A 106703-nucleotide genomic window follows, 5' to 3' on the forward strand; every position below is an offset into this window, starting at 1 on the left:
CAAAGCAAAAACAGGTTTTTAGAAATTTTAGCAAATGTATTCAAAATAAAAAACGGAAATATCATAAGTATTCAGACCATTTACTCTACCTTTGGCAGCGATTACAGCATCGAGTCTTCTTGGGTATGACACTACAAGCTTGGCACACCTGTTTCTCCCATTCTTCTCTGCAGATCCTCTCAAGCTCGGTCAGGTTGGATGGGGAGTGTCGCTGCACAGCTATTTTCAGGTTTCTCCAGAGATCTGTGTTCAAGTCCGGGCTCTGGCTGGGCCACTCAAGGACATTCAGAGACTTGTCCCGAAGCGACTCCTGCGTTGTCTTGGCTGTGTGCTTAGGGTTGTTGTCCTGTTAGAAGGTGTACCGTCGCCCCAGTCTGAGGTCCTGAGCGCTCTGGAGCAGGTTTTCATCAAGGATCTCTCTGTACTTTGCTCCGTTCATCTTTCCCTCGATCCTGACTAGTCTACCAGTCCCTGCCGCTGAAAAACATCCCCACAGCATGATGCTGCCACCACCATGCTTCACCGTAGGGATGGTGCCAGGTTTCCTCCAGACGTGACGCTTGGCATTCAGGCCAAAGAGTTCAATCTTGGTTTCATCAGACCAGAGAATCTTGTTTCTCATTGTCTGAGAGTCCTTCAGGTGCCTTTTGGCAAACTCCAAGCGAACTGTCATGTGCCTTTTACTGAACAGTGGTTTCCTCTGGCCACTCTACCATAAAGGCCTGATTGGTGGAGTGCTGCAGAGATGGTTGTCATTCTGGAAGGTTCTCCCATCTCCACAGAGGAACTCTGGAGCGCTGTCAGAGTGACCATCTGGTTCTTGGTCACCTCCCTGACCAAGGCCCTTCTCCCCTGATTGATCAGTTTGGCCGGGCGGCCAGCTCTAGGAAAAGTCTTGGTGGTTCCAAACTTCTTCCATTTAAGAATGATGGAGGCCACTGTGTTCTTGGGGACCTTAAATGCTGCAGAAATGTTTTGATAACCTTCCCCAGATCTGTGCCTCGACACAATCCTGTCTCGGAGCTCTACGGACAATTCCTTCGACCTCGTGGCTTGGTTTTTGCTCTGACATGCACTGTCAACTGTGGGACCTTATATAGACAGGTGTGTGCCTTTCCAAATCATGTCCAATCAATTGAATGTACCATAGGTGGACTCCAGTCAAGTTATGGAAACATCTCAAGGATGATCAATGGAAACAGGATGCACCTGAGCTCAATTTCGAGTCTCATAGCAAAGGGTCTGAATACTTATGTAAATAAGGTATTTCTGTTTTAATTTGTAATACATTTGCAAAAATAAATAAAAAACTGTTTTCACTTTGTCATTATGGGGTATTGTGTGTAGATTGATGAGGAACAATTTTGTTTGTAATCCATTTTAGAATAAGGCTGTAACGTAACAAAATGTGGATAAAGTGAAGGGGTCTGAATACTTTCTGAATGCACTGTACACTATGAAAACTTTAAGCGGCTGGTAGCCTTATGGTTTATAGCGTTGTGCCAGTAACCGAAAGGTTGCTGGTTCGAATCTCAGAGCCAACTGTGAAAAATCTGTCAATGTGCCCTTGAGTGAGGCACTTTACCCTAATCGCTCCTATACATCACTATGGATAAGATCGCCTGCTAAATGACAGATTTCTTTTATTTTTTAAGGACATTATGCATGTAAGAGATGTGCAAAGACCAATGTGCAGTTCTGGGATGATAGTGCAGGGTGCATAGTCCATGGATGTATAGCACAAAGTCCATGGATGAGAGGATCATCATGGAATGGTTGATGAGGGCCAAGTCACAGGGGAAGAAACTGTTCAGGTGGTCGAGAGGTTGTGTTTGACATGAACCGTTTGCCAGAGGGGAGTCTTTGGAAGAACGTGTCAACGATGATCTTTCCTGCATGCTTCCTTGCCATGGAGTCGTGCAGGACCTCGATGGAGGGCAGGTGGCAGCCAATGACCCTCTCGGCAGACTGGACAATCCGTTGCAGTGATGGAGGAGGTGAGGATGGACTCTATGATGGTCATTTAGAACTGAATCAGTACACACAGCATTCAAAGGAGGACTGAGACAAAACAACACCATGCACATGCACTCACCAAACATTGCACTGAGGAAAACAGATGTTTTTATAGTAATTGTCTGATTGGGAACTACCATCATCCATCAATTACAGAATCCCAAATTATTTATATTTGACATTGGATAGTTTTATTGAATAGAGTCAGTAATAGAGTCAAATCGCACAGGGAGTCTCATCAGATCAGATGTTATCAGCAAGCCAGAGCCATCTGTGGAAAGAGGAGTCTCATCAGATCAGATGATATCATCAAGCCAGAGCCATGTGTGGAAAGAGCACAGGTAGAACAAATGTACTGTAAGATATCAGTGCAAACAGAATAAATGTATCAGTCAACATCAGATTCCACCTACAGCATTGGCATGAGCTCTGTCCCAATTCATCTCTGCGCCTCCTCACTTCCTCTCTACTCGCATCCTTCTCAAAACCCATTGGAGGAGGTCTGAGGCGAGGAACCTTGGGTCGTCTACTCCAATGGGGTTTTAGGAGGCGCGATGGTCAGTCCTTGTATCCATAGCTCTGAATGAATTTGAGAGTGGTTACATTTCTCCAGCCCCATCCCTCAGCTTTTTTTTAAACCAAAACAGGGGCGAGGAGAACGCTTTGTTATTGTTTCAACTGTTGATTGCCGCTTTGAGAAACACATAAATGAGCACACAAGTACAGTGGGGAAAAAAAGTATTTAGTCAGCCACCAATTGTGCAAGTTCTCCCACTTAAAAAGATAAGAGAGGCCTGTAATTTTCATCATAGGTACATGTCAACTATGACAGACAAAATGAGAAAAGAAATTCCAGAAAATCACATTGTAGGATTTTTTATGAATTTATTTGCAAATTATGGTGGAAAATAAGTATTTGGTCAATAACAAAAGTTTCTCAATACTTTGTTATATACCCCTTGTTGGCAATGACACAGGTCAAACGTTTTCTGTAAGTCTTCACAAGGTTTTCACACACTGTTGCTGGTATTTTGGCCCATTCCTCCATGCAGATCTCCTCTAGAGCAGTGATGTTTTGGGGCTGTCGCTGGGCAACACAGACTTTCAACTCCCTCCAAAGATTTTCTATGGGGTTGAGATCTGGAGACTGGCTAGGCCACTCCAGGACCTTGAAATGCTTCTTACGAAGCCACTCCTTCGTTGCCCGGGAGGTGTGTTTGGGATCATTGTCATGCTAAAAGACCCAGCCACGTTTCATCTTCAATGCCCTTGCTGATGGAAGGAGGTTTTCACTCAAAATCTCACGATACATGGCCCCATTCATTCTTTCCTTTACACGGATCAGTCGTCCTGGTCCCTTTGCAGAAAAACAGCCCCAAAGCATGAAGTTTCCACCCCCATGCTTCACAGTAGGTATGGTGTTCTTTGGATGCAACTCAGCATTCTTTGTCCTCCAAACACGATGAGTTGAGTTTTTACCAAAAAGTTATATTTTGGTTTCATCTGACCATATGACATTCTCCCAATCCTCTTCTGGATCATCCAAATGCACTCTAGCAAACTTCACACGGGCCTGGACATGTACTGGCTTAAGCAGGGGGACACGTCTGGCAATGCAGGATTTGAGTCCCTGGCGGAGTAGTGTGTTACTGATGGTAGGCTTTGTTACTTTGGTCCCAGCTCTCTGCAGGTCATTCACTAGGTCCCCCCCGTGTGGTTCTGGGATTTTTGCTCACCGTTCTTGTGATCATTTTGACCCCACGGGGTGAGATCTTGCGTGGAGCCCCAGATCGAGGGAGATTATCAGTGGTCTTGTATGTCTTCCATTTCCTAATAATTGCTCCCACAGTTGATTTCTTCAAACCAAGCTGCTTACCTATTGCAGATTCAGTCTTCCCAGCCTGGTGCAGGTCTACAATTTTGTTTCTGGTGTCCTTTGACAGCTCTTTGGTCTTGACCATAGTGGAGTTTGGAGTGTGACTGTTTGAGGTTGTGGACAGGTGTCTTTTATACTGATAACAAGTTCAAACAGGTGCCATTAATACAGGTAACGAGTGGAGGACAGAGGAGCCTCTTAAAGAAGAAGTTACAGGTCTGTGAGAGCCAGAAATCTTGCTTGTTTGTAGGTGACCAAATACTTATTTTCCACCATAATTTGCAAATAAATTCATTAAAAATCCTACAATGTGATTTTCTGGATTTTTTTTTCTCAATTTGTCTGTCATAGTTGACGTGTACCTATGATGAAAATGACAGGCCTCTCTCATCTTTTTAAGTGGGAGAACTTGCACAATTGGTGGCTGACTAAATACTTTTTTTCCCCACTGTATGTTTAAGCACACATGACCGTTGGGAGTGCGGTGCCATACCTTTAGCTCCCAGGTGCAGCAGAGCTGACACACTAAAAAGATTGGTATGGGTATTTATTAGGATCCCCACTAGCCGCTGCAAAAGCATCAGCTACTCTTCCTAGGCTCCACATGAAATATGACATGATACATAGTACAGAACATTATCAGTCAAGGACTGAAATACATACGTTTAAAAACGTCACACAAAGCAAGCCTACGTATCAGTCCATGCACACAGACGAAGATGAAGTTGCGGGAGATGTCTTGACCACCCTCTGGCTGTTGTCCAGACAGCGGTAGCGGCTGGAAGGTGTCCCCGGCCACTGTTGGTGGCCACATCACCTCCCTCACAACCAGTGAAGATCTCCAGGTTCTTACAGTGAGGCATCAGCATAATCTATGGAGAGGGCAGAACAATACAGGAGATGGAATTAGATTTAGTATGGAGTCCAAGTCCCAATTTAAATTCCTTATACAATCCATAGACATTGGTAAAAAAGGTCAACAAAAGTAGGGCACTGGAGTTTGAGTAAGGTGGAGCGATACATTATATATGTGCAAGGCATAAGATGAGTTGGTGACTCACTGGTCCAAACTTGAGGTCCTCTGCCTCGTTGGTGTAGTGGTCCAGGGCGATGAAGTAGAAGCCTGACTCCACCTGGTGAAATGTGTTCTCTACACACACTGACCTGTCTCCTGAGTAGAAGCCTGACTCCACCTGGTCAAACGTGCTCTCTCCACACATTGACCTGTCTCCTGAGAACAACTGGAATGAGAGAGAGGAAAATAAGATGTCAGGAATCAATTGGAGTTTAAATGTTTTAACATCTTAATGTTGCATTCAAGGTAACAGTCCATTTTAAGACTGATGTAGCTGTATTAAAATAGGAAACTATGGTTAATAATTTAGCCAAATATGTGATAACAAGATGTGGGACTGACCTGAGCTGTAGGGCAATTCCATGCTAACTGAGTGAAGTTACACTCAGATTTTTCACTTTAAAATGTACAGTATGTCAAACAAAAACCAATGATTTCAAAGTTAAACAAACCATACAACTCTATACACAAAGACTACTTTTAACAATTTGCAATTATTGGTTTGTTTGACATACATTTTAAAGTGAAAAATCTGAGTCTCAGCATCACTCTGTTACCAGGAATTGCTCTGTACCAATCCATGCCACTTGTCAGTTAGCATGGCTCAGTATTGAACAGCATGCTGTCAGTTTATGCCCAACCCACCTTGTGAAGTGCTATCCTCCAATAGAGTACCACAGTATGAGTCATAATACCCATAAAACCTAGCAGTCAAACAAGGAAATGGTTCCAATCGTTTTTCCACCATTAATTTTTCCCATAGGGGATTTTAGAAACACTTAAAATAAGGACTGTGTTTTGTGTAGGCTTACCCTGGTGTGACGTTTTGATAACCGTGTAAATCCCTCTAGGACAAGGTGACTTTTATCAAGCTTCCTAGTTAGCTTCCTAGCTAGCTGACATTCACCAAGTTTGCCTCATCAATAGCCTGCTTTAATAACAGAAGACCAAATAACTACCTACTTCAATATCAATATTGAAATCATAGTTTATTAGCTAGCTAGTTGGTAAGCTAGTTTCTCTACTGAAAAACGATCAAACTTTATTTTTGTCAGCCATCGTTCACCTTTCACTGTCCCTTTCATCTCTATGGTCAAAGAGGTGGTTAGAGAGCAGTCAAGCCGTGAGTGGTCCAAAAACCTGACCAACTCTCCAATTTTGGAGAGCAAACTGGAGAAAATATATCTGTGTGGGGACGCCACCTATTTGAGTGCCATGACATGTAGTAAGTAGTGTATTTCTTCAGGCAACGATCAGTGCTCTCGAATTAATTTACTGCAAGCAGAAATGCGAGCATCACAAACTCTCAAGGTCAATTTGGTTCACCACGCTGGCCTGCCCTGGTGGCACCAGTCCTCTGCTCACTCAACCACAGTTCTTCTCTCTTGATTCAGGTGTTTGTTGTGCAATGACGTTTCATCTTGCTCGCCCGTGCCATTTCGCGCCCGTTTGACTTTTGAATCGGAATTGACGCCATACGCGACAGATAAAGCCAACAAGATTGGTGAGGATAAAGTGTGAGAGTAACAAGGCAGTAGCCTAGTGAAGAAACACCTTAGGCCTATATTTTCTTGCCAGTAAACTACATCATGTAGCGTAATTGTGCAAAGTAGCCTACATAAAGTGAGCTAAATTAAATGTAGGCTATAGCCAGGCCTCTCTATCCCTTTTGCTCCTATTGCCTATAATACATGTTGTTTTATGACGTGTCAACTAGCCTATCTCAAAAGGAATCATGTGGCAGTTTTATTACATTATAAATAAGGCAGGGTTGGATTGAGTATACTTTTTTTTGTTGTTGAGGCATGCATTTTAGGATTCACTACAATGCACTTTTATGACAGCAAACGATCACTACGATTTAAATGGTTCCATCCGACTTCCTGTATGCCTTAGGAAACCCCGCCCATTTTACAGGAAGTAACTGTCAAGCTGGCCGTGCTCACTGACCGTGCTGCATCAGTTGATAATCAGAGCAAAGTAGCTTGATAGGGAAAATTACGGTACACTTTTCAACAAACTCACATAAAACAATTATGGAAAGGGGACCCGCGCCGTTACGGTGCTTCGGCGAATGTCACGCCGCGGAGAAGTTCACGGATGACGGAGTGGAGACGGTGACTTCGGTAGAACAGGTGAGCAAGATGACGGCCAGATTAGCCCCGTTAGCTGTCATGGCTAACAAACATCGCTGTCTAGCTACACTGGAGCCAAGAAGTGATGATCTTAAACAAGTGTTTTTGGACGTGCTTTTGAAATCACTTGCATATGCATTTTGTTACAATGTTGAGACATGCCAAGCTAAAATGTTTATTGTATTCTACTGCCATTTACTTTATGTTCGTATTCTTATTTTTTTTACTATTTCTTATTGTTGTTGGATTGTCGAGAATGAACCTGCAAGTAAGAATTTCGTTGGACGAAGTATACCATGAGTATCCCGTACATACGACTAATAAAGCTAGCTAGCATTAGCCGTACTTGAAATGTAATTAGTTCCATGGCTAGCTAGCTAGCTAGCTAAGATTGGTATTAGAACATGAACAGGATTAGTCGATAGGGGAGGATTTGCAATGCAGACATCTTCTTAAATACTATGAATACCTTTTCATTATGTGTCAAAAGATACATTCTTATCAATTCTAAGGAGTGTTTCTCAATATTAAAATGTTCACCTTTTTGTACTAGCCCAGCACTAACACGTAGGATTCAACTAATCAAGGGCTTGATGATGAGTTAAAGCGGCAATCAGCAGTACAAAACAATAACAAAGTGGCGTCCCCGCCCGTGTTTCGGTAAAAAGCTGAGGGATGGGGCTGGAGAAATGTAATCACTCTCTAATGTATAGACAGAGCTATGGATGCAAGGATTGACCATACATGATATCAAAATTATAGTTTTAACCATGTTTTGAGGCTACATAGTGTTTGTTTACATTTTTCTTTGTTTACAAACAGAGTAAAACAAGCTTATATTGTGGGTTCTGATGGGGTACGACCATTGAACTAACTCATGAGGCATTTCTAAGTTATATTCTTCAAGAATCAAAGGGTACATATAATTAATTTATAAGTCCAAAAATTGATGTAGCCACGACTGATTGCCCCTTTAAGTCAGGTCATGTCAGTGCTTGGATAGAACAAAAATGTGCACCCTCTGGGGGAAGTGAGAGAAACTGCTCCAAAGTTGTCATTCTGGATAATGAAAATGTTCTGTATGCTCAAGACATAAAAGCCAATTATATAGTGTTTTGCTGCCGTCCATAATGTTTTTTTTTTTTTTTATAGTTTGTGTGCAGTCAGTTTCATTCTCATGCCTGGTTAAAGTTCACATTTTCCATTTTGATTTGTGTCTCACTCAAACATATTTTATTTTATCCAGAGAAAAGTCGAACGCAGTATTCAAGAAGTAGTCAGTGTTTACAAGCAGATACACAGCTTACCGCAGTAAGTAAATGTTCGGCTTTATTCTCTGGTTTTCAGCATGATCACAGTCTTTGTTTTGTATGTGAGAATCTGTCATTGCTTTGAATCCTACTAGGCTATGCCCTTTACCTGAAATTAGACCACATATTACAAGTTCAAGATGTAGTCCTTTTGTTGTGTGAAAGTTTTGAGCATACAACTAAATACTGGGAGTAAGACGGATTCATACAAGTCAAAGTTATCTACAGGGTTGTTAACGTTTCACCCTTCTGAACAAACCCCAGTCAGTAGATCCGACCCGCTTGCTTACAGCTGAACTAGGTTCGGACAGACTGCCTGTGTAGATTAAGACACAGCGGAGCCGGCGTGAGATTTATCTCGGAAAACGTACCTCAATCCAGGAATGAGAAATGCGTTGTACTCCGAATTGTCCCATCCCGTTCAATCTTCTCTGTGTAACAGTTGGGATAATGGGACAATTCGGAGTACAAAGCATTTCTCATCCCTGGATTGAAGTACGTTTTCCAAACCATATCTCACCCCGGCGCCGCAATGTCTTAATCTACACAGGAAGTCTGTGATCTGCTTAACAAACCCTAGCTCTGGAGCAGGGTGTGGTTCGGCTGCGCTTTCACTCACTGACTGACGTGAGTGGATTAAGGTCACTAATTAGTAAGGAACTCCCCTCACCTGGTTGTCTAGCTCTTAATTGAAAGGAAAAACCAAAAACCAGCAGACACTAGGTCCTCCATGGAATGAACCCTGCCCTACATCCTTATGGACAGCTGTAATAAATGGACCAGAGGTAGGACTAGCTGTAATAATGGACCAGAAGTAGTACTAGCTGTAATAATGGACCAGAGGTAGGTAGTACTAGCTGTAATAATGGACCAGAGGTAGGTAGTACTAGCTGTAATAATGGACCAGAGGTAGGTAGTACTAGCTGTAATAATGGACCAGAGGTAGGTAGTTCTAGCTGTAATAATGGACCAGAGGTAGGTAGTACTAGCTGTAATAATGGACCAGAGGTAGGTAGTACTAGCTGTAATAATGGACCAGAGGTAGGTAGTACTAGCTGTAATAATGGACCAGAGGTAGGTAGTACTAGCTGTAATAATGGACCAGAGGTAGGTAGTACTAGCTGTAATAATGGACCAGAGGTAGGTAGTACTAGCTGTAATAATGGACCAGAGGTAGTACTAGCTGTAATAATGGACCAGAGGTAGTTCTAGCTGTAATAATGGACCAGAGGTAGGACTAGTACCGGACCATCAATGTATTGTTTTTGTCCTTTTCTCTTCATTCAAAGCACCCTGTTTTTACCACCATGACCGAGTGAGTATGTCACACATATTTAGTAGACGCTTTTATCCAAAGAGACTTACAGTAGTGCATGTCAGTGTTTCCGCTGCAGTCATTTAGCTGTGGCACAGCGCCACGGCAAAAAAATATGGAACGTGACAAAATATTTCTGCCGAGGTGCACTTTGAAGATGTTAGAACAGTCCACATTTACTTTTCCTCTGCAAACAAAACAAATAACGAATAGAAAAATCTGACAACCCCATAGTAGAATATTTGGTCTGTTTATCTAGTTTGCTTGTTGTGGTGTGTTCTATGTGAGGGGAAATCCCGAGGCGCATTCAAGTTACGAGTGCCATAGGGAGGGAAACATGCATTCTGACAAGCAGCCAATGCACAACAATGCTTGCAATCACAGTTTTTTAATGTTAAAAAGAGGGTGATCCCAGCTTTCCATTCCTACTTTATTTATTTCTCAACTCCTAAAAATGTCAAACCTGGAGTTTTTAGCAACAACATGGCTAAGCACATTACCACTCAGCAATTAAATTAGCTGTGAATGCATAAGGGCGAGTGGGGGCTAAATGTAACCTATTTTATTTGGGAAACGCGTCGAATACAACAGGTGTAGACTTTACTGTGAAATGCTTAGTTACGAGCCATTCCCCAACAAGCAAAGTTAAAAAGTAAAACATTTTGTAATAAAAATTGGCTAAATATAAAAAAAGGAAATAGTAATACAATAAAATAAAATAACAATAACAAGGCTATATACAAGGAGTACTGGTACCGAGTCAATGTGCAGGGGTACCAGGTAGTTGAGGTAGTATCTACATGTAGGTAGGGGTAAAAGTGACTAGGCAATCAGGATAGACAATAAACAGGGATCAATGTAAATAGTCCGGGTAGCTATTTGATTAACTGTTCAGCAGTCTTCGTAGGGTAACTTGGGGTAAAACGTCACCCTACCTCAAATTCTGGGGGAGTGACTTTAAAAAATGGTGATGAGACAGATTACATTTTTAGTTGAACAAGAGTAGTGGGAACCGGTGAAGGTGTTGGGGGGAGAAAAAATGGTGACATGAGTAATTTCTGTGAGAAGTACAGGCACGGGGTGTGTTACCCTGGGTGGGGGGTTACCCTAACCGGTACCCTACATTATATTCACTGTGTTTATTCAAGTTTTTTGGGACATAAAATTCATCAATAGGATGCTAACTAGTTAAAGGTGCACTATGCAGAAATCATGCCGTCATTTCCTGGTTGCTAAAATTCTAATAGTTCGCCAAATTTCAGTTTATGTGACAACAAGCAAGTATACTGTAGAGCAGGGTTCTTCAATTCCAGTCCTGGAGGGCCGAAACACTTCTGTTTTTTATTTCTACCTGGTAGTTAATTGCACTCACCTGGTGTCCCAGGTCTGAATTAGCCCCTGATTAGAAGGAGAGGATGAAAAACAGAGGTGTTTCGGGCCTCCAGGACCGGAATTGAAGAACCCTGCTGTAGAGAATCATTGTACCATCTAAACCGCTGTGAAATATATTTTCCACAAACACAAATATTGTATTTTCAGCTGTTTGAAGCTGGTGTACAAAACCCGAAAGTAAAAGACACAAAAAATAAACGTAAGACGGGAAGCATAGAAATAGTGCACATAGAACAGATCTAATCTACTGCTTCTTAGACTTGCTTTCTTTTTTTATACTTAGATTTGAGTAGTCTTGTTCAAAACAATACAGCAAAAACAGTCAATAGTAACAACAAACAGTGAAACTAAAGAATAAATAAATATTTCCCAGTTAATTTTGAATACAGGTTTTTGGAGTCTTAAGGCATATGTCAAGCTCTTAGACTTGCTTTCAATGAGTGACAGATCTATAACTCACATTTCTATGTGGATTTGGTCGGGTCGCTCAAAAAGTTACATATTGCAGCTTTAGAAGGTCACATTTGAGATCTAGCTAATATTAGTGTAATAGCGTAAATGCAGATAAGCCCATGCTTCATCCTATTTATTTATAGCCACTGTGCTGCATCAGTTGGGCAACAGGTGGAAATGCTTATTGCTAATAGCATACCTGATAATATGGACCATGCATAGACAATATGGACCAATATGCAAAAATAATCATTTTAACAAATCATTTTACCAATATGTTATTTGGCTAATTTCTGGAGGTGGAAATTATATTTTAGATGGCATCAGCATAATTTTATTTTAATTCATTTTGGAGTAGAATGACCTTCTAAAAAGTCAAGAGAACTGAGCTTCTCAGATTATCCGGGTGGGGACCCCCAAAACTAGGGTGGAGGGACACCTCCTTCATCCCCCCGTGAGCTCCCCCCCCCACTGCTACACATTTTTCACAAATAATTGTTCAGTTCTCTCATTGACTTCTAAAACCCCAAACCCTGGCCTGGTCGGTTTGGTCTGTTTCGCAAGTGTTCCCGGAAGTTTCCGTGATGTTGCGCCTCTGGGTTTAGTAAATCTGTGGTATAGTCGATGAAGGCAGAGAAACACATCTGAATTGAATTGATGACTTCTAATCAAGGCCTAATTCTGATTAGCCTGCAAAATTACTATCCATCCTAGTCCAATCTTGCATTCAAGTTTGAAAGGCCAATATGCTCTTTCAAATGCTGGTCATTTCCACGTAAAAAGACCCATGAGCACCAACATGTGAAGCTCATAGGAGCATGTCAAATGAAAGCTAAGAGTCTACATTTTTGGGAAATGAACGCATATATACAGTGGGGAGAACAAGTATTTGATACACTGCCGATTTTGCAGGTTTTCCTACTTACAAAGCATGTAGAGGTCTGTAATTTTTATCATAGGTACACTTCAACTGTGAGAGACGGAATCTAAAACAAAAATCCAGAAAATCACATTGGATGATTTTTAAGTAATTAATTTACATTTTATTGCATGACATACAGTGAGGGGAAAAAAGTATTTGATCCCCTGCTGATTTTGTACGTTTGCCCACTGACAAAGAAATGATCAGTCTATAATTTTAATGGTGGGTTTATTTGAACAGTGAGAGACAGAATAACAACAAAAAAATCCAGAAAAACACATGTCAAAAATGTTATAAATTGATTTGCATTTTAATGAGGGAAATAAGTATTTGACCCCCTCTCAAGCAGAAAGATTTCTGGCTCCCAGGTGTCTTTTATACAGGTAACGAGCTGAGATTAGGAGCACACTCTTAAAGGGAGTGCTCCTAATCTCAGCTTGTTACCTGTATAAAAGACACCTGTCCACAGAAGCAATCAAATTACAAACTCTCCACCATGGCCAAGACCAAAGAGCTCTCCAAGGATGTCAGGGACAAGATTGTAGACCTACACAAGGCTGGAATGGGCTACAAGACCATCGCCAAGCAGCTTGGTGAGAAGGTGACAACAGTTGGTGCGATTATTCGCAAATGGAAGAAACACAAAAGAACTGTCAATCTCCCTCGGCCTGGGTCTCCATGCAAAATCTCACCTCGTTGCAATGATCATGAGAACGGTGAGGAATCAGCCCAGAACTACACGGGAGGATCTTGTCAATGATCTCAAGGCAGCTGGGACCATAGTCACCAAGAAAACGATTGGTAACACACTACGCCGTGAAGGACTGAAATCCTGCAGCGCCCGCAAGGTCCCCCTGCTCAAGAAAGCACATATACAGGCCCTTCTGAAGTTTGCCAATGAACATCTGAATGATTGAGGAGAACTGGGTTAAAGTGTTGTGGTCAGATGAGACCAAAATCAAGCTCTTTGGCATCAATCAATCAATTTTATTTTATATAGCCCTTCGTACATCAGCTAATATCTCGAAGTGCTGTACAGAAACCCAGCCTAAAACCCCAAACAGCTAGTAATGCAGGTGTAGAAGCACGGTGGCTAGGAAAAACTCCCTAGAAAGGCCAAAACCTAGGAAGAAACCTAGAGAGGAACCAGGCTATGAGGGGTGGCCAGTCCTCTTCTGGCTGTGCCGGGTGGAGATTATAACATCAACTCAACTCGCCGTGTTTGGAGGAGGAGGAATGCTGCCTATGACCCTAAGAACACCATCCCCACCGTCAAACATGGAGGTGGAAACATTATGCTTTGGGGGTGTTTTTCTGCTAAGGGGACAGGACAACTTCACCGCATCAAAGGGACGATGGCCGGGGCCATGTACCGTCAATTCTTGGGTGAGAACCTCCTTCCCTCAGCCAGGGCATTGAAAATGGGTCGTGGATGGGTATTCCAGCATGACAATGACCCAAAACACACGGCCAAGGCAACAAAGGAGTGGCTCAAGAAGAAGCACATTAAAGTCCTGGAGTGGCCTAGCCAGTCTCCAGACCTTAATCCCACAGAAAATCTGTGGAGGGAGCTGAAGGTTCGAGTTGCCAAACGTCAGCCTCGAAACCTTAATGACTTGGAGAAGATCTGCAAAGAGGAGTGGGACAAAATCCCTCCTGAAATGTGTGCAAACCTGGTGGCCAACTACAAGAAACGTCTGACCTCTGTGATTGCCAACAAGAGTTTTGCCACCAAGTACTAAGTCATGTTTTGCAGAGGGGTCAAATACTTATTTCCCTCATTAAAATGCAAATCAATTTATACAAATGTTGACATGCGTATTTCTGGATTTTGTTGTTGTTATTCTGTATCTCACTGTTCAAATAAACCTACCATTAAAATTATAGACTGATCATGTCTTTGTCAGTGGGCAAACGTACAAAATCAGCAGGGGATCAAATACTTATTTCCCTCACTGTACGTATTTGATCACCTACCAACCAGTAAGAATTCCGGCTCTCACAGACCTGTTAGTTTTTCTTTAAGATGCCCTTCTGTTCTCCACTCATTACCTGTATTAACTGCACCTGTTTGAACTCATTACCTGTATAAAAGACACCTGTCCACACACTCAATCAAACAGACTCCAACCTCTCCACATTGGCCAAAACCAGAGAGCTGTGTAAGGACATCAGGGATAAAATTGTAGACCTGCACAAGGCTGGGATGGGCTACAGGACAATAGGCAAGCAGCTTTGTGAGAAGGCAACAACTGTTGGCGCAATTATTAGAAAATGGAAGAAGTTCAAGATGACGGTCAATCACCCTCGGTCTGGGGCTCCATGCAAGATCTCACCTCGTGGGGCATCAATGATCATGAGGAAGGTGAGGGATCAGCCCCGAACTACACGGCAGGACCTGGTCAATGACCTGAAGAGGGCTGGGACCACAGTCTCAAAGAAAACCATTAGTAACACACTACGCCGTCATGGATTAAAATCCTGCAGCGCACGCAAGGTCCCCCTGCTCAAGCCAGCGCATGTCCAGGCCCGTCTGAAGTTGGCCAATGACCATCTGGATGATCGAGAGGAGGAATGGGAGAAGGTCATGTGGTCTGATGAGACAAAAATATAGCTTTTTGGTCTAAACTCCACTCGCCGTGTTTGTAGGAAGAAGAAGGATGAGTACAACCCCAAGAACACTATCCCAACCGTGAAGCATGGAGGTGGAAACATCATTCTTTGGGGATGCTTTTCTGCAAAGGGGACAGGACGACTGCACCGTATTGAGGGGAGGATGGATGGGGCCATGTATCGCGAGATCTTGGCCAACAACCTCCTTCCCTCAGTAAGAGCATTGAAGATGGGTCGTGGCTGGGTCTTCCAGCATGACAACGACCCGAAACACACAGCCAGGGCAACTAAGGAGTGGCTCCGTAAGAAGCATCTCAAGGTCCTGGAGTGGCCTAGGCAGTCTCCAGACCTGAACCCAATAGAAAATCTTTGGAGGGAGCTGAAAGTCCGTATTGCCCAGCGACAGCCCCGAAACCTGAAGGATCTGGAGAAGGTCTGTATTACATTTACATTTTACATTTTAGTCATTTAGCAGACGCTCTTATCCAGAGCGACTTACAGTTAGCGCATACATTATTTTATCGAACCCACAACCCTGGCGTTGCAAACGCCATGCTCTACCAACTGAGCTACATCCCCTGCCGGCCATTCCCTCCCCTACCCTGGACAACGCTGGGCCAATTGTGCGCCGCCCCATGGGTCTCCCGGTCGCGGCCGGCTACGACAGAGCCTGGATTCGAACCAGGATCTCTAGTGGCACAGCTAGCACTGCATGGAGGAGTGGGCCAAAATCCCTGCTGCAGTGTGTACAAACCTGGTCAAGACCTACAGGAAACGTATGATCTCTGTAATTGCAAACAAAGGTTTCTGTACCAAATATTAAGTTCTGCTTTTCTGATGTATCAAATACTTATGTCATGCAATAAAATGCAAATGAATTACTTAAAAATCATACAATGTGATTTTCTGGATTTTTGTTTTAGATTCAGTCTCTCACAGTTGAAGTGTACCTACAGTGGGGAAAAAAAGTATTTAGTCAGCCACCAATTGTGCAAGTTCTCCCACTTAAAAAGATGAGAGAGGCCTGTAATTTTCATCATAGGTACACGTCAACTATGACAGACAAATTGAGGAAAAGAAATCCAGAAAATCACATTGTAGGATTTTTAATGAATTTATTTGCAAATTATGGTGGAAAATAAGTATTTGGTCACCTACAAACAAGCAAGATTTCTGGCTCTCACAGACCTGTAACTTCTTCTTTAAGAGGCTCCTCTGTCCTCCACTCGTTACCTGTATTAATGGCACCTGTTTGAACTTGTTATCAGTATAAAAGACACCTGTCCACAACCTCAAACAGTCACACTCCAAACTCCACTATGGCCAAGACCAAAGAGCTGTCAAAGGACACCAGAAACAAAATTGTAGACCTGCACCAGGCTGGGAAGACTGAATCTGCAATAGGTAAGCAGCTTGGTTTGAAGAAATCAACTGTGGGAGCAATTATTAGGAAATGGAAGACATACAAGACCACTGATAATCTCCCTCGATCTGGGGCTCCACGCAAGATCTCACCCCGTGGGGTCAAAATGATCACAAGAACGGTGAGCAAAAATCCCAGAACCACACGGGGGGACCTAGTGAATGACCTGCAGAGAGCTGGGACCAAAGTAACAAAGCCTACCATCAGTAACATTTACATTTACATTTTAGTCATTTAGCAGACGCTCTTATCCAGAGCGACTTACAATATTTTGTTTGTTTGTTTATACTGGCCCCCCGTGGGAATCAAACCCACAACCCTGGCGTTGCAAACGCCATGCTCTACCAACTGAGCTACATCCCTGCCGGCCATTCCCTCCCCTACCCTGGACAACGCTGGGCCATGGGTCTCCCAGTCGCGGCCGGCTACGACAGAATCTGGATTTGAACCAGGATCTCTAGTGGCACAGCTAGCACTGCGTAACACACTAGGCCGCCAGGGACTCAAATCCTGCAGTACCAGACGTGTCCCCCTGCTTAAGCCAGTACATGTCCAGGCCCGTCTGAAGTTTGCTAGAGTGCATTTGGATGATCCAGAAGAGGATTGGGAGAATGTCATATGGTCAGATGAAACCAAAATAGAACTTTTTGGTAAAAACTCAACTCGTCGTGTTTGGAGGACAAAGAATGCTGAGTTGCATCCAAAGAACACCATACCTACTGTGAAGCATGGGGGTGGAAACATCATGCTTTGGGGCTGTTTTTCTGCAAAGGGACCAGGACGACTGATCCGTGTAAAGGAAAGAATGAATGGGGCCATGTATCATGAGATTTTGAGTGAAAACCTCCTTCCATCAGCAAGGGCATTGAAGATGAAACGTGGCTGGGTCTTTCAGCATGACAATGATCCCAAACACACCGCCCGGGCAACGAAGGAGTGGCTTCGTAAGAAGCATTTCAAGGTCCTGGAGTGGCCTAGCCAGTCTCCAGATCTCAACCCCATGGAAAATCTTTGGAGGGGAGTTGAAAGTCCGTGTTGCCCAGCGACAGCCCCAAAACATCACTGCTCTAGAGGAGATCTGCATGGAGGAATGGGCCAAAATACCAGCAACAGTGTGTGAAAACCTTGTGATGACTTACAGAAAACGTTTGACCTGTGTCATTGCCAACAAAGGGTATATAACAAAGTATTGAGAAACTTTTGTTATTGACCAAATACTTATTTTCCACCATAATTTGCAAATAAATTCATAAAAAATCCTACAATGTGATTTTCTGGAGAAAAAAAATCTCATTTTGTCTGTCATGGTTGACGTGTACCTATGATGAAAATTACAGGCCTCTCTCATCTTTTTAAGTGGGAGAACTTGCACAATTGGTGGCTGACTTAATACTTTTTTCCCCCACTGTATGATAAAAAATTACAGACCTCTACATGCTTTGTAAGTAGGAAAACCTGCAAAATCGGCAGTGTATCAAATACTTGTTCTCCCCACTGTACATCTTTCATCGTAAAAATTAGGCATAAGTAATGACTTTGATTTCTTGTCAAACATTTACCAAAAAAAAGTCCTAATAGGGTGGTGAAAGTGCACGGTGATGAGCTGGATGCTCCTCTCCTATAAATATTGAGGGTCTTATTCTGGTGACATGATCATCAATGCTTGGCTGCCGTTTGACAAATAAAAAAATAATCTCACTCTTTTTTTGTCCATAATAATCTCATCATGTTGGCTTTACCCGCACTGTATCTGCGAGCGGTTGGCTAGAGCGCAAGTGCCAAGACATTCGTTGTTTAACGCAACATTTCTTGTGACTGTGATGGAAACCCATTTAACTCGTTGTTGTTTTTTATTCGGTACATGGCAATTTAACCACAAGTTATTTTAATGTACCCTACGCCATCACAGACAGCCTTTTTGGTACCATGCCAAGAGTGTGCAAAGCCGTCATCAAGGCAAAGGGTGGCTACTTTGAAGAATCTCAAATATAACATATATTTTGATTTGTTTAACACATTGTTGTTTACTACATGATTCCATATGTGTTATTTCATAGTTTTGATGTCTTCACTTTTATTCTACAATGTAGAAAATAGTAAAAAATAAAGAAAAACCCTTGAATGAGTAGGTGTGTCCAAACTTTTGACTGGTACTGTATGTGTTAGCTTTGTGCTAGTGTGTGTGTGTGTGTGATTACTGTCGTGTCGTGATTGTATTATTGGACAGTGACCCTGTGATAATGATATGCCAGCTGATCTGTGACTAATCCTCTGTACTGAATAGTACTCTCTCTTTTCCTCTCTCCGTCTCTCTCCATCTGTCTCTCTCGCTCTCTCTCTCCCCCCTACTGGGAGAGGAGGGGGAGTGTCAGGAGTGTGGTGTCGTACATACACCTCAGTGTGAAGCAGGGGAATTAATGTGAGAGTCACTGTTGGCACCTGGAGATCAACAGTACTGAGCTGAGAGTTAGTAATTGGGAGAGAGCAGAGAGCTGATTTTATTTTTTAAAAGTCTGTTGAGAAATCATCCTAAGAAGAATGTGCTGTAGGTTTTAAAAATGCAAACCGTATGCATAATGTGTGTTTTGATGTAGGGGGAAAAGTAAGTTGTTGGTTTTAAGTACCCCAACTTATTTAGCTTGTTCTGTGTGTAGGCTAGCCTGTGTTATGTTTGTGTATGTGTCCTATATCAGAATTTGTGCTACCTCTGTTTATGTATCCTCACTATGTTAAGCTAGCATTAGCAACCATAATGTAGCCTGGTCCCAGATCTGTTTATGTAGCTTCACTAGTTAAGCTAGCATTAGCAACCATAATGTAGTCTGGTCCCAGATCTGTTTATGTAGCTTCACTATGTTAAGCTAGCATTAGCAACCATAATGTAGCCTGGTCCCAGATCTGTTTATACTCTAGCCTACTCCATTGCTCATTGTCAAGCCAAACATGGCAATGCGTGACAGGGAGTTGGCGTGATATCACAAACACACTGGTACTCAGGCTAAACCATGTTGTGGGTAGGGTACATGTATAGATCATTTCAGGCTAAACCATGTTGTGGGTAGGGTACGTGTATAGATCATTTCAGGCTAAACCATGTTGTGGGTAGGGTACATGTATAGATCATTTCAGGCTAAACCATGTTGTGGGTAGGGTACATGTATAGATCATTTCTCCTCTATTGTTTTCTCCACTCTGTCTTTATGTATCTTCACTATTGTATCCACAAGCATTACAACATGCACACATGTATAGATTTACACTCTGTGTTTCTCCTCAGGCCCACTAGGCTGGCGTTGCTAGGCTGGCGTTGCTAGGCTGACGTTGCTTGGCTGGCGTTACTAGGCTGGCGTTACTAGGCTATTGTTACTAGGCTAGCATTACTAGGCTATTGATCTTCAGTTTTCTCCTCAGGCCCACTAGGCTATTGTTACTAGGCTATTGTTACTAGGCTATTGTTACTAGGCTAGCGTTACTAAGCTAGCATTACTAGGCTATTGATCTTCAGTTTTCTCCTCAGGCCCACTAGGCTATTGTTACTAGGCTATTGTTACTAGGCTATTGTTACTAGGCTAGCGTTACTAGGCTATTGATCTTCAGTGTGTTGTCTCCTTAGGCCCACTCTATTGAGGGACCAGCACTACCAGTACCTGAAGAAAGGATTACGTCATCTCTCTGATGCTTATGAGGTAGGCCTATGTACTGCATGATTTAGTATTTCCCACAAAGCACAGAGAAAAGATAGAAGCTAACCCCTCCATTTTTAATCCTTGTCTTGGCTTCTTGTTGTGGCCTCACTGGCCTGTGCAGCTGAAGCCTAGCACAGTCCCAGTACTCTAAAATGGCCGCCTGTATTCCCTATCCTTACTAGTGTCTGGACGCCAGCAGGCCGTGGCTGTGCTACTGGATTCTACACAGTCTGGAGCTGCTGGAGGAGCCTGTGCCCACCGCCATCGCCTCAGAGTGAGTACAGCAACTGCACCGCTACACTAGGGGTAGGCAACCCTGGTCCTGGAGTGCCGCAGCCACTTCAGGTTTTTGATTTTAACCAACCCGGAAGACCAGAGCTGTGTTCGAATACCCATACTAACATATTGTATACTACATACTTTAATGAGTCTATACTATTAGTTCATTTTAGTATACTGTGTCCTTTCAGTGTACTGGCGCTTCGCCTGTCTACCGGAAGTTGATGCTGTTGCTATGCCACTTGTTGCTAGCTTGTTAGCGTAACAAATTACTAGCTAGACAGCTTATGACTTCATTAACAATGTCCATTGAGAACGCACAACGAATATATACCACTAAGCTAAGCTGTGAATGGCGTAAATAATCAAGTCAATAAACGTTAGGTAGTTAGTTAGATAGCAGATAGTTAATATACTGCCAAGTTCCATGTATTAGTAGCCAACTAACGTTAGGTAGCTAGCTAACATACCAGAACATACAAGCAACTGCTGTAATGATATGCTATGTGGTTCATACAAACTATATCCATACTATGATCAATAAGCATACTACATACTTTAATTTATGTCACAAATAGTATGGTTAGTGCGGTTAGTATGAGTAATCGAACACAGTTCAGGTGTGTTGAATTTAGGCAATCACTGAACTGATCAATTAGCTCAGTTGGTCAGGTGTGGTGCCTAGTTGGGACAGAATCCTGCAGTACCTGTGACCAGGGCTACACTATCATGACAAATACGTACCCACGTGTTATGATGAGTTTCTCGGGTATCAAGTAATTCATGATGCAAGAAGATATTTAACACTTAGATGGAGAGTTCATACAAATATTTAATAGATTCGGTACCGGGTTCATCTAACAAAAGGCACGTGCTTCGCCTCTTGTCATCCGAACTACCAGACAAAGAAAACCTCTCAGTTTATATATACGTCATGTTACACGTTTCTTCAACAACATCTGTTAACCATCGGTGGGCACTCCCTTCTTTGATGTTATTACCTTGTACCCCAAGTCAGTATATCATGTCCGTCAATCATTCTAAGATAAACCTCAGTGAGCTCCCTCGACATAATGGAATCCTTGGTATTCAGACTGTGCGGCACCCAGAATCACTTATCTACTCAATATAACCTGGTTCCCACAACACTATGAAATGACATCATAGCACCACGCTACCCTAACAAAATGCAAGTGTACAAATGATCACTGGTTAGAGCCGCTGCCTTACCATAATGCCAACCTACTGGTCATCACAATCTACCTACTGTGGGTGCATGCAGCCTGCCCTGTACCCTGATGCTGGCCAAACACCCTCTCAACCTACAGCCCTTAGAATTCATTTAGTTTTATTCTCGCCAACCCTCTGGCGCCTGCCTCTGTCTTTTCAGAGTCCGTACGGCGATGCCAGCCAAGACAACCCACTAGCCTCTGTCTCAGCACTGTAATGCCAAGCCATCCCACCGGCTGGCACCCTCACTGCCCTTAGAATGAATACTGCGGATGTGTTGGGCGGCAGGTAGCCTAGCGGTTAGAGCGTTGGGCCAGTAACCGAAAGGTTGCTGGTTCGAATACCCGGGGTGAAAAATGTGTCTTTGTCCTTGAGCAAGGCACTTAACCCTAATTTGCTCCAGGGTATGGTGTATTACTATGGCTGACCCTGTAAAACAACACGTTTCACTGCACCTATCTGGTGTATGTGACAAAACATTGTATGAAATAAATAATGATCCTGCTCCCTATATAGTGCACTGCTTGGGGGGGAAAGGGGGCCATTTCAGACACAGCCTGCCCTGTACATTAGGACTCGCAAACCCTCTGGTGCCCGCCTCTGCCTCAGGACTGTAACACCAAGCCAACCCACTGCCCTGTGCAATCAGCTGACCTGCAGCCAGGGTTGCTGGGTTGGGGAGGCTAGAGAGGGCAGACTGGCAGGAAAGTGTGGATTGGATACCCTTCCTTTGGTCACGTCTGCTACTGTGGTCACGTCTGTTACTGTGGTCACGTCTGTTACTGTGGTCACGTCTGCTACTACGTCTGTTACTGTGGTCACGTCTGTTACTGTGGTCACGTCTGTTACTGTGGTCACGTCTGTTACTGTGGTCACGTCTGCTACCACGTCTGTTACTGTGGTCACGTCTGTTACTGTGGTCACGTCTGTTACTGTGGTCACGTCTGTTACTGTGGTCACGTCTGTTACTGTGGTCACGTCTGCTACCACGTCTGTTACTGTGGTCACGTCTGTTACTGTGGTCACGTCTGTTACTGTGGTCACGTCTGCTACCACGTCTGTTACTTGGTCCGTTGTTACTGTGGTCACGTCTGTTACTGTGGTCACGTCTGCTACTACGTCTGTTACTGTGGTCACGTCTGTTACTGTGGTCACGTCTGCTGCTACGTCTGTTACTGTGGTCACGTCTGCTACCACGTCTGTTACTGTGGTCACGTCTGCTACCACGTCTGTTACTGTGGTCACGTCTGTTACTGTGGTCACGTCTGTTACTGTGGTCACGTCTGACTACTACGTCTGTTACTGTGGTCACGTCTGCTACCACGTCTGTTACTGTGGTCACGTCTGTTACTACGTCTGCTACTGTGGTCATGTCTGTTACTGTGGTCACGTCTGCTACCACGTCTGTTACTGTGGTCACGTCTGCTACCACGTCTGTTACTGTGGTCACGTCTGTTACTGTGGCCACGTCTGCTACTACGTCTGTTACTGTGGTCACGTCTGTTACTGTGGTCACGTCTGCTGCTACGTCTGTTACTGTGGTCACGTCTGTTACTGTGGTCACGTCTGCTACCACATCTGTTACTGTGGTCACGTCTGTTACTGTGGCCACGTCTGTTACTACGTCTGTTACTGTGGTCACGTCTGTTACTGTGGTCACGTCTGCTGCTACGTCTGTTACTGTGGTCACGTCTGCTACCACGTCTGTTACTGTGGTCACGTCTGCTGCTGTGGTCACGTCTGCTACTACGTCTGTTACTGTGGTCACGTCTGCTACTACGTCTGTTACTGTGGTCACGTCTGCTACTACGTCTGTTACTGTGGTCACGTCTGCTACTACGTCTGTTACTGTGGTCACGTCTGTTACTACGTCTGTTACTGTGGTCACGTCTGCTACTACGTCTGTTACTGTGGTCACGTCTGCTACTACGTCTGTTACTGTGGCCACGTCTGTTACTACGTCTGTTACTGTGGTCACGTCTGCTACTACGTCTGTTACTGTGGTCATGTCTGCTACTACGTCTGCTACTGTGGTCACGTCTGCTACTGTGGTCACGTCTGCTACTGTGGTCACGTCTGCTACTATGTCTGTTACTGTGGTCACGTCTGTTACTACGTCTGCTACTGTGGTCACGTCTGTTACTGTGGTCACGTCTGTTACTGTGGTCACGTGTGCTACTACGTCTGTTACTGTGGTCACGTCTGTTACTGTGGTCACGTCTGCTGCTACGTCTGTTACTGTGGTCACGTCTGTTACTGTGGTCACGTCTGCTATCATGTCTGTTACTGTGGTCACGTCTGCTACCACGTCTGTTACTGTGGTCACGTCTGTTACTGTGGCCACGTCTGTTACTACGTCTGTTACTGTGGTCACGTCTGTTACTGTGGTCACGTCTGCTGCTACGTCTGTTACTGTGGTCACGTCTGCTGCTACGTCTGTTACTGTGGTCACGTCTGCTACCACGTCTGTTACTGTGGTCACGTCTGCTACCACGTCTGTTACTATGGTCACGTCTGTTACTACGTCTGCTACTGTGGTCACGTCTGTTACTGTGGTCACGTCTGTTACTGTGGTCACGTCTGCTACTACGTCTGTTACTGTGGTCACGTCTGTTACTGTGGTCACGTCTGCTGCTACGTCTGTTACTGTGGTCACGTCTGCTACCACGTCTGTTACTGTGGTCACGTCTGCTACCACGTCTGTTTCTGTGGTCACGTCTGTTACTGTGGCCATGTCTGTTACTACGTCTGTTACTGTGGTCACGTCTGTTACTGTGGTCACGTCTGCTGCTACGTCTGTTACTGTGGTCACGTCTGCTACCACGTCTGTTACTGTGGTCACGTCTGCTGCTGTGGTCACATCTGCTACTACGTCTGTTACTGTGGTCACGTCTGCTACTACGTCTGTTACTGTGGTCACGTCTGCTACTACGTCTGTTACTGCGGTCACGTCTGCTACTACGTCTGTTACTGTGGTCACGTCTGTTACTACGTCTGTTACTGTGGTCACGTCTGCTACTACGTCTGTTACTGTGGTCATGTCTGCTACTACGTCTGTTACTGTGGTCACGTCTGTTACTGTGGTCACGTCTGCTACTACGTCTGTTACTGTGGCCACGTCTGTTACTACGTCTGTTACTGTGGTCACGTCTGCTACTACGTCTGTTACTGTGGTCATGTCTGCTACTACGTCTGTTACTGTGGTCACGTCTGCTACTGTGGTCACGTCTGCTACTGTGGTCACGTCTGCTACTGTGGTCACGTCTGCTACTATGTTTGTTACTGTGGTCACGTCTGTTACTACGTCTGCTACTGTGGTCACGTCTTACTGTGGTCACGTCTGTTACTGTGGTCACGTCTGCTACTGTGGTCACGTCTGCTACTACGTCTGTTACTGTGGTCACGTCTGCTACTACGTCTGTTACTGTGGTCATGTCTGCTACTACGTCTGCTACTGTGGTCACGTCTGCTACTGTGGTCACGTCTGCTACTGTGGTCACGTCTGCTACTGTGGTCACGTCTGCTACTATGTCTGTTACTGTGGTCACGTCTGTTACTACGTCTGCTACTGTGGTCACGTCTGTTACTGTGGTCACGTCTGTTACTGTGGTCACGTCTGCTACTGTGGTCACGTCTGTTACTGTGGTCACGTCTGCTACTACGTCTGTTACTGTGGTCACGTCTGTTACTGTGGTCACGTCTGCTGCTACGTCTGTTACTGTGGTCACGTCTGCTACCACGTCTGTTACTGTGGTCACGTCTGCTACCACGTCTGTTACTGTGGTCACGTCTGTTACTGTGGTCACGTCTGTTACTGTGGTCACGTCTGCTACTACGTCTGTTACTGTGGTCACGTCTGCTACCACATCTGTTACTATGGTCACGTCTGTTACTACGTCTGCTACTGTGGTCACGTCTGTTACTGTGGTCACGTGTGCTACTACGTCTGTTACTGTGGTCACGTCTGTTACTGTGGTCACGTCTGCTGCTACGTCTGTTACTGTGGTCACGTCTGTTACTGTGGTCACGTCTGCTATCATGTCTGTTACTGTGGTCACGTCTGCTACCACGTCTGTTACTGTGGTCACGTCTGTTACTGTGGCCACGTCTGTTACTACGTCTGTTACTGTGGTCACGTCTGTTACTGTGGTCACGTCTGCTGCTACGTCTGTTACTGTGGTCATGTCTGCTGCCACGTCTGTTACTGTGGTCACGTCTGCTACCACGTCTGTTACTGTGGTCACGTCTGCTACCACGTCTGTTACTATGGTCACGTCTGTTACTCACGTCTGCTACTGTGGTCACGTCTGTTACTGTGGTCACGTCTGCTACTGTGGTCACGTCTGCTACTACGTCTGTTACTGTGGTCACGCGTTACTGTGGTCACGTCTGCTGCTACGTCTGTTACTGTGGTCACGTCTGCTACCACGTCTGTTACTGTGGTCACGTCTGCTACCACGTCTGTTTCTGTGGTCACGTCTGTTACTGTGGCCACGTCTGTTACTACGTCTGTTACTGTGGTCACGTCTGTTACTGTGGTCACGTCTGCTGCTACGTCTGTTACTGTGGTCACGTCTGCTACCACGTCTGTTACTGTGGTCACGTCTGCTGCTGTGGTCACATCTGCTACTACGTCTGTTACTGTGGTCACGTCTGCTACTACGTCTGTTACTGTGGTCACGTCTGCTACTACGTCTGTTACTGCGGTCACGTCTGCTACTACGTCTGTTACTGTGGTCACGTCTGTTACTACGTCTGTTACTGTGGTCACGTCTGCTACTACGTCTGTTACTGTGGTCATGTCTGCTACTACGTCTGTTACTGTGGTCACGTCTGTTACTGTGGTCACGTCTGCTACTACGTCTGTTACTGTGGCCACGTCTGTTACTACGTCTGTTACTGTGGTCACGTCTGCTACTACGTCTGTTACTGTGGTCATGTCTGCTACTACGTCTGTTACTGTGGTCACGTCTGCTACTGTGGTCACGTCTGCTACTGTGGTCACGTCTGCTACTATGTTTGTTACTGTGGTCACGTCTGTTACTACGTCTGCTACTGTGGTCACGTCTTACTGTGGTCACGTCTGTTACTGTGGTCCACGTCTGCTACTGTGGTCACGTCTGCTACTACGTCTGTTACTGTGGTCACGTCTGCTACTCACGTCTGTTACTGTGGTCATGTCTGCTACTACGTCTGCTACTGTGGTCACGTCTGCTACTGTGGTCACGTCTGCTACTGTGGTCACGTCTGCTACTGTGGTCACGTCTGCTACTATGTCTGTTACTGTGGTCACGTCTGTTACTACGTCTGCTACTGTGGTCACGTCTGTTACTGTGGTCACGTCTGTTACTGTGGTCACGTCTGCTACTGTGGTCACGTCTGTTACTGTGGTCACGTCTGCTACTACGTCTGTTACTGTGGTCACGTCTGTTACTGTGGTCACGTCTGCTGCTACGTCTGTTACTGTGGTCACGCCTGCTACCACGTCTGTTACTGTGGTCACGTCTGCTACCACGTCTGTTACTGTGGTCACGCTCTGTTACTGTGGTCACGTCTGTTACTGTGGTCACGTCTGCTACTACGTCTGTTACTGTGGTCACGTCTGCTACCACATCTGTTACTATGGTCACGTCTGTTACTACGTCTGCTACTGTGGTCACGTCTGCTACTGTGGTCACGTGTGCTACTACGTCTGTTACTGTGGTCACGTCTGTTACTGTGGTCACGTCTGCTGCTACGTCTGTTACTGTGGTCACGTCTGTTACTGTGGTCACGTCTGCTATCATGTCTGTTACTGTGGTCACGTCTGCTACCACGTCTGTTACTGTGGTCACGTCTGTTACTGTGGCCACGTCTGTTACTACGTCTGTTACTGTGGTCACGTCTGTTACTGTGGTCACGTCTGCTGCTACGTCTGTTACTGTGGTCACGTCTGCTGCTACGTCTGTTACTGTGGTCACGTCTGCTACCACGTCTGTTACTGTGGTCACGTCTGCTACCACGTCTGTTACTATGGTCACGTCTGTTACTACGTCTGCTACTGTGGTCACGTCTGTTACTGTGGTCACGTCTGTTACTGTGGTCACGTCTGCTACTACGTCTGTTACTGTGGTCACGTCTGTTACTGTGGTCACGTCTGCTGCTACGTCTGTTACTGTGGTCACGTCTGCACGTCTGTTACTGTGGTCACGTCTGCTACCACGTCTGTTTCTGTGGTCACGTCTGTTACTGTGGCCACGTCTGTTACTACGTCTGTTACTGTGGTCACGTCTGCTACTACGTCTGTTACTGTGGTCATGTCTGCTACTACGTCTGTTACTGTGGTCACGTCTGCTACTGTGGTCACGTCTGCTACTGTGGTCACGTCTGCTACTGTGGTCACGTCTGCTACTATGTTTGTTACTGTGGTCACGTCTGTTACTACGTCTGCTACTGTGGTCACGTCTGTTACTGTGGTCACGTCTGTTACTGTGGTCACGTCTGCTACTGTGGTCACGTCTGCTACTACGTCTGTTACTGTGGTCACGTCTGCTACTACGTCTGTTACTGTGGTCACGTCTGCTGCTACGTCTGTTACTGTGGTCACGTCTGCTACCACGTCTGTTACTGTGGTCACGTCTGCTACCACGTCTGTTACAGTGGTCACGTCTGCTACTGTGGTCACGTCTGCTACTGTGGTCACGTCTGTTACTGTGGTCACGTCTGCTACTACGTCTTCTACTGTGGTCACGTCTGCTACTGTGGTCACGTCTGCTACTACGTCTGCTACTGTGGTCACGTCTGTTACTGTGGTCACGTCTGCTACTACGTCTGTTACTGTGGTCACGTCTGTTACTGTGGTCACGTCTGTTACTGTGGTCACGTCTGCTACTGTGGTCACGTCTGCTACTACGTCTGCTACTGTGGTCACGTCTGTTACTGTGGTCACGTCTGTTACTGTGGTCACGTCTGTTACTACGTCTGCTACTGTGGTCACGTCTGCTACTGTGGTCACGTCTGCTACTACGTCTGTTACTGTGGTCACGTCTGTTACTGTGGTCACGTCTGTTACTGTGGTCACGTCTGTTACTGTGGTCACGTCTGTTACTGTGGTCACGTCTGTTACTACGTCTGCTACTGTGGTCACGTCTGCTACTGTGGTCACGTCTGCTACTACGTCTGTTACTGTGGTCACGTCTGTTACTGTGGTCACGTCTGTTACTGTGGTCACGTCTGTTACTGTGGTCACGTCTGTTACTGTGACTAGAGGCAGTAGCTTCTATCTTCTCTCTGTTGTGGTCATTGATGTGCTTTATGGTTAAGTGTCTCCTTGAAATAGGCCTCCTCATAGTGGAAACAGTAACTGGTGGATAGATCACATATAGGCCTAGTATGTGGTCATCAATGATGTGCTTTGTGGCAAATAGTAATCATGCAGTACATATGCCTACCTCATAAACATCAGAGATTGTTTTGTAGGCTGTCTTAATCCATACTAGACTGTCCATACTAGACTGTCCATACTAGACTGTCTTTGTCTTAATCCATACCAGACTGTCTTTGTCTTAATCCATACCAGACTGTCTTTGTCTTAATCCATACCACACTGTCTTTGTCTTAATCCATACCACACTGTCTTAATCCATACCACACTGTCTTAATCCATACCCAGACTGTCTTTGTCTTAATCCATACCACACTGTCTTAATCCATACCACACTGTCTTAATCCATACCACACTGTCTTAATCCATACCCAGACTGTCTTTGTCTTAATCCATACCACACTGTCTTAATCCATACCACACTGTCTTAATCCATACCACACTGTCTTAATCCATACCACACTGTCTTAATCCATACCACACTGTCTTAATCCATACCCAGACTGTCTTAATCCATACCCAGACTATCTTAATCCATACCACACTGTCTTAATCCATACCACACTGTCTTAATCCATACCACACTGTCTTAATCCATACCCAGACTGTCTTAATCCATACCCAGACTGTCTTAATCCATACCACACTGTCTTAATCCATACCACACTGTCTTAACCATACCACACTGTCTTAATCCATACCACACTGTCTTAATCCATACCACACTGTCTTAATCCATACCACACTGTCTTAATCCATACCCAGACTGTCTTAATCCATACCCAGACTGTCTTAATCCATACCCAGACTGTCTTAATCCATACCCAGACTGTCTTAATCCATACCCAGACTGTCTTAATCCATACCCAGACTGTCTTAATCCATACCCAGACTGTCTTAATCCATACCCAGACTGTCTTAATCCATACCACACTGTCTTAATCCATACCACACTGTCTTAATCCATACCCAGACTGTCTTAATCCATACCCAGACTGTCTTAATCCATACCACACTGTCTTAATCCATACCACACTGTCTTAATCCATACCACACTGTCTTAATCCATACCACACTGTCTTTGTCTTAATCCATACCCAGACTGTCTTTGTCTTAATCCATACCAGAATCAAGGTTGGTGAAAGAGACTTTGAGATGGCTCAGTTTGGCTTTTCAGTTTACAATCTTAACAACTGATAGTTCTAGCATTTTGTGTGTTACCTGCTTTGCTGTGTGTGTGTGTGTGTGTGTGTGTGTGTGTGTGTGTGTGTGTAATTTACATTGCCCTCTCTGCCCCTCCAGTGTGTGTAAATTCCTGGCGCGGTGTCAGAGCCCTATGGGGGGGTTTTCTGGAGGTCCAGGTCAAGCCGCCCACCTGGCTCCCACGTACGCTGCTGTCAACGCACTCTGTATCATCGGCACCCAGGAGGCATACAACGTCATAGACAGGTACAGTCACCTGTGTTACTACAACGTCATAAACAGGTACAGTCACCTGTGTTACTACAACGTCATAGACAGGTACAGTCACCTGTGTTACTACAACGTCATAAACAGGTACAGTCACCAGTGTTACTACAACGTCATAGACAGGTACAGTCACCTGTGTTACTACAACGTCATAGACAGGTACAGTCACCTGTGTTACTACAACGTCATAGACAGGTACAGTCACCTGTGTTACTACAACGTCATAGACAGGTACAGTCACCAGTGTTACTACAACGTCATAGACAGGTACAGTCACCAGTGTTACTACAACGTCATAGACAGGTACAGTCACCAGTGTTACTACAACGTCATAGACAGGTACAGTCACCTGTGTTACTACAACGTCATAGACAGGTACAGTCACCAGTGTTACTACAACGTCATAGACAGGTACAGTCACCAGTGTTACTACAACGTCATAGACAGGTACAGTCACCTGTGTTACTACAACGTCATAAACAGGTACAGTCACCTGTGTTACTACAACGTCATAGACAGGTACAGTCACCTGTGTTACTACAACGTCAAAAGAAAGAAACTACATAAAACGAACAATTCTCACACCTGAATTTAAACGTAACCCCTCCGTTTTTTTTCAGGGTGTGCCTTTACTTCAAACAATTTGTCTCTAGTTTCTTCCAACTGAACGTTGTGTCTAATGAGTGTGACAGAGGTGTTGCCGTAGCAGCAGATGTAATGTTTTATTATCACTCTCTGGCGTTTATAGTAACTCCTCCCCATCTCCCTCCTCCCTCTCAGGGAGAAGCTGCTTTCCTTCCTGTTCTCTGTGAAGCAGCCAGATGGTTCCTTTGTGATGCATGTAGGAGGAGAAGTGGATGTCAGGTGAGAAGTGTGTGTGTGTGTGTGTTGCACATAGGAGGAGAGGTGAACATCAGGTGAGATGCTGAGACAGCCTTCTATCGCCATGGCTTCACTGTTAGTGGAGAAGACCACCACTGATACGTGATAACAATGTCTCTCTCGCTCTCTCTCTCTCTCTCTCTCTCTCTCGCTCTGTGTCTCTCTCTCTCTCTCTCTCGCTCTGTGTCTCTCTCTCGCTCTGTGTCTCTCTCTCGCTCTGTGTCTCTCTCTCGCTCTGTCTCTCTCTCTCTCGCTCTGTCTCTCTCTCTCTCGCTCTGTCTCTCTCTCTCTCTCTCTCTCTCTCTGCTCTGTGTCTCTCTCTCTCTCTCTCTCGCTCTGTGTCTCTCTCTCGCTCTGTGTGTCTCTCTCTCTCTCTCTCTCTCGCTCTGTGTCTCTCTCAATTCAATTTCAATTTAAGGGCTTTATTGGCATGGGAAATGTATGTTAACATTGCCAAAGCAAGTGAAGTAGATAGTAAACAAAAGTGAAATAAACAGTAAATATTAACAGTAAACATTACACTCAGAAGTTCCAAAAGAATAAAGACATTTCAAATGTCATATTATGTATATATACAGTGTTGTAACAATGTGCAAATAGTTAAAGTACAAATGGGAAAATAAATAAACATAAATATGGGTTGTATTTACAATGGTGTTTGTTCTTCACTGGTTGCCCCTTTCTTGTGGCAACAGGTCACAAATATTGCTGCTGTGATGGCACACTGGGGTATTTCACCCAGTAGATAAGGGAGTTTATCAAAATTGGGTTTGTTTTCGAATTCTTTGTGGGTCTGTGTAATCTGAGGGAAATATGTGTCTCTAATATGGTCATACATTTAGCAGGAGGTTAGGAAGTGCAGCTCAGTTTCCACCTCATTTTGTGGGCAGTGTGCACATAGCCTGTCTTCTCTTGAGAGCCAGGTCTGCCTACGGCTGCCTTTCTCAATAGCAAGGCTATGCTCACTGAGTCTGTACATAGTCAAAGCTTTCCTTAAGTTTGGGTCAGTCACAGTGGTCAGGTAGTCTGCCACTGTGTACTCTCTGTTTAGGGCCAAATAGCATTCTGGGTCTCTGTGTCTCACTCTGTCTCTCTCTTGGGGTCTCTGTGTCTCTGTCTCTCTCTCTTGGTCTCTGTGTCTCTCTCTTGGGGTCTCTGTGTCTCTCTCTGTCTCTCTCTCGGGGTCTCTGTGTCTCTCTCTGTCTCTCTCTCGGGGTCTCTGTCTCGCTGTCTCTCTCTCGGTCTCTGTGTCTCTGTCTCACCCGGTCTCTCTCTCTCGGTCTCTCTCTCTCGGTCTCTCTCTCTCGGTCTCTCTCCCTCAGTCTCTCTCTCTCCCTCTCTGTCGCTCTCTCGGTTTCTCGTTCTCTTGGTCTCTGTCTCTGTCTCTCTCTGTCTCTGTCTCTGTCTCTGTCTCTGTCAATTCAATTCAAAGAGATGTATTGGCATGGGAAACATATGTTTACATTGCCAAAGCAAGTGAAATGGATAAAAAACAAAAGTGAAATAAAAAATGTACACTAAACATTACACAAGGAATAGAGACATTTCAAATAGTTGAAGTACAAAAGGGCAAATCAATTTACAACGGTCTCTGTCTCTCTCTCAGGGTCTCTGTCTGTCTCTCTCTCTGGGTCTCTGTCTCTCTCTTGGGGTCTCTGTTTCTCTCTTTCGGGGTCTCTGTCTCTCTTGGGGTCTCTCTCTCTCTCTCGGGGTCTCTGTCTGTCTCTCTCTCTGGGTCTCTGTCTCTCCCTTGTGGTCTCTGTGTCTCTCTCTCGGGGTCTCTGTCTCTCTCGGGGTCTCTGTCTCTCTCGGGGACTCTGTGTCTCTCTCTCGGGGACTCTGTGTCTCTCTCTCGGGGTCTCTGTGTCTGTCTCTCTCTCGGGGTCTCTGTGTCTCTCTCTGTCTCTCTCTCGGGGTCTCTGTCTCTCTCTCGGGGTCTCTGTCTCTCTCTCGGGGTCTCTGTGTCTCTCTCTCGGGGTCTCTGTCTCTCTTTCGGGGTCTCTGTGTCTCTCTCTCGGGGTCTCTGTGTCTCTCTCTCGGGGTCTCTCTGTCTGTCTCTTGGGGTTTCTGTGTCTCTCTCTCGGGGTCTCTGTGTCTGTCTCTCTCTCGGGGTCTCTGTGTCTCTCTCTGTCTCTCTCTCGGGGTCTCTGTCTCTCTCTCGGGGTCTCTGTGTCTCTCTCTGTCTCTCTCTCGGGGTCTCTGTCTCTCTCTCGGGGTCTCTGTGTCTCTCTGTGTCTCTCTCTTGGGGTCTCTGTGTCTCTCTCTTGGGGTCTCTGTGTCTCTCTCTTGGGGTTTCTGTGTCTCTCTCTCGGGGTCTCTGTGTCTCTGTCTCTCTCTTGGGGTCTCTGTGTCTCTCTCTTGGGGTTTCTGTGTCTCTCTCTCGGGGTCTCTGTGTCTCTCTCTTGGGGTCTCTCTGTCTGTCTCTTGGGGTCTCTGTATGTCTCTCTCTCTTGGGGTCTCTGTGTCTCTCTCTGTCTCTCTCTCGGGGTCTCTGTGTCTCTCTCTATGGGTCTCTGTCTCTCCCTTGTGGTCTCTGTGTCTCTCTCTCGGGGTCTCTGTCTCTCTTTCGGGGTCTCTGTGTCTCTGTCTCTCTCTTGGGGTCTCTGTGTCTCTCTCTTGTGGTCTCTGTGTCTCTCTCTCGGGGTCTCTGTCTCTCTCTCGGGGTCTCTGTGTCTCTCTCTTGGGGTCTCTGTCTCTCCCTTGTGGTCTCTGTGTCTCTCTCTCGGGGTCTCTGTCTCTCTTTCGGGGTCTCTGTGTCTCTGTCTCTCTCTTGGGGTCTCTGTGTCTCTCTCTCGGGGTCTCTGTGTCTCTCTCTTGGGGTCTCTCTGTCTGTCTCTTGGGGTCTCTGTATGTCTCTCTCTCTTGGGGTCTCTGTGTCTCTCTCTGTCTCTCTCTCGGGGTCTCTGTGTCTCTCTCTATGGGTCTCTGTCTCTCTCTTGGGGTCTCTGTGTCTCGCTCTGTCTCTCTCTTGGGGTCTCTGTGTCTCTGTCTCTCTCTCTTGGTCTCTGTGTCTCTCTCTTGGGGTCTCTGTCTCTCTCTCTGGGTCTCTGTGTCTCTCTCTCGGGGTCTCTGTCTCGCTGTCTCTCTCTCGGTCTCTGTGTCTCTGTCTCACCCGGTCTCTCTCTCTCGGTCTCTCTCCCTCAGTCTCTCTCTCTCCCTCTCTGTCGCTCTCTCGGTTTCTCGTTCTCTTGGTGTCTGTCTGTCTCTGTCTCTGTCTCTGTCTCTGTCTGTCTTGTCTGTCTCTGTCTGTCTGTCTGTTGTAGGAGTGTATTAATCCCTACCTCTCTCTCTGTGTTGTAGGAGTGCGTACTGTGCTGCATCAGTGGCGTCTCTCACCAACATCATGACACCCACACTGTTCCAGGACACTCCCACATGGATCGTCAGGTACTGCAGTATAGAGCTCAGACAGACCACTCAGCTCCACCACTTAGTTAATATGTGTCTCTCTAACTGGCTGCTGTTCCTTTTATTAGAAACATGTGAGTCCTATCATAAGAATAGTACAGTCGTACTGTGAGTTAAATAGATTCTTCATGGACTATATTAATTACAAGGGTTTGGCCCCCTATATTTTAGAAAAATAACTTTGTAGTGAGCATGTGTTTACACAGTTCTATAGAAAGACAGTAAATGCCCACTGACTGTCGGCTGCCATGTTGTCTCCTTCCTGTCTCCCTCCAGCTGTCAGAACTGGGAGGGGGGACTAGGGGGGGTCCCGGGGCTGGAGGCCCATGGAGGGTACACCTTCTGTGGGACGGCTGCCATGGTCATCCTGGGGAAGGACCACATGCTGGATCTCAAGTCTCTGCTGGTGAGGTGCCGTCGTCACGTTACACGTCTTGTTTCCTTTGGTTCCAATTGTGTTATGGACTGTAATGCTTTTATAGAGATAGTTGTACTTCATTTTGAACAGGGATGCTGTGAGCCAAGCGTTGCTATCCGTTCCATCCAGTACTCCACTCACACATCCAATGTCACCGTGTCCTCTCTGCAGAGGTATCCCATGTCACTACTTCCCCTTGATCAGCATTTGTCTGAAGCGATGGTGTAAAGCCGGGATGCACAGAGGCCTGTCGGTCAGAAGGAAAACACTATATAGGTCATTTTGGACTCCTCCAGGTCTGTAAGGAGACGCCATGGGCTGATGTGTAGAGAGGACTGAAATAGTAGATCAATCCCCCAAAACCACCAGAACAGTAGGAACATCCCCACACCACTCAGCATCAGTCCACACCACTCAGCATCAGTCCACGCCTCTCCACACCACTCAGCATCAGTCCACACCACTCAGCATCAGTCCACACCTCTCCACACCACTCAGCATCAGTCCACACCTCTCCATACCACTCAGCATCAGTCCACACCTCTCCATACCACACCTCTCCACACCACTCAGCATCAGTCCACGCCTCTCCATACCACACCTCTCCACACCACTCAGCATCAGTCCACACCTCTCCACATCACTCAGCATCAGTCCACACCTCTCCACACCACTCAGCATCAGTCCACACCTCTCCACACCACTCAGCATCAGTCCACGCCTCTCCATACCACACCTCTCCACACACCCCTCAGCATCAGTCCACACCTCTCCACACCCCTCAGCATCAGTCCACACCTCTCCACACCACTCAGCATCAGTCCACACCTCTCCACACCACTCAGCATCAGTCCACACCTCTCCACACCACTCAGCATCAGTCCACACCTCTCCACACCACTCAGCATCAGTCCACACCACTCAGCATCAGTCCACACCTCTCCATACCACTCAGCATCAGTCCACGCCTCTCCATACCACACCTCTCCACACCACTCAGCATCAGTCCACGCCTCTCCATACCACACCTCCCCACACCACTCAGCATCAGTCCACGCCTCTCCACACCACACCTCTCCAAACCACTCAGCATCAGTCCACACCACTCAGCATCAGTCCACGCCTCTCCATACCACACCTCTCCACACCACTCAGCATCAGTCCACACCACTCAGCATCAGTCCACACCTCTCCACACCACTCAGCATCAGTCCACGCCTCTCCATACCACACCTCTCCACACCACTCAGCATCAGTCCACACCTCTCCACATCACTCAGCATCAGTCCACACCTCTCCACACCACTCAGCATCAGTCCACACCTCTCCACACCACTCAGCATCAGTCCACGCCTCTCCATACCACACCTCTCCACACACCCCTCAGCATCAGTCCACACCTCTCCACACCCCTCAGCATCAGTCCACACCTCTCCACACCACTCAGCATCAGTCCACACCTCTCCACACCACTCAGCATCAGTCCACACCTCTCCACACCACTCAGCATCAGTCCACACCTCTCCACACCACTCAGCATCAGTCCACACCACTCAGCATCAGTCCACACCTCTCCATACCACTCAGCATCAGTCCACGCCTCTCCATACCACACCTCTCCACACCACTCAGCATCAGTCCACGCCTCTCCATACCACACCTCCCCACACCACTCAGCATCAGTCCACGCCTCTCCACACCACACCTCTCCAAACCACTCAGCATCAGTCCACACCACTCAGCATCAGTCCACGCCTCTCCATACCACACCTCTCCACACCACTCAGCATCAGTCCACACCACTCCGCATCAGTCCACACCTCTCCACACCACTCAGCATCAGTCCACACCACTCAGCATCAGTCCACACCTCTCCATACCACACCTCTCCAAACCACTCAGCATCAGTCCACGCCTCTCCATACCACACCTCTCCACACCACTCAGCATCAGTCCACACCACTCAGCATCAGTCCACACCTCTCCACACCACTCAGCATCAGTCCACACCTCTCCACACCACTCAGCATCAGTCCACACCTCTCCATACCACACCTCTCCACACCACTCAGCATCAGTCCACGCCTCTCCATACCACACCTCCCCACACCACTCAGCATCAGTCCACGCCTCTCCACACCACTCAGCATCAGTCCACGCCTCTCCATACCACACCTCTCCACACCACTCAGCATCAGTCCACGCCTCTCCATACCACACCTCTCCACACCACTCAGCATCAGTCCACGCCTCTCCACACCACTCGGCATCAGTCCACACCTCTAAGCACAGCTCTCAGAACAGGTCCTATTCACTAGACACTAAACAGAAGAAAACTGATTGAAACAGGTAGGGAACTTGTTCTATAAGAACAAAGTTTTTGTTTTCATATTTTTTTTACAAAAAATTCAATTGAAGTTCAATTGAATTTCGGCATGAGGGGATGGAGCTTGACGGGTGGGCCCGAAAAACAAAGGTGGAGTAAGTTTCAGTCTATCTTCCCCAGCCCAGCTTCAGAGACAAGACTGAGGACTCCAGCTGGTACTTAAACCAATTTGATAATGATTCAGTCCAGTCCTCGTGCTTTGGAAAGGTTCCATTGCTATAGCAACCGTGTCCACTTTTCTCAGTTTGCAAATATCAATTCGTATTAGACCCTCTCTGATAGGGACCTCATGGGATTTCATCATCTGGCTGGATAGAAAATGGCTGCCTTGCTGGGACTGTAGGTAAAATGGCAGCAGTTTCTCTCATTGTGATAAGGCTCTTTAGTGATAATAACAACCCCCTTACTCTATCTTTTCTTTCGCTGTCTCTCTTTTCTCTCTCTCTCAATCTGTCTCTGTCTCTCTCTCTCTCTCTCTCTCTCTCTCTCTCTCTCTCTCTCTCTCTCTCTCTCTCTCTCTCTCTCAATCTGTCTCTGTCTCCTCTCTCTCTCTCTTTCTTTCTTTCTTTCTTTCTTTCTATATCTCTCGCTCTCTCTCTCTCTCTCTCTCTCTCTCTGTCTCTGTCTCGCTCTCTCTCTCCCCCCCCCCCTTAGCGGTGGGTGGCCAGCAGACAGATGAGGTTCGAGGGAGGATTCCAGGGTCGCTGTAACAAACTGGTGGACGGCTGCTACTCCTTCTGGCAGGCTGGGCTGCTTCCTCTGCTACACAGAGCCTTCTTCAAAGGAGGTATCGTAACTACAGTTAAAGTTTAGCTAGCTACACTATACACTCACCACTGTAAGTCGCTCTGGATAAGAGTGTCTGCTAAATTAAGAAAACATAAATATAGTTAAGGCTGGGCGATATGGCCTAAAAAATCATCTCAATTTTTTTTTTCAAACTTATGGGCGATATCTAGATTTAAATCTAAATAAGCTTTGTTGTACAATTAAAGGTAAAATACACTGCATTTCAAACAGTAAGCAATAATCTAATGAACTCGGGGCTTGTGAGGTTATACCTAGGCTAAATAAAAGCCTTCCACAGCCATAAGACCCAATCATAATTTAATTATTATATCAAAATAGTTTAACCGGCTTTTTCTTTGCAATAATCACTGATCTGGCTTTTCACTGATCTGGCTATGAAAATGCCCTTTTTTGTTACAAATGTAACTTGAACCATCCATAAACACATTCACTAATAATGACTAACTTCTTGTAGCAGGCGTTAGGCTATAGAACATTAACACAGGTCTCATCAACAATCTCTCGAGCCCACGTGCTAATGATTAGCCAGCTAATCTTTATATTTCAAGTTTAGCCAACTTTGATCTATTTGCTAGCTAACAAGGAAGACCAGTTGAATTGTTATGAACACACCCTTCTGTCTGTCTCCCAACTGTTTTGAAAAGCATGTTAGCCTGTGCTCTTTTGTATAGATGTTGGCCTATGTGCATCTCCTCATTATGTGAATGGGAAGGTACACAGAGGAGCGAAGGAGACCAGACCGGAGAACAAGCGGACGTATAAACGCTCATAAAAAAAAAGAAGAAAAATAACAAAACCTCGATTCTTGCGATACAGGCATTTTGGAATATTGTGCAAAAACATGCATTTGAATTAATCGAATTAATTAGATGCATCGCCCAGCCCTAAATGTAGTGATACAATGCCTTCAGAAAGTATTCAAACCCCTTGATTTTTCCCCCAAGTTTTGTTACACCCTTAATTTAAAATTGATTAAATTGATATTTTTTGTCACTGGCCTACACACAATACCCCATAATGTCTGTTTTGTATGCCGATTACTCAATACCAGAGCAAGGTCATGTTGATAAGAATTGGTTAGCATGTACCCTGCACACTGACTCTGTACCGGTTACCCGGGTATATAGCGGGTATATAGCCTCGTTATTGTTATTTTATTGTTACTCTTTTCTTTTTAACGTTAGTTTATTTAGTAAATGTTTTTCTTAAGTCTTATTTTTCTTAACTGCACTGTTGGTTAAGGGCTGGTAAGTAAGCATTTCACGGTAAGGTCTACACCTGTTGTATTCGGCGAATGTGACAAATAAAATGTGATTAGATTTTGCATACAGCTCCATTCAGTGCATAGTAAGTAATGGCTAACGTGGCTCACTCCTCCTATAGAGGATCACACTCAGATACACATAACAGCAGCGCCATCTATTGGCTTGGAGACATCTCGTAACATCTTCCTTTAGACAAAAAAATTAAGAGAACTCCTCGACTTATAAACAGGAGAACTGGGATTAAACCAGTAAAAACATTACAATGGTAATAAAAACATAACTGTGTTCTTATGCAAGCGCCTTCATAACTACTCTAATCTGCTTCCCTCTTCTTCATTTTGTTTTTAATAAAAATATATGACCTTTTTAAGATGAAACAACAGTCTCTGGAGTATCTCACAGGCAGCCTGATATTTGCTCTGGTTCTGGTTTGTCTCAGAGCTAGATGTTTTAGGCAGTGGGGCTGCTTCCATAGCAGCAGCCTGTTGTTCACCACCCGCTGGGGTGGCGGGTTCGATCCAATGGTCCCCAGTCATCCTCTGTTTGGTGGTCGATCGGAGGGATCCGGAGTTGTTCAGTTACTTGTCTCTTCTGTTTCTGCAGTATTTCTTACCATTCACTAGTACTAGATGAGTGTCTCTACTGGATGGTGTTGCAGGTGGCACAATCGCTGATAAAATATATTTACGTCCTCCATAATCCTTGGCCAGAAGACAGCATCATGTGCCTTTGTGAGGCGGGCCTCTCTGCCTGAGTGACCAGAGTGGATTATGGGTAGAAAGTCCGTGCTTTAACACGTCAGGGATGAAGTCAGTCCATTTTAGTGGTGAGATCCTCTTTGTACGTCCAGAGATGTTTCAGTGTTACTCACAACCTGTTTGGTTCCATGCCCAGCCGTTGTTGATTTGCGTGCAGAGCCTGAAACAGTGGGTCCTGGGAACAGTGTGCTTTGATTGACTCCATTGTTTTAGTTGAGATGTTGACATCACTGGTGAGATACACCAGTTCCAGGTCAGTTGTGGCCAGTCCCATAGCGAAGACCGTGGCTTGTGTTAGCATTTGTCTGTGCTCTGTGGTTGATTGAGTTGTTCTGGACAGGAAGTCAGCTGTTCTGGACAGGAAGTAAGCTACATGTAGTTCTTTGCCTTGTTTGTACGTGGAGTTGGTATCTTTGTAGCCTTAGCAACATTCTCTGCGGTCGCTTGGGTGCTGTGAGTAGGGATTTCTTGGAGATCGTCTCGAGCGGTTTGTGGTCGCTGTGTATTGTCATGAACTCTCTGCCATTCAGATTGTTGTTTAACTTGTCACATGCAAAAATAATGGAGAGACAATCTTTCTTAATCTGTGCATATCTTTGTTCTGTCTGAGTCAATGTTCTGGAGTCAAATGCAACAGGTTGTCCTTTCTGTAGAAGGGCTGCGCCCAAACCTGTCCTCCTAGCATCACACTGCAGTGTGACTTCATCATTCAGGTCGTAGTATTTGAGCACTCGGTGTTGTGACTGACTGATAGTCTCAACTGCTGTGTTATGCTGTGGGAGCCATGCCCATTCAATGTCTTTGTCAGTCAGTCTTCTGAGCGGCTCGCACACATCAGATAGGCGGGGCATGAATTTTGAAAGATATTTCACAAACCCCAACAGCCGCTGTAGTGACTTGACATTGGTCGTGTGTACCCATGTTCTGAACGGCTGTTATCTTTTCTGGGTCAGGGCGAAGGCCCTCTGTGGTGAGAAGATGAACCATGTATGTCACGCTAGGTAGCTTTAACCTGAGTTTATTTTTTGTTCAGGTTGACATCTCTTGCTCTCTGCAGGAGAGCTGTGAGGTTTCTGTCATGATCTGCCATCGCCTCTTCGGGTGTGTCACCACATCCATAGAGTAGAATGTCATCTGCAATCACACTCACTCCTTTTAGTCCCTGTAGTGCTTCACACTGCCTGAGCTGGTATTCTTCAGCTGCTGGCTTTATTCCAAATGGCATTCTCAGCCATCTATACCTGCCTACAGGTGTCCAGAAAGTGTTTTTATTTGTTTATATATATTATTTTTTTTCTCGCAAATATATATAAATATATATATATATATATATATATATATATATATATATATATATATATATATATATATATATACATATATATACATACATACATACAATATATACATACATACATACAGTTGAAATAGGACATTTACATACACCTTAGCCAAATACATTTAAACTCAGTTTTTAACAATTCCTGACATTTAATCCTAGTAAATATTCCCTGTTTTTGGTCAGTTAGGATCACCACTTTATTTTAAGAATGTGAAATATCAGAATAATAGTAGAGAATGATTTATTTCATCACATTCCCAGTGGGTCAGAAGTTTACATACACTCAATAGTATTTGGTAGCATTGCCTTTAAATTGTTTAACTTGGGTCAAACGTTTCGGGTAGCCTTCCACAAGCTTCCCACAATAAATTGGGTGAATTTTGGCCCATTCCTCCTGACAGAGCTGGTGTAACTGAGTCAGGTTTGTAGGCCTCTTTGCTCGCACACGCTTTTTCAGTTCTGCCCACACATTTTCTGTAGGTTTGAGGTCAGGGCTTTGTGATGGCCACTCCAATACCATCAGCGTACAATGACACCTTTGTTTTTAAGCTCTGAATTTATAATCCCTTAATATTATTGTTGGATCTGATTTTAATAGCTAACATTTCGATGGCCATAATAAATAGATATGCCGATAGTGGACAACCTTGTTTTACTCCTCTTGACAGTTTAAAACTTACTGAGATATAGCCATTATTTACTATTTTACACGTAGGGTTACTATACAGTGGGGGAAAAAGTATTTAGTCAGCCACCAATTGTGCCAGTTCTCCCACTTAAAAAGATGAGGCCTGTAATTTTCATCATAGGTACACGTCAACTATGACAGACAAATTGAGGAAAAAAAATCCAGAAAATCACATTGTAGGATTTTTAATGAATTTATGTGCAAATTATGGTGGAAAATAAGTATTTGGTCACTTACAAACAAGCAAGATTTCTGGCTCTCACAGACCTGTAACTTCTTCTTTAAGAGGCTCCTCTGTCCTCCACTCGTTACCTGTATTAATGGCACCTGTTTGAACTTGTTATCAGTATAAAAGACACCTGTCCACAACCTCAAACAGTCACATTCCAAACTACACTATGGCCAAGACCAAAGAGCTGTCAAAGGACACCAGAAACAAAATTGTAGACCTGCACCAGGCTGGGAAGATTGAATCTGCAATAGGTAAGCAGCTTGGTTTGAAGAAATCAACTGTGGGAGCAATTATTAGGAAATGGAAGACATACAAGACCACTGATAATCTCCCTCGATCTGGGGCTCCATGCAAGATCTCACCCCGTGGGGTCAAAATGATCACAAGAACGGTGAGCAAAAATCCCAGAACCACACGGGGGGACCTAGTGAATAACCTGCAGAGAGCTGGGACCAAAGTAACAAAGCCTACCATCAGTAACACACTACGCCGCCAGGGACTCAAATCCTGCAGTGCCAGACGTGTCCCCCTGCTTAAGACAGTACATGTCCAGGCCCGTCTGAAGTTTGCTAGAGTGCATTTGGATGATCCAGAAGAGGATTGGGAGAATGTCATATGGTCAGATGAAACCAAAATAGAACTTTTTGGTAAAAACTCAACTCGTTGTGTTTGGAGGACAAAGAATGCTGAGTTGCATCCAAAGAACACCATACCTACTGTGAAGCATGGGGGTGGAAACATCATATCATGCTTTGGGGCTGTTTTTCTGCAAAGGGACCACGACGACTAATCCGTGTAAAGGAAAGAATGAATGGGGCCATGTATCGTGAGATTTTGAGTGAAAACCTCCTTCCATCAGCAAGGGCATTGAAGTGGCTGGGACTTTTAGCATGACAATGATCCCAAACACACCGCCCGGGCAACGAAAGAGTGGCTTCGTAAGAAGCATTTCAAGGTCCTGGAGTGGCCTAGCCAGTCTCCAGATCTCAACCCCATAGAAAATCTTTGGAGGGAGTTGAAAGTCAGGCAGGCAGAGAGCCGGACGCAGGCAGGCAGGCAGGCAGAGAGCCGGACGCAGGCAGGCAGGCAGGCAGAGAGCCGGACGCAGGCAGGCAGGCAGGCAGAGAGCCGGACGCAGGCAGGCAGGCAGGCAGAGAGCCGGACGAGCGGCAGGCAGGCAGAGAGCCGGACGCAGGCAGGCAGGCAGGCAGAGAGCCGGACGCAGGCAGGCAGGCAGGCAGAGAGCCGGACGCAGGCAGGCAGGCAGGCAGAGAGCCGGACGCAGGCAGGCAGGCAGGCAGGCAGAGAGCCGGACGCAGGCAGGCAGGCAGGCAGAGAGCCGGACGCAGGCAGGCAGGCAGGCAGGCAGAGAGCCGGACGCGGCAGGCAGGCAGGCAGGCAGGCAGAGAGCCGGACAGCAGGCAGGCAGGCAGGCAGGCAGAGAGCCGGACGCAGGCAGGCAGGCAGGCAGGCAGGCAGAGAGCCGGACGCAGGCAGGCAGGCAGGCAGGCAGGCAGAGAGCCGGACGCGCAGGCAGGCAGGCAGAGAGCCGGACGAGGCAGGCAGGCAGGCAGAGAGCCGGACGCAGGCAGGCAGGCAGAGAGCCGGACGCAGGCAGGCAGGCAGGCAGAGAGCCGGACGCAGGCAGGCAGGCAGGCAGAGAGCCGGACGCAGGCAGCCAGGCAGGCAGGCAGGCAGAGAGCCGGACGCAGGCAGGCAGGCAGGCAGGCAGAGAGGCAGAGGCGGACGAGGCAGGCAGGCAGGCAGGCAGAGAGCCGGACGCAAGCAGGCAGGCAGGCAGGCAGAGAGCCGGACGCAGGCAGGCAGGCAGGCAGAGAGCCGGACGCAGGCAGGCAGGCAGGCAGGCAGGCAGAGAGCCGGACGCAGGCAGGCAGGCAGGCAGGCAGAGAGCCGGACGCAGGCAGGCAGGCAGAGAGCCGGACGCAGGCAGTCAGGCAGGCAGGCAGAGAGCCGGACGCAGGCAGGCAGGCAGGCAGGCAGGCAGGCAGGCAGAGAGCCGGACGCAGGCAGGCAGGCAGGCAGGCAGGCAGAGAGCCGGACGCAGGCAGGCAGGCAGGCAGGCAGGCAGGCAGGCAGGCAGGGAGCCGGACGCAGGCAGGCAGGCAGGCAGGCAGAGAGCCGGACGCAGGCAGGCAGGCAGAGAGCCGGACGCAGGCAGGCAGGCAGAGAGCCGGACGCCGGCAGCAGGAGAGCCGGACGCAGGCAGGCAGGGCAGGCAGAGAGCCGGACGCAGGCAGGCAGGCAGGCAGAGAGCCGGACGCAGGCAGGCAGGCAGGCAGGCAGAGAGCCGGACGCAGGCAGGCAGGCAGGCAGGCAGAGAGCCGGACGCAGGCAGGCAGGCAGGCAGGCAGAGAGCCGGACGCAGGCAGGCAGGCAGGCAGGCAGGCAGAGAGCCGGACGCAGGCAGGCAGGCAGGCAGGCAGAGAGCCGGACGCAGGCAGGCAGGCAGGCAGGCAGGCAGAGAGCCGGACGCAGGCAGGCAGGCAGGCAGGCAGGCAGAGAGCCGGACGCAGGCAGGCAGGCAGGCAGGCAGGCAGAGAGCCGGATGCCGGCAGGCAGGCAGAGAGCCGGACGCAGGCAGGCAGGCAGGCAGGCAGGCAGAGAGCCGGACGCAGGCAGGCAGGCAGGCAGGCAGGCAGAGAGCCGGACGCAGGCAGGCAGGCAGAGAGCCGGGCAGGCAGGCAGGCAGGCGGGCAGGCGGGCGGGGTCTTGGTGTATCCAATTGTAGAAAATAATATATTAAAAAAAGAATCCCACACTTTTTCATCTCACATGTATCGTCGTCAGCGTTCCAATGCAGGACCGTTTAAGACCTGTATCCAGGGATGGAATTTAAGGATTTGGGGCACTGGCCAGCTGAGATACTAGACCAGAATATTTACTAGCCTGGGTCCAAAATCTGTGCATAATTTAGCCCAGTCTAAAAAGGACTAGCCTCTGACTTAATTTCCATCCCCACCTTTATATCATCTATTGAATCTAATTGGTTGTCATCATTTTTTGTTGCCAAACAGGAGAGACGACATTGAGCCTGCAGAAGTGGATGTTTGAGCAGCAGGCGTTGCAGGAGTACATCCTCCTCTGCTGCCAGAACCCTGCTGGTGGACTGCTGGACAAGCCTGGCAAGTATGTTCCACACACACTACATACACACACTACACACACACACACACACACACACTACACACACACACTACACACACACACTACACACACACACACACACACACTATACACACACTACATACACACACTACACACACACACACACACACTATACACACACTACACACACACACACACACACTATACACACACTACACACACACTAAATACACACACTACACACACACACTATACACACCACATACACACACTACATACACACTACATACTAGGGGTGTAACGATCCATCTACTACATCGATGTATCGATTTATATTCATATGATCCAACTACATCGATCTGTGCTCGGCGAGTTGGCCTTTTGGACAACATATATCGATCTAACATCGTTTTAAAATGTAATGAATCGATTGTATCGATACTAGGAAATAACCCATTGGATTTAAGCACGTCAGACTTTATATGCAGGGGTGCACATAACTGGTACGCAGATACGCAAGCGCGACAAAAATCAGGAATGCGTAATGCCACTTGTGTTACTACGCGCTTTGCGTACTTGACCGATCTTCTCATCTAACCTTACACATGACATGTTGCTTGTCAACTACTGTCAGGGATGTCCAAAAAGCAACAGACATTAAGCAGCTTCTTTGGCGTTTCGCCACCTACAAAGAAACGCCAACTGGAGCCAGAGCCGAAGAAAATACTTTTTTCGGAAAAGTGGCTCCAAGATGTGCAGTGGCTTGAAGCTAACGATGAGCGCACTGAAATGTGGTGCAAGATTTGCCGCTCAAATCCACATCTAGCAGACAAAACAGGTGCATTTTATAAAGGCTCAAAGAATTTCAACCATCCTTTATTTGACAAACATGAAAAGAGCAAGGAGCACACGAATGTGGCGCAAGCCATTGCTAAAAGCTAGCCGAGAATAAATGTCCAGTCGCCCACTTGCCAGATGGCGAGACAAGCTGAATGAAGAACAGCGGCAAGCTTGTTTAATATTTTTCTCTTTCCATAAAGCTAAACACGCACGTCCCATGTCTTCCTATTCTGAGGATGTTCGTTTACTGAAGCGGCTAGGAGTAAATGTCGGAGGTGCATATAATTCACGTGAAGGGGGCACACGGATCATGCAGAGCATCGCTCACACCATCAGCGGGGAGTTACGAGCCAAGTTGCAGTCTGCTGAATTTTGGGGGCTGCTTTTTGATGGATCTGAGGACATCACAAAAACTGAGCAGGAAATAGTTTACATTGTGTCTGTGTCCAGCAACGGAGAGTTTACTTCGGACTTTATTGGACTGATTGAATTGGGTGCTGACCGAACCGCACAGGCCATAACAGACGGACTTGTGAGACTTTTCCAGGACACAGGCTTGGATGACTGGACAACAAAGTTGGTCGCTGTGTGCACAGACGGGGCTGCTGTCAACGTAGGTATCTACAACGGCGTTGTGCCAAAACTCCGGCAACATGCTGCGGTTGGAGACTCCCTTGTGCACATTCTGTGCACCGCACACACACTGGAGAATTGCGCGAAATCAGCTGATCGCAACGTTCCTTACTGTGAGACATTTCATCGCTCTGTGGTCAAGCTGCTGCAGTTTTATTTACAAAAAGGTGGAGCAAAAAAAACTGCTGCACTGAATAAAGCTATGTGAAGAAAATGGGATCTCCTTTGTGGAACTGGGTAAGTTTCATAATACCAGATGGTCTGCATGGAGGCATGAAACACTGTTAAAAATATCAAGACTATTGCCAGCCATTAAAATGCAACTGGTTACCAGGTATTTATTTCAGTCACACTGGTTGAATTTTTGGCTAAAAGGTTACTGAATCGATTTCAAGTCACTGAATCGTTTCGGATCGTATCGTTCTAAATGAACCAATATCGTCCTTGAATCGTATCGACAACCACGAATCGTGATACAAATCGAATCGTTGTTAAAACGAATCGTTACACCCCTACTACATACACACACTACACACCACATACACACACCACATACACACACTACAAACTACAAACACACACACTACACACTACACACACACACACACTACACACACACTACACACACACTACACACACACACTACACACACACACACACACACACTACACACACACACACACACTACACACTACATACACACACTACATACACACACTACATACACACACACTACACACTACATACACACACTACACACACACACACTACACACACACACTACATACACATACACACACTACACACCACATACACACACCACATACACACACTACAAACACACACACACACACACACTACACACCACATACACACACCACATACACACACTACAAACACACACACACACACTACACACCACATACACACACTACATACACACACTACACGCTACAAACACACACACACTCTACACACCACATACACACACTACATACACACTACATACACACACTACACGCTACAAACACACACACTACACACCACATACACACTACATACTACACACTACACACACTACATCAAATCAAATGTTATTTGTCACATGTGCCGAACACAACAGGTGTAGACCTTACCGTGAAATGCTTACTTACAAGCCCTTAACCAACAATGCGGCTCAAGAAATAGTTAAAAGATTTACTAAATAAACTAAAGTTAAAAATAAAATAAAAAGTAACACAATAAGATGACATAACAATAACGAGGCTGTTTACAGGGGGTACCGGTACCGAGTCAATGTGCGGGGGTACAGGTTAGTCCAGGTAATTTATACATGTAGATAGGGGTAAAGTGACTATGCATAGATAATCCTGTGTAGCTCAGTTGGTAGAGCATGGCGCTTGCAATGCCAGGGTTGTGGGTTCGATTCCCACGGGGGGCCAGTATGAAACATTTATGAACTCACTAACTGTAAGTCGCTCTGGATAAGAGCGTCTGCTAAAATGACTAAAATGTGTAATAACAGTTATCAGTGATCAGGCCTGCCACTGTCGTGTCGTCAGCAAACTGAATGATGGTGTTGGAGTCGTGCTTGGCCACGAAGTCGTGGGTGAACAGGGAATACAGGAGGGGACTGAGCACGCACCCCTGAAGGGGCCCCCGGTGTTGAGGGTCAGCGTGGCAGATGTGTTGTTACCTACCCTCACCACCTGGGGGCGCCCCGTCAGGAAGTCCAGGATCCAGTTGCAGAGGGAGGTGTTTAGTCCCAGGGTCCTTAGCTTAGTGATGAGCTTTGTGGGCACTATGGTGTTTGAACGCTGAGCTGTAGTCAATGAACAGCATTCTCACATAGGTGTTCCTTTTGTCCAGGTGGGAAAGGGCAGTGTGGAGTGCGATTGAGATTGCGTCATCTGTGGATCTGTTGGGGCGGTACGCGAATTGGAGTGGGTCTAGTGTTTCTGGGATGATGGTGTTGATGTGAGCCATGACCAGTCTTTCAAAGCACTTCATGACTACAGACGTGAGTGCTACGGGGCCGTAGTCATTTAGGCAGGTTACCTTAGTGTTCTTGGGCACAGGGACTATGGTGGTCTGCTTGAAACATGTAGGTATTACAGACTCTGTCAGGGAGATGTTGAAAATGTCAGTGAAGACACTTGCTAGTTGGTCCGCGCATGCTCTGAGTACACGCCCTGGTAATCCGTCTGTGAATGTTGACTTGTTTTAAAAGGTCTTGCTCACATCGGCTACAGAAAGCGTGATCACGCAGTTGTCCGGAACAGCTGGTGCTCTCATGCATGCTTCAGTGTTGCTTGCCTCGAAGCGAGTATAAAAGGCATTTAGCTCGTCTGGTAGGCTCGCGTCACTGGGCAGCTCACGGCTGGGTTTCCCTTTGTAGTTCGTAATAGTTTGCAAGCCCTCCCACATCTGACGAGCGTCAGAGCCGGTCTAGTGATTCAATCTTAGTCCTTTATTTGACGCTTTGCCTGTTTGATGGTTCGTCTGAGGGCACATACACACACTACACAAACACACTATACACACACACACACACATGGTCTCTTTACATGCTACATACACACACTACACACACACACACTACATACAGGTACTGCCAAAATAATGGAAAGACTTGAGATAATGATGGATACTGAGTGAACACCTTCCTAAAACGCCCAGTTGATTACAGAAACCAAACCTGTGAAAACCTCCTTTCACACATTCCTCCTCTTCCTTTCCTCCTCAAGATCCAGAGACTTCTACCACACCTGTTACTGTCTGAGTGGTCTGTCCGTAGCGCAGCACTTTGGCAACATGGACCTGCACCACGAGCTGATCGTCGGCCAGGAGGAGAACAGACTGGTGAGGCTCTAGGAGTTTTCGGGAATGTTTAATCCAGATCAAAATGATCATGCTCCCCTTTCTGATTTGGACACGCTTTCTTGTTAAATGAGTATGAACATCATACAGTGTATCCCTGAAGTGCACAGTTTCCCTGTTCCCATACATGACCCTGGGCACCCTATCATTCAAAAAGCTCCATTGTTTACATTTTAGTTGGTGGCCCACTCTTTGATGGAATTCACATCTTACAGAGCATGGCTTTAAAAAGGTATGTTTTCTTCTCTCCAGGCCCCCAGCCACCCCGTCTACAACATCTGTCCAGAGAAGGTAGCCCAGGCCATCCGACACTTCCACCAGCTGCCCGTCCCCGTGCCTGCACAGAAAGAGGGGTCCTCGGGCCTGCAACGCTAACGCTGACCACTCCTAGTGCTCACAGCGTAGGCATGCCTGTAAGCGTATTTGAGGGGGTCAATTTGAGGTTGAAGGGCGAGGCGCAGAATCGCTTATCTTGATCACATGAATAGTTATTTGGGATGCAAGATTTGTATATATCAGTGATTCCTTTTGCAGTACGACTGCAATGAATAACTCTGGGATGATACAGGATCAGATATTTTTGTCATCCCCCTTAGGATTCAGGGTAAATGTTTTCCTAGATCTGTGGTTTGGGGCAACATACAGCGCCTTCAGAAAGTATTCACACCCCTTGACTTTTTCCACATTTTGTTGTACACAAAATTCTAACGTTTATTTTATTTTTTTTAATGGTGAAATAACACCTATATCTTGATTAGATACGTTGTCACCCCCCTGAGACAATACATTTTAGAAACACCTTTGGCAGTGCTTACAGCTGTGAGTCATTCCACACCTGGATTGTACAATATATGCACATTATTCTTTAAAAAAAGTCATGTTGGTTGTTGATCATTGCTAGAAAGCCATTTTCAAGTCTTGCCATATATTTTCAAGTAGATTTAAGTCAAAACTGTAACTAGGCCACTCAGGAACATTCAACGTCATCTTGGGAAGCAACTCCAGTGTAGATTTGACTTTGTGATTTAGGTTATTGTCTTGCTGAGAAGGTGAATTAATCTCCCAGTGTCTGGTGGAAAACAGACTGAACCAGGTTTTCCTCTAGAATTTTGCCTGTGCTTAGCTCCATTCCGATTTCTTTTTTACCCTGAAAAGACTCCCCAGTCCTTAACAATGACATGCATACCCATAACACGATGCAGCCACCACTATGCTTGAAAATATGGAGTGTGGTACTCGTGGTGTGTTGTATTGGATTTGCCCCAAACACAACGCTTTGTATTCAGGACAAAACTTTGAGTTCTTTGCCAAATTTTTTGCAGTATTACTTCTTTGCAAGGCATTGAAAAACCTCCCTGGTATTTGTGGTTGAATCTGTGCTTGAAATTCACTACTTGATTGAGGGACCTTACAGATAATTGTATGTGTGGGGTACACAGATTGGGTAGTCGTTAAAAAATCATGTTAACTACTATTATTGAACACAGTGAGTCCATGCAGCTTGTGACTTGTTAAGCATATTTTTACTCCTGAACTTTATTTAGGTTAGCCATAACAAAGGGGCTGAATACTTATTGACTCAAGACATTTCAGCTTATATTTTTTTATTAATTTCATTATGGGGTATCAATGACACAATCTAAATGTACCGGTAATACATTTTAAATTCCAGCTGTAACACAAAATGTGGAAAAGGTTAAGGGGTGTGAATACTTTCTGAAGGCACTGTATACGTTGAGCGGTGTGCTTGCTGAGAAGTGGACTGCATCTGTCTACAAGTGTCCATCCAGCAAACTAGTTGATTGCTCGTCCCCAACCGCCAAATAAGGTATTGGGATAAGAGAATGAAATCAGGGCTGGCCAAATAAAGCCCTGAGTATAAATTGTTGGAATCTTGGGTGGTTGTGAGTCATTTACTTTATACAGAAATGAATGTACTGTGACTGTTGCATTGTGGTCCGCTGACCGAGGTGAATGAATGTTCATACCACCAGTGCGGTGCAGAACGTGTGTGGATGAACGACCTAAAGCTCCTCAATGAGTAAAGCGGTTTAAGCCGAGTAAATCAGAAGTTATTCAGATGAATATCTTCAATAGCTACTAGTTCCTGCCAGAGGTATTTATTCAGAGAGTTGGGACATTGAGGTTTCTGCATTATGGTGCATAAACATGACAATACAGCATTCTATGGCAGCCATGTTAGCCCCCCATTAACATGACACTACAGCATTATATGGAAGCCATGTTAGCCCCCCATTAACATGACACTACAGCATTCTATGGCAGCCATGTTAGCCCCCCATTAACATGACACTACAGCATTCTACGGCAGCCATGTTAGCCCTCCATTAACATGACACTACAACATTCTATGGCAGCCATGTTAGCCCCCCATTAACATGACACTACAACATTCTATGGCAGCCATGTTAGCTCTCCATTAACATGACACTACAACATTCTACGGCAGCCATGTTAGCCCCCCATTAACATGACACTACAGCATTATATGGCAGCCATGTTAGCCCCCCATTAACATGACACTACAGCATTCTACGGCAGCCATGTTAGCCCCCCATTAACATGACACTACAGCATTATATGGCAGCCATGTTAGCCCCCCATTAACATGACACTACAGCATTATATGGCAGCCATGTTAGCCCCCATTAACATGACACTACAGCATTATATGGCAGCCATGTTAGCCCCCCATTAACATGACACTACAACATTCTATGGCAGCCATGTTAGCCCCCCATTAACATGACACTACAACATTCTATGGAGCATGTTAGCCCCCCATTTACATGTACAATACAACATTCTATAGCAGCCATGTTGAGCCCCCCCCATTAACATGACACTACAGCATTCTATGGCAGCCATGTTAGCCCCCCATTAACATGACACTACAACATTATATGGCAGCCATGTTAGCCCCCCATTAACATGACACGTCAACATTCTATGGCAGCCATGTTAGCCCCCCATTAACATGACACTACAGCATTCTATGGCAGCCATGTTAGCCCCCCATTAACATGACACTACAGCATTCTATGGCAGCCATGTTAGCCCCCCATTAACATGACACGTCAACATTCTATGGCAGCCATGTTAGCTCTCCATTTACATGACACTACAACATTATATGGCAGCCATGTTAGCCCCCATTAACATGACACTACAGCATTATATGGCAGCCATGTTAGCCCCCATTAACATGACACTACAACATTCTATGGCAGCCATGTTAGCGCCCCATTAACATGACACTACAGCATTCTCGGCAGCCATGTTAGCCCCCCATTAACATGACACTACAACATTATATGGCAGCCATGTTAGCCCCCATTAACATGACACTACAGCATTCTATGGCAGCCATGTTAGCCCCCCATTAACATGACACTACAGCATTCTATGGCAGCCATGTTTAGCCCCCCATTAACATGACACTACAACATTATATGGCAGCCATGTTAGCTCTCCATTAACATGACACTACAACATTCTATGGCAGCCATGTTAGCCCCTCATTAACATGACACTACAGCATTATATGGCAGCCATGTTAGCCCCCTATTAACATGACACTACAACATTCTATGGCAGCCATGTTAGCCCCTCATTAACATGACACTACAGCATTATATGGCAGCCATGTTAGCCCCCATTAACATGACACTACAGCATTCTACGGCAGCCATGTTAGCCCCCCATTAACATGACACTACAGCATTATATGGCAGCCATGTTAGCCCCCCATTAACACTGCATGCTATGCAACAATGTCTAGAATTAGAACAATTCTAAAAGTTGGCCCAACTCTAAACGTATGGCTCTGGCTCCACCCATTTCCTTTCTGAAAAGTCAAAGGGTAAGCAGTTCTTCAACCCTGTTGGCCAGTTTGTCATCAAACGGCTCACAGAACAGAACTGCCCTCTAGCAAAACGTGACATTGAAATACAGGTATGCACTGGGTGTGTCTGAATTGGTATATTCCCTACATAGTGCACTACTTTTGACAAGAAAGGCCTATGGGTCCTGGTCAAAAGTAGGGAATAGGGTGCCACACCCTATGTATACCTGCGAGGGGAAACCAGTTGTATGACATGACAGGATTTATATATGCCTCCATCAGTCATATTTACACCAGACACATACCCGGGGGTGTGTTCAGTTGGCTTCGTTGCGTGGCGCTTTGTACTGAATGGCACTTTTCCCCCAAAAACACCGTTCTTTAGCAGGCTTTGAGGTATGTTTGCTCCTATTTGGTGGGTGTGACCATTTGAAATCGCAAAACTCGGGCGGCACACCATACGGTAATCGCCCTCTGGGCCAACATAAGAGTTTAACAGTACCGTTTCCATTTAATTCAATGTTGCACACCATTTTCTCGTACTGAACGCAGCCCTGGCTACCTGCATCCTGTTACAAACCAGAAAAACATCAAGTCATCTAGGTGGATGGATGGACTGTCAGCACTCAGCACTCAGCAAACACAGGAACATGCAGTTCTGTCACTCAACATCTCATAACTCTGTAGGAAAGATAGAGGTTTTAAACTGTTCAGAACTGCATGTCATGCACCAAGCCTGGAACCAACAGGACCCTGAACAGCGTCTACCCCCCAAGCCATAAGACTGCTAAATAGTTATTTAAAGAGTTAACCAAATAGCTACCTGGACTGATCTGCATTGACCCTTTTCGCACGAACTCTTTTGACTCGTCACATACGCTGCGGTTACTGTTGCCTAGCCACTGTAATCTTACCTAAATGTATATATATATATCTACCTCAATTACCTCCTGCACATCGGCTCAGGTTATCGTTACTCATTGTGGATTTATTCCTGGTGTAATTAGTCTCTTTCTCTCTGCGTTGTTGGGGAGGGGCCCGTAAGCGTTTCACTCCCAGTCTACACCTGTTATTCACTATGCATGTGACCAATACAATTTGATCTGTAATTCATAAAGATACTCATTTACCATTTTCTTCTTCAGATTATAAATTGTTTGGATATGTTGTCCACTTAACTGGAAACCCTGAAACAAAATACAGAATCACAAGGATAAAATAATGTTTTATTTATAGTCTCATAGTAAAAGGGAGGCCTCAACTTGCAAGACATTTGTTGGTAGTATGTACAACATACTTGTAATTTCCATGGAATGGAATCAGACAAAGATTATTTACACTAATCATACCCTAAAATGGAAAAGATAACACACACACACACACACACACACATTTCCTAGACACGCAGAATGCTTCTTTTCTTTCTTTCTTTCTTTACACTTGGGGAGTCGCCGACATTTAAGATTTTACGGTGTAAGTCACAACACGTTGACAGGGACTTCATTTTCTCCTGATATTGAAAAAAATGGGAACTACATTTTGACATTCAATATCTATTTCATAACTTGAAGGAAAACTACAAGTGACAAATCTGTATTTCCCCATACTTGTGAGAATAATACAAAATGAATAACATATTTTGAAAACATACAATCAATAACATTTTTATTTATTTAAAAAACATTTGAGATGCCTAACTTTTCCTCGGCCATTCACTAGTTCAAGCTAAAGGATGAAATACGATACAAGTTTTTTTCCAAAACATCAATTATTTTCAACAAAAAGGGGATTATATTTGTTTTAATTTCTAACAAACGTTTGTCAAAATGGAAAACTAATTATGTGGGCCTGAGGTGGGATTTCGTTTCACTTTTACATCAATATTTAGCGTCAAAGTATCTTCACATTCTTTGTGGGAAAAAAGTTGGTTTAAAAAAATGTTTTAAAAAAGGTATGCTGTCTGACGGACAGGACAACTCTTCTCGACGTGTGTAAATTCTAAAACAGGTTCTTATCAAGACAAAACTAAAAAAAGTATATCTTAGCAGTGCTTGGAGTACGCCTCACTCTCTTCTCTCCGTAGTTTTCCACCGGGAGGAGAGTACACATAGTAGAGGGTACAAAAGCATTGAGTCATCTAAGTAGCGAAAATGCCTAATTTTGGGTTTTGGATAGTTGTTGACGTTGCTGAGAGAGATACCGATGCTGAGAAGTCAAACAGAAAGAGAGGAAAGGAGAGAGACAGGAAGGAGGGAGGGGAAAATGTTTTTTTTTTTCTTGCACGTTATGTTCTAAATCAGTGTTCTTCCTCCCAGCTGGCTTCCCTCCCTCTCCAGGGGATGGCGTGATAAAGGGACGTCAGGATAGACAGATCAGGAGGGTAGGATGGACTCTTCACTATCCAAGAGAAGGGAGGGAGGGCAACGCAGTGGGAATTACAGGAGCAGTACTGACTACTGGACCAGTGCCCGCAGTACCCCTCCACACCAGGAGTGACGCTGTGGGCTAGCCCGGCGCTCTAGCTGGCCTCCACGCGGAGCTTCTTCCTGGGGGCGGGGGGTTCCTCTGGCTCGGACTCGGAGCTGGAGTCAGAGCCTCCGTCGAAGGCAGACACAGCGCTGCCTTTAGGGTTGGTGTACAGGCTGCTGTCTGAAGAACTGTAGCTGGCCTGGAGCTGGGTCGAACCCTTCACCTTCTCCAGGGCACGTACTACAGGGGAGAGAGAGGGCGAAGGAGAGGACAGAGAAAGGAGGGAGATAGACAAAGGGAAGAAAAAGGAAAGGAAAGAGGATGGAGGAAAGGGAGCAAGGGAGGGAGAATAAAGAAAGGGGTTGAGAAGGAAAGAGGCAAATGTAGAAAGTCAGATGTCAAAATTTGGCCCATAAGCAGACAAAAGCACGCTACAGAAACATGGTCCGTAGGTACGGTAGGTTCTCAATCATACTACAGGTAGATGGTCCGTAGGTACGGTAGGTTCTCAATCATACTACAGGTAGATGGTCCGTAGGTACGGTAGGTTCTCAATCATACTACAGGTAGATGGTCCGTAGGTACGGTAGGTTCTCCATCATACTACAGGTAGTTGGTCCGTAGGTACGGTAGGTTCTCAATCATACTACAGGTAGTTGGTCCGTAGGTACGGTAGGTTCTCAATCATACTACAGGTAGATGGTCCGTAGGTACGGTAGGTTCTCCATCATACTACAGGCAGAGATGATCCGTAGGTACGGTAGGTTCTCCATCATACTACAGGCAGAGATGGTCCGTAGGTACGGTAGGTTCTCAATCATACTCACCTTGCTGCTCCAGCAGAGCGTTCTGCCTCTTCAGGTCGTCGATGTCCTGCTGGTGCGTGTGGTTTTTCCTCCTCATGTACTGGATGTAGTCTGTGGCTTTGTCTAGAATCTGAGCTCGGGACGCCTGTTTGATAGATTGCTGTCACCAACAAAGGAAAAACTCAAATATGACGCAAGGCAAGGTTGTAGTGTCCTTATTAACATCACATTTGCTGACAGAGGTACTGTAAGAACTGTCACTACACTGACTGAGCCCTAGACCACAACTACTGTAAAAACTGTCACTACACTGACTGATCCCTAGACCACAACTACTGTAAAAACTGTCACTACACTGACTGATCCCTAGACCACAACTACTGTAAAAACTGTCACTACACTGACTGATCCCTAGACCACAACTACTGTAAAAACTGTCCTCGACCCCTCTAGCACAGCTACTGTAATAACTGTCACAATGGTGGTGCAATGTTCTCTTAACCAGGCCACGCCACCAAAGCCCCTCGGGCCACGCCACCAAAGCCCCTCGGGCCACGCCACCAAAGCCCCTCGGGCCACGCCACCAAAGCCCCTCGGGCCACGCCATGGAATATAGACTTGATCTAGCTTCTCATAGCTCAAAACAAAGGCTGTATCCAAAATGGCACCCTATTCTCATAAAGTGCACTACTTTTGAGTTGAACAGAGCCCCAAGTAGTGAACTAGGGGATAGGGTACCATTTGGAACCACGCCTTGATCCAGCTTCTCCCAGTCAGTACCACACAAAGTCTTTACTCTCATTATCATGATACAGTACCATTACAACCCTAGTAATAATCAAGTCTACAAGAACACCAGATAACTCCACAAACCTTGGTAATATAGTATGATCTGGTATTGTACTATTCACCCTGATACTAAAATCTGTTTCCTGAACCACTTACATCAATGGATACTTCCCATATATCCCAAATAAAAGGCAGACTCAGGAAGGTGACATACACAACCGGGAGCAACTTCCTGCTCACAGACGTCAACCAACGTTGGTGGATAAATTAAGATGTCTTACTCAGGCTGTTTACCATTGGGGGGAAAAATGTCAAAGTTCCGGTCTGCTAAAGGGGTGGCTCGCTCATAGGCACCAATGTGATAGCAGCTAGGTCTGGTCTGCTTAGTTCATTGACTGTATATGAACTAAGGCAGAATGGCGCTGGAGGGAATAGAGTCCGTTTTACAGCTCCTGACCAATTGTGTACATAATGGTACATAATGTTTCCGCCATCGTTTGTGACCGAAAAGAGCTTCTAGACATCAGAACAGCGATCACTAACCTAGATTTGGACCAGGACTTCTACTTCAATGAGTTGGAGGTGAAAGACTTATTATCCCAGACCAGGCTCAAATCCCCGACACGCACTACAGAGTTCCGGCGTGCGGGATACCTGACGAGACTACGTCGGAGAGTGGATAAATTGCTTCTACCCTCCGTTCTATTGGCAAACGTGCAATCACTGGAGAATAAACTGGATGAGCTCCGTTTGAGACCATGCTATCCGCACTGAGCTAAAGGCTAGAGCTGCCGCTTTCAAGGAGCGAGACACTAATCCAGACGCTTATAAGAAATCCTGCTATGCCCTCCGACGAACCCAGTTTCGTCCGTCGGACTGCCAGATGGTGAAGTGTGATTAATCACTCCGGAGAATGCTTTTCCACTCCAGAGTCCAATGGCGGCGAGCATTACACCACTCCAGCCGATGCTTGCCATTGCGCATGGTGATCTTAGACTTCTGTGCGGCTGCTCGGCCACTTCAGCTCCCGACGAACAGTTTTTGTGCGGGTTGTTGCTTACAGAGGCAGTTTGGAACTCGGTAGTGAGTGTTGTCTCTCCTCGGTTGCAATTTTTCGACGCGCTTCAGCACTCGGCCGTCCCGTTCTGTGAGCTTGTGTGGCCTACCACTTCGTGGCTGAGCCGTTGATGCTCCTACAATTTTCCACTTCACAGTAACAGCACTTACAGTTGACCAGGGCAGCTCTAGCAGGGCAGAAATTTGATGAACTGACTTGTTGGAAAGGTGGCATCCTATGAAGGTGCCACATTGAAAGTCACTGAACTCTTCAGTAAGGCCATTCTACTGCCAATGTTTGTCTATGGAGATTAATAATAATATAATATGCCATTTAGCAGACGCTTTTATCCAAAGCGACTTAGTCATGCGTGCATACATTTTTGTGTATGGGTGGTCCCGGGGATCGAACCCACTACCTTGGCGTTACAAGATTGCATGGCTGTGTGCTCGATTTTATACACCTGTCAGCAACGGGTGTGGCTGAAATAGACGAATCCACTAATTTGAAGGGGTGTCCACATACATTTGTGTATATATAGCGTATCTACCTCAATTACCTCATACCCATGCACATTGACTCGGTACTGGTACCCTGTGTATATGGCCAAGTTATTGTAACTGGTGTATTTACAAGGCATGTGACAAATAAAAATGTGATTAATTGATTAGTATATGAACCAGAAAAAAGGAGCCAGTGAAATGTCTTGCTTTCTCTTCAGTCTCTGCATCAACAACAGAAATGATTGGCTCTTCACAGTTTGCACCCTTACTTGAGGCACTACTTGCATCTGTAAACAGGAAGCGACCCAATTTTGTACGATCACGATAACGTCATTTGGCTTGAGTCTACCTTTAACGTGACCAGCCATTTTCATTGACTCATTTCAACATCCATCACTTCTATTCTCCATCCTGTCCGAAAGCAAACATAATCTGGTCACCGAGCGACCGTAGAGGAGGGGGAAGGGCCTTGTTGGTTGGTTTGATAATAAAAACAGTGTTCTGCATCTGACCATAGCCTGGACTGGTCTGTTGGGCATGCTCCGCTGCCCTCAATGTCAGAGATGTCAAAACAGGAAAAAGCAACACATTTGCTCACAACTTCCTGACGCTAGCCTGTGTCCCAGTGTTTCTGTTCAGAACACATCACTATTTCTGGATTGCACGCTCTCTTCTTGTCCACTCTCCATTCCCTCCCCCTCTCATTCTCTCCCTTCCTTGTCATAACTACCCATGTACTGAATACACTGAAGGAAGTAGCTACATTTTCTGTGGCATTACCTTTGAAATATGAATTACAGCAACAGCACACATTGAATCATAAACATACATATCTTAATCAACACATTGCAATGCAATTACATTCACTTTGTTTACCCATATCGCATTCAAAAATCCCACTCCCATCTCATTCACTCAGAATGCCAATTCCATGACACACCCAGAGCCATGCATTTAGAGTGTAAGGCTTCTACATTGATGCACTTACATGACACTACAGTGTTCTATTGCAGCCATGATAGCACCCCATTAACGTTACATGGCAGTCTTACGTCAGATAGCGCGACGATTCCGCCTGCACTGGTCCCCGTTGAGGGACGAGCGTCGCATAGGAGTGACGCCACCTGATGTAAGACAATGCATTACATGGGGGATATCATATCTAGAATGAGCATTATGATGCATTAACATGACACAACAGCATTCTATGGCAGCCATGTTAACACCCCATTAACATTCCATGGGGAATATTTAAACAATGCTATGTAACTGAATGTCTAGAATTAGAACAATATTCCAAATTATAATAATAATAATAACAATAATAATAAGCCATTTAGCAGACGCTTTTATCCAAAGCGACTTACAGTCATGTGTGCATACATTTTTACGTATGGGTGGTCCCGGGGATCGAACCCACTACCCTGGCGTTACAAGCGCCATGCTCTACCAATTGAGCTACAGAGGACCACAAAAAAAGGGGTCCCAACTAAAAAAAAAGAGGTCCCCAACTCTAAATACATTGCTCTGGACGCACACAGCAAAACAACCCTTCCCTCCCCAAAGGATCCCCTCTCCCTAAGCACTTCTGGGTTTACCTCTCTGCCAACCTTTTCCCCTTGCAGGGCAGGCACCGAGTCCCGCAGGCTGTGAAAGCTGTCTTTGATGTGATCCCTACGTTTGCGCTCCAGTGCATTGTGGTGTGCCCGTTTGTCTGCCTGCAATGAGAGAGAGTCACAGGGGGGGCTTTAGCAGGGGAGGGGGGGCGAGAGGTCCAGGGAGGTTTGGACTGACAGGGGGACAGGAAACACACACACACACACACACACCAAGCGTCTTCGACCAACTGTCCCCAGTAATCCCTAACACCACAAGTTCAGAGTTCTGTGTGTGAGTGTGTGTGAGTGTGTGAACACCAGGTTGATGCCCCTTTGCCCTGGCCCGTCCTACCAAGACTGGGCAGGGCAGGCATGGTGAGTTGGTGAGGCAGCAAAGGAGTTGTTCATGGAAGAAACTGACTGGCCCCCTAGAGATCATCCTCATCCTATAACAATTCATATGGATCTAGAATATGTATTTATGATTCTATTCTACATTAATTTATATGGTTCTCTTTATTTCTACAACTGGTAAAGTAACACTGGCACCACCCTAAATCCCCTACAGTGACTAGAACTGACCTCAGTGCAGCTCTAACTGTGCGGAGTGAACATGCAGACCACTCTAGGCCAGGACGAGTGGTGGGGCTGTGACCTAGATAAAGCCCAGGGGGGGGCAGGCTGGAGAAAGACACTAACCCCATTCAGATTGGGGTGAGAGGAGAGGTGGGTGAGGGGTAAAATGGTGACTTTGTGTTTTTAGTTTTACAGTTCCTAATTTGCATACACCTGACAACTAGGCCTAACTGACAAACTAATAGGAGTTCTGTTCTGGTTTAGGAATGTTATTTAAATACCCTGAGGCGTTGTATTTGGCACTTTATCTTGGGGGATGCATTTGGTTTGATGAATTTACAGATTTAGGTGTGTTCTTACACAGTGAAATGTGTCTTCAATCTATATATTTTGTTGTTATGTATTCTAAAGGCCTACCAGTGTTTTAAGCTCTGCTCCAGTTTGGCTGCGGTTTGGGCTCATGCTAATATACACAGAGTATAAAAAAACATTAGGAACACCTGCTCTTTCCATGACATAGCTTTCACCTGGTCAGTCTGTGATCCCTTATTAATGTCATTAATCAGTGTAGATGAAGGGGAGGAGACAGGTTAAAAGAAGGATGTTTAAGCCTTGAAACAATTGAGACATGGATTGTGTATGTGTGCCATTCAGAGGGTGAATGGGCAAGATAAAAAATATTTAAGTGCCTTTGAACGGGGTATGGTAGTAGGTGCCAGGCGCACCGGTTTCTGAGAAGAACTGCAACACTGCCGGGTTTTTCCACGCTCAACAGTTTTCCGTGTGTATCAAGAATGGTCCACCACCCAAAGGACATCCAGCCAACTTGACAACTGTGGGAAGTATTGGAGTCAACATGGACCAGCATCCCTGTGGAATGCTTTTGGGGGGGTATACTCTGTGTATAGTCTGTTGTTCTGAACACAAACCTAATTATCCCTGTGATCTGCCGTCTAGTGTGGATCACCTAAAGGTTACGCAAACAGAGAACAGCAGACATCTTGTGGGGATCACCTACAGTGAGGGAAAAAAGTATTTGATCCCCTGCTGATTTTGTACGTTTGCCCACTGACAAAGACATGATCAGTCTATATTTTTCATGGTAGGTTTATTTGAACAGTGAGAGACAGAATAACAACAACAAAATCCAGAAAAACGCATGTCAAAAATGTTAGAAATTGATTTGCATTTTAATGAGGGAAATAAGTATTTGACCCCACTGCAAAACATGACTTAGTACTTGGTGGCAAAACCCTTGTTGGCAATCACAGAGGTCAGACCTTTCTTGTAGTTGGCCACCAGGTTTGCACACATCTCAGGAGGGATTTTGTCCCACTCCTCTTTGCAGATCTTCTCAAAGTCATTAAGGTTTCGAGGCTGACGTTTGGCAACTCAAACCTTCAGCTCCCTCCACAGATTTTCTATGGGATTAAGGTCTGGAGACTGGCTAGGCCACTCCAGGACCTTAATGTGCTTCTTCTTGAGCCACTCCTTTGTTGCCTTGGCCATGTGTTTTGGGTCATTGTCATGCTCGAATACCCATCCACGACCCATTTTCAATGCCCTGGCTGAGGGAAGGAGGTTCTCACCCAAGATTTGACGGTACATGGCGCCGTCCATCGTCCCTTTGACGTGGTGAAGTTGTCCTGTCCCCTTAGCAGAAAAACACCCCCAAAGCATAATGTTTCCACCTCCATGTTTGACGGTGGGGGTGGTGCTCTTGGGGTCATAGGCTGCATTCCTCCTCCTCCAAACACGGCGAGTTGAGTTGATGCCAAAGAGCTCGATTTTGGTCTCATCTGACCACAACACTTTCACCCAATTCTCCTCTGAATCATTCAGATGTTCATTGTCAAACTTCAGACGGCCCTGTATATGTGCTTTCTTGAGCAGGGGGACCTTGCGGGCGCTGCAGGATTTCAGGCCTTCACAGCATAGTGTGTTACCAATCGTTTTCTTGGTGCCTATGGTCCCAGCTGCCTTGAGATCATTGACAAGATCCTCCCGTGTAGTTCTGGGCTGATTCCTCACTGTTCTCATGATCATTGCAACTCCACGAGGTGAGATCTTGCATGGAGCCCCAGGCCGAGGGAGATTGACAGTTATTTTGTGTTTCTTCCATTTGCGAATAATCGCACCAACTGTTGTCACCTTCTCACCAAGCTGCTTGGCAATGGTCTTGTAGCCCATTCCAGCCTTGTGTAGGTCTACAATCTTGTCCCTGACATCCTTGGAGAGCTCTTTGAGAGAGTTTGGAATCTAATTGATTGATTGCTTCTGTGGACAGGTGTCTTTTATACAGGTAACAAACTGAGATTAGGAGCACTCCCTTTAAGAGTGTGCTCCTAATCTCAGCTCGTTACCTGTATAAAAGACACCTGGGAGCCAGAAATCTTTCTGATTGAGAGGGGGGTCAAATACTTATTTCCCTCATTTAAAATGCAAATCAATTTATAACATTTTTTACATGCGTTTTTCTGGATTTTGTTGTTGTTATTCTGTCTCTCACTGTTCAAATAAACCTACCATTAAAATTATAGACTGATCATTTTTTTGTCAGTGGGCAAACGTACAAAATCAGCAGGGGATCAAATACTTTTTCCCCTCACTGTACCTAAAACACAACTAGTATTGTTGTATGTCTCTATATAGACACAGACAGAAGAACAGAGAGCCCTCCATCCTGCCTCCCTCAGCCACTCCATACTGCTGCCAGGGCCTCAGGTGAATCATCTACCTAAACACACAGTCTGCATCCCAAATGGAACCCTATTCCCTATGTAGCACACTACTTTTGACCAGGGCCAATAGGGCTCTGGTCAAAGGTAGTGCACTATCTAGGGAATAGGGTTCCAATTTGGGAGGCAGACAGTCATTTCATGTCTCTTTCCACACACAGACGGAACAATATAGAAAACATCCCTCAGCCACTAAATAGACCTACTGCTCCGAGGGACTCAGTCAGGCTCGTACAACATCCTCAGGCCGTGTCTAGACTTGACAGTTCATACAGCTTTAGTATTCTAAATCATAGAGTTCTGATCATGGAATTCCAAATGTGTCATGCATCTACACCTACATGTAAAAATGTGTCTACTGGGTCCACAGTGTGTCCGGATTCCCTTTTCCCGCCAGTATGCATTCTACAAAATGTGGACCAGGCAAAATATGATTACACAACAACAACTACTGATGGCAGTAGCTAACTACTGTAGCTAACTAGCCGGCTAACCTCTGTAGCTAGCCAGCAAGCAACACTAAAGGCATTGCAAACGGGTTAGCATAACTCTAGTCAAACAAAAAATAATTTTTCTAAATATTAGCTAGAATTTGTGAGGCCAGCAAACACGTTCCTCACACGCTAGAAACAAATGTTCTCACGTTATAATGAAACGGTGCCTCTCGGTCCCAAAATGAAAAAAAAATTTCTGGAGACTTGTGGGAGGAGTGCTGATGACGTCGCCCACTGTATGCGCTTTCGGTAGCCTGATTGCGTCCATACTGAGGAGAAATCAGCACACAATGCACCCCTGACCACCTCCTGAAGTGGTCAGCCAGACCTGAACACAATCAGACCGACAAAGCAACTTTTGTGCATCTAGACCCCATCTTTTCAATGTAATCTTCGTATTCTGATAGCAGACGTCGCATGTAAGTGTCAATTGTAGACACGACCAAAGACAGGCCTGTCAAACCCTCTCCGTATCTGTATCCATCACCAATAACTTTTATTATTAGAGCAGCAAACAGTGACTACTTTTTTTTCTCTTCTCTCTAGTGGGCCCTTTGTTTGTTCAAAGTTGAATGTAAACACTCACAGCGTTTTAGCCTTAAGCTCAGATCAGAGATAAAAACAAAATGGCCACCGACCCATCTCACATGACTAGGGCTAGGCCCAGAGTAGAGCAGCCAGTCACCTGCAGCAGCACTAGCAGTAGTTGAACTTGTTTCAGGCCAGGAAACAGTACCTCCCACCCTGACTCATTTATAATCCTATGCATCATAACGAAACTACGGTACTAGCCAAATGTCAGATGCAATGGCACCATAAAAGGTTACTGGAAAGGGTGTTGTTTTGGTTCTAACTTGCCTGGAGTCTACAGGGTTAGGCCAGGACAGTGACCGTGTGAGAGTAACATTAGCATAGAAAGCCCCATGAAATCACCACCAACTCTCTCCATGACAAGGAATGCATAAAGAGTCTGGGACTAACCCCGGGCCCAGGATACAGCAGCTGTCCACTGCCCAATAGTTTGTCCTAGGGTCTGGATCATGTAGTTTTACGTGTGGTCATCAATGGGTTTTCCATGGTAGACTATGACAGAGCAGGTAAATGTTGAACTGGAACGCAGAAGTGTGTGTAGAAGTTACTGGCCCAGGCGGGCCAGTGACTGACGAGATCCACTGGCCCAGCACGTGTTTACAGGCCCCGGGCCATCGTTAATGTCGGACCCTGTAAATGCATTAGGGGCTATAGAGAGAGGAACTGTAAAGCAGCGTAGGCTCCAAAATGGCTGCCATAATAGCTGAACCCTGTAAGAGGATCCAGTGATATCAGAAACCGGTGTGCAGACAGGGGGTACTGTACGCTAGGCATTAGTTACCATTGAAATGTATATCTAGGCCCATCTAATGACAATATTTTGCTTGAGGTTGATGCATATCCGTTGAGTTAGTCATTTCCACAAATAACATAGAAAGAAAAGAGCATAGCATCTGGGTCATCAAATATCATCACGACATCTGATCATAAAACTCACATAGGGGTCACTTTTACCCCTACCTACATGTAGATACTACCTCAACTACCTGGTACCCCTGCACATTGACTCAGTACCGGTACTCCTTGTATATAGCCTCGATATTGTTATTTTATTGTGTTACTATTCGCTTTTTTATATAGCAAATGTTTTACTTTTTACCTCTGCAGTGTTGGGAAAGGGCGCGTTAAGTAAGCATTTCACGGTAAAGTCTACACATGTTGTGTTTGGCGCATGTGATTCTTCTCAATGGCTTCGTTTCAGCTGATGCTAGTAAGCTTAGCTAGACCTATCACTTCCATTCTATTCTCACCTCAGAACATAAACATTACAGGGCCTTCAGAAAGTATTCACACCCCTTGACCTTTTCCACATTTTGTAGTGTTACAGCCTGAATTTAAAATGGGATTAAATCAAGATTTTTTTTTTGTCACTGGCCTACACACAATCCCCTATAATGTCACAGTGGAATTATGTTTTTCAAAATGTTTACAAATTAATAAATGTAAAGCCAAAATGTCTTGAGTCAATAATTATTCAAACCCTTTGTTCTGGTAAGCCTTAAGTTCAGTGACATAGTAAGTTGCACGGACTCACTGTCTGCAATAACAGTGTTTAACATGATTGAGTGACTACCTCATCTCTGTACCCCACACATACAATTATCTTTAAGGTCCCTCAGTAGAGCAGGGCATTTCAAACACAGATTCAACCACAAAGACCAAGGAGGTTTTCCAATGCTTCGCAAAGGAGGGCACCTATTGGTAGATGGGTAAAAAAAAAAAGCAGATATTGAATATCCCTTTCAGCATGGTGTAGTTATTAATTACACTTTGGATGGTGTATCAATACACCCAGTCCCTTCAAAGATACAGGCGTCCTTCCTAACTCAGTTGCCGGAGAGGAAGGAAACTGCTCAGGGATTTCACCATGAGGCCAATGGTGGCTTTAAAACAGTTACAGAGTTTAATAGCTGTGATAGGAGAAAACTGAGGATGGACCAACAACATTGTAGTTACTCCACAATACTAACCTAATTGACAGAGTGAAAAGAAGGAAGCCTGTACAGATCACAAATATTCTAAAACATGCATCCTGTTTACAACAAGGCACTAAAGTAATACAAAACATGTGGCAAAGCAATTAACCTTTTGTCCTGAATGCAAAGTGTTATGTTTGGGGCAAATCCAATACAACACCTTATTGAGTACCACTCCATATTTTCAAGCATAGTGGTGGCTGTATCGTGTTATGGGTATGCTTGTAATCGTTAAGTACTGGGAGTTTTTCCAGATAAAAAATAAACAGAATGGAGCTAAGCACAGGCAAAATCCTAGAGGAAAACCTGGTTCAGTCTGCTTTCCACCAGACACTGGGAGATGAATTCATCCTTCAGCAGGACAATAACCTAAAACACAAAGCCAAATCTACACTGGAGTTGCTTACCAAGAAGAGTCAATGTTCCTGAGTGGCCAAGTTACAGTTTTGACTTAAATCTGCTTGAAAATCTGTTGCAAGACTTGGAAATGGTTGTCTAGCAATGATCAACAAACAATTTGACAAAGCTTCAAGAATTTCGAAAAAAATATTGCACAATCCAGGTGTGAAAAGCTCTTAAAGACTTACCCTGAAAGACTCACAGCTTTAAATCACAGCTATAATGTATTGTGTGAATACTTATGTAAATGACATATTTCTCTATTTCATTTTCAATTATTTGGAAGAAAAAAAAATCCAGGAGCCAGTATGTCTAAGTTAACTATGTGAAAACTAAACTAAATATAATATCGCAGATGTGTCGCCAATTCTCAGGTTTTAGATGCATGAGACAAATTTGTGAGGTTAACATAGAAAGATTGTTTTATAAATTGCTTGAAAGTGAGATGTGCTAAACACGTCAGCCCAATTGTTCTGATAGTCCAATCCTCATCAAAACGGTCCTACATTTTTAAGGATAGGCCAAGCTACATAATTGATTTGAATATCACATAGTAATTTGTAATATTTGGAGATAAACCTTGCCAAATATGAAAAAGCCCTGCCTAAATTATAAGTATTTATTATTTTGAGATAACATTCTGCAGATAAATGTTAATTAAGTCCATATGAATCAGTTTGATAAAGAGTGGCTGGCTGACAAGGGAAAAACATGACGTGCTGTTATGCAAAAGTATTTTCGTGCAGCAACCCTGTGTTTTTTTCGCCGGTATGCGACGTGGCTACGTCATTCCTTTAGCCTGCGGACAGCCCAGTCAGTCAGTGGCCTGTCGAGTAAAGATGGCACTAATCACTAGCTAGATGAAACAGACAGGAAAACATCTAGCAGTGGCTCCCTGCCCTCTCTCTTCCTGACAAGACGACGTCGTCATTTACTGAACAGTTACTGAGCTGAAGCCGAGGCGTGTAGCCAACTAAATGAATTTCCATTTGAAAAGTATCGCATTTATATTTAGTTGCAATAGTCAAGTCATGATTAAACATATGACCTAGAAGTGGATTTAGAAAAGGCGCATCTGGTCGAGAATGGTATTTTTACTTTTTTAAGCTGCGTTTTGCAGGAGGCGTTATTCTAAATATAGCATATAGATTCCGTGTGTCTCTAACTCCCTATGGCCGCGTATGTGATGGGGGGATACCCTTCAATGCATGGCTTATATTATCTGTGCAAATGAAAACCTTGATTGCTTGATAGATATATTGCATACATTATGTAAAGGGTAAATCATAGTTGTGACACGACAGTGCCAGCTCCTATCCAAACCCACAGCGTTCATCTAACTCCGTGTATTCTGGCTGCTAGCTACATCCTCCTTGTGTGCAATGTCCTATTATTTTTGAGTGTGTGGCTAACTTTGCATGCAATAAACTACTAAGCTTGATTTCTTCTCGTTCACTAACTGCAGGAAACCCCTTCTATTCCGCCACCCGCATCCATCCCCACCATCACTTGTTAAGTTTATGTGTAAGGCCAAAGTATATAATATACAGTAGCTACCAGCGCGAACATTATTTTCAGCCAGATATGATCATGGCATAATTTCAATACATTTGATAGAATTCCAATATTTTTGATATATTTAACACTTCATTACGCACCACATTGTGATATCTCGATGAGTCTTCCTGTAAAAAGAAACAGAACAGAAAAGTACGATTGTAGCCACAATTCCATGTAGCGTGAGCTAGCTAGCCAACTTAGTTAACACTCCATTTTAACCCCATAATTGCAGCAAACCCAATGCAAAAAATATATGTAGTTAACACGTGAACATCATACATGTCTGAGCCAGCACTGCTAGCTACTAGTTGACCGATCTAACTCGCTAGCTAACCTTTTATAGGCTGTTGCTCTTCTTGTGGATAACGCGTTAGTTCACTACCAGTTACTAGCGAACTAACGTTAGCTAGAAGTCACGGGCTCGAAAATACGAGGCGTTTTAATGGATAGCTAGCTAGCAAACTAACTACATACAGTAGCTAGCAAAGTAATGAAATAAACATTTACTCACGTCACTATCGACTTCGATATCATCGTTATCACTCATTCTTCGGTGAAATTGTGGCTTTTAAATGAAAGGGTAGCCTAGTTCACAACATGAAGCAAACGCCTAACGATAAAACAAATGCACAAACAGACTAACTAACGTTACTCTCCCTGCAGTCAAGAACGAAAGAAACGAGCTTCAACGAACTATATTTACATGTGACTTGTCTACACGGACAGCAACCGTTCGGCGACACGCCTGCGACGCTGTACGGGTGTATAGGATTTGTAGTTTATTGTAGGGTAATAACAGACGACAATCAAATACCAGTGGCTTGTCTATAAACTACATTACCCATTAGTAAAAAAGTGTGCCGCGCGTCAGTATAACGTCAAAATCGTTCTATTTACCTCGCGGTGTACGCTGGGATGTGTAGTCTGGATAATAGCTGCGCCAGTGGGCAACGATTGAGACACGTGGATCGCTACAATAGTAATATCGGCTCCTCTCATAATGTCAATGCTGAACACTATCTAATTTCTTTCTTTGTAACAAATGTTATACATTTATTTTTATTTTTTAACCCTTATTTTACCAGGTAAGTTGACTGAGAACACATTCTCATTTACAGCAAGGACTTGGGGAATAGTTACAGGGGAGATAAAGGGGGATGAATGAGCCAATTGGAAGCTGGAGATGATTAGGTGGCCATGATGGTATAAGGGCCAGATTGGGAATTTACAATAAGTGCCATGTGACCACAGAGAGTCAGGACAACCTTTTAAAGGTCCCATCCAAAAGACAGCGCCCTACACAGGGCAATGTTCCCAATCACTGCCCTGGGGCATTGGGATATTATTATTTTTAGACTAGAGGAAAGAGTGCCTCCTACTGGCCCTCCAACACCACTTCCAGTAGCATCTGGTCTCCCATCCAGAGACTGACCAGGACCAACCCTGCTAAGCTTCAGAGGCACGCTTCTGCTCTTTTTTTCTCAACACTTTTTTGTTGTTGTTGTTTTATTTTACTTTTTTATTAAAAAATAAATGCATTGTTGGTTAAGGGCTGTAAATAAGCATTTCACAGTAATGTCTACACCTGTTGTATTCGGCGCATGTGGCAAATACAATTTTATTTTATTTTATTTGAAGCCAGCAGTGGGATGCAGGGTTGTATGCTGCTGGAGAGAGGAGAGATGGAGAGAGAAGAGATGGAGAGAGACGATATGGAGAGAGAGGGAGAGAGATGGAGAGATGAGAGAGAAGGGATGGAGAGACGAGAGCGAGGGAGAGAGAGATGAGATGGAGCGAGAGAAGAGATGGAGAGAGAGGGAGCGCAAGACTCACGTCAACGATTGCGTCACTCAGGTGCCTCTGCTGACGGAAGAGGATGTTGGTTGCCCCGGCGACAAAGCCGCTCACCGTGACGTCTGACAGCAGGTGGTGCTGCTGCAAGGCCATGTAGGGCAGGCACAGGTAACCCTTGGTAAAGATGGCGAGTGGCAGGCCATACTAGTCCTCTTCCAGTACAGACACCAAGCCCTGAGTGATGGCTCCCTGGCCCCCTGGCCCTGCTGACAAGCCACGAGGTTGCACCGTGATGGGGATACCTGTCTCCGGGTCAAACGTCTCTGGGTGCTCCAGGCCCCCTGAACCCCCCCAAACCTAAACCCCCTGTCTCGGAGTCTCTAGTCCCTTCCTCCAGCACACTGGGGTCCAGTGTCTCCCAGTCGCTTTCCGAGGAGTCCGGGGAGGTCCGGGAGGGGGGCTTCAGGTGGGTGTTCTCCCTAGCTGGGGTGGAGGTCTCTGGGGAAGGCGATGTCCTCTGTGAGGCCTTCATGGTGGAGGTGGTCTGGTCCTCTCCAAAGCCCTGCTCCCTCACTAGCTCCATGGTAGCGTTGGTGATGTCAGTGACGGAAACAGAGACGAACACCTCGGCCCCCCAACACAGTCTACCAGACTGGTATCCTCGGAGACGCTGCTCTTGGGCCGGTAGTGGGAGGAGTCAGCCAGGCCGTGCTCTATCATACCTGGGAACAGTGACAGTACTGTCATCAGAGCTCCTACTAGCCTGTTGACTGGAGACACGTAGAACAGAACCTTCTTCTCCAGCAGAATCAGTTTGAAAAGGATCAGAACCTTGTGTAGAAAGTGCAGTATTAAATCATAGTGACATACCCAGGAACACTTGGGATCCCTCTAGAGCCATCCCTCTTAGAGAGCTGTTTATGTGTTCATACAACTCCTTAAATATAGATATCTGTGAGAAGTCTTTCTCCTCAAAGTAGGCGTGTGTGATGAGCTGTAGTTTAGCTTGGAAAAGACTGTACAGAGGCACTCGACTGAAGACACACACACTTTTCTAGACCGTCTCCCTGGTGACGTCAGCCAGTCTGACCTTCAGGGACTTAGCTTCTATTTGGCGATAGCAGGAGACTCCGTACACACACTTCATATCTGCTCCAGTAAGAGGGGGGAGCTGGAAGAAAACGCTCTTGGTGTTCCTTGATTCGACATCCGCAGTCACACAATCAACGCAATCAACCCATCTTCCCTCGGCAACTGTGCATTGAATTGCATCTATTAAAGACTATTGATTGAATGGATTTTTAAAAAATCAAGTTTAGAATGTTTCCTTATTTGAAATGAATGTATTTTTCATTGAGGTCAACTACACTCATTTCATTAAGGTCAACTAAAGGTGCTTAGTAGAAACATACAGGGTTCTTCGGTTTGTCCCCATAGGGGAACCCTTTTTGGTGCTGGGTAGAACCCTTTGCAGAGGGTTCTATCTAGAACCTTCCATGTAGGGTTCTTCAAAGAACCCCCTTTATATGCTTATACCTAAAACCCTCTATGAAGGATTGTGCCTAGTTCTACAGAGAACACTTTTATCTTTGGAGAGTTCTTCCTAGAACACTCTATGAACGGTTCCAACAGTCTTACTAGCCTTTAAAATAAAAAAATTTATGACATTACATTACAATGCTTTTCCAACAGTCTTGAAGGAGTTTCCACATATGCTGAGCACTTGTTTGCCGAGCTTTTCCTTCACTCTGCGGTCCAACTCATCCCAAACCATCTCAATTGGGTTGAGGTCGGGTAATTGTGGAGGCCAGGTCATCTGATGCAGCACTCCATCACTCTCCTTCTTGGTCAAATAGCCCTTACACAGCCCAGAGGTGTGTTTTGGGTAATTGTCCTGTTGAAAAACAAATGATAGTCCCACTAAGCGCAAACCAGTTGGGATGGCGTATCGCTGCAGAATGCTGTGGTAGCCATGCTGGTTAAGTGTGCCTTGAATTCTAAATAAATCACAGACAGTGTCACCAGCAAAGCACCATCACACCTCCTCCTCCATGCTTCACGGTGGGAACCACACATGCGGAGATCATCCGTTCACCTACTTTGCGTCTCACAAAGACACGGTGGTTGGAACCAAAAATCTCAAATTTGGACTGATCAGACCAAAGGACAGATTTCCACCGGTCTAATGTCCATTGCTCGTGTTTCTTGGCCCAAGCAGGTCTCTTCTTCTTATTGGTGTCCTTTAGTAGTGGTTTCTTTGCAGCAATTCGACCATGAAGGCCTGATTCACGCAGTCTCCTCTGAACTGTTGATGTTGAGATGTGTCTGTTACTTGAACTCTGTGAAGCATTTATTTGGGCTGCAATCTGAGTTGCAATTAAGTCTAACAAATGTATCCTCTGCAGCAGAGGTAACTCTGGGTCTTCCATTCCTGTGGCGGTTCTCATGAGAGCCAGTTTCATCATAGCGGTTGATGGTTTTTGCGACTGCACTTGAAGAAACTTTCAAAGTTCTTGAAATGTTCCGGATTCACTGACCTTCATGTCTTAAAGTAATGATGGACTGTCATTTCTCTTTGCTTATTTGAGCTGTTCTTGCCATAATATGGACTTGGTCTTTTACCAAATAGGGCTATCTTCTGTACACCACCCCTACCTTGTCACCACACAACTGATTGGCTAAAACACATTAAGAAGGAAAGAAATTCCACAAATTAACTTTTAACAAGGCACACCTGTTGATTGAAATGCATTCCAGGTGACTACCTCATCAAGCTGGTTAAGATAATGCCAAGAGTGTGCAAAGCTGTCATCAAGGCAAAGGGTGGCTACTTTGAAGAATCTCAAATATAAAATATATTTTGATTTGTTTAACACTTTTTTGGTTACTACATGATTCCATATGTGTTATTTCATAGTTATGACATCTTCACTGTTATTCTACAATGTAGAAAATAGTAAAAAATAAAGAAAAACCCTTCAATGAGTATATGTGTCCAAACTTTTGACTGGTACTGTATATCATAAGGCCTTTCTTTGAGTGCGTTAAGAATCTCCTGGTTTACAGGCCACATCAGGTCTGCAAAGTGATGTTTAATTCCTATTGGAATGCAGCCAGAGTTAGGTTATCCAACAAGTGGAATTATTAAACACCTGCAACCTGCATTCAGAATTTTCCCGCAACAGAGTATGCTGGGAAATATTATATATGGTTCTACAATGAGGGAATAAAGTATTTGATCCCCTACTGATTTTGTACGTTTGCCCACCGACAAAGAAATGATCAGTCTATAATTTTTATGGTAAATTTATTTGAACAGTGAGAGACAGAATAACAACAACAAAAAATCAGAAAAACGCATGTCAAAAATGTTATAAATTGATTTGCATTTTAATGAGGTAAGTAAGTATTTGACCCCCAATCAATCAGAAAGATTTCTGGCTCCCAGGTGTTTTTTATACAGGTAACGAGCTGAGATTAGGAGCACACTCTTAAAGGGAGTGCTCCTAATCTCAGTTTGTTACCTGTATAAAAGACACCTGTCCACAGAAGCAATCAATCAATTAGATTCCAAGACCAAAGAGCTCTCCAAGGATGTCAGGGACAAGATTGTAGACCTACACAAGGCTGGAATGGGCTACAAGACCATCGCCAAGCAGCTTGGTGAGAAGGTGACAACAGTTGGTGCGATTATTCGCAAATGGAAGAAACACAAAATAACTGTCAATCTCCCTCGTCCTGGGGCTCAATGCAAGATCTTACCTCGTGGAGTTGCAATGATCATGAGAACGGTGAGGAATCAGCCCAGAACTACACGGGAGGATCTTGTCAATGATCTCAAGGCAGCTGGGACCATAGTCACCAAGAAAACAAATGGTAGCACACTACGCCGTGAAGTACTGAAATCCTGCAGCGCCCGCAAGGTCCCCCTGCTCAAGAAAGCACATATACAGGGCCGTCTGAAGTTTGACAATGAACATCTGAATGATTCAGAGGAGAACTGGGTGAAAGTGTTGTGGTCATATGAGACCAAAATGGAGCTCTTTGGCATCAACTCAACTCGCCGTGTTAGGAGGAGGAGGAATGCTGCCTATGACCCCAAGAACACCATCCCCACCGTCAAACATGGAGGTGGGAAACATTATGCTTTGGGGGGTGTTTTTTCTGCTAAGGGGACAGGACAACTTCACCGCATCAAAGGGACGATGGACGGGGCCATGTACCGTCAAATCTTGGGTGAGAACCTCCTTCCCTCAGCCAGGGCATTGAAAATGGGTCGTGGATGGGTATTCCATCATGACAATGACCCAAAACACACGGCCAAGGCAACAAAGGAGTGGCTCAAGAAGAAGCACATTAAGGTCCTGGAGTGGCCTAGCCAGTCTCCAGACCTTAATCCCATAGAAAATCTGTGGAGGTAGCTGAAGGTTGGAGTTGCCAAACGTCAGGCTCGAAACCTTAATGACTTGGAGAAGATCTGCAAAGAGGAGTGGGACAAAATCCCTCCTGAGATGTGTGCAAACCTGGTGGCCAACTACAAGAAAGGTCTGACCTCTATGATTGCCAACAAGGGTTTTGCCATCAAGTACTAAGTAATGTTTTGCAGAGGGGTCAAATACTTATTTCCCTCATTAAAATGCTAATGCATTTATAACATTTTTGACATGCGTTTTTCTGGATTTTTGTTGTTGTTATTCTGTGTCTCACTGTTCAAATAAACCTACCATTAAAATGATAGACTGATCATTTCTTTGTCAGTGGGCAAACGTACAAAATCAGCAGGGGATCAAATACTTTTTTCCCTAACTGTATGTAGAATTTGCCTTACAAGGAATCCTTCTTGCTTTCAAAATAATCATTAAAGAACCCTTTCTTCCAAAATCAGTTCTTAGGATGTTAAAGGTTCTAGGTAGAACCCTTTGCCTTACAAAATAACCCTTCTCTTCCAAAAAGGGTTATTCTGATCAAAACGGTTCATGGTAGAACCCTATCCCTCCGCAAATAACCCTTTTGGAACAATTTTTTCTAAGAGTGTATTAAGCTCCCCTTCTCCACATAAAGTTTGTGGGGGCAGCCCTGCCGCTGAGTAAATAGGGAATAATCTAGGCTTTTTTTCCTCCACAAAATTGTGCTCTAGTCTAGATAAAGAGCTTACACAGTGGATTATTTGAGCTTCTGCAACAGTGGATCAGCAAATCTGTAAAACAAGCACAGGGAGAGCAGGATCCATTCCCCAGCAGGTCAGGAGGGCAGCTGCCAATGACACCCCCACCAACCACTTACACACCCACAGTGACCCCCATCCTCCCTCTCTCTCTCTCTCTCTCTCTTTCCCTCCCTCCCTCCCTCCCTCCCTCCCTCCCTCTCTCTCTCTCTCTCTTTCCCTCCCTCCCTCCCTCCCTCCCTCCCTCCCTCCCCCCTCCCCTCCCTCCCTCTTTAGCCCCGATCCACAGCAGCAGCAGGGTGCATAAGGCTGTGGACTAAACAGGGTCACCCAGTCAGAGTGCCATAGCAGCATATCATTATAACCCATTTAGAAGGAGGACAACACAAAAGGCCTTAATAATGCATTCAGGCAGCGCTGCGGAACCACTCTATATATATATATATATCTGCGTACCAAATGGAACCATAGGGCTCTGCTCAAGAAGAGTGCACTATGTAGGGAATAACATGCCATTTGAGACACAGTCTATCTTCCTCTGTTCTGTATGTACCACACCAGGGGGAGGAAGAGGGCTAGAGGGACATAATACTATGCCATTTAGCAGACGCTTTTATCCAAAGCAACTTACAGTCATGCGTGCATACATTTTTGTGTATGGGTGGTCCCGGGGATCGAACCCACTACCTTGGCGTTACAAGCACCGTGCTCTACCAGCTGAGCTACAGAGGACCACATGTGCTATTCTGGACAGGAGGAGCATGTTCGTTCCTTCACAAAACGTATAGTTGTTCAGCTATCTTTGAATAAAAATAACAATTTGAGTGTTGTTTCACTTTAAGATAAATCATGGGTAGTAGACAAAGCATTGTGTAAGTGTACAGTCATGTTTGTTCGGTGACATGGTTTTTACATTAAGCAATCACATTGAAGATTCAACAAGGTTCAGCAGTAATACAGAACTACCTGACATAATGCTAACCCTAACGGGGGATTTCCACTATCCAGTTAATTTGGATAGCCAGGCTAGCTTCGCCCTCATCTGGGTGTTCGCAAGCTAGCAAGCGTGCTAGCTAGTGCTAGGTATCAACAGCCAACCCAGTAAGGGCTGGAAGCTACAGTGAGCTTTGATTGTTTTTTTATTTTATTAATTTATTTGACCTTTATTTAACTAGGCAAGTCAGTTAAGAACAAATTCTTATTTACAATGACGGCCTACACCGGCCAAACCCGGACGACACTGGGCCAATTGTGCGCCGCCCTATGGGACTCCCAATCACGGCCGGTTGTGATACAGCCTGGAATCGAACCAAGGGGGTCTGTAGTGACGCCTCAAGCACTGAGATGCAGTGCCTTAGATCACTGCGCCACTCGGGAGCCCGGGATGCAATATCGCAGAGTATTTGCATAAAGTTCAGCTTTCCCCAACTTTGGTCCCACCCTGTTCACACTGCCTCTCTCATGCTCGCATCGCCCAATAGCCTTGCCTTAGGGCATGCTTACCACCTTTGATGCCTCCACCCTCCATGATGTCTGAGTTATGATCAATTTTATCACTCCCAGTCTGTGACGGGCAGACTGCAGAGGTTTATGCAAAACCCCAGTCAGTGGCAACCATTGATTGGCCTAGGCTGACGCAAGCAGAGAGAGAGAGAGAGAGAGAGAGAGAGAGAGAGAGAGAGAGAGAGAGAGAGAGAGAGAGAGAGAGAGAGAGAGAGAGAGAGAGAGAGAGAGAGAGAGAGAGAGAGAGAGAGAGAGAGAGAGAAAGAGAGAGAGAGAGAGAGAGAGAGAAGTGGGTGGGAGGAGGTGAGGGTAATTAAACCCAGGCATGTCTACCACTGGTCTGTAACCACAGGGAGGCTGGTCAGCGGGGCCAGCGAGCCAGGCCTCCCTCCCCCGCCCATAAAGGTTCAACACAGACCATATAGACCAAGTTTTAAAAAGCCATTCTCTTGTCCCCCACCTCCTCCCTCTCCACATCTGCAGAGCCCACAGTGGACGGCGAAGGCCCCAGTATTCAGACAATCGTGAAGGGGTGTTTTTGTACTGCTATTGTAGTCTGTGGCATGACTTATGAATAGGGGAGAGATGAGGGGGAAAGAACTGTGATGTGATCTATTCTAGGGCATTGGATACTGGGTAAAGTAGTTTTGTGATTTACTGAGTTTCTGGACCAGATTCTTTCAGATTCTTTGTAGATGTTCTGAATAAGACTAATAACAAACTACAAATTGTGAGGGAAGTGGGTGCAATCTACAAAAAAAACATTGTTTTTGTGATTTTTGTGGGATTCTTCAAGGTGGCATTGAATGAAAAAAATATTAAATTGGCAGCAGTCCAGTATTGAATATTTATGTATTAATACTACTGCTTACATATTTTTTCATCTGCAATTAGGGTCTTAAACACTAGATGGTGCTACAATCAGGGTAGTAAACATATCACACAACTTTCAAGGTTAACATACTGTAGCAACCTTAGCCTTACACACAGAGACCATCAAAAGGTTCGGATCTCTTGGCGTAACAGCTAAGGTTTGACAGTTGACAGTTTGCAAGGTCCTGGGTTTAAGGCCGAGTAGGGATTATCAGATGACTGTACTACAATATTACACTACAATACTAGACAACACTACAACACCACACTACACTACAATATGTTTTCCATTTTAGGACTTCTTAAACACACACACACGCATGCACAAACACACACACACACACACACACACACACACACACACACACACACACACACACACACACACACACACACACACACCTGACTGGCACTGGGCCCACCCCAATAATGTGAGAAAGGATCTGATATCCAGTGCAGGAGGGAGACAGCAGAGATAAGAGGAACAGGTGAGGGGAGGAGAACATAATAATAAGGATCTGATATCCAGTGCAGGAGGGAGACAGCAGAGATAAGAGGAACAGGTGAGGGGAGGAGAACATAATAATAAGGATCTGATATCCAGTGCAGGAGGGAGACAGCAGAGATAAGAGGAACAGGTGAGGGGAGGAGAACATAATAATAATCCTGGTCCAGAAGACTGCTTCACAGACAGATATTTACCACTCTCACTCTGGCAATAATTAGCCACATTTGAACATGGATACACTTTTAAAGGCTGTGGTCGCACAGAACGACTTCATTTCACAACACAGAGAGACCACAGAGAGGAAAGACCACAGAAGGAATATCCACCTACTCCTAGAAGGTAAGACAATACCCTAAATATGATATTGATTGTTATAAAGTTGTATTAGAATATTTAGTAGGACTTAGTTAGACTCAGTTAGACTCATAATTTCACTCCATTTTCAGAGGAGAAATATAGTGTAGTTTGAAATGTGTGGTATCATGCTGCTGTATGCTGTTCACACTAGAGATTGGCACTGTAAAGAGGCCTACTGTAGAGGCCCACTGTGAAGAAGCCCACTGTAAAGAGGCTTACTGTAAAGAGGCCCACTGTAAAGAGGCCCACTGTGAAGTGGCCCACTGTAAAGAGACCAACTGTAGAGGCCCACAGTGAAGAGGCCCAATGTAAAGAGGCCCACTGTGAAGAGGCCCACTGTAAAGAGCCCATATGTGACAGTGTCCTATTCTCTCCTTAGAATTGCACACCTAGAACACAGCTAAAATGAGGTTTGATATCTGTAGGGATGACAATATACCATGCATTCAAAAGAAGATCGCTCCTGCCAACTGCTCCCTTGTAAAGTTTCATTCTAAAGCTTCCAAGAGCTTCTTCCTTTAACCGTTGAATAATTGTTAACACTCGAACACTCCTGCACAAGACTTTGGCACAAGTTGTGCGTGTGCATCCCTTTAAAATGTCCCATAGTATTAAAATGGCAATTCTAAGAGTTTGCATGAATAAGAATGAATGCAAACTCTTATTGACTGCTAGTAATAGAGGTAGGAGAGTTGTTCTAGGTAGTTATTGTGTGTTTAATCAGTCTCTCTCTCTCTCTCTCTCTCTCTCTCTCTCTCTCTCTCTCTCTCTCTCTCTCTCTCTCTCTCTCTCTCTCTCTCTCTCTCTCTCTCTCTCTCTCTCTCTCTCTCTCTCTCTCTCTCTCTCTCTCTCTCTCTCTCTCAATTCAATTTCAATTTCAATTCAATTTAAGGGCTTTATTGGCATGGGAAACGTGTGTTAACATTGCCAAAGCAAGTGAAGTAGATAGTAAACAAAAGTGAAATAAACAATAAATATTAACAGTAAACATTACACTCAGAAGTTTCAAAAGAATAAAGACATTTCAAATGTCATATTATGTATATATACAGTGTTGTAACAATGTGCAAATAGTTAAAGTACAAATGGGAAAATAAATAAACATAAATATGGGTTGTATTTACAATGGTGTTTGTTCTTCACTGGTTGCCCTTTTCTTGTGGCAACAGGTCACAAATATTGCAGCTGTGATGGCACACTGTGGTTTTTCACCCAGTAGATAAGGGAGTTTATCAAAATTGGGTTTGTTTTCGAATTCTTTGTGGATCGCTGTAATCTGAGGGAAATATGTGTCTCTAATATGGTCATACATTTGGCAGGAGGTTAGGAAGTGCAGCTCAGTTTCCACCTCATTTTGTGGGCAGTGTGCACATAGCCTGTCTTCTCTTGAGAGCCAGGTCTGCCTACGGCAGCCTTTCTCAATAGCAAGGCTATGCTCACTGAGTCTGTACATAGTCAAAGCTTTCCCTTAAGTTTGGTCAGTCACAGTGGTCAGGTATTCTGCCACTGTGTACTCTCTGTTTAGGGCCAAATAGCATTCTAGTTTGCTCTGTTTTTTTGTTTGTTCTTTCCAATGTGTCAAGTAATTCTCTTTTGTTTTCTCATGATTTGGTTGGGTCTAATTGTGTTGTTGTTGTTGTTGTTGTTGTTGTCCTGGGGCTGTGTGGGGTCTGTTTGTGTTTGTGAACAGAGGCCCAGGACAAGCTTACTTAGGGGACTCTTCTCCAAGTTCATCTCTCTGTAGGTGATGGCTTTGTTATGGAAGGTTTGGGAATCGCTTCCTTTTTAAGTGGTTATAGAATTTAACTGCTCTTTTCTGGATTTTGATAATTAGCGGGTATTGGCCTAATTCTGTCTCTGCATGCATTATTTGGTGTTTTACGTTGTACACGGAGGATGTTTTTGCAGAATTCTGCATGCAGAGTCTCAATTTGGTGTTTGTCCCATTTTGTGAATTCTTGGTTGGTGAGTGGACTCCAGACCTCAGAACCATAAAGGGCAATGGGTTCTATAACTGATTCAAGTATTTTTAGCCAGATCCTAATTGGTATGTCAAATTGTATGTTCCTTTTGATGGCATAGAAGGCCCTTCTTGCCTTGTCTCTCAGATCGTTCACAGCTTTGTGGAAGTTTCCTGTGGCGCTGATGTTTAGGCCGAGGTATGTATAGTTTTTGTGTGCTCTAGGGCAACGGTGTCTAGATGGAATTTGTATTTGTGGTCCTGGCAACTGGACCTTTTTGGAACACCATTATTTTTGTCTTACTGAGATTTACTGTCAGGGCCCAGGTCTGACAGAATCTGTGCAGAAGATCTAGGTGCTGCTGTAGGCCCTCCTTGGTTGGTGACAGAAGCACCAGATCATCAGCAAACAGAAGACATTTGACTTCAGATTCTAGTAGGGTGAGGCCGGGTGCTGCAGACTGTTCTAGTGCCCTCGCCAATTCGTTGATATATATGTTGAAGATGGTGGGGCTTAAACTGCATCCCTGTCTCACCCCACGGCCCTGTGGAAAGAAATGTGTGTGTTTTTTGCCAATTTTAACCGCACACTTGTTGTTTGTGTACATGGATTTTATAATGTCGTATGTTTTTTTCTCTCTCTCTCTCTCTCTCTCTCTCTCTCTCTCTCTCTCTCTCTCTCTCTCTCTCTCTCTCTCTCTCTCTCTCTCTCTCTCTCTCTCTCTCTCTCTCTCTCTCTCTCTCTCTCTCTCTCTCTCTCTCTCTCTTTTTTTTTTTTTTTTTTTTTTTTCTTTTTTTTTTTTTTTTTCAGGCTCCCACCAGAGACAATATAAATGGAAGACACCATTGACACCGCCATGGGGGTGTTCTCTGATCAGTACCTGTCGTCCAATGACAGTTTACTGTTCAACATCACTCCAACCCATTTCCCCTCCCTGTCACCGATAATAGACCAGACCATCAGCATCACCACCATAGTCATCCTCTTCATCACCATGGTTTCACTGGGCTGTACCATGGAGGTGTCCAAGATCAAGGTCATGATGATGCTCATCTCTAGTTTGGTTCTCTAGTTTCCGGTTGTTTCAGACTTTTTGGGGTTATTTTCATCAATTTATGTGATGTTTATTATTTGTGATTAAAGCAGTTTTAGGGTTTGTGAAATGTTTACAAATTAAATATCCTATTCATAACATGAATATTGTTATTATTCTATTTCTAAAGGCCCACATCCTGAAACCTAAAGGAATAGCCATTGCAGTGGTGGCCCAGTTTGGAGTAATGCCCCTCACTGCCTTCTTATTGGCTAAGGTTAGTATCTCTCATTGGCTAAGGTTAGTATCTCTCATTGGCTAAGGTTAGTATCTCTCATTGGCTAAGGTTAGTATCTCTCATTGGCTAAGGTTAGTATCTCTCATTGGCTAAGGTTAGTGTCACGAGAATGTGTATCTCTGGGCAGCCTGTGACTTTCCACTGTATAGCTTTCAGCAGTTTCTAAGTCCCCCCTTACTATGGTATGTTGGCCTCCAACAGTTTCTACCCAGATTCCCTGTTAGTGGTTTTATTTTCATATAACTCTAATACAGTTAACACATTTATACCGTATTCGGGGTGAAATCCTTTAGTCATTACCTTAAAAATACAAATTAATCTATCAGTTAGTATTTCTCATTGGCTAAGGTTAGTATTTCTCATTGGCTAAGGTTAGCATTTCTCATTGGCTAAGGTTAGCATTTCTCATTGGCTAAGGTTAGCATTTCTCATTGGCTAAGGTTAGCATTTCTCATTGGCTAAGGTTAGTATCTCTCATTGGCTAAGGTTAGCATTTCTCATTGGCTAAGGTTAGCATTTCTCATTGGCTAAGGTTAGTATTTCTCATTGGCTAAGGTTAGTATTTCTCATTGGCTAAGGTTAGTATTTTCATAGCTGTTTTGGCATTGTTGTCTTGGCATTCTACAGTCTGGTTCCCATGTCTTCAGGAATGGCTGGACAGGACCATGCTAAGCTGTTCAGTGTAGCCTCTGATGTGTGTCCTGTCCTGTGTCTTCAGATGTTACAGCTGAGGCCGGTGGAGGCTGTAGTGGTGCTGATCTGTGTTACAGCTGAGACCAGTAGATGCTGTAGTGGTGTTGATCTGTGTTACAGCTGAAGCCAGTATAGGCTGTAGTGGTGTTGATCTGTGTTACAGCTGGGGCCAGTAGATGCTGTAGTGGTGTTGATCTGTGTTACAGCTGAGGCCAGTAGAGGCTGTAGTGGTGCTGATCTGTGTTACAGCTGAGGCCAGTAGATGCTGTAGTGGTGCTGATCTGTGGATTCATGTGTGTGGTTCTATAGGTGTTACAGCTGGGGCCGGTGGAGGCTGTCGTGGTGCTGATCTGTGGATGCTGTCCAGGGGGAAGCCTCTCCAATATACTGGCCCTGGCTCTGAAGGGAGACATGAACCTAAGGTAGATACACACAACTCTACGTTCATCTATTATAGAATGTGTAAAATAAGCTCGAGATGAATCATCTTGTTTCCAAGTGGGTCTCGAGACAGTGCTTCTCTAATCGTTATGTAGATTTCCTAGTGTCAAATAAAGGGGTTAATGACCTGTTGGCTAAACCTAAGTGGTGGGATGGATGGCGTGTCTGTCTGGGGGAATGTACTATTAATATGATAATAGTTTTATGATCAGGTCAATGGTATGCAGGTCATTCAACTCTGTGGTACTAATGGGGATAGATACAGTATGAACTCACTAACTGTATGTCGCTCTGGATAAGAGCGTCTGCTAAATAACTCAAATGTAAAAATGTAATACAGTGTGTACATTTATCGGTTAGTAAAATGCAGTATTATCATTGAGGCTGCTGAATGGAGGGGGTGGGTGTGGGGGATGACTAGATGCACGTGTGAAGTGCTTTGTCAATGCAATGGCATTCACCTTATTATTAGCTAAGACTTGACTGACCTTGATGTACTAGTGTTCTAGTGTGTACTGTTATCCCCCAGTATGAAAAATAAATAAATAAATACATGTATGCACTCATTAACAACCAACCACACCCTATCCTGTCCTGACTTATTGCTCAGACCTACATGAGTGGCTTGGTATTCACCCTGTTCTCAGACCTGTATGAGTGGCTTGGTATTCACCCTGTTCTCAGACCTGTATGAGTGGCTTGGTATTCACCCTGTTCTCAGACCTGTATGAGTGGCTTGGTAATCACCCTGTTCTCAGACCTACATGAGTGGCTTGGTATTCACCCTGTTCTCAGACCTGTATGAGTGGCTTGGTATTCACCCTGTTCTCAGACCTGTATGAGTGGCTTGGTATTCACCCTGTTCTCAGACCTGTATGAGTGGCTTGGTAATCACCCTGTTCTCAGACCTACATGAGTGGCTTGGTATTCACCCCTGTTCTCAGACCTGTATGAGTGGCTTGGTATTCACCCTGTTCTCAGACCTGTGTGAGTGGCTTGGTATTCACCCTGTTCTCAGACCTGTATGAGTGGCTTGGTAATCACCCTGTTCTCAGACCTACATGAGTGGCTTGGTATTCACCCTGTTCTCAGACCTGTATGAGTGGCTTGGTAATCACCCTGTTCTCAGACCTGTATGAGTGGCTTGGTAATCACCCTGTTCTCAGACCTACATGAGTGGCTTGGTAATCACCCTGTTCTCAGACCTGTATGAGTGGCTTGGTAATCACCCTGTTCTCAGACCTACATGAGTGCCTTGGTAATCACCCTGTTCTCAGACCTACATGAGTGGCTTGGTAATCACCCTGTTCTCAGACCTGTATGAGTGGCTTGGTAATCACCCTGTTCTCAGACCTGTATGAGTGGCTTGGTAATCACCCTGTTCTCAGACCTGTATGAGTGGCTTGGTAATCACCCTGTTCTCAGACCTACATGAGTGGCTTGGTAATCACCCTGTTCTCAGACCTACATGAGTGGCTTGGTAATCACCCTGTTCTCAGACCTACATGAGTGCCTTGGTAATCACCCTGTTCTCAGACCTACATGAGTGGCTTGGTAATCACCCTGTTCTCAGACCTGTATGAGTGGCTTGGTAATCACCCTGTTCTCAGACCTGTATGAGTGGCTTGGTAATCACCCTGTTCTCAGACCTGTAATGAGTGGCTTGGTAATCACCCTGTTCTCAGACCTACATGAGTGGCTTGGTAATCACCCTGTTCTCAGACCTACATGAGTGGCTTGGTAATCACCCTGTTCTCAGACCTACATGAGTGGCTTGGTAATCACCCTGTTCTCAGACCTGTATGAGTGGCTTGGTAATCACCCTGTTCTCAGACCTGTATGAGTGGCTTGGTAATCACCCTGTTCTCAGACCTACATGAGTGGCTTGGTATTCACCCTGTTCTCAGACCTGTATGAGTGGCTTGGTAATCACCCTGTTCTCAGACCTGTATGAGTGGCTTGGTAATCACTCCTGTTCTCAGACCTACATGAGTGGCTTGGTAATCACCCTGTTCTCAGACCTACATGAGTGGCTTGGTAATCACCCTGTTCTCAGACCTACATGAGTGCCTTGGTAATCACCCTGTTCTCAGACCTACATGAGTGGCTTGGTAATCACCCTGTTCTCAGACCTGTATGAGTGGCTTGGTAATCACCCTGTTCTCAGACCTGTATGAGTGGCTTGGTAATCACCCTGTTCTCAGACCTGTATGAGTGGCTTGGTAATCACCCTGTTCTCAGACCTACATGAGTGGCTTGGTAATCACCCTGTTCTCAGACCTACATGAGTGGCTTGGTAATCACCCTGTTCTCAGACCTACATGAGTGGCTTGGTAATCACCCTGTTCTCAGACCTACATGAGTGCCTTGGTAATCACCCTGTTCTCAGACCTGTATGAGTGGCTTGGTAATCACCCTGTTCTCAGACCTACATGAGTGCCTTGGTAATCACCCTGTTCTCAGACCTGTATGAGTGGCTTGGTAATCACCCTGTTCTCAGACCTGTATGAGTGGCTTGGTAATCACCCTGTTCTCAGACCTACATGAGTGGCTTGGTAATCACCCTGTTCTCAGACCTACATGAGTGGCTTGGGTAATCACCCTGTTCTCAGACCTACATGAGTGGCTTGGTAATCACCCTGTTCTCAGACCTACATGAGTGCCTTGGTAATCACCCTGTTCTCAGACCTGTATGAGTGGCTTGGTAATCACCCTGTTCTCAGACCTGTATGAGTGGCTTGGTAATCACCCTGTTCTCAGACCTACATGAGTGGCTTGGTAATCACCCTGTTCTCAGACCTACATGAGTGGCTTGGTAATCACCCTGTTCTCAGACCTACATGAGTGGCTTGGTAATCACCCTGTTCTCAGACCTACATGAGTGGCTTGGTAATCACCCTGTTCTCAGACCTACATGAGTGGCTTGGTAATCACCCTGTTCTCAGACCTACATGAGTGGCTTGGTAATCACCCCATTAGTACAGAGTTGAATGACCTTGCTTACACCAACCCAGATCATAAAACTGTTATCATATTAATAAATATCACCATCAGACACACCACAGGCATCCCACGTTTTAGTTTAACCGGCACGTCACTAACCCTTCTCTTTGACACTTACAACTCGATCCAATACCATAACATAATTATCATAGATATTAATCAATATCTTCAGACTCCCCATTCCACGTTTTATGCTGCTTTCAAACCGCCCAGTCAGTCATTCACTCCTTTAGTTTCACACTGTATCTGGGTTACCGCCATAAAGATGAAGCAACATCCAACAGGTTGATTGATGAAGCATGTACTTTGTGGTGTTACACATGCAATGCATTCTTTCTCTATCAAACCCTATATGTCTTATCTGACACCGAGTACTCTCTCTGACGTTCTCAAGGACTGTTCTTGCACCATTATTAGTGGTGCTACCGGTAATTATTTAACTCATACCTAGTAGTTATGTAACCTTAACTAGCAGTTATTTAACCCTAACTAGCACATTTATTTAACCCTAACTAGCAGTTATTTAGTCCTAACTTGCAGTTCTTTAACCCTAACTAGCACAGTTATTTAACCCTAACTAGTAGTCATTTAACCATAATTAGCAGTCATTTAACCATAACTAGCAGTTATTTAACCCTAACTAGCACTGTAAGGCTGGCTCAGAGAGATCCAGGTTTTAGATATTATGTTTGTATTACAGCTTCATCACCACTTAGCTACAGAAAAAGGCAAACTAGATTGGCACCACTAAAGAGATTACTGACCCTGTTGTTCCATGGTCACTCATTATGTAATAATGAGTATAGTTCCTGATACCCTAAAAGCATGTTAGCCAGGTCAGGCCGGTCTCACGTTTAAAGAAGTCTCTTTCAGTCAGTCTTGCTAGGTATAATATAAATACCCACATATGTAACCTCTCCATCTCTCCATCTCTCTCCATCTCTCTCCATCTCTCTCCATCTCTCTCTCTCTCTCTCTCTCTCTCTCTCTCTCTCTCTCTCTCTCTCTCTCTCTCTCTCTCTCTCTCTCTCCTCTCTCTCTCCCAGTATTGTGATGACTACCTGCTCTACAGTTCTAGCCCTGGGTATGATGCCACTGCTCCTCTACCTGTACTGCCAGGGCTTCTCCAACCTGGAGAGTGCTGTTCCCTACGCTGGAATTACTCTGGCCCTGGTCATGACTCTGTTCCCCTGCAGCATCGGAATCCTCATCAACTACTACAGGCCGCAGTACTCCAAGACTATTACTAAGGTAGAGTCCAGTACACAGTACTCCAAGACTATTACTAAGGTAGAGTCCAGTACACAGTACTCCAAGACCATTACTAAGGTAGAGTCCAGTACACAGTACTCCAAGACTATTACTAAGGTAGAGTCCAGTACACAGTACTCCAAGACCATTACTAAGGTAGAGTCCAATACACAGTACTCCAAGACTATTACTAAGGTAGAGTCCAGTACACAGTACTCCAAGACTATTACTAAGGTAGAGTCCAGTACACAGTACTCCAAGACTATTACTAAGGTAGAGTCCAGTACACAGTACTCCAAGACCATTACTAAGGTAGAGTCCAGTACACAGTACTCAAAGACTATTACTCAGGTAGAGTCCAGTACACAGTACTCCAAGACAATTACTAAGGTAGAGTCCAGTACACAGTACTCCAAGACTATTACTAAGGTAGAGTCCAGTACACAGTACTCCAAGACCATTACTAAGGTAGAGTCCAGTACACAGTACTCCAAGACTATTACTAAGGTAGAGTCCAGTACACAGTACTCCAAGACCATTACTAAGGTAGAGTCCAGTACACAGTACTCCAAGACTATTACTAAGGTAGAGTCCAGTACACAGTACTCCAAGACTATTACTAAGGTAGAGTCCAGTACACAGTACTCCAAGACTATTACTAAGGTAGAGTCCAGTACACAGTACTCCAAGACCATTACTAAGGTAGAGTCCAGTACACAGTACTCCAAGACCATTACTAAGGTAGAGTCCAGTACACAGTACTCCAATACTATTACTAAGGTAGAGTCCAGTACACAGTACTCCAAGACTATTACTCAGGTAGAGTCCAGTACACAGTACTCCAAGACTATTACTAAGGTAGAGTCCAGTACACAGTACTCCAAGACTATTACTAAGGTAGAGTCCAGTACACAGTACTCCAAGACCATTACTAAGGTAGAGTCCAGTACACAGGACTCCAAGACTATTACTAAGGTAGAGTCCAGTACACAGTACTCCAAGACTATTACTCAGGTAGAGTCCAGTACACAGTACTCCAAGACCATTACTAAGGTAGAGTCCAGTACACAGTACTTCAAGACCATTACTAAGGTAAAGTACTGCACAGTACAAAGTACTACAGACCATCACTAAGGTGGAGTACAGTACAATACAGTACTACAGACCATCACTAAGGTGGAGTACAGTACAGTACTACAGACCATCACTAAGGTGGAGTACAGTACAGTACTACAGACCATCACTAAGGCGGAGTACAATACAATACAGTACTACAAACCATCACTAAGGTGGAGTACAGTACAGTACACAGTACTACAGACCATCACTAAGGTGGAGTACAGTACTACAGACCATCACTAAGGTAGAGTACAGTACAGTACTACAGACCATCACTAAGGTGGAGTACAGTACAATACAGTACTACAGACCATCACTAAGGCGGAGTACAATACAATACAGTACTACAAACCATCACTAAGGTGGAGTACAGTACAGTACACAGTACTACAGACCATCACTAAGGTAGAGTACAGTACTATAGACCATCACTAAGGTGGAGTACAGTACAATACAGTACTACAGACCATCACTAAGGTAGAGTACAGTACAGTACTACAGACAATCACTAAGGTGGAGTACAGTACAATACAGTACTACAGACCATCACTAAGGTAGAGTACAGTACAGTACTACAGACCATCACTAAGGTAGAGTACAGTACAATACAGTACTACAGACCATCACTAAGGTAGAGTACAGTACAATACAGTACTACAGACCATCACTAAGGTAGAGTACAGTACAGTACTACAGACCATCACTAAGGTAGAGTACAGTACAGTACTACAGATAATCACTAAGGTGGAGTACAGTACTACAGACCATCACTAAGGTAGAGTACAATACAGTACTACAGACCATCACTAAGGTGGAGTACAGTACTACAGACCATCACTAAGGTGGAGTACAGTACTACAGACCATCACTAAGGTAGAGTACAGTACAGTACTACAGACCATCACTAAGGTAGAGTACAATACAGTACTACAGATAATCACTAAGGTGGAGTACAGTACTACAGATAATCACTAAGGTGGAGTACAGTACTACAGACCATCACTAAGGTAGAGTACAGTACAGTACTACAGACCATCACTAAGGTGGAGTACAGTACTACAGACCATCACTAAGGTAGAGTACAGTACAGTACTACAGACCATCACTAAGGTAGAGTACAGTACTACAGACCATCACTAAGGTAGAGTACAGTACCCAGTATACTACAGTGCTCCAAGTCCAAGACCATCATTATGGCATGGAGCATACAGGTCATTCAATCAAGACCTGGGTCAAATAGCCAAGTCAAACTGCGCTTAACTCTGAGTAATCCCAAAAGTGCACATTTCAAGCTAAATCAAGTGCACCCCAAAGGACAATTTCAGTAGAGTATATAAAAGTATTATTCTCCTATTCTTTTCCCTCTCTCCAGGTTGGTCTGTCCCTTCTGTTGATGTCCATGGTAGTGATTGGCCTGTTGGTCAGCATGACCGTAGGAGGGATGGATTTGATGCTGACCGTCCTGTCCCCCCCACTCATAGCCACCGCTGCCCTCATGCCCCTCATTGGCTACACCTTCGGATACGTCCTCTCATACCTCTTCAAACTAAACGGATCGTAAGTCATGGTGACGATAGTGTTAAGGATGATGGTTTTTCTTTAGTAAAACATTTCTTGATTTAGAGAAAATACATATACATTCCAGCTGGAACTCCATGGTCAATCAATCTGTTCAAGTTTCCTTATTTGGACTTCCTGTTCCTCAAGGGGGCGGAGGACCATCGCTATGGAGACAGGCTGCCAGAACATCCAGCTGTGTTCCACCATTCTGAAGGTGGCATTCCCTCCCGATGTGATTGGTCCACTCTACCTGTTCCCTATGATCTACATAGTGTGTCAGGTGGGAGAGGCCTTCCTGCTCATCGCCCTCTTCAGGGTTCACCAGAGGTTCTTTAAAACACCAAAGAAAGGTAGGCTCGACTGACCCCCGTCCGTGAGTGATATACAGTTACAAGCACCTAGTCAGACCTGGACATCAGGTCACTTGTGATGACACAGAGGTTTTCACCTCAACTAGGAGACAGAGCCCGTATTCATAAAGCATCTCCGAATAAGAGCGCTGATCTGGGACAAGGTTACCCGTGTCCATTAAATCTTATTCATTCTTTTGCAAAAGACCAAACTGATCCGAGATCAGCACTCCTACTCATTCGCTTTATGAATACAGGCCCATTCTCCCAATCAAACTTAAAACCTACATTAGTTGTGTCATCACAAAGACCGGAGGACCCAGTTCAATCTTAGCTGTCCAGGTTGCTGTCATTTTGTCAGATGACAGCTAGCCCCAACTGTCCTCCTCTCGCTCTCTCCCCGTCCCACAGAGCAGCAGGTGTTCAAGGCCATGGATAAACAGCCAGAGGAGATGAAGCTCAGTGACGTGGCCGTCTAAACGGCTGATCTGATGGAATTCAGATTCACATCAGCGCAGTCTAAAATGGACCCTGGTGATGTCATCCAAGGCATCAGGCTCATCTACCAGGAACTCTTACAAAATGTGGACTTAAAAAACACCCAGTACCCTGCACTTACAATGATGCATGGCAGCAGGCGTTTTGAAGGTGGATTGATTGTGCCAAGTGACTACACTGTATAAGTGTAGCAGTGTGTGTGTGGTATGACGTGTGTAATTAACCGAAAAGATAAACCTATGTACCGTTGGAACTACACGAGTACTTCTGATCAAAGACATGGTAGTGTCAATGTGTGGACAAGCTATAGAAAACATTGTAAAATAGTAGTGTGACATTTTATTACTAAATATTGTTTTAAGTTCAATTACTAAGAACATTAACAGTGGCACAATTTTGTTGAAGTTTAACTTCTCAAGTTGACATACACAAATTGTATTTTAATGCTTTATTTAAAACTGTTTATTGGTAATTTGCTTTGGGACTTGTTCTTTTTCCATGGAAATACAAATAACCTTCATATCAAACACTGAAAAAAAAAAAAAAAAAATCATACTTCATGCTTTAGCGTACAAAATGTTTTATTTTCCAAACTATTGTCCAGGTGTTAAAACCTCTTCACAATAAGTTGTAAAAGGGAAATGTATAGAATGCTATATAGAAACTAAAAGTACAGAGATATCACTCCATTTAAACATTCAATAGAAATTGGTTAAAATAAAAACACAGCATGTACAACAATGTTTTCACAAGGTGTCTTCACTGAGGATAAAACATCTTCACTGCCCGTCACAAAGTCTGACACACCAAAAAAAAGATGGCATCCTATTAAAAAATAATCATCACAGCATAAAACAAAACAATTCCCCAAACGGTTACCTTACGCCACCCCTACACTGAGATGAGAATGGTACGACCCAAAACCTTACCCAATCACATTCATTACCATCATGCAACAGGACTTGAATTCTCAACTGTTCATGATATCAGAGCTGCCAACCAACAGCGGGCAGAGGGGAATCAAATCATACATGAGCTTTGAATTACAAAAACAAAAAAAACATTCCAAGTAAAAAATACTGACCGAAACAAAACCAAGGTTTCAGAATAAATGCTCAAACTGAAACCGTCATTGTGTTCAGAGTGTGATGCTTTTACCGAGGACACCCACCATGCTGCAGTAGGTCAAAGGTCAGCCATGTCAGAAGAGGGGGCAGGAGGTAGGAAACCGAGGGAAAACACAGAGATAGCAGGCCCTGTAGTCTTACTAAAACAGTGTGTGTGTTCACGTTTGTCTTAATGGGAGTGTATTCATGTACTGTGTATGTGTGTGAGCGTTAGCTATGCGTGTGTTCATGTCAAAATGAGTGTATTCCTGTTCTCAATACTCAGTGGCGGCTGTCCGTGGACAGGGAACGAGAGCCACGAGACCTAGACCGAGACCTGGAAGGTGCACGCTGTGCAGGGGGAGGGGAGTGTGGAGAGGCAGACTTGCTTGGCTTGGAGGGCCGTTTGGAGGTCTCCTTAGCCCTGGGTGGTGGGGAGGCGGGGGCAGCACCACCTCCTGCGCCTCCACGGGGGGCTGGGGAGCCGCTGTGGGACCGAGAGCGAGAGTAGTTCCTCTTGGGGGAGTGGGACCTGGAACGACGGGGTGTCCTGGAGCGGGACGGGGAACGGTTACGAGAACGGGAACGAGAGGAGCTCTCTGAGCGGGAACGACTCCTGGAACCCCTGGAGAAGAGGGAGGAGGAAAGACCCATTTTAATTCTATCACTTTTTGACCACACCCCTTTTGATTCGAACTGGAACTTTCCATTCATACCCAAGTGGTCAGAAAGTTAAGTTTTGGACCTGAATGCCAAAAACATTGAAGAGATAAAAGATCCTCAAAGTTGACCCATTTTGCATACCATACCTTCATCACTGTTAAATAAATCAGTTGAGAATTATTTTAAAAGCTTACAAACAGTTTTAAAACAATTGTATAATTTCTGGGGGAAAAGTTTACAAAATGCCCCCCCTTTAACATGAATCTAAAGACACGTGACCCCCCTCATATTCGCATATGTTGTAGCTTAGACCCTATTTTACACTCTAAGGTTGTTGTGCCGCCATCGGTTGAGACATGCTCTTGAATACAGGGTGGGTGTCATGTTATGGCTGATAAATGTACTAAAATGGAATACAATTTAAAATGTCAACTTTCAAAAATGGTACCACAAAGATGGTTGGAGGTCCACAGAGAGAGAATGTTGACTCGAACGGGAATATCCGTTTAAAAAAATTATACTGTCAATCCTCCACAGGAAACCTATTGCATGACCATTTAAGTTGACATTCGACGGTGGGTGAACCGGCGGTCATCGTTGTGGTAGTAATTAGAAGATACAATTTCAATTCCATAGAAATGTAAAACCAGCTAAATTGAAGTCATCTGAAGGGATAGGTTCATTCTATCTCAATGAATGAAATGACACCCATTTTGCATACCATACCTTCATCACTGGAAAATAAATCAGTTGAGAATTATTTTAAAAGCTTACAAACAGTTTTAAAACAATTTTATAATTTCTGGGGGAAAGTTTACATTTTGTGTGTCAACCAATGGCGGCACAACACAAAAACCTAATGTGAAATATAAGCTACAACCTATACGAATAAAAAAAAAAAAGACGTTAATGGTTTAAAAATGACGAAATCATAACAAATATTTTTCTTCAAGAAATCAATCAACTTATATGACAACCCTGTTTAAGCTTTTAAAAACTACATCGAACTCAACCGTTTATCTTTTCCAGTGATGAAGACACGGATGTCTCATGGTAAGGTATGCAAAATGGATCAACTTTGATCACCTTCATCTCTTGAATGTTTTGGCATTCAGGTCCAAAGTCACTTTCTGACCACTTCTTCAAAAACGGGCAAACGTATACAAAGTTTTGATTCAGTCAAAACGGATGACGTCAAAAGTGATTGAATTCAAATGGATTTACCCTAAATAAAACCAAACGGTCAGTTGTCTCTTATCAGGTCACTGAAGCCCTATTCAAATACTCTGATAATGCATCCTTCCCTCAGTTCCCTAGAGGAAACATCTAGAAGGGCTTATCCTCCAGACCACTCACCTCTTCTTAGCTGCCTCAATCAGCTTGATCTTCCTTCCATTGATCTCCTTGCCAGACAGCTTCTCAACTGCGTTTTTCAGATCGCTGTAAGAGGCGAATTCAACCACCCTGAAGACCAACATGACAAAACAAGAGTTCAGTAGGACACAACTGACATGGTGGTTTAAAATGTCCACCGTTATATGGAGGAGGAGTATGGATGTTGAAGAATGGCTGGGGAAATGCATTTTTATTCTTACCCTTCGTTGAGCTTGGGGCGGTGGGCATCGGCAAACGTGACTTCCCCAGCCTGTCTCATGAAATCTTTCAGGTCCTACACAACGACAGGCTAAATTAGGACCGGACCAGGACACAACGCTGTCAAAATAATGCATCATATTTCCCCAAAGAGAGAGAGACGGTTAGATATCATAGAGCAACTACAGAGGCTAACAGATAAAGAGAGGGGTCCAAGAACCTCAGAGAACACGGCAAAATGACTGGCTGTCTGGTCCAGCAACAAAGACATTACGTTACAAAAGTAGCTGTCAGTTAACGGTCAGGTCTGTCTGTGTGCGAAGCGACCAAATTGACAGAACTAGCGGTTCAGAAACTCCACACACTTCCCTAAGAAACTCCTTTGCAGCTAAGCCAAAAGAAGAGCTAGGCAAAATGGCCAAAAAGTATTCAACTGAACAGAGGATACAAAGCCCTACTGTATATCAGTTTAAGGAAATGTGATGAAAGCCTTCCCCGGAAGAACAAATTGCTGTTTACACAGGCAGCCCATTCTGATCTTTTTCCCCCTCCACTAATTGGTATTTTGACCAATCATATCAGCTCTGAAAAAGATCTGATGAGATTGGTCAAAAGACCAAATTAGTGGAAAGAAGATCAGAACGGCGAGCGTTAATCAAGATGGAGGAATTCAGATATGACGTCATTGTTTTAGCACTATCCACTGAGTCTTTAAAACTACGGCACGCAACATGGTTCAATGTGCCTAATAAATCATTTTTTTTCTCTCTAATTTCTGGCATCCTTAAGCTAAAATTGGGATCATGTACACTGCTAATGAATATAGAAAAAAAAAGTTACGGCGAGCAATGTACAATACGGAGAACTTAACAAAACAAGGAGTTTGTGGTAAGTGCATGTGGGCCGCAATCTTTACGCACCTCCACTAGAGAGAAATAGTAATTGCGTCTTTTTGTAGGCACTAACTACGTCATGGTTAGTTGGACAAAGCCTACGGGGAAATTAACAGCGTTTTTTTAAGCATTTATTTAAATAGCAAAAAGCTTCATAATTCATAAAAAAGGTAATGTTAACTGACTACTATTATCTCAATAGAACAAAACGTATATGATCTCTTAAGCTTGTGTTAACCTCAGACCTTATCTTTCGGCATTTATTCCAAAACCCCATTCTTTCTCCATAGGGATGGCTATACTATGATAATCTTCATCAGCTAACGTCACTTTGTGAAATTTGAAGCATTTATGTACATAAAAAAGGTAATGTTAACTGACTGCAATTATCTCAAAGAAAACGTACAAGCGGTAACGCATTTTGGGGTTTCTAGGTCGAGCTCCATTGGGCTGCCTGTGTAAACACAAATGTTATTGGATCTGTAAAATGGAGGAAGCTAAAGTCAAATAGACCTGAAAAAAATGTCTTTGGATTTTACATTGTCTCAAAAATTATTGGAACCCCGCTCTCTTTAAAACAACTACACAGAATAGTCAATATAAACATAACAGCCTGCATGACCAGCAGATCTTTTTTTGTGTTGAACAGCACTAAGAGCCCTGTTGTCTCTGGCTAGAAAGGAGTTCCCTAACGGCCGGGACGGGAACCCCGTCTCGGGCTCGGCACCCCCCTCAGTCTCAGTACAGTGAGGAAGAGAGGAAACCAATACCTGTGACCCCCTTGGAGCGGGGCCGCAGCAGACTCTCCTAGTTCATCATACCATAACCACCTTGATCGCACCTCGTGATCCAACCTTGACCTCTCGTGACCTCGCTCAGCAGATTTGATCCACCTCTGGGTACCTCTCGCGATGTGAGGACGGAACCACAGCACACAGGGGGGAATGGGGGGGAGATATGGATCGATCGAAGCCTCTCAAATTAACGGACCACCATCGATCAGACAAATACGGTGCCACCATCATGAACACCATCATCGACTCTCTTTCTGCCTCTCTGTGATATCTCTGTCAGCACGGCGCTCCGGCCGTTGAGGCCCCCCACCGGGGGGGAGGGGCAGCCAGCCACGCCAGCGCTTCTAGAGCAGAGCGAGTAGTGGGGACCCGGGGGGTGGGACCTCACCCTCTCATACGACCAGCAGGAGGAGAGGAACCAACTACCAGTGGGCTGACTGGCACACTGGCTGGCACGACATGGCTCAACCCAGAGAGAGGGACCCTGATTGGGTTAACTCCACCATAAGAAGCGCTCTCTTCCATACGACACAACAGTCAGGCTGGCAAATAAAGGGGTGAAGAATTGGTTAAAATTAAAAAACAGACAAATTCGTTGTTTTCTTCCTTTTGTATCTAAAATCAACTGCATTCTTTAGATGCAGCAAATAGCTATGGCTGGCTGTTTTTCCACTGGAAGCTCTCAGGAAAAGGCTGGATATGTATTGAGAGCTCTTGATAGGTTATTAAATACTTTGCAAGGAGCTATTTGGGCCCATCACAACACATTTAGTGCTGTCGATTTTCATATTTATTTGCTCTCAGCCCATGGAATATTACCACATTCACTCCAATAAAACGTAGGTAAAAAAAAGAAAAGAAAAAAGTATGAGTCTTGTATTAGTCTTTACCTGGACTGCACCAGGCAGCTGCCTTGAGATCATTACTAGTGAAGGTATCAGGTATAAAGCAGAGCGTTGTATTTCTCTCTGTCTGATCACTCAGAGCCTGGGGTTACTAACAGGCAGGTAGAGACACGCCCAGGTAAGGAACTCACCTGCCAGCTGACGCGGGATGACAGATTCTCCACGATGAGACGGTTCTCCGTACGCATCGGAGGAGGGTTCCTACTGTGATGGGGGGGAGACAAAAAGAACAGTGAGAATCTTGCAGATGATCTAGAACCCGTGGTTCCCTTACAGTGGGTGAGAACCCATTGGTGGGTCATCGTCACTCGTTTCTTCGTTTTAGCCGAAGGCCGGATTTGACCCTGACTAGTAGCCGAATACTTTTGCTGTGCTGGGAGAGAGAACCTCAGTGTTGATCTACGATCAGTTCCTGTCCATTCATTATAATCTAACATGTTTATCAGATCCTAGATCAACACTCTAACGGAGATGTTATACGTATACAGCACCATGACTGACTAACAATAACAAAATATCTAAGAAATAGTTTAAAGGGGATGAGTGTAAATCCAGCCTAATCTAGGTTGGGATGAGAGCCGTGTCGGCCCCACGGAGCCGAGTTTGCTGGACTCCTAGATTAGGTTGGATTTACACTGCATAACCAAAGAGTATGTGGACAACTGCTTGTCGAATATCGCGTTCCAAATTCAAGGGCATGAATAATGGAGTTGGTCATTTCACGAAGTCCCCTACGAACAGTTATTGTGCGGACGTTGCTTCCAGAGGCAGTTTGGAACTCGGTAGTGAGTGTTTTACGCGCTCCCGTTCTGAGAGCCTGTGTGGCCTACCACTTCGCGGCTGAGCCGTTGTTGCTCCTAGACGTTTCCACTTCACAATAACAGCACTTACAGTTGACCGGGGGCAGCTCTAGCAGGGCGGCATCCTATGACGGTGCCACTTCAAAAGTCACTGAGCTCTTCAGTAAGGCCATTCTACTGCCAATGTTAGTCTACGGAGATTGCATGGCTGTGTGCTCGATTTTATACACCGGTCAGCAACAGGTATGGCTGAAATAGCCAAATCCACTAATTTGAAGGAGTGTCCACATACTTTGTGTGTGTGTGTGTGTGTGTGTGTGTATGTATGTATATATACACATACCACACACACACATATATACATACACATTGCAATTTTCCAAAAGGTGCCTTGTATAGACAGAGTGTTGAATTAACTGTCATTTGAACTTACTCTGCTTGTTGTCCACTTGGTTGGTTGGTCCTTATGGAGATTTGAGACAAAATATCCACAGGAAAGTATTATTAAAACAGACTTTAAAAATGCTGGTACTGCCATTGAGATTTCTATAACCAGGCATATGCATGCACGCAATTATGTTGAGCGCGTGCCTCAGGTGACGAACAAAACCACACACACAAAAAAAAAAACAGTGTTTTGAAGTTGGTTTAATAATACCTTCATGTGCGTATTTTGTCTCAAAAAATGTCCACATATAAAGGGATTGTTCAGATGTCTGGAATCTACATGTTAGCGACGAGTGTGGAAAGTCCACACTGGGGAATTGTAAGACGCTAGCTGATAGTATGAATGTCCACGTACCTCCGACTATCCTGGGAGCCACGGCCATAGCGATCCGGGAAGCGACCTCCACCACCTCCTCTGTCGCCACCACGTCCCCGGCCACCACGCAGGCGCACACGGGCGTGCTCAATGGTCACCCTGAGAGAGAGAGAGAGAGAAGGAAAAAAAAAAATAGGGGGAGAGAACATAGAGGGCTTGAGACAGAACAAAAAGGGCTATGGAAGGCTGTTATAATAGCCATGGTGGTGATGTGTAATGTCCATCATGAACAGAGATACCACCACTCTACCTCTCATTACAGAGCTCCTTGCCGTCCAGTTCATAAACTGCATCCTCCGCATCCCTAGGATCATCAAACTCCTGGAGGAAATAGAACATTAAGATTACTATCCATTCTAGACTTCCTCTGCAACTAGCTAGCGGAGAAGGCCGAGTATGGCATTAGTAATGTAAACACCTTACTATGTTCATCTTTTAAAAATAAAATGTAAAAAAAAAATATTCTGTGTAATCCGCGTAAGCATATGCTGAATAAAACCTGGTTTTCTGAGCAAGCCTTCGAAGTAAACAGCTTAATCAGAGTTACAGCGGTGCATTTGATCTGCGCACGTGCTAGAACGAGCTTCCTCTTGCACGAGTGAAGGGAATTCTGGGGGAAAAAAACTTTACGTATAGGTTGTTTTCAATAAAACGTCACAATACGGTGCAGAGCGTTGGATTTGGCTGCTGGGGGACAAGGAGACCCCCAGCGCCGCTAAAACCATTGACAAGTGCAGTTTAAGGGATTGTTAAATAAAATGTTATAACTATTTGGTTAATATCATAACCTCTTGAAGTGTATTGTCAGAAACACACATTTCTGATTATTCTACATTTAGCTCTAGTAGCGTTACAAAGCAAGTAACTGCATGCTTTTCACGATCAGTAAACATCAAATGATAATGTAATTTCAGATGCATGAGAATAGCCTATCCATTTGTCATGTAGCTAGCTAAGCAAACATGTCATTTAGCTTGCTTCAGAGATTAGGCTTTTGGAACGAGCACGTCCTGGTAAAGTTGTCAGTCGGACTAAATAATAATATGCCATTTAGCAGACGCTTTTATCCAAAGCGACTTAGTCATGCGTGCATACATTTTTGTGTATGGGTGGTCCCGGGGATCGAACCCACTACCTTGGCGTTACAAGCGCCGTGCTCTACCAGCTGAGCTACAGAGGACCACAGGACTACTGTCATCACCACTTTAGATGGCAAGCAAATATAACCATCTAGTTTATCCCCTGAAAGTTAGCTTGTTAACTAGCCACATTGACATGATCTGCTATTGGCTGACACACATGCGCCTGCCCAATGTAGGCACGGCGTATACAGGCTACGTCAGGAAGATGTTATATGGAGACTGTTTGCTAATTGGCAAGACATCTTGCAGATGTATTTAGAATGCCTACAATCTAAATACTACATTGTTTATTCATGGGTGGCGTGTTTCGTCACAATATTTATTTTGAATGTTAGTTTTGGACCGATGCCCGACTGAGCATTCTACTCAACGCATCAATGAGTACTGATGAAGATATCTAAAGTGCATTAGTGGCTTGGAAATACAATGCCTTTCAAAAGGAGGCAAATAAATTAGTAGGAAAACCTTTTGTCATCATTTTGATGATGTCGCCAGATTGACTTTAGATGCAGCATAACGTTAGCTTGATTTTAGCTAGCTAAAGTTAGCATTGCTAGCTATTTTTGACAAACTTTGCTAACCAATGACAACATTGCCATCGGTCTAAAGTGAATTTGACAACATGATAACGCTGGCAAAGTTGTTTCCTACAAAAACATTTGACAACTTCAGCAATGTCATCGTATTTCCACGCACTATAGTGCAATTTTGACTAAACCGTCATCCGTCTCCTTCCAGAATGACTGGGCACCCTTACTGCGCCGCCAGTAGAGGGCGACTTAAATGTTCATAACAACGGCACAACGCGACCGGGTGACGGAGGAGCATCCTATGAATACGTCGGCCAGGCATCAACATTCTATTCTGATTTACATTTAACATTCTGATGTCTCGGCGACGTCTTGCCAATGCTCTCAAAACTACATATTCCATATGCATTTTGATAAAAAAAATCAGTCAAAGACGCGGGTGCTTACAGGGTAGCTAGCCAATTCAACGTGGTCCATCAATCAATGTAGCCTATAATGTCTGTCAGCAACAGTCGTGATCAAACACTTAAAAACAATGTTGAAAAGGGGATATGTTAGCCAACTTCGCTAGGTAGCCCTACGTTGGTTGGAGAAAAAAGTACATTAGGTCTACTTACCACTATGTTAACCGAACTGCACAAAGTTTCTACCGGTAGCTTGCAAAGTAAACATCTGCCAACAGTACATCGGCAAAACCACCCTTCTGCTGATTGACAGGCAGAGCCCACAAAGGATGGGAAATTAACCTAAACCACTCATACTTGTCAGGTATAGTTACCTTTTATATCACTCAAAATATCCAATAAATAGTGGCCAATATTGAGAAATCGTGAAGATACCCTAACTAATCTAAAATAACATGATCAATTGATGTTTACTGATCATGAAAAGCATGCAGTTACTTGCTGTATAATTGATAAGAGCTAAGCGTGCGCACTTGTTTTGCACGGAATAGCCGGAAAGTAGCCTAGTAGTTCTGACTATGCTCTTTAAGAGGATATGATATTAAAACCAAATAGTTAACATTTACTTAACAATTCCTTGAAAACAGCACACTTGTCAGGTGGTCTCAGCAGGCAAATCGAACACTCTGCATCTTATTTTGACGTTTTATTGGTAACGACCTATTCATCTTAGAAATAGTTCACATACAAATTTCACTCAGGCCATCTACTCTTATTTCAGATCACTCTCATCTGCGTGTGCCAGAGCGCAGAATAACTGATGGATTTACGAACGCACAACACCTGTTGAATATGACCGGTGTCAGTAAACGTGGGGAAAAAATAAAAAAAGAACACCCATTAAATTGTTCCCAGCAGCACAGTTAGTCACTAACGCTCTACAGAACATGAAAACAGCCTAACCAGCTTTGCTAGGGCGAATAAAAAAAAATGGTCAGTGAGGTGTTCTCTCATTTGTGTCTAGAAGTAGCTAGCAAGCTAGTCTTCCCTTTAAAAAAAAATATACAGTTTTGAAACTGCAGTCGACTAAGGTATTTCGGACGCAGTAATTGCAGAATAATATTTTTGGTTTTGAACACAGTATTTGCTGCATACTGCACTCCGACTGCAATCTTTTTTCATAAGGGCTGTGCCAGAGCGTATAGTTTGCGCACTAAACGCTCTGAATTTACCCATGACCCACACTGACTGCGATTCCCTCTGGAGTGCGCTCGGAAATTGGCGGCCGGGGTAGTGGTAGCCAGGTGGAAAGCATGGCCAGCCGTAGCAAAATGCTTGTTGAAATTCTCGATTATTGTAGATTTATCGGCGGTGACAGTGTTTCCTAGCCTCAGTGCAGTGGGCAGCTGGGAGGAGGTGCTCTTATTCTCCATGGACTTTACAGTGTCCCAACACTTTTTGACCAGCTCGGAAGCCTTTGCTTTCCTAACTGCTTGTGTATATTGGTTCCCAACTTCCCTGAAAAGTTGCATATCGCGGGGGCTATTCGATGCTAATGCAGTACGCCACAGAATATATCTGAACTCAGAATCGAATTGGCTTCACAAAAATAACACGTTCGCTGTGGTAGAATGTTTATTTTGATCTGCGATTTTCTGCATTTATCAAAGTCCCATCAGGTAGCCGGATTTCAGATGTGCCCATGAAAACAGGATTATTAGGGAAATCGTTCTTGCAAAGCATGTAAACATTTAAATGAACTATTATATTAAAATCGGACTATTCTCAATAACCTTATTGTGTGCATGTACTCATTTGTGTGTGGACTGACCACAAAACGAAAAGCTTGTAAGCGCGTTCACTACACCTCGACAAGAGCCAACTGCCTCCTTACGCTTCGAACACACCGACTGTCATGGTACACCAGAAGTACATTCATTTCCAATGGAGCGTTTGCGCCTTGCCGTTGCAGAGGCAGTGCGTTCTGTGTGGTGCATACGTTGGATTTATCGAATTTATGCGTCAAACTGTATGTGTAAACGAGTTGACAGACATGGTAGCAGAAGGTGAATGTTCAACGCAATGCTGCAAGGCAAACGCAGCGTTCCATTGAAAATGAATGTACTTCTGGTGTGCCATGACGCAGACACAGTCGGTGTGTTCGAAGCGTTAGAACAATGCGGTGTGAAAAGGCCGTGTGCACTGTGTGTATACTGACTTTGTGTGTGTGTATACTGACTTTGTGTGTGTATACTGACCACAAAACCAAAGCCCCTCTTGAGGTCGATGTCTCGGATGCGGCCATATCCTTTGAAGAATCTCTCCACGTCCTTCTCTCTGGCAGACGGGTTCAACCGGCCGACAAAAATGCGACATCCACTCATTCTGGCTGTAGGATGTGTATCTGATAACAAAACAGTAAAGAAAAGAAAAAAACACTTACGTTGACAAATATTCAACAACAAAAAAATAACTATATTGAAGGAATGTTGTTAGAACGTCGTGTCAGGTGGCAGCTAACGTTAGCATATCAGAAATACTTCATGCGCACAACCACATCATTCATTAGCTAACAGCAATTTTTGCTAACGTCGGCTAGCTAGAATTCCATCGTTCACAAATTGCAGAATGTAAAACAGAAGGTCGATACACTATCGAAATAAACAAATATAATATGCCGTGCAATATTGTATACTCATGCCGGAGAGGTTTCAAAACCGAGTATTTATCGTTATCTTAGCTGCGACAGTCATCGTGCACTTTTGGGGGCCTTGTGATTGCGTTTGCAAACGCAAGATAAACACCACAAAGAAGTTAACTAGCTTGTTAACCACATTGTTTCCGACTGCCAATACTAGTGCATTAACATTAGTTACATCCATTTTAATTGTGCAAATCTTCATTTTAACATACCTTTCTGTGTGTTTTCTTCTGAGGGATCGTCTTGCTGCCTGCTGCCTCTTCAAAACACAGCGAGAAAGACACGCACACAAAATGGAGTCTGTTTTCACTCGGCTTTTCAATGACACGGCGCACTAGTACTTTATCTAGCCGCTAGGTGTCACCCAGTCACAAGGTTCAAAATCTACATAAAACAATGGTTGGTGGCGCTCGTCACTCGTCATAGTAGTAGGGGACCCAATATAAAATGGCACGGCGCTTTATGTCCTCAGACTTGATTGTATGTTGATGTACAGGTAAATGCTGCTGTTGCGTTTACAGTTAGTAAGACGAACAGCTAGCCAGTATCATGATACTATATAGGCTGATGTTAGACACAATTTTGCACTCCAATGAGGTGCGGTTGTCCTGGAGTGTCCTTGAGGAGGTCAGAGTGGGGTAGGCTTCAAAGTATCTGTTCTCTACAGGCCTTCCACCCATGTTTACTATGGATCTATCGATCTTTTAGCCTGCTTACTCACTACACATCAATCTTTGGGCCGCTGAATAAAAACCACCGAAGACAGATCGATTCAGGTGTTCTTAAAATGTCTCTGTCGTAGCTGGCCGTGACCGGGAGACCCATGGGGCGGCGCACAATTGGCCCAGCGTCATCCAGGATAGGGGAGGGAATGGCCGGCAGGGATGTAGCTCAGTTGGTTGAGCATGGCGTTTGCAACGCCAGGGTTGTGGGTTCAATTCCCACGGGGGGCCAGTAAAAAAAAAAATATATATATAAAAAAAAGAATGATGTATGCACTCACTAACTGTAAGTGTCTGCTAAATGACTAAAATGTAAATGTAATGTCTAGGCCCTCTTAAACAGTGAGGTCCAACCTTTCGGTTTCATTTAATGAATCATAGGTTTAAATGGTTTTATTGAACTGTGATAGACTACATCCAATTTGCTGAGTAGAGTGTTGGAAGCTGTTTTGTAAATGACATAGTTTTACTAGCGTTTAAGAGCAGTTGGAGGCCACGGAAGGAGTATTGTATGGCATTGAAGTTCGTTTGGAAGTTTGTTAACACAGTGTCCAATGAAGGGCCAGATGTATACAAAATGGTGTCGTCTGCGTAGAGGTGGATCTGAGAGTCACCAGCAGCAAGAGCGACATCATTGATATACACAGAGAATAGAGTCGGCCCGAGAATTGAACCCTGTGGCACCCCCATAGAGACTGCCAGAGGTCCAGACAACAGGCCCTCCGATTTGACACATTGAACTCTATCTGAGAAGTAGTTGGTGAACCAGGTGAGGCAGTCATTTGAGAAACCAAGGCTATTTAGTCTGCCAATAAGAATGCGGTGATTGACAGAGTCAAAAGCCTTGGCCAGGTCGATGAAGACGGCTGCACAGTACTGTCTTTTATCGATCGCGGTTATTATATTGTTTAGGACCTTGAGCGTGGCTGAGGTGCACCTATGACCAGCTCGGAAACCAGATTGCATAGCGGAGAAGGTACGGTGGGATTCGAAATGGTCGGTGATCTGAGTGTTGCTTTAGCAGTATGCTTAGGGTCATTGTCCTGCTGGAAGGTGAACCTCCGTCCCAGTCTCAAATCTCTGGAAGACTGAAACAGGTTTCCCTCAAGAATTTCCCTGTATTTAGCGCCTTCCATCATTCCTTCAATTCTGACCAGTTTCACAGTCCCTGCTGATGAAAAACATCCCCACAGCATGATGCTGCCACCACCATGCATCACTGTGGGGATGGTGTTCTCGGGGTGATGAGAGGTCTTGGGTTTGCGCTAGACATAGCGTTTTTTCCTTGATGGCCAAAAAGCTCAATTTTAGTCTCATCTGACCAGAGTACCTTCTTCCATATGTTTGGGGAGTCTCCCAAATGCCTTTTGGCGAACACCAAACGTGTTTGCTTATATTTGTCTTTAAGCAATGGCTTTTTTCTGTCCACTCTTCCGTAAAGCCCAGCTCTGTGGAGTGCACAGCTTAAAGTGGTTCTATGGACAGATACTCCAATATCTGCTGTGGAGCTTTGCAGCTCCTTCAGGGTTATCTTTGGTGTCTTTGTTGCCTCTCTGATTAATGCCCTCCTTGCC

General features: G+C 44.9%; 4 protein-coding genes and 1 pseudogene across 7 annotated transcripts; 2 read left to right on the forward strand and 3 right to left on the reverse strand.

Annotated features, from left to right (window-relative positions):
• The first annotated feature begins 6878 nt into the window (after nt 1–6878).
• Nucleotides 6879–51090, forward strand: LOC121552504 (protein farnesyltransferase subunit beta). Its single transcript, XM_041865457.2, has 12 exons — nt 6879–7102; nt 8349–8413; nt 20144–20216; nt 20399–20490; nt 30391–30537; nt 31339–31422; nt 34741–34827; nt 35125–35254; nt 38307–38439; nt 45783–45894; nt 50094–50208; nt 50479–51090. Exons 1-12 carry the CDS (start codon nt 7004–7006, stop codon nt 50599–50601), a joined length of 1260 nt encoding a protein of 419 aa, XP_041721391.2. The 5' UTR covers nt 6879–7003; the 3' UTR covers nt 50602–51090.
• A 4206-nt stretch (nt 51091–55296) lies between these two features.
• LOC121552946 (protein max) lies at nt 55297–70380 on the reverse strand. Of its 3 annotated transcripts, XM_041866056.2 has the most exons (6): nt 70159–70380; nt 69746–69772; nt 61314–61433; nt 60768–60839; nt 57388–57526; nt 55297–56800 (listed from the first exon to the last, which is right to left on the reverse strand). In XM_041866056.2, exons 1-6 carry the CDS (start codon nt 70192–70194, stop codon nt 56610–56612), a joined length of 585 nt encoding a protein of 194 aa, XP_041721990.1. In that variant the 5' UTR covers nt 70195–70380; the 3' UTR covers nt 55297–56609. The 3 variants fall into 3 exon arrangements, with proteins under 3 accessions (XP_041721990.1, XP_041721991.1, XP_041721992.1); XM_041866057.2 differs by lacking the exon at nt 69746–69772 and having other exon boundaries at nt 70159–70378; XM_041866058.2 differs by lacking the exon at nt 60768–60839 and having other exon boundaries at nt 70159–70378.
• On the reverse strand, nt 70238–78133 carry LOC121552520 (annotated as a pseudogene).
• Nucleotides 78134–82822: 4689 nt separating this feature from the next.
• LOC121552521 (sodium/bile acid cotransporter) lies at nt 82823–92945 on the forward strand. Its single transcript, XM_041865476.2, has 7 exons — nt 82823–82843; nt 83031–83117; nt 84141–84253; nt 88322–88526; nt 91018–91202; nt 91353–91555; nt 91967–92945. Exons 1-7 carry the CDS (start codon nt 82823–82825, stop codon nt 92032–92034), a joined length of 882 nt encoding a protein of 293 aa, XP_041721410.1. The 3' UTR covers nt 92035–92945.
• Nucleotides 92487–104722, reverse strand: LOC121552576 (serine/arginine-rich splicing factor 5). 2 transcript variants are annotated; one of them, XM_041865531.2, is made up of 9 exons: nt 104620–104722; nt 103965–104110; nt 99881–99951; nt 99610–99729; nt 99241–99270; nt 98139–98211; nt 95418–95491; nt 95179–95286; nt 92487–93784 (listed from the first exon to the last, which is right to left on the reverse strand). In XM_041865531.2, exons 2-9 carry the CDS (start codon nt 104088–104090, stop codon nt 93442–93444), a joined length of 945 nt encoding a protein of 314 aa, XP_041721465.2. In that variant the 5' UTR covers nt 104091–104110; nt 104620–104722; the 3' UTR covers nt 92487–93441. The 2 variants fall into 2 exon arrangements, with proteins under 2 accessions (XP_041721465.2, XP_041721466.2); XM_041865532.2 differs by lacking the exon at nt 99241–99270.
• Between the last annotated feature and the right edge of the window lie 1981 nt (nt 104723–106703).

This window comes from Coregonus clupeaformis, chromosome 36, assembly GCF_020615455.1.
Source record: "Coregonus clupeaformis isolate EN_2021a chromosome 36, ASM2061545v1, whole genome shotgun sequence".
In the NCBI taxonomy this organism is placed as follows: Eukaryota; Metazoa; Chordata; class Actinopteri; order Salmoniformes; family Salmonidae; genus Coregonus; species Coregonus clupeaformis.

Coding starts and splice junctions, on each gene's coding strand:
- LOC121552946 (XM_041866056.2), bottom strand. CDS start 70,194: ATGAGTGATAACGATGATATCGAAGTCGATAGTGAC. Junction 69,773..70,158: donor ATATCGAAGTCGATAGTGAC/GTGAGTAAATGT, acceptor TTCTTTTTACAG/GAAGACTCATCGAGATATCA. Junction 61,434..69,745: donor CATCGAGATATCACAATGTG/GTGCGTAATGAA, acceptor CTCTCATTGCAG/GCAGACAAACGGGCACACCA.
- LOC121552576 (XM_041865531.2), bottom strand. CDS start 104,090: ATGAGTGGATGTCGCATTTTTGTCGGCCGGTTGAACCCGTCTGCCAGA. Junction 99,730..99,880: donor AAGGAGCTCTGTAATGAGAG/GTAGAGTGGTGG, acceptor TCTCTCTCTCAG/GGTGACCATTGAGCACGCCC. Junction 95,287..95,417: donor CGCCCCAAGCTCAACGAAGG/GTAAGAATAAAA, acceptor GTTGGTCTTCAG/GGTGGTTGAATTCGCCTCTT.
- LOC121552504 (XM_041865457.2), top strand. CDS start 7,004: ATGGAAAGGGGACCCGCGCCGTTACGGTGCTTCGGCGAATGTCACGCC. Junction 8,414..20,143: donor CAGATACACAGCTTACCGCA/GTAAGTAAATGT, acceptor TTGTCTCCTTAG/GCCCACTCTATTGAGGGACC. Junction 20,491..30,390: donor CCCACCGCCATCGCCTCAGA/GTGAGTACAGCA, acceptor CTGCCCCTCCAG/TGTGTGTAAATTCCTGGCGC.
- LOC121552521 (XM_041865476.2), top strand. CDS start 82,823: ATGGAGGTGTCCAAGATCAAG. Junction 84,254..88,321: donor AAGGGAGACATGAACCTAAG/GTAGATACACAC, acceptor TCTCTCTCCCAG/TATTGTGATGACTACCTGCT. Junction 91,556..91,966: donor CTTTAAAACACCAAAGAAAG/GTAGGCTCGACT, acceptor CCCGTCCCACAG/AGCAGCAGGTGTTCAAGGCC.